The sequence below is a fragment of the Acinonyx jubatus genome, chromosome B1 (genome assembly GCF_027475565.1).
Source record: "Acinonyx jubatus isolate Ajub_Pintada_27869175 chromosome B1, VMU_Ajub_asm_v1.0, whole genome shotgun sequence".
In the NCBI taxonomy this organism is placed as follows: Eukaryota; Metazoa; Chordata; class Mammalia; order Carnivora; family Felidae; genus Acinonyx; species Acinonyx jubatus.
In genome coordinates this window covers 102,937,241-103,052,055 of record NC_069382.1, presented here as the reverse complement: position 1 = coordinate 103,052,055, position 114,815 = coordinate 102,937,241, and the positions used below count along the sequence as shown (strand labels likewise).

General features: G+C 37.3%; 1 protein-coding gene, 1 long non-coding RNA gene and 1 other non-coding gene across 4 annotated transcripts; 2 read left to right on the top strand and 1 right to left on the bottom strand.

Annotated features, from left to right (window-relative positions):
* The first annotated feature begins 1,468 nt into the window (after positions 1-1,468).
* On the top strand, positions 1,469-3,118 carry LOC106978081 (uncharacterized). Its single transcript, XR_001430742.3, has 3 exons — positions 1,469-1,907; positions 2,157-2,201; positions 2,411-3,118. It is a non-coding gene; the product is annotated as an uncharacterized LOC106978081 (long non-coding RNA).
* Positions 1,958-2,088, top strand: LOC113600962 (small nucleolar RNA SNORA24). Its single transcript, XR_003422085.1, has one exon. It is a non-coding gene; the product is annotated as a small nucleolar RNA SNORA24 (small nucleolar RNA).
* On the bottom strand, positions 2,774-79,443 carry PRSS12 (serine protease 12). 2 transcript variants are annotated; one of them, XM_027063474.2, is made up of 14 exons: positions 79,305-79,443; positions 78,639-79,197; positions 65,862-66,000; positions 63,462-63,640; positions 58,619-58,769; positions 47,391-47,569; positions 45,529-45,670; positions 42,575-42,771; positions 35,497-35,638; positions 23,613-23,818; positions 20,563-20,641; positions 19,731-19,853; positions 6,251-6,531; positions 2,774-4,957 (listed from the first exon to the last, which is right to left on the bottom strand). In XM_027063474.2, exons 2-14 carry the CDS (start codon positions 79,147-79,149, stop codon positions 4,650-4,652), a joined length of 2,637 nt encoding a protein of 878 aa, XP_026919275.1. In that variant the 5' UTR covers positions 79,150-79,197; positions 79,305-79,443; the 3' UTR covers positions 2,774-4,649. The 2 variants fall into 2 exon arrangements, with proteins under 2 accessions (XP_026919275.1, XP_053072983.1); XM_053217008.1 differs by lacking the exons at positions 63,462-63,640; positions 65,862-66,000.
* Between the last annotated feature and the right edge of the window lie 35,372 nt (positions 79,444-114,815).

Below are 114,815 nucleotides of genomic sequence, written 5' to 3'. Positions count from 1 at the left end.
TAAGACAGTAAATCTTAAAAATCTTCAGCACAAGAAACAACTTAATTCACTATGTATGAGGGATAGGGGTTAATTAGACTTAATGTGGTGATCATTTAGCAACATACACAAATATCAAATCATTATGTTGTATACCTGAAGCTAATGTTAATTATACCTCAGTTTTGAAGAAAGTTAGAAAAAGTTGGGAAACAGATAGGAAAAAATTTAAGATGGAGAAACGAACCTAAAATATGGGAGCAGAGACTCTTCACTCTGTCTCAGGTGTTTTTACACTTTAGCCCAATGGAAATATATATTTAAAAATCTTCAGTGTGTCTTTATAGCTTACCATAAATGGATGGTCATTTCCTATAAATTGGTCACTCCAACCCTAATCATAATAGCAATGTTTGCTCTTACTAATTAAACTATTTCTCCCAGAATAGTATGTAAGGATTTCATGAAGCTTCTGTAGATCCCTACTGTGGCACCTTATTCCCCAACTTAGTCTGGGGAATACATTTTGATACCGTTTTTCCTGGCAGCAATTGCCACAACATACCTTCCCAATGGTCCACTACTAAGTAAAACTTCCCTTTTGTTTCATATCAGAGGGGAAACAGAAAATAAATTTAATGGCATTTAATAAGCACTTGACTAGAACTAAATGTATTCCTAAATATTTTTAATTCCACTTTACAAGGGTTAGTTATTATTTCTATAATTGCACCCTCAACAAAAGGTACAACAGGGAGGTAAGAGGCAGACATCTGCTTTCAAGAGTCAACGAAATCCAGCTGCGGCCAAACACGTACAGCAAACTGTGGGTGAGTCTGCAACACGGGAAATGTTCAGACATACTCGTTAAGTGGGTCTCCCATACTCTTCCGGCTAACGTCCTTTACTTTTTTTTAGTCTTGGGTTTAGTCTTTTGGCTAGGTTTTCAGTAATGAGTGTAAATACTCTTAAGAGATTAACCCCCCCCTCCGGCCCCGACCCCGCCAAAAGAAACCCAAAACAAAATTTAAAAACCGCAAATCACTGACAACTACGCTTGAGGAACAGCAACTCCGGGGGAAAACGTAAGTCCCAGATCATTAATGGACCAAAAAAATCAGTTCCATGTATATTTACCTAAAGGTTTAAAAGCAGAGGACTATATAACCTGGCGTTTCGGTAACAATGGCAACTTCTAAGTAACTATCCTTTATGGAATCGGGAAACAAAAACTTTTCACCTCCCGGGTCAGGAAGACAAAGCCAGCGTCAGGATTTCCTCATCTCGCGACAACTTTCTGACTCTCCCTGTAGGCGCGTGCGTCAGAATTGAGGGCCCGGGGAGCCGCCCAGCCCAGAGGGTGGAGCAAACCGTGTAAGGAGGGAGGGGCCATCAGGAAGGGGTGGAACGGAGGAGGGGCTGGAAAGGGCAGAGCGGAGGGAAAACTCGTGTGGGCCCCGCCCCTCGCGGCACTTCCCCGGAATAGCGTCAGCCGCTCTATAAGAAAGCGTGCGCTGAAGTGCTCGGCCTTTTACATCCGGGAAGCGCCGGGCTTAGGTTACGAGGTTGAGGCACGTTGTATTTTGTGCACTATGGTGATAATTGAGGCAGAAGTTTTTGGCCTAGTTAAGATGCAGGAGGTTCAGGGATCTTGTAGTGATCGGTCTACGACAGCTTTGGAAACCTCTAGGTTCGAAAACCTGAGGTATTCTTTTGATCACGCGGCGGCCACGTGCAACCCTGGCGCTGAGTCAGAAGTCGAGCGCGCACGGGTCACGGGCCCTCCGACAAAGGATCGGTGCACCTGATGACCGGCACAGGTCGCGAATTCTGCTGTCGGTGTCAAGTGGCCATCTTGAAGCTACTCCGCCACTGTTAAATAAATAGTGACACCGAATCCTGATACCCGCCACATTTAGATCCAGAAAGTGAGTAATCTCTGTAGTTGTGCTTGCTTGGGAGTTCTGGGATTGTGAATCTCCATGTATCTTTGGGACCTGTCAGCTGTGGCAGTCTCCCTTCCTAGCCATGGAAGAGCATATTCTTGTTTATTGGCAAAGCTGTCACCATTTAATTGGTATCAGATTCTGACTTGCACAAGTAACATTAATCACTTGAAAACCTGAAGGGTGCCGGGTTATTGGGCACATATCTAACTATTGCTTAAATGTTTTTAGGAAGCTGAACTAATCGTTCCAATGGATGACAGGAAACATGACAAGGTATGTTCCTTTTTATTCATATTTCGTCGTTAATCCAGAATCCTTAGTGCTAAGTAATGGGAAGGCCAGAATTGGCCCGATTTGCTGCTACTTTGTAATTTGAAAGAGTAATAAATAGCCAACTAAATAGAAAGTAACTGAAGTTGCTAAGATTTCAGCACTGTGACTTAGGACACAGAGTTTACAAAACTGGTTTTCTTCTCTTGCAGATAATCAAGAAATTCAAAATGTATGGGTGAAGTCCTGTTTATTTAGAATCTTGTGGTGCACTGCCAAACGTGGTTTTTTTTAATCGCAACATGTTGCATATTGAGTGGTGAATAATCTGTAAGCTATCAAGTTGGTGGTCTCCGTATAGACCAGAATATTACTTCGGCGTAAGTATGACATTTAGTAGAGAATAAGTGAGTGCTTGCTTGCTATAATTAAATAAAATGCTTGATTTCATCTGGAAAAAGTCGTGTTCTAAGTCACTACAGTATTTGGGTGGGAACTACACGTGAAGCCACCTTACCCCTAAGGGACAACAGTCATTTTTATACCGTACAAAAGATTAAGGCTACTACACAAGGTGAGCAGCTAAGCACTTTATTCACACAGATGTGCACTGAACACTTGTGTCTTTTAAAGGTCACACTTAACATTTAACAAGAAAAAAAAATTAGCTATTATCAAGGCATATTTTATGAGCCAAGTAGTTTCCCGATCCAGTCTATTAAAATTTCAGTATAAATGTTGCTTGCATCAGCACTATACTTTCGTTATAAAGGTGGCCTGTGCGAAGTTTCTGTAAAGATAAATTTTCTCTCCTGTATTGCACGTTTTCTCAGCCCTTGTGCAAGTGTGCACTGTCTGTACCGCTATCATCACTAGTTGTAAATGCTTGAAAAGTTATGCCTTTATCAAAACCTTGAGCTTTTACAAAAGGTTTAACGTTATTCTGCCTGACATAGCATTGCAGTTCTGCAAAATCGTAAACTATAAAGCACCTTTACGTTAGCACCAGTTTTTTACAAAGCTGAGGATTTTCAAAAAGGGTACAAGTAGATGCAGTAGAGAAAGGGGTGAAGTCCCTTCCATATTAATACAGCCATTGAAAAGGATTACTTAAAACATGATCTAATCCTAAAGTTCACACTGATTTTTTTCACCTGTTTTTATGCATCTATTTCTTCGATGGATCTACAAAAACTTTAAAACACTGAAGGGCCCTTGATATTAGCAATCATTGTGATTAATTAAGTAGCCTGAGAGGCAAGCCTTTTTTGTTTGGCCTAAGATTTTGCATTGCTAATCAAGAATGTCCTGAAAGGGTGCACAGTAAAGCACCCTTAATTGTCCCTTAATTATGTTGAGAAATAGCCAGAGGGAAAACTTGCCTTTACTCAGCAGTGGAGGCTGAAAATGACCTGATCAGCACTGGGGCTCCAGAAGTTTGGATCCTGGTCTCACCTTGGCCTCTGGGCCTGTTGGAAAGCTAGGGATACTATAAAACATTACCAGCCTTTTTAAAATGGTCATTGAAGGCCATAGCCACTTAAAGCAGTGCCTAGCATATAGCTGGTGTGTTAATTAAAGCGGTTGAAACAGTTAAATTCTTTTAGAGCTTTTTCTCACTAAGCAGAGAAAGCATTTTTAACAGTTTTTATTAGCTGGGACTATCAGGATAGTGGAAGTCTACAGATTTTAGTCATTACAAGAAAGTTGCAATAGATGGCACTCTTAAATCATGGTCCGGCAAACCACATAATGCCAAGGAAAAATTGTATCAAGTTGTAAATTTGAAGTAGCTGAAAGTAATTGCTAGAGGATGTTAACAAATAAGGTGGATAAATTAGGTTGTGCATCCAACAACTTGAAAACATTCATCAGGAATTCTTCCAAATATTTCTGGGTAGTATGTGTTGCCATAATGCATAGTACAAAGGCTTCATTCAGGAATGTATGATCATTGAGCCTAGTCTAGGTTTATAATGGAATTCCTTCACTTTTTTGGCCGTTGATTTCCTCAGTTGTTAAAGGCTACAGAGATTTCAATGTGTGAAGGTGTCTTAGCCTTCTGAAGAAAATCTGAGCTTAATTAAACAATGCCACTCCTTGATTCTAGTATAAACAGTATTGATTGAGTTATAAGCTCTAAATCCAAATGAATGTAAAAACAGCCTTACTGCACTCTTGATACACAGTAATCTCTGGAGAATGCTAATAAAGACTCCAGAGTAGTTTTTGGGTGGGCCACAATGCTAGTTAAGGGTAATTAGTACTACACTGAGGTATCTAACAACATTCACATCACAAATTCTCAAGCAGCAATGGTGCACATGATTTAATCACAACACAAAAGAAGGAACATGGCTCTCATCTCCTTTGGCTGGCATCTCTGGCTGAGTGCTAATGTGGATGTTGAACATTTTCCAGTATTTTCTCTTGAAGCTTCCATGTGAAGAATTACAATTTGGTGACACTTTTTATCCAAGGTACAAAGGCTGAGACTTTGGTATAGACACCAGGTGAATCCTTGACTCCACAGCCATACCCCCAGGAGGTCACCCCATACACAACCCAACTCTCTCCTGACCGAACACACATGAGTGGTCCTCCGCTGTCTCCTTGGCAGCTGTCAACACGTTTGTGTTCATGTAGATTTCCAGCGCAAAGCATCCTTCCTGTAAACCGACCCTTGTAACGTTCTTCACAAAACCTCTTGGGAAGTAAGGGGATGGCTGCTTGTTGTAGAGTTCTTGAATAGGCTCGTCCTAGTCAGACCAAATAATCTGAGTTAGATGCCAGCCAAAGATCTTACACAAAAGCACTACATTTAACAGTCCAATGAACATTTAATTGAAAATAAAACCCTATTCTGGCATAGTGTAGTTTAAGTGAGTGGTAACTATAAATGCTATAGAAGGACCTGAGTGGCAAGAACTCCAAATGGCATCTGATAAAAGATTGAGAAGCAAAACATTCCTGTATACTAACCATTTGATGTTGGTGTACTCACTGGCAAGACATTAACTATTCAGTGGCTAATATGTATAATTGATGATGTCCTCTACAATAGTCCTTTCTTGGGTCTAAATTCCACCTTTTTTTCTTGCATCCTATGTACTCAATTGAAATAATTCATAATAGAACATTCTGTAAAACTGACATCATTTCTGTTAACTTGTATCTAAAGGAAGGTGAATGAACCTTCCCTCTTGCAGTAATTGAGAATGGATACACTTAAGTATTCTCAGACACTTGATTTGCCTCATGGTTCCACATAGCGTACGGAAAAGGCATTTACTCTGATCTCATTTTATTGTTTCATTCAGGAAATGTTTTCTTTGTGGTTTATCTAAGGAGTGGTCAGTATGTGCTTCTTCAGTATTCTATACCTGCAACAGCTATTCTACCTTTTTTCAGCTATGAAATACAAATATAAAGCCCAGATTTAATGCAGTGTGTGATGAACACAAATACTCTGTAAATAAAACACTGAAATTATCACCTGTAGACATACTTACTTGATGCTCTTTTCAAGAGTATAATTAGCAGTATTGATCATATTTAGTGGAGAGGGGTCAACCTGTCCTTTCTCCTTATTCAGTAGCCATTTGGGAATCAATACCCAATCCAGGTGAGCCCCACATCTGTTGTTTCAAGGACCATTCTGAACAAGCACTAGCTGATACACACTGATAAAATTCTATAGCAAAATGATACGGGAAGTTGTCATTCAGCCGGCCAGGCCCAAGTGTTCAAGTAGGATCTTAAAATCATTTCTTCTGTCTCTTTACTAGTCTGGGCAACTGAAAGTAAGGAAGGTTTCTCTACCAGCCCTTAAGGTGATTGAGTTCTGTCAATTTGTACTAAACTGAATGATAACCAATAGTACCCTTGGGATACAAATCCAAATTGCATGCATGCATCACAGGCTTGGCAGAATTTCCAAACTACTAAGCCTGAACCCATTTAAGATTTTACTACCCATTGTACACCCAAAAGTACTGATAATCCCAGACACAAGAAAGGTGCCCAGATGTCATTTGTATTATCTACATTACCCGTGTCTCCCCATCCTGTTATGTAACAATTGGAGGCGGTTTTCTGTGGCCTCTCTCTCCGGAGTGGCAAACAGGCCGGCAAAACATGGCTGCTAAATCTGACACACTGCTCTTCTGGTCCTTCTAATCTAACCAGGGCGATGTCGTAGTCACTGCTGTCAGGTCGATACTCCCGATGAATCACAATCTGCTGAACTCCAATTTCTTCTTCAAACTCTTCTGGCACCAGAGTATGATAATCCCCAACCCGAACAGCATAGCTCCTTGTACTGTTACCGTACCTGGGAGGCAGAGAGCTAGTAAGAGGCTAGAGATTGTTAAACTGTCAGCAAGGAAGGTTAACATACTGTAGGCCTTTCCTCCTATTCCTTATCCCTTTCTGTAAGTTTACTTTTTGCATTTCTCTGATCCCAGTGCTCTCAGTCCTGTACTCCAAACCCACTTTGTTCATATCACTGTTTAATCCAGGTTCCTGGCCTGGTTTTCTGAGAAGGAGCAAATGTGCAGCATGAGTGGAAAATAACAGCTAAACATTAACCTGTTATCTCCCTACCATGAAAAAGGATCAAAACAGGAACAGATAGAATATGGCAAAATTACTGTCTTGTTATTTGCTGTCTTCATTTTTCTATTATTTCCATGATAGTAGCTCATCACAAAGCTCTCTGAGGGCAGAAACCATGGCTGGTCTAACTTTGTATCCGTCAAAGCACTTAACACATACCTACTTTACTCCCCTTTCCTGTAAACTGAATGCAAACCAAAACTGTATTTTCAGGGCAACATACATTTATTATATTCTCACATCTCTTAAATCCTTCTCCAGATGTCACCTCAGTGAGATGACTGCAGCCCACCTTTTGCCCTCCTATACCCCAGCACTCCCAATATCCTTAATCACTTTTTTAACACCATTTTCTAACAGATTAATTTATTATGTCTCTTGTCCCCTGTCTCCCCTGCTTAAACAAGAAGTAACTAAGGACACAGGGATCTTTGTGTTCACTGATGACTCTAAAACACCTATAACAGTGATGCCCATTAGGTGAGAATGCAGCATATGTCTTTTAGTGAATGAATGGATGGATGGGTATTTTTAATGTGTATGTCTTTTTTCCTTAAAGTATTCAGTTAAAGTAGAAATATTTACTAGATTGATAGTTCTCTGCCTGTTTTTTCAACCAACATACCTTGATTCTGGTGCCTCCCCCTAAAGCAGAGTTTCTCAACCTTAGCACTGTTTTCACATTTGGAACCAGAGAAATCTTTGTTGTGAGAGGCTGTTATGTGCATTGTAGGATGTTTAGAAGCATCCCTGGCCTCTCTTCATAAGGTAGTGAAGGTATACACACATCCAGACACATAAACACACACCCCAGTTGTGACAACCAAAAATGTCTCCAGACATCTCCATATGTCCCCTATGGTGCAAATTAGCCACAGTTGAGAAGTACAGACACAACATGATCCAACCCACTTCCAGGTTACTAACTCTTTCTCACTTAAGATTATATAGCACCTTGCTCACTTACCCCCTACCAGTACTTAAAACATCTTAAAGGCTTAACTTTCAATACCATGTCCATTTACTTCCTTAACTTCCTCACTTGCATTGAGCCTATTCTCCATCTCAGCCACCTGCTCCCGTCATGAGACTTAGACCTTGTATTCACCAAATACTACACATTTCTGAAGTCTTGATTTAAAGCATCTCCTACTTTCTACCTCCTATCCTTACAGTTTTATAGCTCTACCATTCTTCAACTCCATTACACTTCAATCCTTTGACCCCACTAGTTTTTTCATTTCAATCTCACTTTGCCTATGACTTCCCTTCTTACCAGGCTTGGATTCCACAATCACTCCTTTGCAAAAACTCAGTCCCTCATTCCTTTTATCTGCCAAACTCTAGCTATGGTTTCATCAACTTAGCACCTGGTTTGTGCTAGCGTCTGACTGTTGAGATAGAAATACCTACATTTTACAGCTCTCACCTTAATTTTCTTTTTATGAAAACTTGAAAGTCTTACACTAGATATGAGACCTGTACTTGAATGTGAATTTACAGAAGTCTGTATTGAAAACTTGAGTTTTCTAATGACTGCCTATTTAAATACAGCCTTCCATTTCCTCCTGTAAAATTACTGGAAGTTCTAAGTTGTTCAAACACTAACACCCCCAAGCAGGGCTTGCAATATATAGAGTAAGTTTCTTAACTATGTCAGCTCAAAAAACTGAACAGTGCTACAAAGATGATTTAGCTTATACATCCACCTATTCTTGATCTATAATACTAATAATTTCCTGTGCTTCCTTGATTCCCCTTTTCCAACCATAAGTCATCACAGACCTTTTAAATTCAGAAAGCTTCTTATATATTGTTCCCAGAGAAGATCCTCTTGTGGGTTCCACTTCAAAATTTAAGTAAAGTTTGGGATTATTTCACATCTTAAAACAGTAAAAAGTAATAGTCATGGAGAAAGATCAGATTTACTTCTCACTCCCACTTTCTGGGTACTGATACTATATTATAAAAATTCAGTTTGTCTAGGGGCCCCTGGGTGGCTCGGTTAAGCACCCAACTTCAGCTCAGGTCATGATCTCATGGTTTGTGAGTTCAAGCCCTACATCGGGCTTGCTGCTATCAGTGCAGAGGCTGCTTCAGATCCTCTGTCCCCCCTCTTTCCATCCCTCCCCCACTCACGCACTTGCTCTCTCTCAAAAATAAACTTTTTTTTAAATTCACTATGACTAATTAATGTATTCAGGTTTAAAGGTAAAACCTCAAGTGATTTAACGCCTTTCTAAAAAGAATAATTGTGAATGCATCCTTGAAAGTGGTGCTGAAATGTTTCCATATTATCTTTAGAATGGAATTGAAGAAATTCTCTTGAGCTTCATTGTCCAGTGCAGTAGCCAGTAGCCCAATGTGGCTACTGGAGTACTTGAAATGTGGTTGGTCTGAAGTAAAATGTGCTAAAAGTATAAAATATGCACTGGATTTTGGATACTTGGTATGAAAAAGAATACTAAATATATTGTATCTATAGATAATAAGCATTAAATATCCCGATTTTATATTATATTTTGCAATGCTATTTTGGATATACCAAGTTAAATAAAATATTAAAATTATTTCCACCTGTTTGGATTTTTTTATCTTTTAATGTGGCTACTAGAAAAAGTCACATTTGTTGCTCACATTGTATTTCTGCTAGACAGTACTGGTCTAGAGAAATAGTTTGGCATAAACTAGGCATCCTTATTTTATTATATCTCTTTAATACAGTCTCTTACGTTGTTTATTACATTGTCTATAAATTTTAAGCTTGGATTATGAGACATTCCCTTCATACGTGAACTTTTTATATCCTTTCACATAATTACAGTATTGTTCAACCTGAAAAAAAAAAAAGTCACTACAACAATATTTTCCACTCTTTGAAAGAGCTGTGTCACTTCACTAAAATGATCCTTGTGGGGCGCCTGGGTGGCTCAGCCGGTTAAGCGGCTGACTTCGGCTCAGGTCATGATCTCGCGGTCCGTGAGTTCGAGCCCCGAGTTGGGCTCTGTGCTGACAGCTCAGAGCCTGGAGCCTGTTTTCAGATTCTGTGTCTCCCTCTCCCTGACCCTCCCCCGTTCATGCTTTGTCTCTCTGTCTCGAAAATAAATAAATGTTAAAAAAAAATTTTTTTTTTAAATATTAAAAAAAAAAAATGATCCTTGTATCTAAACTAACTGTATAAATATATTCTACATTATCTGAAAATTGGGTCTTCAGCGAGTAAACAAACATTTCTACAACAAGGAAATTTCGTTTTAAAATACCCAAGTGTTAAAGTCTTGTGTAGTCTTGCCTTAATGTGCCCCTTCATTCCTGGACTACTGCAATAGTCTTGTCCAATGGCCTTGCTGCTTCAGGTTTTAACTTTTTCAGTCCCTCCTTCACACTGCAGCCAGAGTGAGGTTTCTATCTGACAATATAACTACTCTTCTATATACCGGTACTTCAAGAGTTCTCCACTATCTACACAATAAAGTTCAAATTCCTTAAATGATACGCAAATTCATCCAAGAATGGCTCTTGCCTACCTGACCTCAGCCTGGTCTCCATGACCCTGTCATTTTAGCTGCTTGAAGAGGTATCCCACACACCTGGCTTTATTCGAACTATTTGCAGTATCCTACCATCTTAACATGACAACTGATTTTATCACTCAAGTCTCAAGTCCAGAACCTCCTAGGAAGCTCTTGCTGCCCTGCCCGAAAACTGACCAATCCTGCCTTTGACACTCTCACTAGCACTGTCAGAGCATTTATAACAATTTCTAAGACAAATTAAGATGTCAGGTCTCCCCAGGTAAAGTCTCCTTAAGTGTAAGGACCATGCTATACTCACTTTTGTATCTTCAGCACTAAGCAAAGTGCTTGGCACAGACAAAAAAGTCTTAGTGTATGTTAAATAACTGCTTTTCAAAAAAAAAAATTTTTTTTTAATGTTTATTTATTTTTGAGGCAGAGAGAGACAGAGCATGAACGGGGGAGGGTCAGAGAGAGGGAGACACAGAATCCAAAACAGGCTCCAGGCTCTGAGCTGTCAGCACAGAGCCCGACACGGGGCTCGAACTCACGGACTGCGAGATCGTGACCTGAGCCGAAGTCGGCCGCTCAACCAACTGAGCCACCCAGGCGCCCCAAATAACTTCTTTTCAAAGGCATCCACGTGCACATATATAATACTGTCATCCCTAACTTACTGAAATCAGAGTCCGTTTCTCACCAGTTCTCATAACACCATCACTAAAGTTTCTGTTACACTTGTTGAAATCCTCCAAATATCTAATGTTCTTGTTAAATGCTGGCTGTTTACTAGAAGCACCTGTACCACTTTTAAATATATAAATGCCTAGGGTGTCCTGGGTGGCTCAGTCGGTTAAGCGTCCAACTTCAGCTCAGGTCATGATCTCAGTTTGTGAATTCGAGCCTGTGTCAGACTCCGTACTGACAGCTCAGAGGCTGGAGCCTGCTTAGGATTCTGTGTCTCCCTCTCTCTCTACCCCTCACCTACTCACTCTCTCTCTCTCTCTGTCTCTCTCAAAAATAAAAAAGAATTTTTTTTTTAATATATAAATGTCTAGGTCACAAATCTCTGAAAATATTAAATTAATAGGGCTGATGTAGAACGATAGGTGATTCCAATTCACAGTCAGGCTTGAGAACCACTACAACCAAGACTTAAAGGCATAGTGATAACTCCTGCCCCTGCATGTCTAGAATCTCTCCAAGTGAAGTGAGCATCGTAAGAGATTACATAAAGGTATCAAAACCCAAAACTCATACACGTTACATACATATTCTGTGTTCTCCAATCAAGCAGATTTCAGCCAGTAGATTTAAATCTACTCCAAAATTAGTATGTTCACCAATCAGGAGTTGATATTAAACTGAAAATAAAAATAATATATATACCTGACTAGAGGGGGAAAAAAACACCATTCTTGTCAAATGAATCTCTTTATTGGTACCTACACTTTTAAACTTGTCCTGATTTAAGGAAATGGACCAGTAAACCTAAGCAGTGATTCCCACGCTCCTTTCACTCCAATTATTTTTAGACATAATCACATGCTTGGAATTTGAAGAGCATCCAACAGAAGACTGGATTAGTTTGCTAACCAAATATTTGTCTTCTACTGTCACCTCTCTTATACTTCAGGGATAATACTTTGGCTGAGGTTCCCAATATGACTGCAGATTTTGAAAACATTTACTGTAGTTCTAGGCTTCTCAAGAAAACATATCAAGGAAACTTTTTTTTTTTTAACATAAAAACTAGTCCAGCTTTTGTTACTTAGACAAACTTTATTGTATTCAAAAATGCTTCTAAACCAAACATTTCAGGTTTCGGCTGACACACCATTCAGTTGTTTGCTTTGCTGAAATGCCTTCAACTACCCCTCAAATAAATAGTGGATGAAATTACCAGACAGGCTTCAGCAAGAAAGGATCTGAAACACAGCGGCTTAGTAAGATCCAATGTCCACATTTTTCTGAGATTCTGAACAATAAAGAACAAAAAATTACTGGAATTAAAAATAGAAGAGTTGGGGCACCTTGGTGGCTGTCGGTTAAGCATCTGACTCTTGATTTTGGCTCAGTTCGTGATCTCACGGTTCATAAGATCAAGCCCCATGTCGAGCTCTGTGCTGGCAGCATAGAGCTTGCTTGGGATTCTCTTTCCCTCTCTCTGCCCCTTCCCTGCGTGTGTGTGCATGCATGCACACACATACATGTGCACACGTGTTCTCTCGCTCTCTCAAATAAACATAAAAAAAGTGATTGACTAAAGTTATTTGTATAAATGATTACAGTTGCTTAGAAGCCTCCGTAGAAACTTGCACTGTCATGTGTGTGTGTGTGTGTGTGTGTGTGTGTGTGTGTGTATTCAGGAAATGGTTTTAGCATGATAGACAGTATTAGGTATACCACCAAAGAGCATGTTCTTAATGAACTCTACTAGATACTAGGTCATGATGAAGCATATGCTAAGCATCTGATACTCTGTGTCTTTAAAACGTGACTCCATTATCTCTGTGCCTCATCTTTGTAATTACAAAGACCTAGACATTTCTGATTTTCAGAGCAACAATCTTTAACAATTTCCAGCTGCTATGGTGTTTCTAGGAAAAAAATGAAAGATAAAATCAGGTAAAGCTATATTTTTGATCAAATCAAATTTGCAGTAGAATCACAGAAATAAGAGAGTCCTTGATTTGGGTACATTCTTCCCTCCAGTATGATGTCTGTTACCAGAACAAACAACTAAAAGGAATTAGTGTAATATTCAGGAATTTTTCTCTCACTTATATTGCTGCAGCACCATAGAGAGAGGGTCATATCATGATACTCATAATTTAGAGTATCAAAGGCAAGCAATTTATATCATATAAGAATCATAGGAACTCCAAAAACACTTGATTTATCCCAAGTTTCCACTTCAAAATGCCAACAGGATATTGCATTCATTCCAACGTCTGTATTGCATTAACACTAGGGAAAAATGTGAAGAATGAGATAGAAGACCTTTAAATGGTGATTCACCAACTATCTCAGTTTTTGTGCTGGCATTAAAATAAGTGTTTAGAACATATCACAACATGTGAAAGTTACAAACGAATTAGAATTTGATTACTAGAACTGTCGTCCTTACAATAAAGTATCCTTATCATGCAAAGAGACTATATAAAATGAAGGTAACAGCATAGTGGATCTGAAGTAACTGCATTGTGATCTCAACCTCCCCAGGCCATCATTCTTAGATTGTTCAGATATGAGGATTATATAAAAGAATGACTACAAAGGCAAAACAAATTAACATAAAGAGCTGTCATCCCATAGTATAAAATAACACAGATGGGAACAGCAATCTAGGCCTTATTCAGAAATAGGTGTTCAAGAGCACTGGCCTATATCATCACTGCAAGAATTAGGCACCAAAAAAGACCTGATGAACAAGAACCCATTTTATGGAATATGCAGAAGTCCACTAGTTAAAGCAGTAGAGATACAAATAAAAAACAGGAGTGAAAGCTCATTCCAAAATATACCCAGGGTGCCTGGGTGGTTCAGTCGGTTAAGCGTCTGACTTCAGCTCAGGTCATGATCTCACAGTTCTTGAGTTCAAGTCCTGCGTCAGGCTCTGTGCTGACAGCTCAGAGCCTGGAGCCTGCTTTGGATTCTGTGTCTCCCTCTCTCTCTGTGCCCCCTGCTCGCTCACTTGCTCTCTCTCAAAAATAAATAAACATTAAAAAAAAAACAAATTTCCCCTACCAGTAGACCTTCAATTACACTCCCAAGAAATCTAAAAGGAAGGTAACCTCTCAGAACATGACAATATTGCTTCTACGTTGCAGTCTCTGCAATTCCAGAGGAAATCTGTTTTTGCAAATTTAAGAGTTTCTGATGATTAAAGGAGGGTTGTTTTAATCCAAAGTCCTTGAACCCAGAAAAGAAACAAAATTTGGAGCTTATTCTAATCACTAGTAACTGTCCTTATGCCTTTTAATGAGCTTACTGCAATAAAGATGTGAGCTGTAGCTCCTTAGGCACTTCAAAACAGGAAGTCTATGAAATCTGGTAAAGGTTACAGACCAAGGCAGATGGATATAAAACACATTTGCAAAATAATTTTCTCCCTACACACATTAAAAGAATCTTGCATTATATCTAAAATACATCAAAATGCTGCATATCATAATCTGCTCCTCTGCTTTTTAATCAACTGTCTTTATCTTCTGTGCAGATAAAGGGAAGAAATTCAGAAATGACATATGGAAGGAATTATCTGTTGATCCAGGTTTAAAATACCACCATTCTCTAAAGAGTCAAACATTCTTAAATATATCCACTATCTGGCAACTAAGCCCTCACTTTCATCATGCAACAACCATTTAGGAGTATATCCTATGTGCCAAGTAATATATTAGACACTAGGTTTATAAACAGAAAGGAGATGATTTCTGACTTTAAGCAATCATCTAGAAGGAGCAGGCCAGAGGAGGAATAATGACATGTACACAAACAAACCCAAACCCAAACATGTAGCAAAAAAACAAAAACAAAAAACAAAAAAAAGAAGAAGAAAGAAAGAAAGAAAGAAAGAAAGAAAGAAAGAAAGAAAGAAAAGAAAGAAAAAACGAAAAAGACCTTCCAAAAGTCAGATCAAAGTGTTCAACTCAAGTGGAATTTTTGGGTAATTTCCCTACTTAATACTTTAAGCCTTGAACCCTGAAGTCTATAACTTTTAGCAGAGACTTAAAAGACAAAGCATTTAGAAAACAGGATAATCTAAACTGAACCTACTGAATTATTTTGCCTAACCTCTAAACCCTAAGACAGGCTTCTCCAGGTTCCTTGTAGTTTCCTACCTTATTCTTCTCCAGTGGTCAGTGGAATAAAATCACCCAGAATTTTCTACTGTTGAAAATAAGAATCTTTGATTCTCTTTTTGGAACCCTAACATATAACCAACATTTGTTTTGAATTTCACATTTTATAAAATACTTTCAGACATTTAGCAGGTCATTTGTTCTTCACTGTGGAATATTATTGCCTTCATTTCATGAGTGGGAAAACTGAGGCTCCAAGAGGCAAAATAGTTTTCACAAAAGTGAATAGTTAAAATTGGAGAACTGTGACCTTGGTCTCAATGGCCAGATCCAAGTCTCTTGTTACACGGTACCAAGTTCTACTGACTTTTGTCACCATGACTCTACCTTCTCTCCCTCCTTTTCTTTTCCATCTTCTATCTCTATTACAATAGTCCCCCTCCAGTTCCTACCATAGTGAGTCTTAATCACTTGGTAACACGGACCAATTGGAGTCCCTCCAGCAGCATGTGTGCAAGATTTTTCATCTAATTGGAAGTTCATTCACAGACTCCTGGATTAATAATTTTACTTTACATCCTCAGATCAATCCTATATATCTCCCAATGACTCGTCTTAAAACCCCTCTTAGATCACATTTCAAGGCTCAAAACCTTTAGTGGTTTCCCACCACCTAGTGAATGAAACAAAAATTCACTATTCCGGCATTTCAGACCTTTCCTGCTTCTCTCCCTCTCTGTCTTTAAAGTTTACTTATTTATTTTTGAGAGAGAGTGTGTGAGAGTGAGGGGAGGGTCAGACAGAGAGAGAGAGAGAGAAAGAGAATCCCAAGCAGGCTCTTCGCTGTCAGTGCAGAGCCCAATGTGGGGTTCAATCTCATGAAACATGAGATTGTGACATGAGATAAAATAAAGAGTTGGACATTTAACTGACTAAGCCACCCAGGCACCCCTGGGTCTTTCCTGCTTCCCTACTGTAAGTCCACTACCAAAACTCAAGATCACTATCTTAACTAATAACTCCCATCGTTCAAATATGTCTCCTGCTTCTTTCACCACTATTCTCTCAACATTAGATGGTTACCCAGCTCCAGTCTCTATCAATCCATGAATACAACCTCTTGTGCTTGGACACACTTCATAACAGAACTTAGTCATCCTCCCACATACAGCCCATTCCATCTTTGAATTGTCCTAGTGTTAAGTAAATAAAAAATAAACAACTCTTTGGTTAAAATGAAAATTATATTTTCTCCCATTAACATCTGAAGTATCTGAAGCAACAGGTAACAAATCTAATCTGATTCCACACAATCTCCCCTGTCTGTTTGCCTTCCCTGGTGTACCATGTCATTTTTTCATGATGTGGCCCCCAGAACTGAGCCAAGTTCTCTCTGTTTGATAGTGACAGTGCTTTTGTCTCTGACAATAGCTTGAGCATAGTAAGAATAGCTAGGCTCATCACTGCTTTGCCTTGACAATATTCTTTCAGTGCTGCTCAAAACTGATAAACTTTGTGAGCAACTGCATTACATCACTGACTTGTATTAAGGCTGCAGGACTCTAAAACCCATGCAGTCATTTTCACGTGTGCTACATTTAAGCCACATTTCCTGGAACTAAAGTCAGCATTTTACTTCCTTCTTATTCTGCACTGCTTGTTAGGATCAAACTATCAAGATCTTTTCCCATCATGTATCCTATCTTCCAATATGTGTCTCTCCCAATCTTCTGGCATCCAAAAATATAATTAATTTACCATCAGTGTCCTTTTTTAGTTTTGTGACTAATATGTTGAATAGGACATGGATAAGTATCCTACGAGCTCTATTACAGTCTTCCTCATCATCATTCTTCAAACATATCCAGATCATGTTCTGTTTTATCCACTAGGCAAGTGGGTCTTAACCTTTAGTGTTGAGAAGGATCATCAGAGATGCTTGATAAAAATGCCAACTCCTGAGGCTTGGCTCTAAAGATTCAGTAGATCTGGAGGAGGGGCCCAGGAATCTGAATTTTTAACAAGCTAAATGTATCTAATATTGTGGTGGAAAGACCACACTTTAAAAATTGTGCCCTGAATTTTTTTTTGATACTATTTTATCAGCAATATCAATATCTCCCTCTTCTGGGTTCCTATAGCTACACTGAAAATTCTTATCATAGCAATGATCCTTATCTGTCTTCTCTCCACTATATCCTATAGCATATTCCTGGGAATATTAAATTTTTGTTAAGTCAATGAATGAATATAATCTTTATTGTGTGTGCCGTTGATGTAACACATGAATGTATTAAACCCACTGATATATAGGTGAACTCTCAAACTCAATTATTATCCCAGAAATGACAAAGGCTATGTAAAATATAGATATGTGTCTTCTGCACAATGGAAGATTACTTCATAAATATTTACCAAAATAGATAAAAGGAAATGAATAGAGATCCTAGAAACAAAGATATATGAGAACTGAGCATACAAGATAATTGACATAAATCTTTGGGTAAAGAATGTAATGTTCATAACTAAGATTTAACTTAAAAAAAGAAGAAGAAAAGAAAAAATAAAGCTCCATCATTAGATACAAAAAAATATTTAAAATTTTTTTAAAAAGAATGTAATGTTCAATACAAAGTGCTGGTAAACTAACTATCCATCAAAGTATAAAATGAGGCTCCTTTCTCATACTATGTATACAAAAAGTAAACAGTAAACAGATTAAAAACCTAAACATGAACAAAATTATACATTTTCTTAGTGAAGAAGTAAGATAAAATCTTCATCATGTGGGGCTAGGAAAGGATATTTAAAATTTTTTTTTTAATATTTATTTTTGATAGAGACAGAACACAAGTGGGGGAGGGACAGAAAGAGAAGGAGACACAGAATCGGAAGTAGGCTCCAGGCTCCGAGCTCCGAGCTCCGAGCTGTCAGCACAGAGCCTGACAGGGGGGCTCGAACTCACAAACTGTGAGATCATGACCTGAGCCAAAGTCAGACAGTTAAACGACTGAGCCACCCAGGTGCCCCTAGGAAAGGATATTTTAAATAAATATAAAAAATTTTATCAAACTTAAAAAATTGACACATATTAAACATATTAAATGAAGATATTAAAATATCTTCATAAGAAAAAAATTTTAAACAAGTGGACAGGACATAACCCCAGACTGAGAAAAGGTATTTGTAACATATAACAACAAAGACTCCGTACACAGAACAAATTTTTTAAATCAATTACAAAAAGACAATCCAATAGAAAGATAAGCAAAGAATATGAACAAAGAAATTCATGAAAGAGGAAGACACTAATCAGGGAAGTGGAACTGAAAAGAAATCCAAAAAGTCTAAGATTGACAAAAACTAAAAATGTTGATAGATGATATCAAGTTGAAGTGGGGACTTGAGGAAATGGACTTACCTACTGCCATGATATAAATGGATGCAATTACTTTAGAAAATAAATTAATAGTGCTGAGTAAAACTGAATTGTGCCCATACTCTAGCAAAATGCTCCCACATATGTGTACCCAATGAGACGTACAATAGATGTCTATTACAGCATTGTTTTTTCATAGTGAAAGAATTGAAACCAACTAACTATCCATTAGTAGGGGACTAAATAAATTGTGATTTAGCCTTACAATAGGAGTTAAAATTCACATGGTGGTTAAAGTGAACAAAACCTGTATGGATAAATTGTACATATATAGTGAAGCCTTGTATCACATATGGAAAAATATAAAATAAATTCTTGCTTGTAAGAATTTTTCAATGACATGTTATACATTTTATATAAGACTTTTTATTATGACCATTTTCAAATATACACAATTAGAATAGCACAGTGAAACTCCTGTATAATCACCTTGCTTCACTAATTATCAATATTTTGCCAAGGATTGGTATACATTTTTAAATCCCAAAATTCATGCCGAGGAAATGGCCATTAGTCAGGCCCACAAAAGAACACAGGACAAGAACAAAGGAGAGCCAGGTCCTAGTGCAGACACTGCCACCATGAGCAGTGTGACTCTGGCACACCATTTTTCTCTGTATGGCCTCCCCTCTCAACTGGGAAGACTTCAGACTGAAGTGATAAAATGTTTGGGAGATGAGGAAATAATCAGGATGCAACCTGGACTTTCTAGAAGGTACAAATAGAGAAATCTAAAAGACACAAAACACCAAGATCCAAAGGATCAAAAAACAATAAAAACTTCACTCCCTACTCTTAGTATCTACTACTGGGTCATCTGAGATCTCCTCTAGGTCTACTAGGATATGATTTCACCCTCAGATAAGTTCTTGAGGGAAGCACTAACATAGTTGCCTCCCCTCCCAAAATGCATCTTCTCTTCCCCCAAATACAGAGTTTGCTTTAACACTGGTGTAGCAAGTAGCTTCCAGAGGGCTCTCGTTGCTCCTTCTGTTACCTCCCCCACCTCTACAGTGCCGTGGGCACAGGTAAAGAAGATTGGTAGCCTGGCTCTGTCACCCCAAGTTTCTAGTATGCTACGGAGCAGGAAGGAATTGGAAGCACTGTCAAATAAGAGAACCCAACGGACTTGTTTAGAAAGGTGGACACGTACCTCTTGAAGCAGTGTGCTGCTGTAAGGACCCAGCAGCTACTCAAGAGTGTGGCCCCACAAAGGAGCCTGCCATCTCCATGGGATGACTTAAGCCGGAGGGACACTTGCCAAGGCCAACCACCCCTAAGAAGAAAGTAAGCCACTTGAGTCCGTATAAGGGAGAAAAGCAAAGAAAAGCATCCATTAAGACAATGACTTGGAAGGCTTGCAGGTGGGAGGAAAGCCACATAAAAGGGACCCTAGCAGGTAAGATCTCTTCCCTACTTTGAAAATGGTACCCCTACAAACTGGAGCAGACCGCACTGAAGATCTGCTTATGGACATTTGTATGCATCCCACCCACCTCTGACACTCGTGGAAAAAACTCAGTCTTCTCTATATTTCATTGCTTGAAGTGTATTTTCTCTCCTCACTACCTCACCTAAGCAGCCCGAAGAAATATTTCATTAAGCAAAGTACTGGGTTTCCATTAGTAAACGCAACAAATAAAAAAAAAAAATACATTTAAAAGAGTCAAGTCTAAAACAAATATATTCTAAATTAAATGAATTTTGTAGTTACATATTTTTCAGACCTCCTCTTAGTGAGATTCAACAATATAACTTTTCAGCAACGTATCTATTATATAAATCAGGAGGTAGTGATCTAAGAACACAGTCTATATAAAGTAAATGTAGATTAAAAGAAAAAAAAACATGTAATCTGGATTTAATTTAAGAAATTAAGTAAGTAAAATAAATCCCTCATATCATAGTAGAAAAACCCCCAATTTGTAACACTGTATGTACATAAATAGTTTTATAATATATAAAATCTCTGAAGGACCTTTTACCTTAAAGAATTTTTCCCACCAATGATCCGCTTCTGCCGACGGTGCAGTAATCTCAAACCACAAACAGATGAGAGGGATTCTGAAGCAGACAGAGGTTATTAATCAGACTGTTGTATTGTTGACAGTGGGACAAAGACACAAGTGACACAGTCTCCTGCCGTTTCTTTCTCTATTTTAAAACATCTTTTCTCCTCAAATTATAGGATACCTTCTCTTATAATAAAAATTAAAAGTTGGAGTGCCTGGGTGGCTCAGTTGGTTAAGCGACTAACTTTGGCTCAGGTCATGATCTCACGGTTCATGAGTTGGAGCCCCGTGTTGGGCTCTGTGCTGACATCTCAGAGCCTGCAAGTTGCTTTGGATTCTGTGTCTCCCTGTCTCTCTGCCCCTCCCCCGCTTGTGCTCTGTCTCTCAAAAATAAACAAACATTAAAAAATTAAAAAAAAAAAAAGAAAGAAAGAAAAGTCTTCTCATTTAGCCAAGGCAACAAGAATTCACAAGCAGACAAGGAACTTTATGAGGTTTCCCACATTCAGCTGTGACCCTGTCCAGCATGTCATCCCACGGGCGCCTACAGCCCTCCCTCTGCTGATTACAGAGACTGTTTCGGAGTGCAGGAACATTAAACAAAACAAGAGAATTGCAAAGGTAGTACAGGTCTAAGTAATTTGCTTTTCACATACAACACTTTCCAGGCCACTTATACAAAATGTAACTTAGAATGGGATTCTGATTTATATTTACATTTATATTTTACTCATATAGCATATTATTATATGGAAAGGGTTTACTAAACAAACTAAGTGGCATTTTAGGTAATACAGTCAAATTTCCCAAGATAACAGACTCTCACAAGAGCATAAAAAAAGAATTAAGAACGAAAATATATGAAAAGGTGGTATACGAAAGAAAGTAAATAAAATAAAGTATAGCTATTTAAAAAAATTTTTTTTAATGTTTTTATTTATTTTTGAGACAGAGAGAGACAGAGCATGAACAGGGAAGGGGCAGAGAGAGAGGGAGACACAGAATCTGAAGCAGGCTCCAGGCTCTGAGCTGTCAGCACAGAGCCCAACGTGGGGCTCGAACTCACAGACTGCGAGATCATGACCTGAACCGAAGTCGGACGCTCAACTGACTGAGCCACCCAGGTGCCCCAAAGTATAGCTATTTTAAAAATAATTTTAGAAGGAGGGGAATCTCTACAGGGGTATTTTGTTTCTTTGGTTAAGTACATGTTTACCAAGTATAGATTGACACTTTTTCTATCTGTGTAAGAAGAGAAGGTGGGGAATTGTGCCAAGAGCATGAAAATCTAGTCTGCACTAATATTCCCCCATAATAACCAGGTAAAAGTGAGCTCAGTAGGGGATCAACACTAGTTATTTCTTCATGGAGAAAAAGGTTCAACAATGTTTACCAAGATCATTAATTTGCCAAGTGATCTCAGAGGCATGCTGTCAAACTTTAATTCTCATCTCTTAGGCTATGAATCCTCTAGATGACACAGCAAATTATAAGACATTAGAAAAACATAAGTTTCAAATAATGGTCCAAGTCAGGTCAATGTATATAAGGCCAAGATAAAGAATGATGTAATACTGAGCAAGCAAAACTGAAAGTTTACATCATTCCAGGGCAAAGCACCAGATTGCAAAAGTGTAAAATATAATAAGGCGTAAAATCCACGGCTACAAAAAAAATTTTTTTAAGCAAAATGAAATTCATTTATAAAAGGATCCCATCAGATGACCAATAACCAATGCCTTGAGTTTCAGTCCCCTTATAGAAGTCACTAGGTCTTGAGCCTCAATACAAAATCAGGGTTAACAAACCAAATTATGTAATCCAGCTTGTCTAAGAGGAAATAATTTTTTTAAGTTTACTTATTCATTTTGAGAGAAAGAGTGTGCGGGAGAGGCAGACAGAGAGAATCCAAAGCAAAAACATTTTACAATTATTGAATTTTTATGTTTTTCTACCACTTAAGAAATTTGACATAATCCAAAGAATTAATTATATTCAATTTTTAACTATAGTTTAAATTACTGAAGGCACTTTAATAAGTTATAATTAATACTTGTATATAAGTATACTATTTAATAATATTAAATATATGATTTAGTAAGCCGATTATGTGTGTGTGTGTGTGTGTGTGTGTGTGTGTGTGTGTGTGTGTATAAAACAAAGCACAAAAGGTTGTAAGTACTCTTCATACTCAAAAGCTCCTCAGACAGTGAAGAATCATATTAACAACATCCAGTTCATTTTTGCATGGTCTTTAGCAATTAAAAGATGTTAGAGGAAGAGAATGTTTAAATACAGATACACCTACTTTTCAGAAAATCCAATGATCAAAACTCTGAGCTTTCAAAACACATAAAGAGATCATTGTTCTATTCATAAAATGTAACCAGTTTTCTACAAAATAGCTACTTCTTTATTCTAAAGCAGTATTTGTTTCATAAAAGTTACACTCAGCTTTCAATGACCTTTTTATTTAAGTATAAAACACCTATTACTGTGTTGTACTGAAAGATTATTTCTCATTTCCCTTACATTTTTTAATTTCAGAGAATAAAATCTACAAAAGATAACCTTCTTTTTGCAATTACTTTTAAATGTACCTCTATTGTTTAAAATACTAGTGAGAGTGGAAGAAGTTCCTTTCTATGCCATATCTTTAAATTGTCATTTCTGGCCTTGTTTTTGTGAAGTAATTATCAGTTCTAAATCTTCAAGGATACCAACAAGTTTGACAGTTTTATCACATCCAGAGAAGGAATGGTACAGAAATGGCTGAGAACATGGAAAGGGCCGGATGCCAGAGATTACAAATCCTGTAAATCCACTCTTGCCCCTGAGCTCTGCTCTCCCTATAAGCCCCATCCAGTCAGGTTTGTCAGGAAACCACTGCCTCTAAATATGAGCACAAGGAACCAGGGATTATATACAGTCTTATGAAGGAGACTTTTGTTATCAAAGTACTGCTGATACTAATCAAGTGAAGAACACTCTTTGACTTGTACAGGCCCTGGAAAATGACTTACCTTTATTACTGTTACCTGTTGCCTTCTTGCCAAAATAATCACAAATGACCCCTGCATCTTCACTGTGGCGGCAGTTATGTCTTCCAATATCTTGTTTGATACAGTCAGCTAGGGACCGCTCATTTCCTGTGCACTTCACATTATCCACATGGATGGGGCCTTTCCCTTCCCCAAAGTAAGCCATGGTTCTTGCTCTGGCAGGGCCCCTGGAAACAGAGCGTTCTTGAGGATGTGGAGAACCAGTCACTCATACATTTTAACACATCACAACATATACTCTCATTCAATTAATTTTAGTATATTAAACTTAGCATCTATGTATGCTAAAAAAAATTTTATTTCATGACTATCAAAAACAAGCTTAAAAGAGATAACTCTACCTTCTTTGTTTTGCTAGCCCACAGTTTCTTTACTGCCCTGGGTGCCTCTAATTTAAGTTTTGCTAAGAAAGTCACATTTAATGGCATGTCAAAAATTAATGATAGTCTTCGACTCTAGTTTTTATTTTTGTTTTTAATTTCAATTTTTTATTATTTCTTAATTTTTAAAAAATATTTTATTTTTGAGAGAGATTGACAGAGTGTGAGCAGGCAAGGGGTAAAGAGAGAGGGAGACACAGAATCTGAAGGAGGCTCCAGGCTCTGAGCTGTTAGCACAGAGCCCCACACAGGGCTGGAACTCAGGAACCACAAGATCGTGACCTGAGCCAAAATCAGATGCTTAACCAACTGAGCCACCCAGTCACCCCTAATTTCAACTATTTAACATTTTTTTATTTCATTTTTATTCTGTTTTGAGAGAGAGAGAGAGCACGTGCATGATGGGGGAAAGAGGTAGAGAGAGAGAGAGAGAGAGAGAGAGAGAATCTTAAGCAGACTACATGCTCTTTTTTGAGACAGAGAGAGAGAGAGAGAGAGAGCACATGATGGGGGAGAGAGGCAGAGAGAGAGAATCTTAAGCAGGTTACATGCTCAATCCCATGATTGGGGTTCAATCCCACAACCCTGTAAGATCATGGCCTGAGCAGAAATCAAGAGTAAGAAGCTCAACCAACTGAGCCACCCAGGCACCCCTTTATTTTATTTTTTATGAGGGGGGAGGGGCTAAAGGAGAGGGAGAGAGAATCTTAAGCAGGCTCCAACACCCAGCCCGGAGCCCAAAGTGGGGCTCAATCTCACAACTATGAGGCCATTTTTTTTTAATAATAAAGTTTATTTATTTGAGAGAGAGAGATTGAACACATGCACATGGGCAGGGGAGGGACAAAGAGAGAGGGGAGAGAGAGAATCGCAAGCAGGCTCCATGCTGTCAGCACAGAGCCCGATCCAGGGCTCAATCTTGCATAAAATGTGACCTGGGCTGAAACCAAGAGTTGGACACTTAACCCACTGAGTGACCCAGGTGCCCCTTAAACTCTAATTTAAGCAGGAAAAAAAATCATCTCAAAATTTTCTTAAAGAACATAACAGTGTTTTTAAAATTGGTTAAAATTGCTAAGAAAATTATGAGGTTAGATAATAACCCAGGGAACTAAACATTTTAAAGAATACTTTAAAAGTAAAAACATCTGATTTTTAGAGGAGAAAGAGAAAACCAGGAATCACAAATAGAAGGAACATTTACTTTGGTATGTTACTTTTTTGTTGTTTGTTCTTAATTACACAGTACTTCTTTTTAAATATCCAAATATAAAAGCTGAAAGTGAAATATTTCAAACTAACACCACATTCAAAACTCAATTCCTGGTAAATGGCAAAATTACGAAAGCAAAGTTTTATTTTGAATTATCCTTACAACTTCAGGTAGGGAAAGATTTATTAAACAAGACACAGATGGTATACTTTAAATTAAAGGACTAATATATTCAATAAAAATTAAGAATGCTACTTTACTAAAAACCACCCTAAGGAAAGTTAAAAGATAAATTAAAAAGTTGATGCATATATTGTATTACATATTCACAAATATATTTGTTGGTGAATCTATCCAATAGAATCGATTCTCATACAAAATAAAAAGAATTCTCAAAATTCATTAAAAAAAGTTTTAAAACCTTAACAACCCAAGAGAAAAACAGGCAAAAGGCAGGTGTCAAATTAAAAGAAACTGACTCATTAAAAATGACAATTTGGCCCAGATTTCTGACATCAAAACATATTCTACTTAACTAAGGTAAAATTATTATACTTTCCTTATAATTATGCAGAAATCTTAGCAAAGTTTATTGATACAAATCATCTGAGAAATTAATTTGAAAGACCCTCTTCAGCAATGAGAACTGGCCTCACATGCTTGTGGTTGGCAACACATTCACTTCAAAACTGACACAGGGCACCTGGGTGGCTGAGTTGGTTAAGCACCTGATTCTTTATTTCGGCTCAGGTCATGATCTCAAGGTTGTGAGACTGAGCCCCACATCAGGCTCAGCATGGGGTGTGAAGCCTGCTTGAGAGTCTCTCTCTCCCTCTCTCTCTGTCCCTCCCCGGCTTGTGCTTTCTCTCAAAATAAATAAATTAATTAAAAAAGAAAAGAAAAAGAAAAAAAACTGATACAGCTAGTAGTAAGTTGTAAAAGATCCCTATGCCCAAACAGATGATTCTTACAGTACTCTTAGAGTAAGTCTTTTTTAATATAAAACTTATTTAATAACTATAGAAGTAATAAACGCTCACTGTATCAAATTTACAAATAAAAATATAAAAATTCCCAACAACACACTGTTAGCATCCGGGTACATTCCCTTCCTGTACATATTTATGGGGAAAAAACTAACTATAATTTTTAGTGGTTAAAAAAATTCATTGTACACATTAGTGTAGTAGATCTCAAACTTCAGAGTACTTAAAAGACCACTTGGGTTGATTCTGAATGAGTGTATCACCAGTGGGACTTAGAAATCTATTTTTTCATAAGCTATAGGTGATTCCTATTCAAGGAGTTCTACATCAAACTTTAACATAGAAAAATTAGAGTTTATTTCCCCACTGCTGCACATTTACTTTTAAAACTCAAGACTTTTTATAATTACATACACACACACACTTTCTTTTTTTCTAAATGTAATTTTATTTTAAATTCCAGTATAGTTAACATACAGTGTTATATTAGTTTCACATCTACAATATCATGATTTCAGTTCCATCATCTGGTGCTTATCCCAAGTGCACTCCTTAATCCCCATCACCTATTTCACCCACCTCCCCTCTGGTAACTATCAGTTTGTTTTCTTTCTTTTTTTTTTTAATTTCATTTTTTAAAATTTACATCCAAATTAGTTAGCATGTAGTGCAACAATGATTTCAGGAGTAGATTCCCTAATGCCCCTTACCCATTTAGCCCATCCCCCCTCCCACAACCCCTCCAGTAACCCTCTGTTTGTTCTCCTTATTTAAGAGTCTGTTACACACACACACTCTTAAACAGAAGTTTTTGTGGACAGCTTAGATTTCTTCCCAGAAGTAGTATTTTTGTTCAACAGGTATAAACATTTTTTAAGGTTCTGGATATATATTGCTGAATACAGGGCAAGTCTTTGGGAAGCAAGTTATTCATTTGAAATATGTATAATTAAAATGTGATTATTCAAAGAAAAGTTTTTCTGCTTTATTTTGTGCATCATAGTTCTGATCTATCTGGAATTTATTTCTGCTTAGTGTTAGTATGGGATATAGTTTTATTTTTGTCCCTAAGGTCATTGTCCCAATAACTTTTCCCACTGATTTGAAAGGCTTTTTAAAAAATGTTTTTTAAATGTTTTTATATATTTTAGAGACAGGGAGAGACAGAGCGTGAGTAGGGAAGGGGCAGAGAGAGAGGGAGACACAGAATCCGAAGCAGCCTCCAGGCTCTGAGCTGTCAGCACAGAGTCCGACACTGGGCTCGAACCCATGAGCCATGAGATCATGACCTGAGCTGAAGCCGGCCACTTAATCGATTAAGCTACCCAGGCACCTCTAAAAGTCTTTATAATTTAACATTTATCATGCTTACATGTACATAAGTCATTTTTTGGTCTTTACAATACAGTAATCCCCAACCTTGGCTACACATTAAAATTACCTTTGGAAGCTTTTTTTTTTTTTTAATTTTTTTTAATGTTTTATTTTTTTATTTTTGAGACAGAGAGAGACAGAGCATGAGCGGGGGAGGGTTAGAGAGAGAGAGGGAGACACAGAATCTGAAACAGGCTCCAGGCTCTGAGCTGTCAGCACAGAGCCCGACGCAGGGCTCAAACTCACAGACGGTGAGATCGTGACCTGAGCCGAAGTCGGAAGCTGAACTGACTGAGCCACCCAGGCGCCCCTGGAAGCTTTTATATTATAGCAAAACCTGAACCCCACCTGACATCAATTAAAGTAAAATCCATGGGAATGGGGCTGGTCATGGGTAATATTCTTTTAACTCTCAGTGTGATCTTAGTGTACACCCAAAGTTGATAATCACTGCTGTAGTTAGTATCGTTGACTTCTTGCCTATTCCTGTGCCAGTACCACATGGATTTGATTCCAGATGACTTTTGAAGTCAAGTTCCTCTCCCCACCCCTACCCTCAGCCACACCAAGAAAATAAAAAGATTTTTATAAGGGCAGCATTTAATGAATAGATTAATCTCTATTCTGTCTTCCCATTCAGGATTGTTGTATATCACTTATTAACTTTTCTACCTTTGTAAAGATTTACTTTTTTTCATATAGGTCTCAATTCTTGTGATTATTCCTAGTTAGGTTGTTTTTGGGTTTTTTGTTTGGTTTTTGGGTTTTGTACGCTCTAAATGATCTTTTTTTCTTTTTATTTTCTACTTAGCTTATAGCAACTATTGCCTTTTAAAAAATAACACTAGTTCTAGTGTCTTTCCCATTGGTTCTCTTGGGTTTTTTAGTTGGACAATCACATTATTCATGTAACAATTCTGACTTCCTTTTCAATACTGGTATCTCAATGCTTAATGATAGTGGGACTTTCAGATAATACTGAGTCATTGAAGTAATAGCAGGCATGCTTGTTTTGTTCCTGTTTGATGAATGTGATATAAAGGTAAGGTAGTTTTATTTTATCCTAAGCTTCCTAAGAGACATAAGGAAGAAATGGTGATTTTTAACATATAAAGTTTTGCCATTATTAGTTGATCATATTTGTTTTAATTTATAGATCATACACTGAAATACATTAATTGAATGCCTCACTTTGAACCATTTTTATATTCTTGCAATAGACTCCCATTTCTTCAAATCTGTTTAAATACACCATTGGATTAAATTTGCTAATATTTTGTTTGAATTTTTGTATGTAGATTAATGAGATGGAATATAGTTTTCTTGATGTGTGTGTGAGTATACTTGGATTATCTAGTCATGAAATAAATTTACATTAGTCTCATAAAATGAATGGAAAGATTTCCATCTTTTTTCCCACTCTGCATCAATTTATATAACTTGGGAAATACCTGAATTGAAGATCAGTCAAAACTCCTCAGCAAAAAAATCAGAGTCATTGCTTCCGTGATCACCAATCTATTTAGGTTTTCTATCAATTTTCATAATTATATTTTTGTTGAAAATGTGGTTTCCTACATAATTGATCATTTCATGTAGATTTCCAAGTTTATTAGCTAAAAGTAGTTCACAGTATTCTATAATTTTTTTAACCAGATATGTGTATCTGCTCGTATTCCTTTTCTTTTCTCTAATGTATATTTGTATTTTTGTATAGTTGTATTTTCTCTCCTTTTTCTGAGTTAGAATCGCCAAATATTGCTTATTTTATTAATCTTTTTAAAAAAAACAGAAATAATTGTTGACAATGTGGTTGTATAATGTTAAGCCTTTTGAAATTCAAATAGACATCATTCAAAGAAAGTAAAAAATTAATAGCATTCTGAAATTAAAATCCCAGGTGATTCCCATCAGTGTGGGAAGTGAGGATGAGTGGAGGTAGAAAGTAAATAATAGCATGCTAAGGGAAACTTACAGATAATTTCTGAAATTGGTAAGAAAATATGCCAGCATGTTTGCTAAAAATTTAAACAGAACTTCCAGTAAAACAATAAGAATGCTGAGTGTCCAACCACTAAAGAAAGGAAAGAATGAAAGTAGAAAATTGGGTTGCTTGCATATAAAAAAACAGAAGAGTACACAAAGAACAGACAGACAAAAAATCATCATAAATACCATAGAAGTAGATGATAGGTAGAGATAAATGTATAGAAAATAAAATTAGACCCATTAAATAAAATGAAGGATGATTTCTTAGAAATTTATCAACTTACAGACTAAAAGAATGCACCATTTTAGATACATTAGAAATAGAAGTTAGGGAACATTTTAACTAATAAAAGTGCATGATTAAATAAAGAGATTCTCAGCAATGTAGTGGAATTTAAAAAAACTTTCTGTGACTTTTTTTTTTTTTTATCAACTAAGGACTGTGTCATCTATAGAAAAAAGGGAAGGGACTTCCCACTAGGCTACAGCCAGGCAGTAATTCACAGCAGACAATTTCAATACATTAGACAGTCTTTAAACTGGGATGTAAGTGCTCCTGGGAGTAGAAGATGACTTTCTTAGGATGCATGGCTTTATGGGAATCAGTATTTGGATCCTCAAATGACATGTGTATTGTCGCCTAAAACTGGTTTGGCTGAAATGAAAATCAACTTCTCTTCAAAATTTTCCTCTCCTACTACACAAAAAAAAGACATATTTTTCACTCATCCCAAATCCTACCACAATGCATTACTCCAAGATTTAAAAGCCTCTGAAGTGGTCAAAAGAACAATTCAAAATATATGATAGCAATGAAGTCTCCTTTAACCAAGCACCATAAACCCAACTCATCAAAGTTAGAAATGGGACCTTTCTTCAGTTTTTATTTCCTATATTTAATACTTACTTACCAAATTTTTGTTTGTGTTGTCTTTAATCGGTTGTATACTAGAAATCATAAACTCTAAAGAGGAACTTTTTAGAAGGATTTAATTTCTCTCTCTTTCTCTTGCTCTCTCCATGTACATATACACATGCACATACACACAGGCACACACACATTTGCATAAGTATGTATATATGTATATACTCATATACACGTGTTTTTTAAAGCATTGCAACTTTAGGATACTGTGGAGAGGAAAATTTTAAATACAATTTCAAGAGAAGTAACTATGTAAAATTTCTCAAAGTCAAAGAAGAGCTTGTTCATGTATTTTTTTTTATTTTTTTAAAAGTTTATTTATTTTTGAGAGAGAGAGAGACAGAGTGCAAGCACAGCAGGGGCAGAGAGAGGGAGACACAGAATCAGAAGCAGGCTCCAGGCTCTGAGCTGTCAGCACAGAGCCCGACACAGGGCTCAAACTCACAAACCACAAGATCATGACCTGAGCCGAAGTCGGACGCTCAACCGACTGAGCCACCTAGGTGCCCCTCACGTATTGTTTAAATAGATGACAGACAGTATCAAGTCACTATTATACTGATATTCCATTGGATTATAATTAAGAGTGATATAACTGTTCTATTTCTAAATATCATACACAAATATGCCAGAAACTAAATTATATCCTTTGCAGCTATTTAATTATAAGGTAAAAACTAGATATACTTAATTTTAGGTCTCTACTAATTCTCTAGGGACACACAATTTTGCAAATTCTTTTGAGGGGTACTAAAACAAATATGCAGTACAAGAACAATGTCATCTTGAGAACATATGCTAATGGATTCACACATAGTTCAAATAGAATGGAATTTCCATCATAGCTATTTAGTCTATCTTGACGAGTGTAACTGATATCAACACATTCTCTCTGAGCCCTCTAAAAATAATATGCTCATATGCTAGACTTTGTCAGACATAATGTAAAATGTAATGCATAATTAAATAATGCCTTTTACTTTCTGTTCACTCTAAGTATATCTACATTAGTTACCATTCATGTTTCCTGGTTTTGTTACTTCATTTTGTTTCTCTCATTGTGGAAATACTGTCTAATGCTATTTGGATTCTCAGTATTTCCAAGGAGTATTTCCTCAGTATTTCCAAAGCCTCACATATAATTTCCTCAGTATTTCCAAAGCCTCACATATAATTTCCTCAGTATTTCCAAAGCCTCACATATATATATAATATATATAATATAAAAACTTCTATTTCTAACACCCAAGCCTTTTGACAGCTTAAAAGTCTTCTAGATTGATTTCTACAAAGACATGCCTTATTAAAGAATTTTTAACAATTCCAAGTAGACCTAGGGGAAAAAATATTCTCTAGTCACATACTTGTTTACAATTATATATATGTTCTTACATGAAATCCATTTCCCCTGAGTGGAAAATTATAAAAACATTCAAGTGTATTTAGATTAATCAAATAGCCACATGATTCTCATGTAAATATTATTTGATGGTAAATTATACCCTGTGCACTAGAAGATGATTATCCAATTTGTTATAACATTTAATTACTGATTTACTTATTAGGAGACTTTATTTTAAAGAAACAATTACACAGTAAGCTCTTCTTTCAATGCTTTTCTTGATAATTCTTACAGAAACATTATTGAAAATTGCTACAAACTTTGTTCACTTAACCTATATTATTTCTTACCGAAATTCACCATTTAAGTTAAATGCAAAATAGGGGCACCTGGTGGCTCAGCCAGTTAAGTGTACAACTCTTGATTTTGGCTCAGGTCATGATTCACAGTTGTGAGATCCAGCCCCGCATAGGGCTCTGCACTGACAATGCAGAGCCTGCTTTGGAGTCTTTCTCTCTCCCTCTTTCTCTACCCTCTTTGACTCTCTCTTTCTCTCAAAATAAATAAACTTTAAGTTAAATGTAAAATGGACTAACCGGTAAGTTAAAAGCAATAAAAAATGTAGAAAGAAATTAAAGTGAAAATGTATTGATGGATATGCTTATGAACTTTTCCTCTCATTGATTAGACACACAATTCAAGGATCAATTTGATCTTTCCCTTCCTATTTCCAAAGATAACACTAAGTTTCCTGGATTATTCTGATAAAAAATAAAAGTTAGCCAAGTAAACAGTCTCAAACAGCAATATACAGCAAAACCTTGGATTGCAAGTAACTTGTTCTGCGAGTGTTCCACGAGATGAACAACATTTCTAATAAATTTTAACTTGAGAAACGAGCGATGTCCTGCAACACGAGTAGTACGTGATGCTAAATGTCACATGATCATGACTGAGTCAGTGGTTCTCTTTCACTGGAGGATTGTGGGTGATCATCTCCCATGCTCCCATGCTTGGTCTCAGGATGCGGTGTTTGGCAGAAATCAGTGATTTTTTAGAACATTGGAAGGTGCCCATAACGGGACTAGTGTATTTTTTTGTCACTTCAAAGTACCTATGGACAGTCCTTTACTTTTCCATACAAGAGTAAGCTTAGGAATGCTTTGCTTCATTCAAGGTCATTGGATAGGTTCCAACTTGGTAAAGTTGCACAAAAAGAAGAAGATTCCATCGAGCCAATAGGTAGCAGTTAGTGACAGTGAAAGTAGTCCTACACAATAATCCTCCTCTTGTCTCCCTCACACCAGCCACAAAGGTTTCCAAAGGTAAGTGTAGGTTAGTTTATTTTTCTTTATATTTTGTAGTTTCTTTATTATTTGTATTATATTACAGTACTATAATCATTTTTATATTAATATTTTTGGGTTGTGGAACGAATCATCTGAGTTTCCATTATTTCTTATGGGGAAATTCTCTCTGACATACAAGTGCTTTGGATTATAAGCATGTTTCCTGAACGAATTATGCTCACAAACCAAGGTTTTGCTGTACTTTAATGGCTGATTTTGGATAAATTCACTGTGAATGCAATGTAAGAAAAATAATACATTTTTTTCAAATAAAGGAAGGAGTGTTAGAAAAGTAGTTAGCAAAGGAAATAAATCGTTGACAGGGTTCACCGAGGCATCTAACATAAATTCTTCCTATCTTACTTCTATCCTTCATAATTTGAAAGCTGAAAATCTGTGTCATATGCCTATTTTAATACTGAAAATCTAGATCCCAGATAATGGACCCATTTACCATAAGACAATTGGAATTACAACTAGGTCCAAAACTGAGCAGGAAATTGAAGTTGTTTCTGGGTAACCAAAAACAACTTTGAATTAAAAATTTAGAAAAAACATTTGAATTTTTATTAAATTAGAAATACTTTTAAAAATAAAAATGTACTGGGGCACCTGGGTGGCTCAGTCAGTTGGACGTCTGACTCTTGGTTTCGGCTCAGGTCATGATCTCACAATTTCGTGGGTTTAAGCCCCTCATCAGGCTCTAAGCTGGCAGTGTGGAGCCTGCTTGGGATTCGCTGTCTCCCTCTCTCTGCCCCTCCCCCACTTGCACTATCTCTGTCTCTCTCAAAATAAATAAATAAATGTAAAAAAAATTTTTTTAAAGAAAAATGTATTCTGCATAGAATAAGCAGTTAAATTTATCAATATTTAAGATATGCATAGATGTATAATTAAAGGTTTTTTAAAAATCCAAACCAATATTAGTAATCTATTATGAGTTCATCAATTCATTTCAATTTCAATATTCATTTCAATTTTATATCCTCTACACTGTAACATGCTACATATATTTGTAGCTGCCAAATCAATACTCACGGTGCTTTCAGTCATTTGCAGACATGCACAAAGCCTCAAAAAATGTGCATTGCCCAGCTGAGGCATCAGAAGAAGATAATCTGCTTGTTTATTTCAGCTCTCAAACTGAAACAAGTGTCCTTTTCCCAGTCTATTTAGTGCCATGTTTATTGCACTATTACTCATGCTTCAGTGAAACCTATCCAACACCTGTATTTTCTCCACAAGGCACATCACAATCATAGCCTTCTTCCACTTAGTAATGCTAGGTAGCACTAGATAGCACTGTGCTGGGGGGCATTTTAAACAGTGAAATGATTAACAAAAAAAGCATAAAAATGCAAAATAAATTTTAAAAAAAGTACTAACAGACCACAAAATTCTTAATTGTTTCCAAGATTGAGAGCTAAAATGAGAAGGCAGAGCACTGCCTTGTTCAACCTTAACTCTAGAAGCAATGGCTCAGCATTAGCTAATGCAGTGTTTCACTGTGATTTTAGAGAGTGGAACTACTGTGAATACGGAGAACTAAGTACAATTTCATAACCCCAGAGTCTCTTAAAAGGCTAGAGTATTGAAACCTAAATCATAGAGAAAAGGTTAACACCTCTGCCTGACACAAGCAGTATTATGAATATTAGATTATTTGCTATTATATAAAAGCTACATTTTTTTTAAGTAAGCTCTAAGCCCAGGGCACCTGGGTGGCTCAGTTGGTTGAGTGTCCAACTCTTGATTTCAGCTCAAGTCATGATCCCCCGGTCATGGGATTGAGTCCCATGTCAGGCTCTGCACTGAGTGTAGAGCCTACGTAAGTCTCCTTCTCTCTCTCTCTCTCTCTCTCTCTGCCTCTGCCTCTGCCTCTCTGCCCCTCTCCCCTGCTCAAACACCCTCTCTCTAAAATAAAATAAAAAATAAAATATAAAATATGTATTTCTAAAAAATAAAACAATTAAGTTCTAGGCCCAACGTGAGGCTTGAACTCAGGACCTTAAGATCAGGAGTTGCATGCTCTATGGACTGAGCCTGCCAGGCACTCCAAAAGCTACATTTCTTATATAACAGTGTATATGGCTTATAGGAGAATAGAAAAATTTAAATAGACTCTAAATAGTATGTCTTCACAATTCTGAATCAAGTCAGCATGCTGCCAGTATTTTCAATTGATTCATAGAAATTAATTTTAGGTAAGAAATAACTCATCAGAACAAACCTGAATAGTTAGAAATGTTCATCAAGTAACCATTCCAAATAATTAGGTTTTTCTTACTTGTAGCCAAGCTGGCGACAAATCACAGTTGCGTCCTTATCAGTCCACCCATCATCACAAATTGTTCCCCACTGGCCATTGATGAAAACCTCCACTCGTCCTTCTTTCTTATTTTCTCCATCCATCAGTCTGATAGGAAAACCTAAGTCATGATTCAAAAGTATTAGAAAAGCCAAAACAGCAAACTGATGTCAAAGTATGAAAGACTTTGTAAAACACAAATCATTTTTTTAAATTAACTATAAAATTAGCTGGGTAATACGAAAGAGTGAATGAGAGAGAAGTGTTAATAAAAAACCATATCCACTTTTGCAATATCTTTTGAAGTCTTTGGGTCAGAGTACTCACTTGCTCAACTATGAATTCCCAAGCACTTGGAACAGTACCTCATATATAGAGGACATGCCACAGCTGTTTGTTGTATGAATGAATAAATGAATGAATGGATAATTAGCACTGTAATTTGTGAATGGTTTTATTACCACTAACTTCTTTTTTTTTTAATTGAGGTTCAATTTATAGTGTAGTATTGGTTTAAGGAGTAGAATTTAGTGATTCATCATTTACACATTAACACCCAGTGCTCATCCCAACAAGTGCCCTCCTTAATGCCATCACCCATTTAGCCCATTCCCCTGCGCACCTACCCTCCAGCAACCCTTAGTTTTCTATCGTTAAGAGTCTCTTATTATTTCCACTACCTTCTAAATAGTAAAAGATATTTCCTTGGAGTTGTTTTTGTTTCATGTCTGGTCATTTATCCTTGAACACAGCTAAAAATTTATACTCCAAAGCTGAGATTTTTAAGAAGGCATAAACATATATACCCTTGGCATGCATGGGTAACTTGAATGTGTGGGGAGAAAAAAAACGAAGGCAGCTAACAAGGACAATTTCCATCTCAGGCTTCTCATTTACTATTGCTTTCAAAAGAAGGGCTTAAATCATACAAATTACTAAGATAACTAAAGTTGAATGTAAATGTTATGTACAGCATGGTGAGTATAGTTAATAATACTGTATTTCATATTTGAAAGTAGCTGAGATTAGATCTTAAAAGTTCTCAACACAAGAAAAATAATTTTTTGTAACAATGTAAGGTGATGGGTGTTAATTAGACTTGTGTTGATCATTTTACAATGTATACAAGTACTGAACCATTATGCTGTATGCCTGACACTAATATAGTGTGTCCATTATGCCTCAAGACTTTAAAAAATGCTGAAGCTAGAAAATAAAAATAATAAAAATTTAAAATAATAGAAGTCATTCCTTTTTTTTTAAAGTTGAGAAACTGATCTCTAGCAAACTGAGGTTTATCTAAGTTATGTAAATGATTTATAGAATTTCATGTATCTCTATTGACACCATTAAAGATGGTGCTATTTACCAAGAAGCATAAAATACCTAGGGATAAATCTAACCAAAGATGTAAAAGATCAGTATGCTGAAAACTATAGAAAGTTTATGAAGGAAATTGAAGAAGATATAAAGAAATGGAAAAACATTCCGTGCTCATGGATTGGAAGAATAAATATTGTCAAAATGTCAATACTACCCAAAGCTATCTACACATTCAATGCAATCCTAATCAAAATTGCACCAGCATTCTTCTTGAAACTAGAACAAGCAATCTTAAAATTCATATGGAACCACAAAAGGCCCCGAATAGCCAAAGTAATTTTGAAGAAGACCAAAGCAGGAAGCATCACAATCCCAGACTTTAGCCTCTACTACAAAGCTGTAATCATCAAGACAGCATGGTATTGGCATAGAAGCAGACACATAGACCAATGGAATAGAATAGAAACCCCAGAACTAGACCCACAAACGTATGGCCAACTAATCTTTGACAAAGCAAGAAAGAACATCCAATGGAAAAAAGACAGTCTCTTTAACAAATGGTGCTGGGAAAACTGGACAGCAACATGCAGAAGATTGAAACTAGACCACTTTCTCACACCATTCACAAAAATAAATTCACAATGGATAAAGGACCTGAATGTGAGACAGGAAGCCATCAAAACCCTAGAGGAGAAAGCAGGAAAAGACCTCTCTGACCTCAGCCATAGCAATTTCTTACTTGACACATCCCCAAAGGCAAGGGAATTAAAGCAAAAATGAACTACTGGGACCTTATGAAGATAAAAAGCTTCTGCACAGCAAAGGAAACAACCAACAAAACTAAAAGGCAACCAACGGAATGGGAAAAGATATTTGCAAATGACATATCAGATGGACAAAGGGCTAGTATCCAAAATCTATAAAGAGCTCACCAAACTCCACACCTGAAAAACAAATAATCCAGTGAAGAAATGGGCGGAAAACATGAATAGACACTTCTCTAAAGAAGACATCTGGATGGCCAACAGGCACATGAAAAGATGTTCAACGTCGCTCCTCATCAGGGAAATACAAATCAAAACCACACTCAGATATCACCTCACGCTAGTCGGAGTGGCCAAAATGAACAAATCAGGAGGCTATAGATGCTGGAGAGGATGTGGAGAAACGGGAAACCTCTTGCACTGTTGGTGGGAATGCAAATTGGTGCAGCCACTCTGCAAAACAGTGTGGAGGTTCCTCAAAAAATTAAAAATAGACCTACCCTATGACCCAGCAATAGCACTGCTAAGAATTTACCCAAGGGATAGAGGAGTACTGATGTATAGGGCACTTGTACCCCAATGTTTATAGCAGCACTCTCAACAATAGCCAAATTATGGAAAGAGCCTAAATGTCCATCAACTGATGAATGGATAAAGAAATTGTGGTTTATATACACAATGGAGTAATACGTGGCAATGAGAAAGAATGAAATATGGCCCTTTGTAGCAACGTGGATGGAACTGGAGAGTGTGATGCTAAGTGAAATAAGCCATACAGAGAAAGACAGATACCATATGTTTTCACTCTTATGTGGATCCTGAGAAACTTAACAGAAACCCATGGGGGAGGGAAAGGAAAAAAAAAAAAAAAGAGGTTAGAATGGGAGAGAGCCAAAGCATAAGAGACTCTTAAAAACTGAGAACAAACTGAGGGATGATGGGGGGTGGGGAGGGTGGGTGATGGGTATTGAGGAGGGCACCTTTTGGGATGAGTACTGGGTGTTGTATGGAAACCAATTTGACAATAAATTACATATATTGAAAAAAAAAAGATGGTGCTATTTAATTGAAAGCACCCTCACTGCACCTTGCATACTGTCATGGGTTGAACTGTGAAATCGTCACGGTGGGCCCTAATCCAGTATGACTGATGTCCTTATAAAAAGGACAGATTTGAATAGTGAGATACACAGAGGGAAGACTCTGAGGAGGCACAGGGAAAAGATGGCCATCTATAAGACAAGGAGAGTAACCTGGAACACAGCTTCCCTCTTAGCCCTGAGCAGCAATCAATCCTGATGACACCTGGATTTTGGACCCCAGAAATGTGAGACAACACATACCTGTTGTTTAAGCCATCCACTGCATGGTACTTTGTTACAGCAGCCCAAGCAAACCAATACACTTTAGATCACCTAGTTACTGAAAGGGTCTCCAGCTTCGGGGCCCCTACGATTTACTGGTACGGATTTAGGGAATACCATGAAGCATGCGGAACTGATTAAAGCTAAAGAGGCGAAGTAAGCAGCTAAAGAAAAAATATCATTTCTCTTTAAAACAACATATGACATTGCTAGATTGGCCTTTGTTTACTGACAGAAATTACTGTTGGCAAGATGAACATACCCTACTTTGATCCTTCTGATCCATTTTTATTTCTCCATCCTTCTTTGTTTTATCCCCAGAGTTGTTGGCACTTTGGTTTCTGTACCTGTCATACTCACTTCGTGGGGCGGGCATCATAGCAGAATCAAGATAGCAAAATCAAAATCAACAAATGTTTATGAAGTGCCTACCCTATGCATGGCTTATGTTGGGGTTTTAGCCATGTCACAAAACACAGTATATTTGAAACATTACATTTCTTATTAATGCATCTGAAAGTTTGGGGTTTTTTCTAAAAGGAATAAGGTAGAAAAGTTATCCTCAAAGAAAAAAATCCAAAAAGGTGAAGTTCTTTTCTTAAAGTTCTTAATTTTTAAATTTTGGGATGTTTGGTCCAAAATTAAGTAAACATATGTACATGGAATTAGATTTCCACATTCCATTCTAGTCATTTTATGGGCAGTTTTTCATATACCATAAAAATAAAAATGAGAAAGTGTTTTTAAAGCCTCAGTTGCATGCTTTGTATAAATAATGCATGCAGTATTTCTGAACCTAACTTTAGCCCTTCATTTTACAAAATCATTGGATCTTCAATGCTTGCAGGGCAAACTGGATGACAAAAGCCATTCTATCAACACCACCTTACTGTTTAAGTTCTTTTCATTATGGTAGCAATAATATACATGTTTTATTTCTAAAATCTTAAATATAAAGTGCTCGGGAAAACTAAATAGTCCTCTGGGCATCTAAGTATCTTTAATATATAATTTAATTATATATTTCAAACTTGGACCTCCAAAAGTTTTAATTTTCCTGTAACATTGATATAATACATTATTTTTAGAAAATAATATTTTTACTAGAAGATAAAATTTAGCTTATGTTAAAAGTCAAATTTTTATATTGTAAAATTAGGTAAGAGACCAGCTCACTGTGGATAAAATCTCTCTAGGATATAATACTCTGAAATACAGAATTGGTGCAATATTGGGGCACCTGGTTAGCTCAGTCAGAAGAGTATGAGATTCTTGATTTTGGGATCATGAGTTCGAGCCCCACATTGTGTGTAGGGATTACTTAAGTAAATAAAACTTAAAAAAATGATCAGTGCAATATTAAAATGAGAAATCCATATATTTACCATTCTGCATATTTCCCCCAATTCCCATAAGTATTAACTACATTCTTATTAGAATTACTTTTATTGAATTAGAATATTACTTTTCAGCATTCCACCTACATGTCTACTGGACAAGTATTAATTTTGAGAACACTTTCATTCACTTTCAGAGTTAAGGTACACAAGTTATCCTTTAAATACTTGAAAACAGTAATAGTCCAACAGCTCATTATTACAGTGTCAAAGGACTAAAAAAATCTCAATTGCTTTTAAAAATGCTGCTTTGTATATCACTATTCCATGATTTCCTTCTCTAAGCTTCTGTTTTAAATATGTAGTCCTTTTTGATAAGTGGGAAAATAATAATCTCTTCGGATGGATAAATGGTAATATGATTCTATTCTAAAAGTATATTTGGCTCAGACATAATGCTCTTCAGACAAATGAATAGTTAATAAATGTATTACTGAAATTAGGACTCAAGACATTTACAATAATGATCACATATTTTATTAATAATTATCATCCTCAGCTTTTTAAATTTTTAAAAAATATGTCTAGAATCCTAGAATTAAAGATTTTCAGGGTAACCGAAGAGATTAGTTGCCTAACCATATGCATGTATTTAACCACACGGTCCTTCAGATAACTCAGATTATCATATTTTGTATAATATTTATAGTAGTTCATCGCCTGGAATACTGATGAATAACGTGCCTGAATATATCACTCCATGATCGAAATACCTACTATCTAGGGCTAAGGGTATACATTTCTAGCAAACGTTTTTGGTTTTTTTAATTAAAAAAAAATTTATGTTTATTTTTTTGAGAGAGCACACAAGCAGGGGAGGGTCAGAGAGGGAGACAGAGAATCCAGAGCATGCTCCGCTGTGCTTTCCACTGTCAGCACAAAGCCTGAACCCACAAATCCTGATATCATGACCTGAGCTGAAGTTGGACATTCAACCGACTGAGCCACCCAGGCACCCCTTTAGCAAATAGGTTCTATCTCCCCAACCACATACAATCTTTCATCACATAATCCTGGGAGGATTACAATCCCCCAGAAGAAGAAAGGATTAAGAGAAGAGGACAAATGAAAAGCAAAGTTGGAAGTATGGCTTGTAAGGGATAGAGTAAAATATTGTATTTCTACTTGATATAATGCTCGATTAGTGCAGTGAGTTCTCACAGTTTAGAGTACAAGGAGGAATCAACTATGTACTTTGACAAACTTAAATATACAATACAGTTAATACTGTGAGATTCAACAAGTTATGTTATTTTATAATGTGAAGATTTAAGCTTCACAGTCTCAAAACAGAAGGATACAAAAGGGGTTGATTCAACTCTGAGGTGAAAAGTAAAGACCGCTTGGGATTATTTTAACATCTATTCACCAAAAAATATGTGTTTGGATATATAATAGGGCCATGGTAGTGTCTTGACAAGTCTTTTTAATATCTCCCTGTGTCTTATCCATTCATATTTATTCTGCCATCCTCAAAAGATGTTAAGATGTTAAGAATAGTCAGATGTTAATTAAATCTGTCAAGGACATGTACGTGCTCTCTGCTCACAAAAGGATCTTTATCCATAAATATTTCCAGACTATTAGATGAGCTACTTACCTTTTATCCAATCAGAAGTCTAGAGAAATTTGGAACTGGGGAACAGTATAAGACACTGATGGGTTTCTAGAGTAACAGGGTACCTTAAAAAGATGGATTGACTATTTTCTCCAGTGAATCCACTTAGGAACCCACTGAGAAATTTGAAAGATCTAGGTTAGGACCCAGCAATGAATGGCTGGTGACCAATGACTGACAAGGCCTTGGACCTAAAGAAGAAATAAATCATAGGAGAGAGAGCTATTGTTTTGTTCCGATTTTTTAAAATCCTGTCCCCAATTTTTCCTTAGAATTCAAGATGAATGAGAATCAGAATAGGGGACCGATGAATAGGGCAACAGACATTATAGCTTCTTCACTCAATATTTCAGATCCATGTGACTATAAAGATTTTTAGTGAGAAATGTAAGCTTCTAGGTAAAGAACAGTAACTTTAGGAGCAAAAATTTTATAACATTGGTGGAGAGACTCAAAAGTTGATTTAGAGCATTATTAGAAAACTGACTTAAAAAAAGCCAAAGCTGAGAAATGTTTCACATGCCAGACCAGTGGATAGAGGTGCATGGGCTATTGAATTATGGATACTCAAAAGCTGTGGCCAATCCTCACCCAGTGATAGTCTGTGTCCATTGCCACCAGGGTAGCAGGTGATACCAACATCTTCCCGATGGCTGCAGTCATGCTTTCCCCACTGCCTCCGGGAACACTGAGTGAAACTTGTTTCCTTTCCGGAGCAGCTGACATCATCCAACCATATGGGCCCTGTGCTTTCTTCAAAGTGGTTTGCAGAGGCTTGTTTGCCATATCTGTGGCAATAAAATAAACGCTGTGCATGGAACTGCTGTCTCTTGTGTCAAGGAACCACAAAACATAAAAACAAACAACCTAATTAAGCATCATGACTCTGGAGGATATTTGTTCTTTCTCCTATCTTAAGGACACAGTTCTTAGAGCAGTGTTCACTCCAGCACACATTTTGATCACATGAAAATTTTTGATTGATTCAACAGGTACCTAATGGATAATTAACTCATGAAACAGAATGCAAAACAAGATAGAACTCCAATTTCTGACAATGGAAATAATATCATGAACCATAAAACCAGAACAGTTGTCTTGTTTCAGCTCTGAAGAGCCACCTGATTTCATCACCTTCTCTAGACCTCTTTGGTATCATCCCTTCCAAAATAAAACTGTGTATATTAGTTCAGTGATTCCTCAAACACTACACCCACTCCATCATGAGACTTGCTTGGATTTCGGCCATAAAAATCGAATAATAGCAATGTTCTTAGTTTTTCATAAGGTTACATAAATCTGATTTTTAAATTTTTTAGAAATTATCTTTGTGTTCCAATTGACCTTAATTATAACAATGCACTACAAAAAATTATAATAAATATATACATTATAGAACTAGGTAAAATCTGCAAAAAAAAAAATTTGGTAACTAAGTCATTCATCCTTCACCAATTTTACTTTCTTTGTTCTGTAAAATCCAAATCTCCAGAAATCACTGAGCTAAAAACTATTTAAGGTGCCTTTCAGGCCTAAGAGTCTATGTAATTAAACTCTTACTCTTAAAATTTTATGTCAATCACTTCCCTCACTGAATGCTTTCATTATTTCTGTACAAAGAATATAAAGAGATCTTTCTGGCATGAAGTTTCCCAATTATTTTCCTTTGCACATATTTGATACATTTATCTAAGAAGATGAACATTTTAATAGGTTAAAACAGTTCAGCTTTTAATTAATTATTCTAAGATTTCCCCTATTTTGCTGACTAATCAAATCTGAGCTAGAAAAAAAATTATCCGAAATCTCATATTGCTACCACTTTCAACTTATACCATTTATCCAAATAATGCATCATTCTGATTACTGTCTGTCCATATCAACTATAGAACAGATGACAAGACGTCATTTTACTTTGGCATTTTATTTGTGCAAAGAAACTTAGAGTTCACCCATTCCTCATCCCAAAATGGTATTCTGCTTTAGAAATTCTCCTGTAAACCAAAAGTACATGTGGTACATGCCTATTTTACCTTCCAACACAATCTTATAGAACTGTTAACAAATATTAGTGAGAATACTTTTTGAACCATTAAATTCTGATTCTCTGTATATACAAGAAAAATTGAATATATTTGTAGAACAAAATTAATAAAATAGAAACACTAAGTCTCTAAGTCTCATTCTGTTGTTTTTATTAATAAGGAAAAATATGAAGATAGTGACTAATAATATTTATGAATCTTTCTAAATCTGTGAAAATAGAATGCAGTTCTCAGGTCTAACATTCACTTAAAGATGAAATAGTATTTATTAAATAATTCTTATTAATTAAGCATTAATATTTATTTGGTTTGTACATCATACCCCTCAACCCAATAATTATAACTGCACTGTCCATGAAAATTCAAAATATTGGGCAATAATATGTATTTATATCTTCATGATATCATTAGTTATAACAGGAAAAATTAAACTAACCTAAATATTAAGTAAATTATGACATGAATATTCAATGGACATTATGTTATCATTAAAAATTATGACTGTAGTACTATAAAGGTAAGAAATATGGATAGAAAATGCATGTACTTACTATTAAAGTTGTTATAAAATTATACACACAAATTATAATAATAATGGTTTAAGAATGGAAAATTTAGGGGTAGTTTTTAATTTTTATTTTCTAAAATCTAATATTTTACATTACTTTGACAAATTTAAAAAATATGTTTAAACACGATCATACCTAGCTTGGATGAAAGTATATTTTTAAGGTTTAATGAGTATATGCAATTAGCTCTGTCTCAAGCATGAAATAATTTTGCCAATTTTTCCAAGCCTGAGAATTAATTCAAGCATGACCCAGAAATATGAAAAACAAGAAAGAATGGGCATTCATAGGCTTCATTCAAATATTAGCTAAAAGGCATCATTTGCAGACCAACTGAAATCTTTACTCTGGAATGCATTATGTGTGTGACATGAAATATATTGCCCAAAGTGTGATACTAGCTTTTAAGAGAGTAAGGTCAAGGGTGAGTTCTAAAGGTCATCTCATGACAAGAAGGCTGTTTTTCTCAAATAAAAGTGATAATTATCATCACATTTAAGCAAGGGATTGACCCTGGGCTTGCCTGCAATTTTAGACACAATGATGTCAGAATTAAGAACATCTAATAGCAGTGATGCGTCAGAAGAAAACCCAGCATTCAAAGCATACAGTCTTACTTGAATGGACACAAAGAAAACCTAAAAGTCACCGATGGCTCCAATCAATTACTCAAGAAGAGGGGTGGTGACAGGAAAGGTAATGAGATAAAAACAAGACATGGTTATTTGTCATCACAGAAAATGTTATTTTTTTTTAATTTTTATTTTTTATAGTTACTCCATATATAGATAGGTGAATAGGCAGGTAGGTAGGTAGACAGATGATAGAGAACATGCACTGTTAGTATGATAGAAATTATAAGTAAGGATTGTAAAATGAGGATTTAAAAAATATAACTTGCATTGAGCTGCATCATATCAATGGACCTTACTTAAATCCCAGTTGTCGGCAAACCACATATGTATTCAGCTCAGTCCAGCCATCATCGCAGACAGTCCCCCACCGTCCCCTATAATACACCTCCAGGCGACCCTCATGGCTGCCTTTACCACCTCCAAGTCTGATGACCCCATCTGTGGTAAGAAGGAGACACAGAGACTGAGTAAACCACTTATCAAAAAAGGAACAACATTTTAATTTCACTAAAATTATCACCTCTCTCTCTAGGCCTTTTGTTTAACTTATTTCAAGACTGCTCAGTGATCTGTCATTGGACTGTTTCTGAAGTATGACATAACATATATTTGTCCTAACAAAATATTCTTTTCTCCTTATTTGCACTTCTAATTTCTGATCAGAAAAATATACTCTGATATAATTCCAAACTAGTTATTTAGATTTCTCCAGATTAAATAATATTTGGGAAATTTCCTATAGCTTCAATCTCCAGAAGTATGAGAAAATTAGTCATTTAAACTAAAAAAATAAGAAAACATCGAAACTTGGAAATGGTTCAAAATTTTAACCGCAAATGAAAAAAGTACTGAAATACAAAGACAGAAAAAGCTATTCTGGTTAAAGTGTGGTCTATCGTGTCAATGCATTTATTATTCCTTAGGCATTCATAAATTATAAAAACTGGGGTACACGTCTCACTTGTGTTCTTTTATTGATAATACAGATCTGAATTTGAAGCTTATGAGTTCAATGAATAATTAATTCCCAGAAAACCCTGTTAAGAGCTGCGTAGCAGATATATAATACATTTATCCCCCCAAAAGTAGATTTAAAAGCCATTTCCATGCAAGATAATCCAAACATCCCCAAATGAAACATATAAATAATCCTGGGTAAAGGTGATACTTTTCATGAATCTCTGGGATCTGAAAAGTAAATGGTCTCTTAGCAACACAATCACTTATTAATGTAATACTTTACAGTCTGCAAAACACTGCTACACATTTTACCTCATTTGACCATCACAGTAACACTACAAAATTACACTCATTTGAAAGAGGAGGAAATGGAGACCCAAAAAGATGATGTTCTCTGGCTTAAAATCTGGTATAAATTTTATATTTCTATTGTATATAAACATGTTATTCTGCTAATAAAAACAACAGCATGTATAGAAATATATAAATAAAAAGGTATAACTTCAGCATTTCATGGGCCCTCCAAAGTTTTTATTTTCATTTTTTAAAGAAAGATTACAAACCCCACTTATTTTCTTCAAGTTCTTTTTACCATAGAAACAATGGATTTGTGATGACCCAACTTCTTGTCTGTCCCTTTCCCCCTTCTTCCCACAAAACATGTAAGTACATATGCAAACGCACTTATTTGTACTCAGACATGCCCTTCTTATGACACATCCTGACCAGCATGCTGCGATTTGGAACAGTTGGAGAGGTGAGCGCCGGCAAGTTAAGTTGGTTCCTTTACTAGTGTGCTTTACCCGACAATCCCATCAATATGGTTTCACCAGTTAGGAACGTATTCTGAGACAAGGCAGGTCAATAGATAAAGGAACTAAATATATACCTAGTATATGAAATTTATCATTGCACACTGATTTTGATTATTGGATTTTTTTCATTATATATTGCAACAAAATTGTATTTTTAGGACTGTATAGCTTTAGGGTGACAAATTCAGAAATATTTATGAATAAGAACATACCATTTTAATACACAGCTTGTGTTCATTTGGGTTTTTGTTTTTGTTTTTTAGTTTTATTTGTAGGATTTATTTGCATGCTCATTTATATTATCTTGAATTGAAGAGAAAAAAAGGTAAGCCCAGATGGTGGTGCGGGCAAGAGTTGGTAGATTAATGGGGTGCAATTCTTACCTGTCAGAGGGGTACAGGACACTCCAGCATCTTCTTTATGGTCACAGTTATGCTCTCCCCAGGAACTCTTTGGACATTGTTCAATAGAAAGCTCATTCCCAGTACAGCGTACCTCATCCAACATTATTGGACCAGAGCCTTCCCCAAAATATGCCTGGTTCCATGCTTTGGCAATGCCACTGAACAAACATAAGAATTCTGGATTAGACATTAAAAGTTAGTCTGACATAATTTCTTTTACCCCAGTAAAGGCATATTTATGATTAATCCATACTTCCCCTTACCAATTCACTCCCATAGGTCATATATGACTAGCTGTATTTCTTTCTTGTTCATTTGTTACTCTTTATATTTTTGGCCATCACAAATGTTTTAATTTTTTTTTTTAAATGTTTGTTTATTTTTGAGAGAGAAAGGGAGACAAAACACGAACACGGGAAGGGCAGAGAGACAGGGAGACACAGAATCCTGAAGCAGGCTTCAGGCTCTGAGCTGTCAGCACAGAGCCCAACATGGGCTGACCTGAGCCGAAGTTGGACGCTTAACCAACTGAGCCACCCAGGCGTCCCAGCCATCACAAATGTTTTAGACTGCTAGTTATCCCCCAACATTTACTCTCCTTTTCTTCATTAGAAATGGAACCACAGATTTTTAGGAGGGCAATGGCTATCCTGAGTAAAGACCACATCTCCCAGCCTCTTCTCCTTCCAGATGGCTGTTTTAAAATACACAGAGCATAACATTTACCACTTTAACCATTGTTAAGTGTACTAAGCACATTCTCATTCTTGTGCAACTATTACCACTACCACCACCCATCTCCAGAACTCTTTAATCATCCCAAACTCAAACTCTGTACCCATCTTAGATGACTAAGTTTTGACCAATGATATTTAAGTAGAAGTGTTGTCCTATATCACTTCCAGGAAGTATCTTTGTTCCACTCTCTCCTTTCTGCTGACTGCAAGGCAGAGGTGATGGCTAGAGCTTGAGAAGCTATATTGGTCCATGAGGTGCTATGTTAAGAATGACAGAACTACAAGTAAAAAAGAGCCTGGGCCCTGATGATTGTGGAACCACCATACTAGCCTTGAGCTGGCTACCTCTGTTCTCTTGAGAGAGAAATAAACTCTTATCTTGCTTAAGCCACTGTTATTTTCAGTTCTCTGTTACTCACAACCAAACATATTTCTAACTAAAACATCTCTTCACTCAAATTTATTTGTACTAAATTTACTTCTGCCACAATTCAAAGTGATACCACATTCTAGAACGTCAGATTTCACTCAAGATGATCATGATTGACTGTCAAAATGATTAATAACTTCAGAAATTGCAATTTCAACACCTTTTAGCCTTTTAATTTTTAGAGTAGAGCATTTATATTCGTGGTTATTCCCCATTATTTTAATTGCCTTTTTCTCACAGCATTATAACTACCTTGAGAATTTAAACCAAAATATATTGAAGGGAAAAAAAAAGTTTGCTAAATGTGTATAATACCCCAGCAATGGCAAAGTTTTAGATAATCAACTTCATGGTTAAAGAAGAGCTTATTTGACTAATCTAGATACCATGGAAGTTTCTTTTAAGAGAATGTGTCTAAAACAAACCCGAGGGGTGGCTAGGTGGCTCAGTTGGTTAAGTGTCCAACTCTTGGTTTCTGCTCAGGTCGTGATCTCATGATTCGTGAGATCAAGCCCCGCACTAGGCTCCACTCTGACAGTGCAGAGCCTGCTTGGGATTCTCTCTCCTTCCTCTCTCTGCCCCCTGCCCTGCTCATGCTCTCTCTCTCTCTCTCTCTCTCTCAAAATAAATAAACTTACAATTAATTAATTAATTAATTAAACAATAAGGAAAACCCCCAAACATCTGAAAGTTAAACCCTTTAATACCCTTTATTAAAGGTATTAATAAAGTTAAGCTTTTTAAATACCATTAAACCAAATACTTGTTCCATTATCACTTGACCCACTTCCTGTTTAATATCCAGAGATTCTGCAAGGGGAAAGATAAAGGAATGTTTATAGGAAGAGGTGTGAAGAAAGCTGGAGGAAAGGAAAAATAGGTAGCTTATGCAGCATATTTTGGTGGAGTTAAAATTTTTTAAATTTAGAATCCTGACACTTGAGTCACTACCTGATATTTGTCATACAGTAGCCTCTAAGAAGACTGCCCCAACAAATATTAAAGATTAATATCTAGAGGTAATCAGACAAATGTGAAAGGAAAAAAAATAATCCTAACACAAATGAAATTATCAAATGATACAACTTGGTGAGTGAATTTGTTTTGCTAGGGGATACATATGGCAGAACAAAAAGCCATTTCTACTCTTCTGGAAAGAAGGAATAAATGCTCAATTAATAGGATTTTTTTTAATGAAGTTTTCAGTTGTTTCAATGTATGTCTATGTGCCCACAGAAGAGTGTAATATGGACACACATATACATGTTCATATATTACTGACCATGTCAAAAAGCTTATTCTTTCCAAGCTGAATCTTTGAAGAAGAAAAGCAGATGTGGAGACAGGCCTTCAGATTCAAATCTGGGCTCTATTTTTACCAATGTAAGCTGCCCCGGAGAAGTTACAAAAACCTTCCAGGCCTGAAATGATTCTTTTGAACATAGGGATGATAAATGTTCCCTTGCAGGGTTATAAGAATTAAACTGATGCAAAGTAGGAACTGAATAAATGTTGGTACCTTTCCCAATCTGGCACTTTCAAGAAGCTTCCCCTTCATGGTTGATGAAGAGCATATTTTTCACTGCTAAGCAATTTATCTAAAAACCATTTGGCATTTGGTTTAAACAAACAGCATAGTTTTTGTTCTCCCTGCTCCCCAAAGGTAGAGTCAGGCAAGTGGTGGGCAGGGTTGAATCAATGAAAATCTTAACATTTTCTGGTTTTAAGGTTGCAAACATGTTTTAATTAATTAATTAATTAATTTGTTTTGAAATCACTAAAAAAAAATTACTTATGGAAGTAATCTGTAGCCTGTAAGATATTGGACAAGTCTACGTTGTTTTTTTTTTAAGGACCGTAAGATGATGGCCCAAAAGATCATTAAGCTATGACTTACATCACTCAACTTGGGATTCTTGTGGCAGAGACACAGATAATCGGAGGCCAAAAATTTCAAGCCTTTTAGTGCACGTAAGGCATTTTACCAAAACAATTGTAGTAACCAAAAAAAATTTTTTTTCTAAAGATAGCATTTATGCTCCCAGAAAAATATATTCTATACCCAAATGATCTTGTAATAGTAGTCTCTAAGGCTGTGAATAAATTAAAATGTTTTAAGTTGCCCATAGTAGAGTAGATATCGCCTTCCAAAAGAAAAGATTTTCATATAACATTCACACGGAATTGAACATGGGAACAGTGTAATACCCACTGAAAATAACTCTAAAGTCATGTACTGATGGTGAGTTAGTCCAGAATTTGGAAGCCTGAATAACTGAAATGTATTATTTTAAATATGTTAATATATTTACTAAGTTTGGTTCAAAGAAGGGAGGTGCTTAGAGATGCATTCCTGAGACCTGCGGCACCTTTTTTAACAGGGACAGTCCAGGATGAAAGCAAAGAATCTGATCCCTTGCTGTGGCTCCTGAGCAGAGATCAGCAAACTCTCACCCAAGGGGTAAATTCAGCACACCACCTGTTTTTATATGGCCAGGAGTGAAGAGTGGTTTTTACACTTTATAAATGGTTGAGGTAAAATCAAATCAAGAATATAGTTTTTGACACAGGAAGGCCATATGAAATTCAAATTGGACTGTCCAGAAATAAGGTTTTTTGGAACAAAGCCACACTCATTCCCAACTTACTATCTATGGCCGCCTTTGTACTACAAAGGCACAGTTGAGTAGTTGCAAAGTCTAAAGTACTTACTATCTGGCCCTTCACAGGAAAAGTTTGTTGACCCTTGCTCTAAAGGAAAGAGATTAATGAAAGCAAATATGAAAGCTGATGTAGAGAACACTGAAAGTTGGAGAACACAGGCAGAGGAGACAGGATGACTGATGAAGGTCATGGGGAAGCCAGATAGGAAAGCTTTGGAGAAAGGCAGGTTAACAGCCTCCTTGGATCATTGCCCTGGGATAAATGCCAGGAAAGAAAAAGATCTACTGAAGAAAATTTCAATGGGTACAATTCACTGAGCCAGGATTAGGTGCTATAAGGAATATGGAAGAATATAAAATATGGAAGAATATAAAATTTGATCCCAACTCAGAAGCAAAACATAAATTTAAGAGGGTTTAAAGAGGTAAATATTGAAAGAAAGAAAGAGAAAGAAAGAAAGAAAGAAAGAAAGAAAGAAAAGAAAGAAAGAAAGGAAGAAAGAAAGAAAGAAAGAAAAGGAAGGAAGGAAGGAAGGAAGGGAGGAAGGAAGGAGGCACCTGGGTGGTTCAGTCATTTAAGTGTCTGATTTGGCTCAGGTCATGATCTCATGGTTCATGGGTTAGAGCCCCATATTGGGCTTTCTGCTGTCAGCACAGAGCCCACTTCAGATCCTCTGTCCCCCTCTCTCTCTGCCCCTCCCCAACTCATTCTCTCTCTCTCTCTCTCAATCTCTCTCTCTCTCTCTCTCTCAAAAAAAAAAAAAAAGAAACATTAAAAGGAAAGAAAGAAAGAAAGAAAGAAAGAAAGAAAGAAAGAAAGAAAGATAGGAGAAAGGAAGGTTAAGAAGTCACTAGAATAAAAAAGACCATAGTGTAAGAATAACATCACCTTGGGACAAAGAGGATTTCCTGAGCAAGATAAGAAACCCAAAAGTCAGAAAAAAAAAAAAAGTGTAATTTAACCACATATAAATTTAAATACTGTATAGCAAAACACACCATAATCATAGTCAAAAGGCAAACCAACAAGCAGGAAGAAATATTTGTAATATATAACAGCAATCAAAGAAAAGAACTCCTAGAAATTAGTAATAATGTTATAATTACATTATAATGAAAGACAAAACAACCAACATAAAGTAGGGGAAGGGAGAAGATCAGTCTATTCACAGAAGAAATATTCATGGCTACTGAACAAATGACAGGTCAAATGGTCAGGTAATGGTCAAATTAAGACAACAGGAATGTATTCTTAGCTAACATATATTTTTAGAGATTTAAAAGATTAGTATCATTTTTTGTACAATATTTAGGCTAAAAGGTTACAGACTGAAGTCTTTTTATTCCCTACCCCCCCCCCCTCCAAAACCAACCCTAAATTAATGATTAGCTGGGAGTGATTCAAGATAGGCTGGGCAGAGTAACTGAAATATATTGTGTTTCAAATATGTTAAAGATCATGTGATAAAGGTCCTAGGGAAAAACAAAAGGCCTGATTAATTGCCTCTGAACTGCATCTCTTCCTTAAGGGAGAACACAAGATACAGAGGAATAACCCCCTAGTCATGACTCTGGGGAAAGTCATCTATGATAAAATGCTCTCTTAAAACACTACTTGGGGGGCGCCTGGGTGGCTCGGTCGGTTGAGTGTCCGACTTCAGCTCAGGTCATGATCTCACAGTCTGTGAGTTCAAGCCCCGCGTCGGGCTCTGTGCTGACAGCTCAGAGCCCGGAGCCTGTTTCAGATACTGTCTCTCCCTCTCTCTATGCCCCTCCCCTGTTCATGCTCTGTCTCTCTCTGTCTCAAAATAAATAAACGTTAAAAAAAAAACACTACTTGGGTGTTTTATGATCTTCCTTATATATTTACATATTTTCCATTATTTATAAATATTTTAATGATCACAAAATGTTTAATTGAAATAAATTAGTCAGAAAAAATTGAATAAATCTGATGACAACAACAAAAATGTGAACCAGGAAACTATAATGCAACACAGACTACGGTTTTCTGGCTTATTTTCGAGTTTATTAAAATTAAGAAGATAATTTTACATATACACATATTCCTTCAGAGCCCATAGTATTTCCTGGTGTCCTCGACTGTGCTGGCTTTTAGGGAACATCAAAGAAGCTGATGACTCTGCTTTTACAGAGATTGGGCAATATTGGGAAAAGCAACATAAAACTCATGGACTGTTAAAGTCAAATAATTGCCACGTGAATTTGATAAAGCTGTGTGTTCTTTGTCCTTCCCTTATGGAAATTATTCCCACACCAACCCCCAGCAGTTCATTTGTAGTAAAATTTCCAGTGTGGCCCACTTTCTTACCTTCTGACCACAGAATAAATTTGTGGAATAGGGGTGCTCTAATATAATACATTGATTTAATAAATCAAGGTGTTTTTTTTTTTCTGTAAAGCTATTTGACCTACATAACAGCAATGCCCAATAAACCTCTGATCCTTATCCAAAACATTCTTAAATCTATTTAGCTAATCTGATTGTATTTGTATGAAGTTTGTTTTCAAAGAAAAAGACCAAATAAATAGCACCATCTAACTAATTCAATCCCCAGGCTTAGTTACTACTTTGAGTAGATGCAAAATAGAGTCGGGCAATTCTATTGTGCAAGATTATTGTTTGTTAGGTTATGAAAGGTTAGTCCTTTCACTTCAAATATCAGTGTGTGACACTTATAACCTATGAGTGAAAAACCTCGTCTTTAATGATCAATATCCTAGGTTTCTCTCTGGAGAACAAATCCCCTGCCTTTCCAATAGTGATATTTGATGTACACTGAATGCTTACTGCATGCCAGGCACTGGCCTAACAGCTTTATATGTATTAACTCATTTAATCCTCCCTACAACCCCATATTATGATCCCCATATACAGATGAGGAAACTGAGGCCCAGAAATTAAATGATTTGCCCAGCATTATACCACCACTGGATAGTAAAACTTGTCTGGCTAAAACAGAGCTAACTCTGAAACATTTTGCTATCTTACAGCCTCTTGGGGGGGCATTCTCAATGAGGTATCTATGGCACCTCAAATGTAGTCTATCTAAAATGTGTCATCATCATTTTCTCCCTACAATTTACCTTTATCTCTTGACTTCCCTATTTCTTTCAGGTCTATATCGGTATTTATTCTTAATAACACCTGGCTATTTTGCAAATACTATAACATGAAAGAAAAAAATTCTACAGTGGGAACCATAAGTCTCAAGATTCTGGTTCTCATTTAACAGTATGACTTTGGGGCTTCAGGTAATCACAGAGGGACTAATTTCCTCTTCTGCCAGACAAGGTCTCTCTCCTGCTCAATTACTCCCTGTACTAAGTTTATCTTTATGGTAAAATCTATAAAATGTGAAAAAATTAATGAACAGTAAAATAAAAAAAAGGAAAGAAGTATTTTTTAAAAGCAATTTGTACCAGATTTTTATTCTGATCACTCAATAAAATTGTTCTGTAGATAATTTCATAGCCAAAAAAAAAAAAAATAAAACCCTAAGATGTGTTCATAATTTTTAAATTCCTATGTAAATTATGGCATATCCACACAATAAAATATGATGTCATAGTTCTAAGATATGCTTTTAAGGGTTTTGAAAGACACGGGAAATGTTTTAACTGCACAAAAGGAATTCTGATTAAAATGTCTCCACCTGAAACTTCACTGTGTACATATGCATTCTCAAGTCAACTTTCTGACATCTGGCTGCCTCCTTTCCTGTTCCTCATCTTTCTCCAAGCTCTGAGTTAATCAAATTGAAGTATCAAAAGTACAGTAATTTCTTTTGTATTTAGGAAGCTTGCCAGCTCCAAAAACTCTACAGACACCATTAAAAGATGAAAGTCAACAAAAACAGCGTCTCGCAAAGAAATTGTAACTACCACTCCAGGGAGGCATGATGTAGTTTCCCTCCGGGAATTCAACAAACAAATAAGACTGAGATGAAATTTGCTTAAGAAAAAATCATAAATCCAGACAAGCAACAATTACGCTGTTATCAACCATGTGCCATTAAAAACTATTTCATTTGAGAGGGCTGTGCCATTAAGTAAGCAAAACAGATTCTAAAGGAAGCACAGTTGCAGAATACTGCTTTAATGCAAGCTTATGAGGTAATTATTAAATCAAGTGAAAGAAATCCAGCAAACAATATCAGCTCAGGGCCTCAGAGTACTTACAATAAAAACAAATGTCTACCAAGCTGAATTGTTGCTTGTTGCATAGGCTCATGGAGGAGTTTTGCTGCCTTGTATATTGGGACATATTTTTCCTTTCTTTTACTTTTCTAAACATGAATCTCCTCATACAAAACAAAGCAATAAGGGGCGCCTGGCTCAGTGGGTTAAACATCCGACTCTTGATTTCAGTTCAGGTCATGACCTCAAGGTTGTGGGATCAAGGCCCACGTTGGGCTCTGCACTGACAGCAGGGAGTCTGCTTCAGATTCTCTTTCTCCCTCTTCTCTGCTCCTCCCTCGCTTGCATTCTCTCTCTCAAAATAAATAAATCAACATTTTTTTTTAAATATAGCAATAAGCTAATGCTCAAGAAAGATATAAACACATGACCCTCACATGCGTTCAATGCTAATATAGTCTTCCTGGTGATTCCATCTCTACATTCTTTCTATGCAATAGACTATTGTTTGTCAAAATGGTCCCTGTTTAATGTAATGTGAAAAAATGTAAGTGAAAAAAACTTTTTGGCTCTAAAGAAAATTGTACATTTCAACATAAATTTTTAGGGTCATTTCTATGACTGTAAATATAATTAACATTCACAGTGTGTCTGTGAAATTTTTTTGCATTTTTCTAAGCAATGAAACCTGCCTCTTCCCCAGAGAAATATATTAATAATTAAAAAGCTTTATAGCTTAAATACAGAGTAATCCATACTGCAACTGGTAATGTTAAATATGCTATTACTATACCCTTAACGTTCTTAAAATTTTTTGCAAAGATGTAAGTTTTTTAGTAACTAACATGAAAATCAATTAGTACACCAATGATTACACAAGCGATAGCCCAGTAAATATACACATACAGACCCTAGAATGTTTTAAAATATGAAATTCATATTTTAATTCATAAAACAGCTAACTAAATAGAAGTTCTGCATAGAAAAATAGTGTTTGATAATCTTGCCACCAAATACTTGGTTCACTTTGAATGTTAATAATATCTTTCAACTAGGGGCGCCTGGGTGGCTCAGTCCAGTCGAGCATCCAATCATGATCTCATAGTTAGTGAGTTCGAGCCCTGTGTCGGGGCTCGGTGCTGACAGCTCAGAGCCAGGAGCCTGCTTTGGCTTCTGGGTCTCCCTCTCTCTCTGCCCCGCCCCACTCGTACTCTGTCTCTCTCTCTCAAAAATAAATAAACATTTTTAAAAATAATGATAATATCTTTCAACTATAACGGTCCCTAATTTGACTGACCTTGATAGCTGATGTATATTATATACTTGTTACGTGTGCTAACTGCTCTAGTACCTGTGTTAGACAACAGCCCCAATATGTTAGGAGATATGTTATAGATGAGGGAATCTGACCATGAGATATTCTATAACTCTTCTCATCTCCAGAAGTAGGACTCAAATCCAGGTTGTTTTGAGAACAGGGCACATGCTGATAATTTTATGCTGTGTTGACTCCAACAACACCTGGACACTTTTAAAACCTAGTCTCAAAATTTAATGATTAATAGCAGTTTTCTCAAAGGGAACTAGTTGGCCCTATTTCTGACCCGCCCAAAGAAAAGGATCATACCAGTAAACTTAACACCAGTAAACTTAACAGTAAACTGATCATTGTAAGACCCAGAGACACAGGATTTGCCATGCTGTTCCCTTCCCACACATAAACGGTGAAAGAGCGGGTAGGTCCCAGAATTGGTTACAGGGGGACTATGTATCTTCACAGTGAAGGACTGGGCCAATGACACCTTAACCCAGTGCCTGTGCTCAAGCTTAGCCTCAGCAGTGGGGAAGACCCCTGTTTGTTCTGTGATGCAAGAGGAGAACACATCCCTTTTGATGGTTCCTGGCCAAAATACTTGCTTTGATCTAATCAAGCATTTGGATCTAGCCTCCTATTTCAGGAATTACAAGAGCCAGAGGAGTAAACTAAATGACACCAGCAAGAAGAAATGAGACAAATCCAGAAGATAGGACATTCCCCAGAACAACTGGTTCTGTCTCTTCCGCAAGTCAGTGTCATGAATAACAAGAGGCTGTTCTAGATTCAAAGAGACTTCAGGTACACAACATCAAGATGCACTGCATGATCGTGGACTAAATTCTGCTTAAGATAAACTGTTGTCAAGGACATTGTGAGAGAACCACAGGAAACTGAATGTGTGCGGTATTAGGCAATGTTAAGAATGATTACCAATTATATTAGTTGTGATAATGTTGATTTGGCCATGTAGCACAGTGGTCTTACTTTTAAGAGATACATACTTTTAAGAAGGGAAAATGTTAAGATGTCAATATTTTCCTTTAAATTGCTTCAATATAAACACAGAGTTTTGAAAAAGAGGGGGATCAATTGCAAAACAAATGAGTATAAATGGTTTAAGTTTCAAAAATCATGATTCACTGTCAAGGATTATGCTTAATTGAAAAAAATATGATACATGAACAGAGAAGCTTTGATCTCAAGAGGCCTCCCCCATCACTACCACCTACAAAGTGCTAAATGAAAAAATTTACAAACTTGAAGTAAAATATCAATTTTGAAATTTTTAGGCTTGTGAAACCAATGTTCAGAATCACTAAAGAAAAACAGATTAAAAATCCAAAATTACAGCATGCTATTGCAGAATAATCACAACTTGGGCAACATGGTATGTTGATTTTCATACTGCTGTTTTTATTGTATATGCTTCATTCATTTCCACACCTTCTGTGGGAATTATTTTCCTTGCACATTAATAAACATCCTTTGTTCTAAGCACATACGTAACAAATAAGAAAGCAAAGTCAAAAGTTTAGATAATATTTGGGGAGAAGAACCGAACTTCAGTCAAAGCCTAACAACCAGTTTCATGAGATGACTTCGGTAAGTTGCTATGACTGAGGATGCTGGTTATTACCTAGGAGCAATGTAAAGGCCACTAATGAACAGTAGTAAAAGGCTGAGATTCTTAGGGATATAAAATCAATTGGATTCAGACACAGACAGGGAGACCTATAAGTACACATAAATTTTCTTCAGGGAGCCTACAGCCTAGTACAAAGATCACCAGGTGGCTTTTTCTATTCCTCTGAGGAAATGTGCAATTTAAATACATGGCACCTGCCTCTGGGTATGGAAATAACAGATTCCAAAATTTAAAAACAAGAATAAAAACAAACCTCAGGCCCAGCTGCCTGCAGATCACTTCTGCATCTGCTTCATCCCACTGGTCATCACAGACAGTCCCCCACTGACCAGCATGGTAGAGCTCCACTCGGCCTTCCCGGATGCTGCTCCCACCCACGAGGCGTATGACAGGAAACGCTGGGCCTGTTCCGCGTGAGATTAGAAACAAATTAATTAGGCCAACATATCAACATTGACTGATAAGATTAGATATATTCTATTTATTTGCCATTCTCAGTAATTAAATCATACTTATTAAGCCACTTCAGTGATTTGGACATACACATGCACGTGTATTATGTATTATGTTATTCTTCATCAATTAAAATATTCCAAACTGGGGGCACCTAGCATGCAACTCTTGATCTCAGGGTTGTGAGTTCAACCCTGAGTTGAATCCCCCATTCATGTGAGTTCAATCCCCCATATTGGGGGTAGACTTACTTAAGAAAAAAATATATATATAAAAATTAAAAAAAGTACTCCAAATTGAATTATGTTCATTTAAATAGCTCTTAAGAGGAAGTAGTCTAGGGGTGCCCAGCTGACTCAGTTAGAAGAGCCAGCAACTCTAGATCTCGGAGTTGTGAGTTTGAGCTCCACGCTTAGTGTAGAGATTACTTAAAAAAAAAAATATTTAAAAGAAAAGAGGAAGTAGTCTAAATTCACTTTTCCCCCAACAACCTCAGAAACCAGAAAAAAACACTCAAAACTGTAGTTTACTGGAAACACATTTGATTTTAATGATATTGTAGTAGTGACACTGATTTTTTAATTTACAGTGACTTGAGCATTACCAACATGTAATTTTTTTTATTATTTTAGAAAGAGAGAACAAGGGGCAGAGGGAGAGAGAGAATCTCAAGCAGGCTCCACACTCAGTGCAGAGCCCGACATGGGGCTCAATCCCATGATCCCGCAATCTGGGGTCATGACCTGAGCTGAAATCAAGAGTCTGGTTGCTCGGGGCGCCTGGGTGGCTCAGTCGGTTGGGCGGCCGACTTCGGCTCGGGTCGTGATCTCTCAGTCCGTGAGTTCGAGCCCCGCGTCGGGCTCTGTGCTGACAGCTCAGAGCCTGGAGCCTGTTTCAGATTCTGTGTCTCCCTCTCTCTGACCCTCCCCCGTTCATGCTTTGTCTCTCTCTGTCTCAAAAATAAATAAACGTTAAAAAAAAAATTAAAAAAAAAAAAAAGAGTCAGGTTGCTTAACTGACTGAGCCACCCAGGTCCCTTTTTTTATATTTGCAGAAATCAAGTTGAAGTTAACACCTAACTCATTATAGCAAGGTAGTGAACATTATGGCCAATACCTGTAAAAAACAATATTGAGAATTCATTTGGATATGAATCAGTTCATATTCATTTTCTAAGAACTACCAAAGGTTTCTCATTGCAAATTCCTTATTATGGTCCACAGTGCCCTGATCTAGCCCTTGTCATTATCCTGAATATCTCTCTCTACTCCTGGCCTCCTTCACCAGGGTATATGTATGATGCCCTCATCCTTCTATCCTCAAAATACTCGAAGTTGACTCCCACCTTAGGGTTTGTACACTTCCTGATTCTTCTGCTTGAAATAATGTTCCCACAGATCCTCCCCTGGCTGTGTCCCTCAGTTTTCAGCTCTGAATTGTCCTTTGCTTAGAAGGCCTGCCCTGGCTACCCTAGCTAATGAAGTACCTTAAGGTACTTTTCACTATATTGCCTTCTGAGTATTTACTTTATCTAAAATTATCATTGATTTATTGGTTTACATGTCAATTGTCTGCCTCCTAACAGCTAGAAATGAGGACAGAGATAGTGCCTTTCTCTTTCACCTGGGTATCTCAGGTTCCCGGCATACAGAAGGCACATAATGAATATCTGTGGGCTGACTGGCTGACAAGTGATAGCTAAAAACCTAGAAAGAATATCCCAAACATGGAAAAATAATTAGCAATATTCATTCACTCAGTTCTGTTTAACAAACAGATATTAGGCACCTGCAGGGCTGCAGGGCATTCACAGGAGCACTAGACAGACCCCACCTTCACGAAGTTCACTACCTAAGGACATGAACAAAGTGAGTACAGAGAAGAGATCATCAGGAACCTGTAGGGATTCAGAAGCAAGGTAGTCTGGGAATCTCTTCTGAAGAAGCTGTTATCTGAAGAGGGCCAAGGTGGATGGATGGGATTTCAAAAGTCAGAGATGGGGTAAGTGCATTTCAGGAAAAATGAACAGGATGAGCAAAAGCACAAAGAAGCACAAAGGTGCATGTGTTTGGGAATAGTAAGCCAGGATAGTTTTTCTAGAATAAAGGATGTAATATGGTAAAAGGTTCAGAATAGGCTGGGCCCCTATTCAGAAATTTAATTGCAGCTTTTGCCAAATGCTAATCATTTATCCACATGAAACAGTCTTCTAATTCCTCCATAGTGTAAGCAGCTGTCTGTAAACGGTATTGGGATATTCATATTTATATTTTGCAGCACAGATTCAGACCAGTGAATATTTACATTTACTCATTCTGATCTTTAGAATATAGCTCATTTATATAAATCAACTAGTACTTATAATTTATAAAAGGATAAAGATAGTTTTAATAAATATACATGTTCTCAATATTGTATACTAGCTTCTTATAATTAACTGATGGCTGACTAGTGGTAAGAAACTTAAATTTGCATATTATGTTTATTTTTCCTTTAAAAAGCTTGGAAAACATAGAAAAAAATGATGGAAAAATGTATAAGTTTTTTAAGTTATTATATTCTCCCCTGCCTCCCCTCCCCCTGCCACTGTGGTAAGCTTGGAGATAACAGAAAAACAAAAATTTTTAAGAGGAAACTTAAAATCACCTACAACCCAGAACCGTATGGCATATTACCTTATTGTGTGTGTTTTCATGTTTTATTTTAAAGCATGTGGGCATTTTTCTGGCTGTATAAGTAATTGTGAAAATATTAAAAAAACTCAAAGACCAAATGACATCAACATCCCACATCCTCCCGACAAGCACACAGAAAATCATTTGAAAGAGAATTCAATGAGGTAGTTGACTCATGTTTAACTTATGGATAAATAAAACTCCCAGACATGTTCATTAAGATTACTACTTCCTATACCCAATACTGCTACCCAATCTCCTACTTAGGAAGTGTTGGAAAAGCAACAAAGACTAGGTGACAAAACACTAAATGTAATTTGCAAACTAAAAAAAGTGTATTTATGGTCTATCACTGTGCCTTGAAGTAGACTCAGTGTTTGCTGATTTGAGCCTTTCTCATTCTCATTGGATCTTTTTTCACTCTCACTGCTAACTTATCTCAACCTCCTACATTTTGATAGATGCTTATAAATGACCTTAAATTTATCTTTGCAGTCTGAGTATAAACAGGTGGATAGATGACAGAGAGAAGAAGGAATTTTCTTAAGTAGATAGATATCCTGAAAGAAAAATAATTAGTTTTCAACATATTATTTACTTCACTATTTGAAAAATGTTAAACATTTTACCAATCAGGTTGAACATAAAGTACAAGTAATAATCTACAAAAAGCAGTGCATTATTGAGCCCAATTTACATCATCCTTGAGGCAGCAATGCATAAACATGCACTGCTCAAAGCAGCATTACCCAAAAGTGGAGAATCAAAGGAAGAAAAGGAAAAATTTACAAAACACCAAGATTTAACACGCATCTGGCCCACTCAAAAAAGAACTGTGGTTCTCTGAACACATACCTGTCCCCTATCTTCCAACTGGTTCTCCCAGCCAATTCATAGGAATTACTTTAAATTGAGACTCTGGTTTTTTTTTGTGGTGAGAAATTTTTCCATTCTTCCCCTGATATTTGTACTCCAACAGAAACCAATGCCCTGGGCTGGCTGCTAGCTTTTTAGGACCTGGGATATCTGATCATGCTTCCGTCTCCAAGGAGAATGCAAGAAGGGATGCTGTGACAGTGTGCTGTGACAGTCAACTACCTCACTGAATGCTCTTTCAAATGATTTTCTGTGTGCTTGTCAGATCATTAAAACATGATCCCCAGGGGCACGTCGGTGGCTCAGTTGGTTAACCATCCAACATCGGCTCAGGTCATGATCTCACGGTTTGTGAGTTCAAGCCCCGCATCCAGTTCTGTGCGGACACCTTGGAACCTGGAGCCTGCTTCAGATTGTGTCTCCCTCTTTCTCTGCCCTTCCCCTGCTTACACTCTGTATCTCTCTCAAAAATAAACATTAAAAAAAATTAAAATATGATCCCCAGAAAACCCATCAGCCGTCATGAAAAGCAGCTAGTCCGTCCTTTACTTATGTTCATATGAATATATGCATATTTTTGTGTACTGAAACCATATAGTTCATCATCTCATGACGAGGGTGTGGTGCATGGAAGGAGCCTTTATCCAAGGCAGTTATCCATATTATGGAATGTGCTGTCTACAACTCAAAGGAGAATAATGGTACCATGATGATATTCTATCCTATAAATATAGTGACAATATTTTGTTGTAGTTTCTGTATTCTATATTTGATTTCAAGATGATTTTCCATCTTGATTCTATCATGACTTTCCATTAGCAAAATAAATGTTTCATATATAATATTTCTGTAAACAAATTAGAGAAAAGAGAAAACACACTAAAAGTGAGATACCATTTGAAAGTCAAATGGAATTCAGAAATGTTAGACGCACTCCTAACTAAAGACTATTTGACTGTAAAATATGATGATTCAGGCTGATGTCTGTATTTAAACTCTTTTAGGAAATGGTTTAACGAAGACAATTTTATCATCTGGAATTTCGTGGAAAACATAATGAAAGTAAAAAAAAGAGGCTTTTTTTTTTTTTACCATGGGAAAAGCTACATGTGACAGCAGCTGCCATCTTCTGAGGACACACCCCACCCTGCCAGATGTCTTTTTCACAAAGCAGTATATTTTCTTCATCTCCTCGGCAACGGACATTGCTCCAATAAATGGGAATAAGGCCCAGTCCAGAAAACGGGGTTTGTTTTGCTACTCCTTTTCCTCTGGAAATACAATGATTGAGGTTAGGTTTATCAAATACAGGTGAATTTTTTTTGTCAAAGTATTTAGATTTTTAAAAATCGAAGAAATCAATAAAGATGGATGTGGAAGGAAAAGAAAAACAAAGAAAAAAAACTACATAAGTTTCAAGCAAGTCAAAACTCAGGAGATCAAAATTTGGGTTGATTACTTATGAGTCTTTAATCAATCTTACAGGACTAATGGTATGCATGTGCCTTTACTACCTATAGCTAATTTTAGGCGCAAATGGGTAAATACTACAGATATTAAGGAAAAGCCTGGTGATTTTGTAGAAGTGTGTCGTGTGGCTCCATGAGACTTGGATTCTAGTCTGGACTCAGCTGCAAATTACTCTAAGCTGCACGTTTCTGCAAGCTCTGCTTTCTGATGTATAAAAGGAGGGGTCTGGATGCTTAAAGATTCTTTCCTACTCTAATATTTTAGGCCAGCATTTTCAAAATGATTATTATTACTACATGTAAGCAAGATAATATCAAGAGAGGTGATCATTCATAATTTTTAAAGCCTTATATATAGTATTTGCTAGCAAGACTTTGAAACCAATGAATAAAATAATAACATGCAGATGGGCTCTGCTTTAACTCACCTAATCTACATCTTTTATAAGTAACTTTTAATATTTAGAAATTGATATTAAATTTTAAAAAGATTAAATGCTTATCTGATTAACAGGGTAATCTCTAGAACTGTCTCCATACAACAGCTTCCATCAACCCAAACAGTAAACATTCGGGATATACCAAAAATATGAATATGTCTTAGGGCACCTGGTGGCTCAGTTAGTTAAGTGACTGACTCTTGGTTTCAGCACAGGTCATGATCTCACAGTTCGTGGGATCAAGCCCCCACTTTGGACTCTGTGCTGACAGCATGGAGCCTGCTTGGGATTCTCTCTCTCCCTTTCTGTCTGCCCCTCTCCTGCTCATGGGCACTTGTGCTCTCTCTCTCTCTCTCTCAAATAAACATTTAAGAAAAATATGAACATGTCTTAATAGCAATAATTCTGAGCTGCTCTGATCTAATTGTACAATTCTTTTTTACAAAATGGACTACTGAGGGGCACCTGGCTGGCTCAGTTAGAAGAACATGCAACTCTTGATCTCAGGGTCGTGAATTCAAGCTTTATTTTGGGTGTAGAGATTATTAATAATAATAATCAAATAAAAGGACAACTAAGAGATAATATAAGTAATCAGAGTAATCAGATTCCCTTACCTGAAGTTCTGTTTGCAAAGCTTCCTAGTGGGAAGACAGGAGGAGGCGGGCAGATTAAATGTCTTACTGATCTGACTGCAGTTGATTAACCTTTTCATTTCTATCATCATCTTTGATATTACCACTCACTGATTATTAGTCCAAAATATTTGTAAACTGCAAAATTTTCTTTCAGTCTTTTGGACCTGTCTATTCAAAACAAGATATTTTCCACACTTTCTAAAGATCTCTAGAGATAAAGGCCAAGAAAAACATCTGGCATGTGTACTTAGAAAAAAAATAAATGAGACACAAAAACAGAACAATAAGAGCAACCACAAAAGCAAAACCTTGTGTTCCGAAATGGAGCCTTCTGCTCCTGGTGAAATCCCCTGGCAATTGGCATAAAGGTGCCAGGGCTGTTGGAAGTTGGAGCAGACAGACTGTTTCACAGAGAGCGCTTGGAGCAGCCAAGAAGCCACGGTCACTGCAGGGCACTGCTGGGGCTGATGAAAGCAGCCATTCTCTAGCAGGACCTCCTCAGCACAGAACCCCCAGGCCTGGACATCACCCCTTACCCATTTCGGGATGGAAGCACAGGTAAACACCGCCTTCTTCACGCACAAAAAGATGTAAGCTGTGGATGGCTAAAAGTAGACAGTTAAATGCAAATGACAGCAGTCTAGGGCTGCATGAGCTACTGAGAAATTACAATTCTCAGAATCAAATTCTTTATTTCCTAGGGCTAAACAATTAATGTTAAAGACAAAGAGCAAAAGATGCTTTTGATTTTTGACCACTTAGCATTTGCATATTTTCTGGTTAGCATTCCTTCCACATGCAGCCCTTTCTTTATAACTCTTGTGTAAAGGGAGAATAAGGGACATGAGAAGGAAGGAAGATGTCATCTTTCCACAGCAGTGATGGGTGCCCACCATTATTTGCAAATATTAGCAGCCTGATCGGGTCAAGGATGGGCGAACTCACCCCTGCTGCAGCTGGTGACAAATGACTGATGCATCGGAATCATCCCAGTGGCTGCTACACACTGTGCCCCAAACTCCATTCGCAAAGATTTCCACTGTGCCTTCAAACTCATTTTTGCCACCTCGAAGTCGTACTGACCCTGAAGCGGAAAAGAATCCCAAAATCCCTTAATAGCAAATCAGCATTTGAACATTATTACTTCACCATTCCTTAGTTAACATGATTTTCCCACATAAGTGGTGAGAGATCCAGTCAGAACAATTCAGTGTCCATGTTAATGGCATGTGCTTCTTTCTTTAAATGAGGGTTTAGCAGATTCTTTTTTATTTAGTTTATTTTTTTTGAAAATTGACTTCATGGTGTCAATACTACTTCTGTTTTCTTCTTTAGCTAAGCAAACAGAAAGTCCAATTACATTTTAAAAGGGGACAATGTGGAAGAGTATGACTAATGTCTGATGTTACATCCCAAATATTGGATTATATCCCATACAAAATGCTTATCATTTGTGTATCATCTTCCACTTCACATGAGGTCATAGATAAGAAGCAGAGAAACAAAACTCAGTGCTCTATTTACAAATTAGTTGTAACTGACTGCGTTATATATTCCTTCTATGGGATTTGTTCATCACTAAAGAGCAAAATGCTGTTTCCCCTTTTAACTTCAAGCAGTAGTCATGAAAATTCTAAAGATTATGTCTATAACTTCAAAAAGGTGGTGGTGTTAAAAACATTGCCTAATGTCAATCTTAGGAAAACTGCCACTAGGTAGAATTGTTTGGTATAATGAGTGTCCCTGGAAATTTGCCTTCCCTTACACACCATCTTCACTCAGCTGCTGCAGAGATCACGACTTGAGTCATTCTTTCCAGTCTTGAAAAGAGTCAAAATTAAAATTCGAGCACCCTCATGGGGCACCAGGGTGGCTCAGCTGGTTAAGCAACCAACTTTGCTCAGGTCATGATCTCACAGTTCATGAGTTCGAGCCCTGCATGGGGCTCCGTGCTGACAGCTCAGGGCCTGAAGCCTGTTTGAGATTCTGTGTCTTCCTCTCTCTGCCCGTCCCCTGCTTGTGCTTTGTCTTTTTCTCTCTCTCTCTCTCTCACAAATAAACATTAAGAAAAAATTTAAAAAAAACAAATGCAAGCACCCCAGGAAAAATAACATCCCATAAAAGTGAGGATGGATCAGGGTGCCTGCGGGGGCTCAGTTGGTTGAGCGTTTGACTCTTGGTTTCAGCTCAGGTCATGATCTCACGGTCTCGGTCTCATGAGTTCGAGCCCTGCATAGGTCTCTGGGCTGACAGCTGGGAACCTGCTTGGAATTCTCTGTCTCTCCTCTCTGCCCCTCCCCCACTTGCACTGTCTCTGTGTCCTCAGAATAAATAAGTAAACTTAAACAAAAAAGTGTAGATGAATTCAGGTTTCCCTTCTAATTGCCATTGGTTTGCAAAGTGGCTACTGGGAGGCCACAGTCGGGCACTTAAGCAGAGATAGAAGCACTTATCATTTCACAGATAAAGAAATCAAGAAATTAAGTTCTATCAAAAAACTGTCATATTTTACATATTTCAAAGTTGTTTCAAAGTCTGACTTTAAAATAATTTTTCCAAAATATTAGATTCACAAATTATCCATTCACTTCATTTGCAGGGGCCCAGGCATCTCCCACTATTATTTTCCAAGTCATTGTCATTTAAAAATGAAACTATTTAAGAAACACATATTGTATTTCTCATGATAAATACAAAGTGTCATTTAATTCAAACAATATTAAGACAATATTAAATGGAAGGAACACATTATACTGCCAAATCCTGATTATTCAGGAGAGAGCATGGGCATGGATCATTCACATGGCAGATAAATCTTAATCACTCACACATTCCAAACCTCTTTAGTTCACTAAGCAGGAGGAAGCCCTGTTTGGCTCAACGAAGAGTGTGAACTGCACAACATTTTTAAAGAAATATGTCTGAAGAGTTTAACTGAGCTTTAATTATTTTTTAATCACAAAATCTCTTCCACAGAGACCTACATAATATTATGCATATTGCAAATGCCAGCATTTTATTTCAACTCAAAGAATTCACTTGCTCACCTCAAACAAACATTATTTGAAATGATATTTAAATTGATCTATTATCTATTAATCCTCCTCCACTAGATTACTCGAGTCAAAGGGTTGGAAGAAAGTTCTAGCAATGAAAACAAACTGGAATACTACTTGTGCATGTTAAAAAAAATCATAAAAAATGTAACATACTGCCTAAATCACCAAAAAGCTACCAATAAGAAATGATGCATACATAACATCTAAAGATTAAGGCATTTGGAGATAAGGCATAGAAAACTCTGCATAAAGTATAATTATCACCCTCACATCATTAGAATGCAGTGACAGAGCTGGAAACAGCTTCCAGGTCAACTATCAGTTCCTCCATCATTCATCAGATTCTCCAAACATGCTGTGAAAGCCTGGATTCATTTAGCTGTATCTGCTTCGTGGCAAGAAATGTGGAGTGTTCATCCAGTTTCTCTTTAACAAGTGAATACAAATATTTGCAATTCTGGAAAGTCAATTTGCATGTCAATGGCTAATGACTTCTCCATCGGAATCCACTCCCAACACCAACATTTGCAAGGCACACACCTTTCCAGTAGTGCTTCCATCCCCCAGCCCCCAAAGTAGTTTATCCTTTTCTTTCTTTTTTTTTTTTTTAATTTTTTTTCAACGTTTTTTATTTATTTTTGGGACAGAGAGAGACAGAGCATGAACGGGGGAGGGGCAGAGAGAGAGGGAGACACAGAATTGGAAACAGGCTCCAGGCTCCGAGCCATCAGCCCAGAGCCTGACGCAGGGCTCGAACTCACGGACTGCGAGATCGTGACCTAGCTGAAGTCGGACGCTTAACCAACTGCGCCGCCCAGGCGCCCCAGTTTATCCTTTTCTTAAGGCCATAACAATTTCTAAAATATTCTGGGAAATTATCTACTTTGGAATCAGAGTGAGTAGTTCTTAATGGTACATAATTCCATGCAGTTCATAATTCTTCAAATAATTATTTGAAAGAGCACTTTAAAAACTATCAGCATAATACATGCTCCAAAATAGTAAAGGATTGACATACATTTAAGATAAGTAGTTTTTATTTGGTTTTGGTTTTACTCTGTTCTTGCTTCATTTATTTTCTTAGAATGGTTAAGGTGGTCAAAATCTTTAAAAATGCATGTAACGCATTTCCCTCAGTTTATGGATAATAAAGATTTGGACCAAATCAACTGACAGGACCATTTCCTCAGTTCTCATCCTTCCTACTGTTCCTCTGTTTCCAACTATCTCCTAGATTCCTGTCATTTCTACCATCTCTGAACCTGAGCAAAGACCCTGCCTTGTTTTTGCATTTTATGTCTTTTTCATGTCTGTGCATTTATGTTCTTTGCATAATGCACTTTATGCATTATGTCATGTTGGCTTTCACCATTCTATTTGAAATATTCTATTCTAATTTGAAATACTGCAACTAATCTACCAAACATTTTATGGGAATAAATTAGCCAGGCAGAAGTGTAAGACAGCCTGAGTAAGTTTTATACACTGCCAACAGGATAGAAGTGACTTTCCAGGGATCTACATCTGAGGCTGACCCTCCAGTGGAGGACCCACTTCATGGGTTGTGCAAATTTGCAGGACTATACATCTGCACAAATTTATAGGTGAACAATTACAAAGTGAAGAAAAGGAAATATCCTTAGCTCAACAACAACAAAAAAAAGATAGGGTGGAACAATGAAGCACTCCACAAAGGTCAAAGCCTGGTAAACTCATTTATACTGCTGTCCTAATAATAAAGTTCTTTTATTACCTAAAATTGATCCCTCCTCCTTCCCTCACACTCCCCTTCCTCCAGCCAACTACTTTGCCATGTTCCTCACAGTCTCAGCTAATGTCTCTGTACAACATGGGCTGCCCAGTCTTAAAGCCCCTCAAGTGACAATTTGATGGAAACTATTCTATTCTAAATATTCCTACTTTTAAAATGTGTTAATAATAATTTAAATTTTGAAGTCTTAACAGAGGTTTTAGGCCAACTATAACAGGCACTACGAAATTATAAACTGAACCAGTACTAGAAGGAAGTCTGGAACTGTAAAGCTGTGTGTGATATCATGTCATGGAGAGGTGTCCCTGGAGTTCATGAAATGGATTGCCCACTCCTCAAAAAAAGTTAAGTGTCTGTTGGTATTACAATCACCTAAAGGCGAAATGTGCCAATGTACAACAATGCTCAGAATTCCACTATCTTAATTCCCTGCTAAAACTGTTGAAACTATTGTCATTTCAGTTTACTCTTATTTTTCTTCTATGTAGTTATACCTCTAGTTTTGTAAAAGAAAGGGAGCATAAAAGATGCATGTTGCTCAAATTTGCTTTATGGGAAAATTTGCTAAAAACCAGGAATTCCTTGGGTGCCTGGTTGGCTCAGTCAGCACAGCATGAGACTCTGAATCTCAGAGGGTCATGAGTTTGAGCCTTACTTGTGGAATAGAGTTTACTTAAAATAAAATTAAAAAAAAATTTTTTTTAAACACAAGAATTCCCCAAATGGAAAGACATTAAAGAAGGATTCTCTTTAACCATTTTATCAGTCTCAATGGACACAAGAAAATCTTCCAGAGAACAGCTGACTAGATTAAAATTCCCTTCATTTGTTTCATTGGTTTGTCACTTTTTAAGGCTATTATGATGGGTTGAATTCTATTGCCCCCAAAAAACTTCCACTACCTACAGATGTGACCTTATTTGTAAATAAGGTCTTTGTTGATGACAAAGTTAACATGAGGGCATAAGGGTGGTCTCTAATCTAGTATGACTGTGTTCTTATAAAAAGGAGGAATTTGGACACAGAGACCCACACAGCAGGAGAATAACAGCTGAAGATGGGGTTTACAGTATGACAAGCCATGGAACTCTCAGAAACTGAGAGAGCCCTGGAAAAGATCCTTCCCTGATGTCTTCAGAGGAAAGGTGGCCCTGCTGATACCTTGACCTCAGACTTTAAGCCTCCAGAACTGTGAAACAATACACTTCTATTGTTTAACCCACTCAGTTGTGGTACTCATCATAGCAGCTCTAGCAAACTAATAGAGCCCTTAAGGTATTACCCCTCCTTGGACAGCTAGCAAAACCACCCTTTTCATACTCCATGCTTCAAGGACACCTAAAAGAAATATTAGGAAAGGAACCAAGTGGGTTAGTGATCTTTGTTCTGTAAGTCCAGCTCATTCCAAAATAAACCAAATGACAAGATATGCTTATTTAGTTAACTAACATGTACTTAGAGAATGGCATTCGCTTGTTTGAAGAGAAAGAAAAAACAGCAAAAAAAAAAAAGGAAGTAGTGTTTTCTGAATAGAATTAATAATAAATATTTTTACATCTCTTAAATTTTTTTTTCAACATTTATTTATTTTTGGGACAGAGAGAGACAGAGCATGAATGGGGGAGGGGCAGAGAGAGAGGGAGACACAGAATCGGAAACAGGCTCCAGGCTCTGAGCCATCAGCCCAGAGCCCGACGCGGGGCTCGAACTCCCGGACCGCGAGATCGTGACCTGGCTGAAGTCGGACGCTCAACCGACTGCACCACCCAGGCGCCCCGACATCTCTTAAAATCACAACTCAAAAAATGAACAAAATAAAATTACCATTATCATACAAATCCTTTCTCATCTATTACTGAACTTCCCAGAAGCACAAAATAATTCATTTTAGTCATTGCTATTGTTCTGGTGGAATCAGAAAGAATGCATGCTGATGACATCAAGTTATTGCTCAGATCTTTGACACAAAGTATACTTAAAGCTGAAGTCATAGAGAAAGTTCAGTTTATGAACCATTCAGAAGAAAAAAGCCCCATTACATGTTGGACGGTTTAGTACATGTATTTCACAAATGAATTAAACATAATCCTATATCTTATACCAAATGCAACCCTTGGGAAATACACTAAATGATCATTTCCTATCTTAATTATAAAATATACAAAAAAATTCACATTGCCTAGAAACAACTGAATTGGGAGGTTGTTAGTTGCATTTTTCAAGTACAGTACAGGAGGCAAGTTTAATTTTGATGTTATTTTCATCCTATACCCTATTTGATAGTACTAAGGTATACTATTTTTGCTTATAATTGTATTCACCCATAACTGGCTTTAGCATTGTGAAATAGATTTTATTCAAATCATGCCATGTCAAAATGAAATCAAATCCATCTTTTAACATATGAAACATTCCCCTGGACTGAGATCCAACTGAACTATATCTACCTCCATTAGATCACATCTATAATTCATATTAGTTGTTCATTTATTATTCATGTAGATACCTTCAGTGCTGAGAAAAAAAAAATCTGGTCTAATTCAAAACGAGAGAGTATCAAAACAATGAGAGTATCCTTTCAATAAGCAATTCTACCCACTTACATTGAGATTATTAGAAATTCAATTATTCCTTCATTTAAAATATTACACAGTATTATGCAAAAGAAGACTCTATCCATGGTTTAATTATGACATACTAACAATATATAGATAACCCTAGAGGGAAATTACACCAGCTGTGTGTCTCTGAACTATTCATATATAAGCAATGGTGTGGGTATTAGCATTTTATTGTTCAGTTCTGAGTGATGAAATTAAACTACTCCTGGTAGTAATCCTCTTATCTGTCTCCCAGAATAGGTATCACAGGAAAGGTAAAGAAAATGCTTAGTATTCTTCTGACATCTCAACCAGAGGATACAGGTGATTTCTTATTCATCGTTGTAATTGCTGCTCCTACTGTGAACTCACAAAACATTTAATGAAATCTACTTTTGCCTTGTTAGAAGGATTGGCATTTTCCATTCTTTGTGTCCTTCTGGTAAGTGTAATAAAAAGTACTGAGGTTGTATCTTGTAGTGGTGCGCGGGGTGGGGGGGGGGGGTGGATCTCACTACTTTAGTGCTCTGCATATAATAAATTTTTTATTAATATTGTTGTGCTGACTTGCAGGAAGAAAAGGGAGGAGGGGTGAGGGGGGATGGCTCTAGAAAAGTAAGATAATAAGAGGCAAAAAATAAACATTTCCTGATTTTCTAGACAACAGGGCGTCAATCACATACAAGGCAGTCTAAATCAATTGCTAATATAGATGCACTGAATGCCTGTTTACAATGCAGACCAAAGGAAGAGACTTCAGAGAACAGCCTTCTTTACAAGTTAACTCAGGGATGGGGGAGGCTTAAAAATTAGAATTAAAAGTGTTTACCAAGCAACTGAGTTAACTTCCATATTCTTAACAATTATGGGATTATTCATTTCAGACATAAATTTACTAGACCTGCAAACTGCATCTTAAAATAAGAAACTATGCTTTTTCAATCAAATCAGGGTCTAAATGTGATTCATCTAGATACAGCTGAAAAATGAATGTAACATTTCACAGCACAATTTTTAAAATTACTTACTACTACTTTTTTAACGTTTATTTTTGAAAGAGAGTGCACAAGCACAAGTGAGGGAGGGGCAAAGAGAAACGGAGACAGAGAATCCAAAGCAGGCTCTGTACTGTCAGCGCAGAGCCCAATGTGGGGCTTGAACTCATGAATGGTGAGATCATAACCCAAGCAGAAATCAAGAGTCAGATGCTTTACCTAATAAGCCACCCAGGCACTCCTACTTACTACTATTTTTTTTTTAACAGTGTTAAGGTTCCCAAATGGAGGGACAAACTCCAACCATACTTCTTAGCAGACCCTGTTGGTTCTCCTCAACAACCATCTCACTTTGTCTTGGTAGGAGAGTCCCCAGGTGTTCAGAGGTAAATCTTGATTAAACTATGCAATTGTGTTAACTGAATTTCCCCTTCTAGAGAGTGCCAGAGGAACATGTGATCCAGTCTTAGCCAATGAAACGCAGGAGGAAGTCTGTGGGGGAATTCTAGGAAGGTTTCCTTGCTCTTTCAATGGGACCTACATGAGGAGGGGCCCTCTCTTTCTACTGCAGGCTATCCTATCTCAACATGAAGCCTGGAATAACCACTAGCCTAAGAATAAAAGCCACATTTAGAGAACAGAGGAGGCAAGAGAACAACAGAAACAGAGCTGTAGCATGTTGGAGCCCAACTTTTTGTAATATGAACAATTAATCTCCTTATTGCTTCAGTCATTTTGAATTGGGCTTCCTATTCTTTGCCATCAAAACCACCCTTACTGATCCAAGCCACATTCATACCCAAGTTTGTAATTATAATTTGTTTTCTCTTCTAAAGGCATATTTATTTTCATAGTCATAATGTATATAAATTTGGTATCCATCTTTTCCCATTAACATTATCACCAGCATTTTTCCAGTTTTTATATGTAATCTTTACAATTAGCACTTTAGAAACTACCTAGTATCTATTAAATGAAGGGACCTCTGTGTAGTATCTTATTGCTGGATATTTAGGTCTGCCTCCACAATTTTGAACCAAATCACTTTTACAAATATTACCTTAACACACACACACACACACACACACACTCAAAGACAGTGACCACATGTGTATATACACTTCGAGATAATCATTCATAAAAGGCAATAGCAATGGATGTCTTACTTTCTTCTTAAAAAAAAAATCTTCACTCTAATAGTCAGATAATGCCCCAAATCAAAGCATTTTATATCTGCCTTATCCTGAAGAACAGACTGAGCTCAAAATTTAAAATCCAGCCAGGAAATGTATCAAATTTGGTATTGCTAATGTTTTTCAGAACCTGTTACATAGAATCAAGATGCAGCATTTTTTTTTTAAATGCAAGGGACAGCTTTCAGCCAACTTTTTAATTAACAATCATTTCAAACACCAGATGGACTTCAAAGAGTACAGCCTGTAAACAATTGTCCCACAAGTCTGCTGCCTCCGTTTCAATCAGGAGACTGGAGTGGGTACATGCATATGAACAGCTTAGCATGATGACATGACAAAAAGTCAGATCTACGCATCATTCTTCCTGGTGAAATCTCAATTATTAGAGCATTATCGTTATATACAGTACCTGTTTTACCCAACGGCCATCAGTCACCTATGGGTGAGTTCCACTCAGCTGCTTGTAACAGAGAGTATTAGCACAGCATCAAGTTTCCCCATCTGCCATGCCAACCAATGACTAGAAAGTGATTTTGCCTTCCTAGTCAGGAAGCTCTAAATTACTGCAGGGTACTGGGGGGAATCAGTTGCCTGTTAATTCTTTCTCTTGAAACATAAAAATAGGGGCGCCTGGGTGGCTCAGTCAGTTAAGTGTCCGACTTCCACTCAGGTCATGATCTCGGGGTTCATGGGTTCGAACAGCTCAGAGCCTGGAGCTTGCTTCAGATTCTGTGTCTCCCTCTCTCTCTGCCCCTTCCCCACTCGCACTTTATCTCTTCCTCTCTCTCAAAGATAAACATTTTTTAAAACTTTTAAATAAATAAATAAAATAAACTGAAAAAGAAACATAAAAGCAACCTAGTTCACATGCAGTTAATACTCATATTCTGGTGAACTAGGTTGTTATTACCCCCACACTAGTCAAATGAAAAAGCGTGGTGCTATTTCCTAGAATGACACAAAATTACCATAGATAGGCATGGCTTCTGCTTGATCCCATGCCTGGCAGAATTAAGTCACAGAATGATGGACTCAGTCTACCTAATCACCCACCACTCAATTCTAGATGGGTTCTGATGTCCTCCTCTGGTTTTCCCAAGTGTGACGAAGGGTCTTCAGCATCCAAATCACCTTGACCTGACCATTCAGTAGAAAAAGCACATTCCTGAGACAGATGTAAGGATTGCTCAATCAGGGTTTCTGAAGGCTAGAGCCTAGGTATCTGCATTTTAACAAGTCCCTTAGGTACTCATTACGAGAACAAACTCCCTGGGCTGATTCAGGGTATTCCAATTCACCAAACGATTCTTAACTACTAATTCATACAATTAGGGCCCAGGCATCATCTTTCTCACTCCAGACATTTGAGCCACTGGTATTTCCACACCCTGCCCTAGTTCACCTGCGATCCCCCCGCAGCGCCCCTTCAACTAGGCTTAGACCAACTTTCTACCTTGAAGGCACCAACTTCCTCATTTCTCTCAATGCAACTGGATACGTGACTCTGGCCTCCAGTTTATTTTTTAAAGGAGGGATCTCACTACTATAAATTTTCTTTCCTTTTGTTCTAGTTTTTTTTTTTTTTTTTAAGAAAAAGAAAAAATCTCTGGACATCTTACAATCATAAGATACAGGAAATCATGTGCATTGAACCAAAAATAATTCACTTTTTCTTTCCTTTTAGACTAGTCCTTAAGCTACAAAAATGGGGTCATCAGACAGCACATATATTTCTACATGTTTATATAATTAAAGAACCAGAGCAAAATGAGCTGTGACATGAAAATGGACACTACCTTCTAATGTTGTTATGAGAATTAAATGAGAAAACTAATATATAAAATGCTTAGCCCAGCATCCAACACGGAGTGCATGCTCAATAAATTCTAGCTGTTACCAGGCCAGGTCATTTTGGTACAGGCTCAGAACTGGAAAAGTTCTTTGAATTAATCTATTCAAAAACTGCTTTTCTGCAGATAAGGAAACCAAAACTCTGGGAATTAAGAGTCTTACCCAACACTACACAACTATTGCCAGAGCCAAAACAGACACAAGTGTTTTTTAAAGCACAAATCCATATTCTTTTCACTACTTCATGACAGCTTTGTTCACCCTCTGAAGGGAAATGTAGGACCAAGACCAGAAAGCCATAAGGTTCAGAAAATGCCAGTCATTTTGAAGGTATGGATCATGCCTAATCAGAACGTAAGGGGTAAAGGACAGGATGGGAAGCTTCAGTTATCAAGACTGGGTCTGTGAAAGTAATTAATTATTACATAGACAGCCAATTGTTTTCCTGTACTTTTTTGCATGGGGCATTTATCTCCCATCTTGGGTGGTTTCTTTTGTTTCTCTTGTGTTCAATTGCTTTGCCCCAGGAAGTACTACACATACAAGTATGCAGTGTTTGGGATTCTGTCTGGTGAGAATTAGCTATGAACATAAAAACATTGCAGAGTCTGTGCTGCTGTTAGATTTAAATTTCTACTCAACACAAGATGGGAAACAAAGAACAACCTACTGTCCTCATTTGGAATATAAAGTTAAAGGAGTTACGTGTCAGACAGCAATTTACCACTATAGTGTTTTCACTTTAAATTCCACTTTTCTTTCAGTATATATATATATATATATATATATAGAGAGAGAGAGAGAGAGAGAGAGAGAGAGAGATTTCAGTATATACGTATACATACATATTTCCTAAATATACATTTAAAGATATGAAATATAGTACAATAGCAGGAAAGCAAAAAAATTTCCAATGTTTGCTAAACACGATATTTTACTACAAATAATCTTACAGTAAATAATGAGACAATGCTGGGGCTCTTTGCCTGATATCACCTCAATTTTTTTTATAGCCACATTGGCATTCTGTCCATGAAACACGAGTATAGCAATGACTTCATTCTCTAGGATGAAGGATAATTGATCTTAACCTTCCTATCACTTTCCCTTAACTCAAAGCTAATGCAATTCAGATAAATAAAAATGTCTGCAGGAAAAGAATGGCACTATGAAAGCTAACCTCCAAATCACCTCCAAAAGGTACAAAGTACAACATATTTCAGAATCCCAATTCATGAAATCCCTGCCCCATAGCTGAGATGAAGAGCTGCCAAAAAGATGTTTGAAGGGAAATTCAAATTTTGAAGGACATGAAGTTTTTCTTTCCAGCTATTAATGAAGGGGGGGGGGGCGAGCTAATATTAAACAAAGCCTCAACAATTCAAAATGAAGCACTGTTCAAAGGCAGATCATTCACTTACATTAAATCTATTAATATGTTATCATTATGCCATAAAACCAAAACATCTTACCAACTTTATCTCTTGATGTCACCAACTAATCCCAAATGCCCACAAATAACATATGGAGCTAAAAAAATGGCATTCTTGAAAACTTAATTTGACTATATCATGTTGCTTCTTTCCTAAGATTCCTATCTCTTTTTCCTTTCTTTTCTCCTCTCTCACTAATCATATTTACCATATTGTGCCCCAGAACTGAACATCACTTTGGCAAGTTGTATTCAGGCCAGGAGACTTTGCCATACTTTTTCAAACAGAGGCCAGTGGTGAAAATAAAGGCAAAAAGATGTATCACATACTTCCAAATCGGAGTCTATGGGGTGGGGGGAAAGTTATTGGTTGTATATTAGATTTAATATTTCCCTTTCCAAAACGAATAATTAGAAACTTTATCTCCGCCCTTACTTTGCCTCTTTCGTGTAATTATGGTAACGTCCTCACGGCAAACTACCCTAGAGAACACACATCCACCTGACGAACACGCACACACAAACACACACAGTGGCCAGAGACGGGATCCAGGAACCCAGAGTGCAGCACCTCTCACGAAAACTACCCTCACGACAACCTTCACACACAAAGCTCGCCTCGCTAATTTAAAGTCACGGTACCAGTGCGCTTTGCCGGTGCCTCCGCGGCAGCCAGCCATCCCGCCGGGCAATACAAACGCGAACTCTCACACACTCTCTCACTCGCTCTCTTCAAGGAACACCTAAAGCCCTCGGCACGTCAGGCTGGCTCCCCGCCAGTCCCGAGCTGCCGCCGCCGCTGCCCCGGGGTCACTCACCGTGTCTGCAGTCGCAGTAGCCCCAGTCCACCTTGCCGTGGGCGTTCCCATAGAAGCACCAGGGTCTGCCCGCGCCGTCCGGGCTCCGGCAGAAGTTGTGGCGCTGCCCTCGCAGCTGAGCCCAGCTCGCCGGGGGCGACCGTTCGAGGAAGGGTGGCACCTCTGCCCAGAGCAGACACGGGGCGCCGAAGTCCGTCACGTTGACCCAGGGCTCGCCGGCCGGGCAGTCCCCGGGGTGTGGCCCGGGCGTGCGCCCGGCATGGAGGGCGTGCAGGCGCTGGGCATGGAGCGCGGGCGGGGGGCGCGGGACGCGCGGGACGCGCGGGAGAGAGGGCGACGGAGGCGTCCTCTGTTGCCGCTGCTGGGTGGGAAGGTAGTAAGGGTGCGGGGGACCCGGAGGGAGCGAATGGCGATAACGGTGGTGGAGGGGATACCCGAGGACTAGATCAAAGCCGACCACTTCGGGGAGCGCCCCTAAAACCAGAGCTACCACGAAGCGGGCGAGCGTCATGGTGCCAGAGCAGCAGGGTTTGGTCCATGCTCCCCCGCTCCTCCGGTTCTGAAGGGAAGGAGGGGAGGGGGCGGAGGCGGGGCTGCAGCGTCCCTCGAATCCCCCACTCGAGTCCCCTCCCGCCCCCCGCGTGCCGACCGCCTTTCCCTCCCCACCTCGCCTCCCGCCACGGGTCCCGCGAAGCGCCTCCGCTCCTGCCCCTCGGAAGCGACAGTGGACCGTGAAATTTTGAGCTCGCTGAGACCAGGCTAGTGCAGAAGACTCGCAAAGAGAAGGCGTGGACTCCGCCGGGAGTGGTGGGGCCTGAGCCCCAGGTAGCCAGCGGTGGCTAGAGCCCGGGAACTCTGCCCCCTGGCTGCGGGCGCGGGACGCGCAGTCTCGCCCCGGAGCCGGACCTCTCCGCTTGGCCCCTACCGGGCTCCCGGCTGTCGCCGTCCGGGCCAGACCAGCTGCTGGCACCGCCACAGCCTCGCTGTGCCGGAGCCAAGCCCGAGGGTGCCAATGCGGGGGAAGGTCTTGGCTGCCCCTGGCCGGCAAGCAACACGACCAGAGCCCCGCGTCTGGCGGCTCCCAAGCTTGGCACCAGTCCCTGTAGCCGTCTCTCCTCCACCCCCATGCCCCCATGCCCTTGTCTAGTTTTACTGGTTTTGAAATCTTCAGAAGAGAAGTGTGGATGGATTTAGCTACAACTCTCCCCTGACAAGTCCCAGTATAAAAGTTAACAAAGCACGAGGAATGTTGAAGACATTTTACTGAAGTGTGAGCTCCTCAAGGACAAGACCACGTTTGATTTAGCCTTATATCCCGGTGCTTAACACTGTGCCCAACACTTATTAGACTCCAATAAACATTTGTTGAAATTAAATTCCTGAACTGACCCAGGGAAAGGAGCTTGAGCCTTTCTACTTCCTGCCTCCCACTTTCCACCGGGTGCCCTGGACAACACCAGTTGTTTGGTTATTACTGGGATTCAGTGAGGCCCTCTTAATACCAAATTTCCTTTCTAACCAGAGAAGACTTCATCCGTCCGGGTCTCCATCCTATCCAAAAGTCCATCCCTCTAACACCTGCCTCGTTTTTACAGGCCAAGGGACTTAAGCCTACACATTTGCCTCTCCAAAGTGGCCCCACTGCTGGCAATTTTGAAGCTGCAGTATTGGCTTGGCCTGACCTTAGTAGAGCCTTTCAACAGCCCCTCTCCCCCTCCCCAAAGAAGTTGGCTTGGAATTTTTTTTTTTTTTTTTAATTACTGGAGCTGGATATTTTAGTTTCAGTTGTTCCTGACCATGCCACTGAAGTTAAAAAAGGAACAGGAAGGCCAAAGAGATGGTAATATTTTACTTTCTGGTAACCATTTGCAGGACCATATTGCCCCATAATATAATGTACCTCGAAGAAAATGTGAGCGTAACTTAAACATTTATTGTTAAAACCTAGGTTTCAATTAGAAACTGATTTAATTCCCCAACCTCGCTCAAATAATCCATTTTAACTTTCATGAATCATTTTATTGATTTTTTTTCTCCACTACTATTTAACAAAATATTTGATTTCATTTCACAATGAATTGGGTAAAAAGAATCTTAGGAATCCCAGACTGTATTTGTCAAATCTTTATTCAAAATGTTTTCAGGGGCGCCTGGGCAGGTCAGTCTGTTAAGACTCTTGATTGCTGCTCAGGTCATGATCTCATGGTTCATGAAACTGAGCCCTGTGTCAGGCTCTGTGCTGACAGAATGGAGCCTGCTTGGGACTCTCTCCCTCTCTCTCTCTCTCTCTCTCTCTCTCTCTCTCTCTCTCTCCCCCTCCCACTGCTTGCTCTCTATCTCTCAAAATAAATAAATAAACAATTTTTAAAAAGATGTTGTTATCCAAGATGCTTTTATGCATTATTTTGGTTTTTTTTACTGATACTTTCCTGGCTCCAAAAGCATAGTTAAAATAGTACTTGTGAAAGAGAGTGAAAGATGAAATAGCTCTCTGGAAGAGTTTGATTTACTTATTTAGGGTTCACCAATCACAGATTCTTGATATAATAGGGGACAATTCTAATAGGAGTTGTCCACCTGTTTCTCCACCTTCTGCCACCCAATTGGGCACGGAAAGCTCATTGTGGGATTCTGGCTGGCCTGCTTAGATCCTGCCGCACTCCCTCACCTATGTGGCTCCTCCACCAATTGTTTTCACACTTTGTGGGGGGTCTACTGGCAAACCTAGTTCTCACACATTTGTGTACCTTGAAGAGAGGGAAATAATGAAAGAGAAGAGAGTAAAAGGGAAGATTGTTGGAACTCAATTCCAGAGAGGAGAGATGCTTGGGCAGGCTGGCCTCTCCTCCAGCTCCCTGTATGACTTAAGAGGAGCTTGAGATTTCCCAAGGCCTACTTACATTTAACAGATTACAAAGCTGACATGTACAAAGTGGACTTACCCACAGAAAATTCCACATCTGGATTTAATCATCTACATTTTGAAATATCTTTCCTACACAATAAACTGGCATTCAGGCAGTTGGACTGTGAATTTAGGGGCCTCCATTTGGGCTTTGTCCTCTATTTTACAGGCAAAGTATGACCTAAACAGACCTGTGCTCTACATATTACTTCCCTCTTCTGCTAATATCTTCCTTTTCTCTCTTCTGTCATTCCTCTTTGCTGCTACCAACATGCAGATGTTTAGGATTTCCAATTCCCAATCCAATCCCTGAAATGCATTTCTTTCTCCCACCTCTACCACAGCACAGTGTGTGTTTGTGGGGAGGAGGGGTGTTTGCAAGGAGAAATTCTCTCCTTCTGCCTGGATTAGGCACTACCTAGCCACAGCACCCTCTTCAGATTCTCATTACCTCTATCAAAGCCAAAGGAAAGGGGGAGGCAACTCCATCTGGTAACAACTACAAAAACTCCACTGCTGATATTTTTTTTTTCCTGTCTTGCAATCCCTTCAGCAGAAACAAAGGAGCAACGAAAAGGAACTGACAGAAACAAGTATTTGACACCTTGCAGGCATTCCCTACCACAACACTTAGGAGGCCCCAGGAGGTCCCCATAATACCCCTTGTCAGTTCTGCCACCTCACTGATTTCAGTCCCCAGAGTTCCACTACCCACAGCCTCAAGGCCTAAAACCTAGAAGAGTGAACAGGGGAGTCTGCCTGCTCGTATCACAGCAGGAAGGGTGGGCAGTCTTGAGGGGTAGGGGTGGGATACATGTATATCTGCATATCTGTATTTCCTATGCCAACTATATTTTATGTATATAACATTTGGTTTTATGGTTGTTTAGGAGATGATTTTACTGCACATATGTGACGGGTTGAAGAGCTCTTGTGTTGTTCTATTTGGAAATACAACCACTATGCATATTATTTTTACAGACTTCCAAAAACCAGTATGCAAAATAACTTTTGGAAAAGTTCATTTGCAATTTGGGTACTGCCTGTATTGGAAAAGCTAGGAGTTTTTGAACTTACAGCATAAAATCAGCATTTACTTGTACAATACCAAGTGCAAGAAATGTGTTAAAAGAACACTGAGCATTGCTCTTTCATATAAAAGGGGGGCGGGGATCAAATATGAAAGCCTGTGTAGGAACTGTGGGAGATTTGAAATTATAAGACATTATCAGGCTGATCTTTTAAAAATATTTTATGTTTAGTAATCTCTACACTCAGCATGGGGCTTGAACTCACAACCCCAAGATTAAGAGCCGCATGCTCCACTGACTGAGCCAGCCAGGCACCCCAAAATTTTTATTTATTTTTTAATGTTTATTTATTTTGAGAGAGAGAGAGAGCCCGAGTGAAGCAGGGGCAGGGAGAGAGAAGAATCCCTTCATGCTATCAGTGCAAAGCCCAACTCGGGGCTTGATCTCACGAACCATGAGATCATGAGCTGAACTGAAATCAAGAGTTGTAAGCTTAACCAACTGAGCCATTCAGGCACCTCTGATTTATTTTTTAAAATTTATCTAACCTTGGTATAAAATTTATCTAACCTTGGTATAAAAACCCTATATGGAAACTAATTCTATGGATTCATTTTCAGGACTACTCAAATAATACACACTAGTAGATAAGGAATATATATATATATATATATATATATACATATATATATACATATATATATATATATATATATATATATATATATATATATATATATATAGCATGAATTTCATATATATCTCAAAAAAATAGTTCCTTCAGCCTTGGAATCAAACTGATGCTCAGTCTGGCTCTAGCTCTAACTGGAGGATCTTAGATGAGTTCCCTTACTTCCCTAAGCCAAAGGCTTGACAAAAGGGACAGTAATGGTACTTGCATGATAAATCCCTGTGTGGAATAATTGAGATAATGCACATCAACTGTTGAACACAGTACTCAATAAATGCCAACTATAGTGTGGTAGTATATTATCAGTAACTGCCTTTGAATTCTTAACCCCTCAAATTTAGCCACCCCATGAAAACCTGTGAACAAAGCAGGAAAATTTGTTCAGAGCTCCCGTCCCACCAAGCTTGTGTCTCTTAGTATACCTCAGTAATTCCTCTCTTGGATCAGGGACAATCACGAGGCTGCTCTAAGCTCCACTCGAGAGTTTGTCCTCTCAGAGGTCTCTCTACCTCTCAACAAGTTTGATCCCCAAAAGTCAATGAAACACTAAGTATTTTGGGTTAAAACACTCTTCCTGAGGAGTTTGCCAAAGTACGAGTGATTTTCAATTCCTCAGTTGCAAGTGGGAATAAACAGATTGGAAGAAAAGCAACACTAGAACTACTCGTGAGTGATCTGGGAATCACAAAACCCAGTGCTGAAAAAGACTTAGCGCTCCAATTTTCTGTCAAATGCAGAAATCTTTGCCCAAAACCTCCTGATGAGTGGACTTCCAGCTATTTCTTGAAAACTACTGATGGGGCAAATTCTTACTTGGGAGCCAGTATACTCCATCTGTAGAAAGTCCAAATTGTTGGAAAAATCTCTGCTATTGAGCCAGAAACCTACTTCACCTAGCTGTGATTCTGTTTCTGTTCTACTGATTTAGTATTAGACCTGGGTTCAAGTCCCTATTAAGTTTTTTGTTTCTTGGCCTCCAGGGGGCACTAAAGACTCTCCCCCACTTCTCTTAAAGGACCTTCAAGATAGAGATTTGCTGAAGGGGCAGATCGAAGAATAGTAATTAGTATACACTACTAGAGTCCTATTATCATTTAAGATGTAAATACATCTGTATTCACATAAATAATCAATGCCCTATTTTCCTTCCTTATGCTTAGTGATTTTCCTCACTTCATCTTTGGATTCTTAACCATAATGTTGAGATTTGATTATGGGTTGAGGTTGAAAGGGAGAGACCAAAACTGGTTACCTGTTTGGCCTAGCTACTAGGAAAATATTTGGGGGTTTGGGGTCAAACGCCAGCTAATTGTAAAGGGCCTGCATTTGCCTGGTTTGTCCTCAATGCAAAAATGTCCTCTGGGGAATGAACTGCCTGAGGCAATGCATGTGGGTAGGGGTGGAGATAGGAAAAAGGGATCCTGGCTCCTAGTCATCCATCATTCACTACTAACCTTTCTAAATACAGTTTGCTTCTCTGTGATATAGAGAGAACAATTCCACTGAACAAAGTTGTGAGAATTAGAAACAGTTTGTTAAGTGCTGGACAATGAGCAAATGACTAACATTTGAGTGTGTGAAGACAATTATCAGGACCCTCTTCTTTCTTCTAGCAGCCAAAATGGCAGGCAATAAACAGTCACTGAACAAATGAGACCTTCAGATAAAATGCAAATGAGCTTATAAATTTTTTTATAATATGGTAGCATGGTGACTACAAGAGAGATCACAAACCAGCAGCCAGCAAGATGGATGTGCCATCCAGATATATTTTATTTGGTACAGAATCATTTTAAAATTAATTTTCATGCATTTTAAAAATCAGTCGTTTGGGGTGCCTGGGTGGCTCAGTCGGTTAAGCATCCGACTTCGGCTCAGGTCATGATCTTGCGGTCTGTGAGTTCGAGCCCCACATCGGGCTCTGTGCTGACAGCTCAGAGCCTGGAGCCTGTTTCCGATTCTGTGTCTCCCTCTCTCTGACCCTCCCCCGTTCATGCTCTGTCTCTCTCTGTCTCAAAAATAAATAAACGTTAAAAAATAATTTTTTTTAAATAAATAAACAAACGTTAAAACAAAATGTTTAAAAATCAGTCGTTTATCCATAAAATTATGGATCACCAGCTTCCCTAGTGTATCTGTTAGAATGCTTTTGGCTTCAAGTAAAAGAAACCTCAAATCCAACTGCCATAAAAGAAGGCATTTTAACAGATTTTATGACATCTTACAATAGGAAATACCAATTTCTCCAGGGTTGATGGCTTCAGTGCCTTGCTGTGTCCTTGAAGCCCTAGGCTCTTTATCTCTCTGCTTGTTCATCTTCGTGTTGGCTGCATCTTAAACTCTCAACAAATAACAAGATGTTACAACTAGATAGAAAGAGAAAAGGCTTGTTCTTTCTGTGCCTCTTTTCCTGAAGCAAAGAAATCTTTCCCAGAAGCTTCCTAAGAGATTTCTCCTCACACTCTTTTTATTACTAGATCACATGCCCATTCTTGAGCTGGCAGATAAGATAAACTTACTGTGATTAGCCTGGTCGAACTATCTGGAGTGTAATGGGTGCTTGGGAAGAGACTGAGCTATATATACTATACCTTGAAAAATGAAAAGATCTAGCAACATGGCAACCTAAATTCCCACAATTCCCAACAAATATCTATAGCTGTCTCCATCCTCAGGCCTTGGGAACAGTCTTCAGTTTGTCATGGCCACGACCTGCCCGGATTTTCTAAGCATTTATGTTTATTACATTTAGTTTATACTTTGTTATTTGGCAGAAATTTCATGCTATAAACTATGATGTTTCACAGGCATTTCAGCTGACAGATTCTGGTGACTAATGAATGGGCAATTGTTCAGTATCTATAGCAAGGTAACACATTTTTTGTCCCATAACTTAGCAGCTTAAAAACAATAAGCATTTATTATTATCTCGCAGAGTTTCTGAAAATCAGGAATCTGAGATTGGGTAAGCAGGGTGGTTCTGGTTCAAGGTCTCTCATGAAGTTACAGGCAAGATGTGGATGGGACTATAATCATCTGAAGGCTTACTAGCCTAGAGGATTGGCTTCCAAGCTCACTCATGAAACTGTTGGCTGAACGCCTCAGTTCCTTACATATGAACTTCTCCATAGGGCCACTCACAACATGGCACTGGCTTACCCTAGTGCCAGTGACCCAAGAGAGCAAGAAAATGACCAAGACAGAGGCTGCAAAGACTTTTATGATCTAATCTCAGAAGCGACACATATTATATCGTTCACGTAGTAAACTAACCCCAGTACAGTGTGGGAGGCAACTACACAAGAGTGTGAATTCTGGGAGGTGGGGTCATTGGGTATCATCTCTAAGGCTGGTTACCATAGTTATATTCTGCAAAATTGCTCTAACAGAAAATTTAAACCGATACTGTATTTGTAGGGTGGCTCTATGTATTTTACAAGTACTAAATATCTTAGGGAGTGCATTGTCGATTAAACAAATGTTTTACATAAAATACAGGGTCAGCTGCAAACAAAAGTGTCTGAGTTTCCCCACAATTGCATCTCCCATGCTACTTTATGAGCAAATTCATTCTCGTTCCTCATCTGGTTGCAAGAAAATAAAAGATTTTATCAATGAGTTCAAGTATCCAGCCTCCGAGTAAAAAGACTCCCAAGTGTACTAGCTACCTGATTAAGACTACCTGTGTCAACCAGTCCAGAGTTATTAACATTTTAATGGGACAAAAGAATGCATGGAATGGACAAAGGAATTATGGGATTTCAGATATCCCTGAACTAAGTCCAGGAGAGCAGTAATTTGGATAAGGAACATGCCTTTTGAAACTGTGTCATTTGTAAGGCTGTCCATATTAGAATACATACAAAGAAACATAAAGCAAAACACAAATAGCCATGGTTTAATTTGATGAGAAGACTATAATCCTTTTCAGTTAAATTGTATTCACTATCTATAAAACAAACAAATCCCAGCTTTTGTAATGCAATAAAGTTTCTTGTTCAAGAAATTAAGCTACATGGGGGTGCCTGGGTGGCTCAGTTGGTTAAGCGTCCGATTTCAGCTCAGGTCATGATCTCACAGTCTGTGAGTTCGAGCCCCGCATCAGGCCCTGTGCTGACAGCTTGGAGCCTGGAGCCTGCTTCTGATTCTGTGTCTCCCTCTTTCTCTGCCCCTCCCCTGCTTATGCTCTGTTTCTCTCACTCTCAAAAATGAATAAATGTTAAAAAAAAAAAAAATTTTTTAAAGAAATTAAGCTACACGCATTTCTGTTGTTTTCTATACACCCTCATCTGAACAAAAAACTCAAGGCATCAATAGGCCTATATTTATGCATAATGCTGCTGTAACAACTAGAAACAAAATTTGCTGGTAGAGCTGAAACTGAAATCAGAAAGAATTTTTTTCCCTCTCCTTTCATAAAACAGTTATATTGTGAAGGACATATGCCTTCATTTTTGAACTGAAAGATAGATACAGTTTTGAAACAGAGACTCATTGGCAGTATTTATAGCTAAGTTATGTAATAAAACCAACTCAGGGCATTAAAAATATGACGTTACTCCAGACTTGTCTTTATTTTTAGAAGGCTTAGAAACTTCTACCCAGTGTAGAAAGGCTCTACATATGACTCAATGTTCTTTGCTATCAAATGGTCATTAGAAAGATGAAACATGGCCCGTCAGTCAACACGCAAAACAATACTTGGCACGTAGCATCACTTATGTTGGAGCTCACAGCTGAGTCTAAGCAGAGACAACTTTATGAAGATCTAAGATCCTAAAATAAGAAATATTAACTAGGAAGGTTTTGTTCTGTGATGGAATGGCTGTTAATGCAATGCGTATGTCTTGTGGAATGCCTGTCTTCAGAAATATTTTAAGTAAATTATTTCAAAAAATCAAAAATAACTTTGAATGATGTTAACCTTTGGAACATAACTAGCTCAACAGGGCATATAATGATTAAAGCAGAAGGAGGAAACCTTCCAGAAACAGACCTTTTGAAGTGAAGAGTTTAAAATGTTTAAACATTGAAAACCAACAAAAAAACCTGCACAATAACATCAGTTTTAAGAAGATAAGCAATGCCATGATTTCCAGTTTTTATCGTAATATGTAATAGTTTTTGAAAGCTATGATTTTGTACCTTATAGTTTTCTATAGTCTTTTTACTCTCAAAAGGTGTTTGATAAAGATTCAGAAAGAGAGCACAAAGAGTAAAAAATACCTTTAATGTACACTCATTTAGTAACATCCGATCAATCACTTAAAGACATATTGACTGCTTCATAATGAAGGATAATTCTTCCCCAGTGGTTGGATGAATTTGTGTTGGTTGTAAGTAGCACCTTGAGTGAGGTATTAGATATTATTCATTTCTGGATCTTCACTATCTAGTACAAGCTTCTCAATAAATATTTTCCACTGACTACCTCCAGTCTCTTACCTAGTTCTCTTAGTGGTCAATGGCTTACCTTTATGATATGGCTGGTTGGAGTTAAATATATGAAACACAGTGGAATGCAGAGGGTTTTGTGGTTTTCCCCCCACAAATTTGATAATTTTTATGAGAAATGTTAATAAAAACAAAGAAAATTTACTTTGTTTAGAATATTTTATTTTGCTACAAATATGCATTTTCCTGTTACATTTTAACTCCCTCACAAGATGAAATGGAACAATAATTCTACAGGGATTATAACCTATACAATTTAAAATTGTCTGGAGGGGCACCTGGGTGGCTCAGTCAGTTCAGCATTGGACTCTTGATTTTTGCTCAGGTCATCATCTCACATTTATGAGATAAGGTCCCACATCAGGCTCTGTGCTGGCAGTGCAGGGCCTGCTTGGGATTCTCTCTCCCCCCTCTGTGCCCCTCCCCCACTCTTTCTCTCGCTCAAAACAAATAAATAACCACTAAAAAAATAAAATAAAATTGTCTGGAGATGCATTTGGGGCAATTTCAACACCTTTTTAAAAAGTGCTTTTTGTGAGGAGAATAAGTCATACAAATGGAAAATCATCAGGGAACTTATACAATCACAATGCATTTCTCTCTTATGAATGTAGAGAATTCTGAGATTTCACTATTTTTATTTTTGTTTTTATTATTCTTTTTAATATTTACTTATTCTTGAGGGAGAGAGACAGAGTGCAAGCAAAGGAGAGGCAGAAAGAGGGAGACACAGAATCTGAAACAAGCTCCAGGCTCCGAGCTGTCAGCACAGAGCCCAACATGGGGCTCGAACTCATGAGCCATGAGATCATGACCTGAACCAAAGCCAGATGCCTAACCAACTGAGCCACCCAGGCACCTCAAGATTTCACTGTCTTTATACACCTTCACTATAGCCCACTGTAGCTCATGAAGCTGCGAGATTGTAAATAGTCTTACAAATAATTTTGAATGAAAAGTAAATTATTATGTTTAAATCAGCAAAAATGAACAAATGCTATGTTCAGGAAAAACAAATAAATCGATCCAAGATTTTTGGAAGTTATAAAGTTGAAAAAAGATGTTATTAACAACATTGCTATATTTAAAAAAGAAAGAAATGGCATTAATAATGGAAAACCTCTCATTCTACCTCTCAAAGGAAAACCCTCATTCTCTACACTTGATTATTCATAAACCTAGGTAACTTTAAAGGGGTTGAGAATTTTTATGGTTGCTTGCTTTTTATTTGCCAGTAATGGAGCCATGACTTTTCTCTTTTTGTTTACCTCCTTATCTACCATGATGTGCTCTAAACTGAACAATGTTGCAAATGCCAAATCAAACTTTAGATAACCTAACACAGGAGCAAACTATAAGAAAGAGTTATAAATAATAAACCTGATATGTAAATATCAGATTTTAAAATACATCTTTATTTTTTCTGATTTGTCAGCTAGTTGAACTCTAGCTCATTTTCAAAGCTTACTTTAGCAGCGTAAAACATTTTTTTTAATTAAAAAAAATTATTTTTTACATTTATTTACTGTCGAGAGACAGAGTGAGACAAAGCACAAGCGGGGTAGGGACAGAGAAAGAAGGAGACACAGAATCTGAAGCAGGCTTCAGGCTCCGAGCAAGAATTCAGCACAGAGCCCGACGCGGGGCTAGAACCCATGAACCGTGATATCATGGCCTGAGCTTGAGTCGGTCACTTAACCAACTGAGCCACTCAGGCACCCCAGCAACATAAAATTTATAACAGGGGAAGAGTCAAAGTACTATCTTGACAATTTAGGCAATAATAAGGGTTGATATTTATTGAACACATTCTGTTCAAGTTCCTGCACTAACCACACTATCAATCATTTATTTTATATATATTAACGCTTTCCATATTCTGTAATATAGCTGTTATTATCCTACTGAAAAAAGAAAAGAAAATGGAGGCATAGAGGGTTTCATCACCTTGCCCAAATCTACACAGGCACTAAGTGACTAGCATGAGACGCCTCAGCAGGCCTGTAACCACTACATTATAGAACAGAAAATAAGTTTTATTTTTAAGTGACTTCTCCTAATTGTTATCTTCAACTGTAAGTTTCAGTACATACATTCAATTCACCATTTCGCAAAGGCAAAGGCAAAGATCCTGGTAGACCTCACTAACCTGCGAAGCTGTGTAAAGCTGACAGCTACAGTCAGGCTCTAGTGACTGTAGCTATGCAGCCATACAACTCAGAAAAGCAGATCTGAGGGACTTGAATTCTTCGGGCCTAGTGACTGAGTTTATCAGGCAGGTTTCCACACTTGAGCACCAGCTGAATATATATACGGTATATGGCCTGTTGAAAAGAGGGACCACTACCTGCCACTGAGCTGAACACCTGACCTGGTTATGATTTTTGTCACATAGTTCCAATGGCTAGTTCTAATGGCAGAAGTTGGCACTTATCAACACAGCCTCTGGCCTCAGGATAGCTTGGGTTCAAATTCATCTCAGCAGCCTGATATCAATTTGATCATTTGGGCAAGTTACATAACCTCTCTAAGTGTCCTAAAATTATTATGAGAATTAAGTGGGATAATTTTTGTACAGCACTTACTTGGGACCTGGCTTGTTTGTTTGTTTGTTTGTTTGAGGGGGGATCAAAACAGTATTAATTAAAGAGAAATTGAGGAGGGTTTAGTTCATAAATTATTATTATTGAAAATAATAAATGGCTATTTGAAAACTGCTGGCCACTAACAGAAACACTTTCAAAGAAATTCTGCATTTATTATGCCATATGATGCAATGCAGTTATTAAGGGTTAAGCTGTTCACCCTGACTCTGCTTCTTACTACTCAAGTGGCATCAGGCAAGTTGCTTACTTGTAACTTTTAGCTCAGTTTACTCATGTATAAAATGAGGATAATTCTAATACCTATCTCAGAGATGATCATTGTTTGATGATTAAATAAACTAACACAATAACAACATGGTACCTGGCATATAGTAAGTTCTGGATAAATGATGGCTATTGGCATTATTTACTATTATTATTATTATTAATAAAAAAACAAGTACAGAATAAGAAATCTCAAGTTCTGGTGAGGGGAGATGAAAAGAATATTGGCTTTTCTTTACCACTTTTAACTGAATATGGCCACTCACTAGGTCACTAGGCTGTCTTTTAAGAAAGGGGCAGGAGATGTTCTGGTGTGGTTTATGAAACCACAAGTTCACTAACAAACTTGGCCTGCTTAGGAGCTGGGTAAACACTAGGTTCTCTGGCCTCAACTCATTGATATGCTCATTAAGAGCAAGCATAACAATTTTCTGCCAAAGGAAAATATTCATCCATTAACATAAATGTTACCTGAAAGAGCTCCAATCTATCTGTGCTTACTGTCTTGTTAAGAAAGGAAAAACAAAGATTGCTTGTTTCTGAACATTTTAAGATACTCACTCTAGGCTTCTGCATGAATTCCTGGGTATTAACACCAAAGGAATTAAACTCCCTTTGCTCAACCCTGGATGGATAACGCTTTCAATGCTTCCTTGCAGGGTATAGTTAGCTGCAAACTATTTTATCCCCACCCCCCTTCCTGGGCCTCCTTCATCACAAACACTCTTTGAAAAGTATCTCTATCCTAGTTTCCGCTAGTTAACTTTATCAATGGAAGAAGGGAGTGTTACAATTAATGTGACCATTGATAAGCTGAATTACTAATTTTTTCCTAACATTAGTAATTAAAATTGTTCTTTGTATTGTCACCATTCCATCTAAATAAGGGGATACTATGCTGTCTGGTGGACAGCACATAGATTGATGACCAATGGTCATTATGTCCAATTCTATGCAGCCATGTGACAGCTCAGATCTTTGCTAGCTCCTCTCTGAGTTACAACTGTGGTAACAACATCACCGCAGAGTGATATTGTGCAGAGACATGAAAAGTGCTGCGTGGACTATTTCATTGGCACTCTACAGATGGTATGTCTTATGCTCCACTTTTTTTCACCTTTGTAAATTTTGGGGTTTCTTTTTTAATGTTTAATTATTTTTGAAAGAGAGACAGAGCATGAGTAGGGGAGAGGCAAAGAGAGAAGGAGACACAGAATCTGAAGCAGGCTCCAGGCTCTGAGCTCCAGCCCCCTGACGCAGGGCTCAAACCCAAGGACTGTGAGATCGTGACCTGAGACGAAGTCTGATGCTTAACCAACTAAGCCACCCAGGCACCCCCATTTTTTCCTGTTTGTATAAGCTCAATGTTTGCTCAATATTATTAGAAGTCTCATGGTTTTTTCCCTACCAAATCACGTGTCAAGAAACATTTTCATAAACAGTTCAGGAAAAGTCGTTTGAAGCCCGTTGAGAACACACTAACTTAAAAACAAACAAACAAAACCAAAAAACAAAAACCCCTCACCCAGTGTGTTTTTGGAGTTCTGAAGTTTAGTAAATACTATGTACTTAACTAAAATCTTAGCTTCTTTGGGAAAGAAATGAACTTTGTCTTTTAGATTGGTAGACAAAGGAATTAAAATTTTTTTAATGCTTATTTATTTATTTTGAGAGAGAGCATGAGCAGGAGAGGGGCAGAGAGAGAGGGAGAGAGAGAATCCCAAGCAGGCACCACACTGTCAGTGCAGAGCCTGACACAGGGTTCAAGCTCACGAACCTGAGAACTGAGCTGAGACCAGATCAAGCCTGACATTTAACTGACTGAATTATGCATTGGTACTTTTTTTGCTTCTCACACAGGAATTTTACATTTTTAAAAAATTTATTAAAAATATAAAACAGGCCATTGAATTTTATATTAGGTAGTGTGTGTGTGTATGTTTGTGTGTATATATATGTGTGTGTGTGTGTGTGTATGTATATATACACACAATGAATATTGTATACATGAATACAATGAATATATACATATGTATGTATATGTATACATATATGTGTGTGTGTATATATATATATATCTATATATATACACACACACACACAATGAAGAAATCAGTGGTCATCATCTCCATTTCCCTCTGGATTTCAAGTACTAACTGTGGCAAGTACAACATCATAGTTGGGGTGGATCACTGGGATTCCTAACCTACTGGCAAGAGCAGCAGTGAGGGTTTTGTTTTTTTTTTTTCTGGGGCACAAATCTCTAAATCGAACTTTACTGACATTGGGTGTCACCCAGGTTTTAGCTCTTATTTTCACTGTTATATGGGCTCTATACCCCAGCTACCCTCTTTTCTCCATATCAGCATAGAATAATGCTAGTTTAAGGGACTTTGGCCTTTTCTGATTCTTCCCCGGGCCACAGCTGTCCTCTACTTTAATTTTCCCTTTAAATTCTTTGTGATTAAAAGAAACTGTTTCTGTGTGGCCTACCATGATGACTTTGTCTTAGACATTTTGTCCTTTGTTTACTTTCTTTGGCTATGCTGTGTTTTTACTGTTGCTGTTTTTGTTGATTTTGTCCTTAAATTCATCAAGTTCATTGCTATTTCAGGCCTCTTACACTTGATGCTCCCTCTTCTAAGAATGCCCTTGCATGGGTCTTCACAGGGTCAACTCTTCATATCTTAGACCTCAATCAAATATCACCTCCACAGATAGGTCTCTCCATTCCTTACCTAAAACACCCATCATCAAACCTCCCCCCAAGTCACTCTCTGTCCCTTTAGACTTTTCTATTTTCTTCATAGTACTTACCACTATCTGAAATAATGTTTGCCTTTTACTATGTTTAATATCTGACTCCACACTCTGGATGGTAAGCTCCATTAGGGCAGGGATCTTGTCACTTTTGCTCTTTACAGAATCTCTGTTGTTTGGTACAAGGGCCATAGATATTTCACAAATGTTTCTCAAAGGAATAAATGAATGAGTGAATCAATAACTGTCTTCTACCTCTTCTCTATCTATCTTAATCTTACCAATTAGTCAAAGTCCATTTTTCCCCCTATAAATATCCTTCCAGAGGATTCTAGCACACAATGTTGATTGAAACAGTGGCTATCATTTAAAAAAAATTTTGTTAATGTTCATTTATTTTTGACAGAGAGAGATAGAGCATGAGTGGGGGAGGGGTAGAGAGAGAGAGAGAGAGAGACAGAATCTGAAACAGGCTCCAAGCTGTCAGCACAGAGCCTGATGTGGGGCTTGAACTCATGGACAGCAAGATCATGACCTGAGCTGAAGTCAGATGCTCAACCGACTGAGCCACCCAGGCACCCCTCTCATTTTTAAGAGTACTAGATTACCTGTTAGAAATCCTCACCACTCTGCCCCAAGTTTTAGTTGCTGGTCAACTCTGACCCAAATGACCCCCTTGGTTTAGGTTGGAACCAATCAGTTATGATCCCCATCAGTTCTCAGAGACTATTCAGCAAGTATGTAATCCTTCAAGGCATTTTGCCCCACAATGTAGCTCAGAACTCTCAAGAGTGCCACCAGCCTATTCTAGACAAGTGACTCTGAAGAACAAGAGCAGTATAATTAATCTCTAACTTTGTTTGTTTTCTAAGTAATCTCTACACCCAACGGGAGGCTTGAACTCACAACCCTGAGATCAAGAGTCACATGCTTTACCAACTGAGGCAGCCAGACTCCCCTAATCTCTAACTTTTCAACCAGCCTGCTCAAGACAGTGAGGAACCCCATCCAGGCCCATTCTAGTCTTGGCTATCAACAGGCATCAAACCAAGTATGTAAAATAGGTAAGTTAAAAAAAAAACCTCTATACTTCTTGCTTTTCCACATTCTTTACTTTGGGCACCCTCTGGATCCCAGGCTTGCTTTCTTAGGTCTGGTGCTTTCCTGCTATTTAGAAGGTAGCTTCAGTACAACCATTAGGCTATAAGCTTTCCTCTCCGGCAATTCCCTAAGCACTTTTTGATGAACAATATCAAACGCTTAGTGTTTGCAAGTGGTTAATTTGATAAATTCCTTTGTGCTAGACTAAAAGAACCCTCAGGGCCTCTTCTCCATTTCCAACAGTCTTAATTGTAGCTTTTTAAGATAACCATCCACTTTGGTATATCACCCAAAGGAATGAGAAAAGAGGTTAAAATTCTAGACCAGGTAAGAGGTGAAGGCAAAAAACAGGTTGAGACAGCTACTTCTGATGAGTAGCTTGTTGAGTAGCTCAAATTCTTCTGGGTATATAGCCAACAACTTTCACAGATTTCCAGAACTTCAAAAAGAATCGACTCGAACATGTTCTTTGGGGGAAAAAATAAAGTTATCCACTTAATGCTTTTGATTTTTATGGTGATTTCTAAACATCTTTACTCCCAATTGTTCTCTCCTAATTTCTTCAGCATTTTTCCCCCTGAATGCTTTTGTTGTCTCTTCCCACGCCCATTTCAGTGATATTTTTTCTACGCAGATTACTCAGCCTGAAATTGTTCTCCCTTTGCACCGTCTGTATTTTCTCCTTTCACATAAATGCCCTTCATTTATAAAAATCCTCTTTTGAAATCTGTTACTTGTATATTGGACACACCAGCTCTGAAATTTTCCCCTCAGGAGTGAAATAAAGAGAAATACAGGAAGAATAAAGATGAAAGAAGCATTGGATCTGTTTCTCATCTTCCTCTGGAGCTAAGGGAAAGGCAGAAATAGAAAACAGGCCCTCCCACTCTATGAAAAACCTACTAACCTTTCCTCATCCCTCTTGATGGACTGGAACCTTAATTATCTGTCTCAAGTCATTAGACTATTAAAGAAATAATTTGCCTTTTATTTATGCTCTACTCTATTAATATTAACATTACTGATACTGATCGTAATAAAGAAAAATAATGAAATCACCTATATTCTTTGCCATTTACTTTCTTTAATCTGGTCATCATTTTTTGCTATCATAAAAACAGGGTAGTATAAAATATCAACAACATTAAAATAAGAAAACTATTGCCTCTTTTAGTTAGGCATGCAATGAATATTTTCACATATTAACTATCAATAAAACTATTTCCTACAACATAACTTTTCACATAAAATGAAATTTATAAGTTCAGCTTTTTTTGACTGAGACAAAACCACTTTGAGATTTAAATTATAAAATATGTGTGGTGTGATTGTGAGATGTTATCTCAACTTTTCTAGAAAGCATGAAAAATGCAGCTGCATTTTTACCACAGTGACATTACAATTACTTGGTCTGCTGAAATTACAATCAAGAAGAGCCTTTTGTCTCTGTCTATAAACAGCTCTGTAGGACAGCAGTGTATTTCTTCAAGCTATTGAGGATGGGCTTGTTACTAAAGAGATTTAGGTTGCTATCTAGTGAGGCTTAGTTAGTGTGATAATGAGGGCACAAGGGAATTTTCAAAAACCAGTTGGTTTTAAATACACCTGGGAATTTACCTGGGAAGAGGCATAGACTGCAAACATCAAAAGACAAGAGGTGTGTTTTAATAGCACAGTGGCCAAAGGTAGTAGTAAGTGAATAATGAACACCAATGTGAACGAATTCAATGCACAGTGCCAAAAGAGTACTCAAATTTCTCCATTTAATTATGGTGTCCAATACAAAGATAAGAAATCACTTGTTTTTTAGAAAAATACTGACTATAAATACATTAATAAATAAATTTTAGTGGAGAAATCATATAAGCACTATTCTGGCCAACAGCACTATTTTTTTATTTATTTTATTTTATTTTTTATTAAAAAAAAATTTTTTTTTTAATTTTACAGAGAGAACAGGAAAGCAGGGAGAGGGGTGGAGGGAGGGAGAGAGAGAATCTTAAGCAGGCTCCATGCTGAGCCTGCTGATGCAGGGCTGGATCCCACGACCCCTGGGATCATGACCTGAGCTGAAACCAAGAGTGGGAAGCTCAACCAACTGAGGCACGCAGGAACCCCCTAAAGATTTTATTTTTTAAGTAATCTTTACACCCAAGGTGGGGCTCGAACTTACAACCCCAAGATCAAGCAAGAGTCGCATGCTCTACTGACTGCACCAGCCAGGTGCCCCAATAAGCACTATTTTGCCTAACAATCTTAAAAGTCTGCTTTACGTGTTGTGCTATTTAAATAATAAGTCCTGATCACTTGATTAATTCCTGGTAATGATAAATATATATTATCTTATTTAATCAACTCTGCAACACTTTCAAGACAAACATTTTGTATGAGGATACTGAGGTTTAGTGAGATTAAATAATGTACTTAGACCTTAAGAGGTGAAACTGGGACACAAAGCCAGGCCTTATTAGATGCTGAAGCACTTGCACTTCACCGCTGCCCTGTGTTGCCCTGCCCCATATGTGGGTAGCTTGCAGGCAGCTTATAGGCAGTAAGAAGGGTACAGGATTTCTTCTTTTGAACAGATATGTTCAGGGGTGGCTGAGTGGCTCAGTAGGTTAAGTGGCCGACTTTGGCTCAGGTCAGGATCTCATGGCTCGTGAGTTCAAGGCTTGTGTGGAGCTCTGTGCTGACAGCTCAGAGCCTGGGGTCTGCTTTGGATTCTGTGTGTCCTTCTTTCTCTGCCCCTCCCCTGCTCTTGCTCTCTCTCTCTCTCAAAAAAGTAAAAAAATAAAAATAAAAATGTGAAAAAACAAAACAAAACAGATATGTACAGCACTTTGTGAGCTCACCAGTAAAAAACTAACCAAAGCAAAGTATAAAGCATTAAAGTTTAAAAAAAAAAAAAAAAACTAAACAAAGCCAATGGATTTCAGAGTCTGAGCTTCGTCTGGTTTCTCTGGTGATGAAATATAGTTGCACTTGTGAGCCTCATGGAAAAATGGAGACATTCATGGGAGAAGGTATGCAAAACATGATAATCCTTAGATGGTTGTGCTTATAAAATATAGCCATCTCTTTCAGACAGCAACATTAGTTGTAACTTATACATTCTTTCTAAAATATATCACTAAGTCCATTTAAAGTTCCAAGATGTATTACTCAGCACAGAAATAGAGTAACAGTTGTTATAACCAAATTAAGGGCTCCCTTCAGATATCTTTTATTGACATTATGTTGGTACACAGGAATGTTAAAAAGCCTTTACATAAAGTGGTGCATTCTCAACCTAGAGGATTTGGTGAGAAATAACTGATGTTTCAGTTTCAGTTATTCAATTCAAATGAATGTCTCACGCAAGTGGTTTTCTAGTTAATGAATATATTTATACATACTTTAGTTCTTGCTTAATGCGGTGTTTGTACTCTATTCTAGAATTTATTACAGTCCTGCAATTATTTGCTTTTCTATCATTCCCTCACTAAACTGTAAGCCATAGTGGTGCAAGAGCTGTGTGTGTGATCCCTCTTTGTGCAGCCATGGTCTTGGCAATGCCTACTAACTAGTAGGCACTTAAATTCTTATTTTTTCGAATATGTACATAGAATAGTTTCTCAACCTCATCTTTGTTGGCATTTTGTACATTGTAGGTACATAGCAGCATCCCTGACATTTACTCACTTAATGCCAATAGTTCCTATCCACTCAACCCAAAATATCTCCAGACACTGCCAAATGTTCCCTGGGGGAAAAACCACCCCCACTTGAGAGCCATTGACATAAAAGGATGCAAACACAGAGAGATCAAAACACAAATAAAGTCTATAGGATCAATAGTGATGTCCCCTCTTTAAAAAGAAAAATAATAAAGTCTATAGGATCAATAGTGATGTGCCCTCTTTAAAAAACAAAACAGGGAGCACCTGGGTGGCTCAGTGGGTTAAGGGTCTGACTCTTGGTTTCGGCTCAGGTCATGATCTCACAGTTCGTGAGATGTGAGGATCGAGCCTCACATCTGGCTCTGAGCTAAAAGCACAAAGCCTGCATGGAGCCTGCTTGGGATTCTCTCCTCCTCTCTCTTTACCCCTCCCTGCTCGTGCTCTCTCTCTCACTCAAAACTAAATAAATAAACATTAAAAAAATTTTTTAAACAAAACAGGGGCACCTAGGTGGCTCATTTGGTTAAGCATCTGACTCTTGGTTTCAGCTCAGGTACTGATCTCATGGTTCCTGAATTCAAGCCCCACGTTGGGCTCTATGCTGACAGTACAGAGCCTGCTTGGGATCCTCTCTCCCCCTCTTTCTCTGCCCCTCCCCTGCTCTCTCTCAAAAAAAAAAAAACAAAACAAAAAACAAAACTTAAAAAACACAAAAACAAAAACAAAAACAAAAAAACCCAAAGTACAAAAAATATTTGGTAAAAGTAAAACTCTCCCTCCCTTGTCTCCTAAGCAGCTTCATGTATATTATTCTAGACCTGAGATATTCAACACAGTTGCCACTAGCTATACATGTGGCTATTGTGCACTTGAGATGTAGTCTGTTCTGAGATGTGCTAAGTATAAAATACACAATGAATTTTGAAGACTTAAATGAAATAAAGAGACTTAATGAAATAAAGAGACTTAAATGAAATAAAGTATATCATTAATAATTGTTTTACAATTACATGTAAGAATGATAGTTTTTGATAATATTTTGGATATTTGGATAAAATAAAATATACAATTAATTTCACCTTTAAAAAATCATTTTACTATGGCTACTAAAAAATTTAAAATTACATATGTGACTTACATTACTATTATAAAGCACCCTTTTTGGGAAATTTCTTTGGGGTTATAAACATATTAAACTTAATATTTTTATATACATTTATATGTATGTTTTATTTTTTGTTTTATTTTATACTTAGCATAAACATAGCATATGGTACTTAGTAGATACTTAATAGATGTTTGTTGATCAAGTCAGTAAACAATTGAATGACTACATGTATACATACATAAATATGTGCATACCTATTCATACACATGTATAGCGTTTTTTTTTTTTTTACATAGGACTTTCACATACTTCATTTTGATTCCTATAACCTTGAATATAAATATTTTATTATCACCCTCATTTATCTTGTGTGTAAACTGGGTATAATAACAATATTGTTGTGAAGATTATATGTGTATTAATATAAGTACTCAGTTTTTTTTGTTTTTTAAGTAGATTCCATATCCAATGTGGGGCTCAAACTCATGCATGAGCCTGAGATCTAGAGTTGCATGCTCTATCGACTGAGCCAGCCAGGCGCCCATAAGTACCACCTTACAAAAACTATGTATCATCATCCTTCTCTTCTTTGTTTATTGCTTTTTTTTTTTAAGTTTATTCATTTTGAGAAAGGGAGAAAGCAGGGGAGGGGAAGAGAGCAAGGGAGACAGAGAGAATCCCAAGCAGGTTCCGCATTGTTAGCACAGAGCCCTACACCAGGCTAGAACCCACAAACTGTGAGATCATGACCTGAGACAAACTCAAGAGCTGGTCACTTAGCCGACTGAGCCACCCAGGTGCCCCTCATTACTGTATTTCTGTTGACTACTTTTTTCAAATGATGATACCATGCTGTCACCCTCATCCTTGTACCCTCATCTTGGACTTTCTAGCTTTCAGAACTGTGAGTAATAAATTTCTGCTGTTTAGTCTACGTTATTTCATTATAGCAGCCCGAATGAACTAAAACACATGTTCTTATCTTACAGTTTTCAAAACATACATAGGGAACTTTTAATTGTCCTTGGGAGACAGATAACAATATAGATAATATTAAGGTCCACTGATTTACACAAAAGCTTGAATCCCCTCACTCATTTAAGATTTTATTAAATCTTTTAAGAAATAGCAAAATGATGGACAATGTGATCCTCTGCTTTACTATCCCCAAACCACTCTTGGCAGATGTGCTAATGATTAGTGAAATGGCTGAACAGTCAGCAAAAGTAAGGCAGAGTAGAAACAAAATGCTTGTATAATTCCCAAACAGGATAATCAGCCACTAAATAATTAAGGTTTGACTATGTAATAGATGTAAATTATGGCTAACAAATCCCTTCTGCTCAGCCCTTTCATTATAACATGCAAAATGGATTGTATAGAGGGCAAGTCTTCCCACAAATGGTTCACGGTGGAGGATGTGCTGGGGTTTCAATGGGGACTCTATATGAATTAAATGACCTAACTACAGAGAAGAGAAAAAAGATAATTTGAAATGTGTGAAATGATTGGCCAGTACTGAAATCTCTAATACCTCTTCAGAGATTGCCTTCATGTTAATATCATTCTTATAAGGAAATGATAACACATCAAATAGATTAATTACATCCACAGAAGGCATTTTACAATCACACAAGTGTCCTTAAATGGCAACTTAAATGAAATAAATCAAGGCTTTTTACCTCAGAGAGTCACAACCCACGGTTTTCTTAATGAGCAGAACTGCTATTGGGTCTTTACAGCTAGTCTTCCCACTTTGAATCTCTAAAGACATGAATGTGTATTGTTAGGCCAGTAACAATTTCCTAATACATTTCCTAATTTTTTTACTTAAAATATATCTAAAATATGTTCACTTGTCTGTGTGTGTGTGTGTGTGTGTGTGTGTGTGTATTGCGTGTAAATCTCAAAAGAGGTGTGACAGTCCAGAGATAGGTCAGGAAGTTGAGAAAATAAAGTTATCTTCTAAGATCTATTTCCTCTAATGAATAACAGTTGTTTACATTCAAGATCCCAAAAGTTTATGAGAAGAAATCAACATTGACCTTTTGATGTTACTCTCTCTATATATCTGGATCCATGTCTTTTTTGTTTAAATGCAATTACCAATCTAGATAAAATTTATTTTGTAAATATCATAGGGTCTGAAAGCATTTTCTTTTCTCCTTAAGCTATTATGTAATTTATGATTTTAGCTGTAATTTTAATGTGAGACCTCTTGATTTAAAGTGTTATATACTTTTGGAATGTAACCAATTACATCCAAACTATGAGCAGCAGCAGGATTATTGACAACATTCAGCACAATGAGGCTGATTTATAGATTTAGACACTTGGTTTACTTCTAATTGAATATAGCAGTTTTAAATTTACCAAATTATTTACCTTTGAAAATATTTTCCTTTTACTCTACTAGATCTAGTTCTATTCATTTTTTTAGTATTGGTCATTGCTATATTATCTTTCCTTTCCCTTAAGGTGATGCATTAAAAATTAAGCAAACATTTAATAAGAGTCAACTACACAACTTGCTTAGGGTAGGAAAAAGTCCATATGATTGAGTTCTGGAAACTTCATTATAAAGTGGAAATCTTGTAAAGGAATCTGCATGTTCAAATTTGGAGGTATAATATTACAAGTGAATTAAAGAGTTTGTCATTTTAAAAAGTATAGAAAAATGTATTATGAATATCTAGCAATTAAAAACATCCTGGGGTACCGGGGTGGCTCAGTCGGTTAAGCTTCCAACTTCAGCTCAGGTCATGATCTCACAGTTCATGAGGTCGGGGTCCCACGTCAGGCTCTGTGCTGACAGCTCAGAGTCTGGAATCTGCTGTAGATTCTATGTCTCCATCTCTCTCTTTCCCTACCCCACTCACACTCTCTCTCTCAAAAATAAATAAACATTAACAAGAATAAAAACATCCCAAACCAGAGGTGCCTGGATGGCTTAGTCAGTTGGGCATCTGACTCAATCTCAGCTCAGGTCTTGATCTCAGGGTCATGGGTTCGACCCTGTGTTGGGCTCCACATCAGGCATAAAGCCTACTCAAAAAAAAAAAAAAAAAATCTAAAACCAGCAAAATTGGGCTCTAAATTTATGAAATTATAGATTTGATGCTAGAGGAACTTTGTTAACCTATCTAATTTAATCCCCTCATTTTACAAATGAAGAAACTGAAGTGCAAATAAGTGATTTTTTGCAAAGCTATACAATTACATTGTAGTGAAGATGGGACTAGAAACCAAGACACCAGACTCCCAGTTTGATGCTCATTTTAGTGCCACTTACTGACTCCCTGGTATCAGTAGTGTATATTTATATACCAAAAATCCATTAGGCTCAAAAGTAAATGTAATAATAAGTAAATAGATGCTGATATGTTATATTATAAAGATAGCACTTATAAAAACATAATTATTTATGTAGTCAAACAAAATATACTAAGAAAGTATATAATAACTTTAGTAATGGCTATCTTAAAATTAACTACTTTATGCATTTCTCAACTCTCAATAATCTTTCAGGAGCAAGATAAACTTTTTGGTCAATCATTCCTTTTCAAAAGACTAGACTTTGCAATATCTTACAGGAATCAATAATATGTATTGAGCATCTATTATTGGGCCAGAGACTATTCTAGGCAGTGGTTAGACAAGGCAAAGAGGGTTCTTGTTCTTATGGAGCTTGTATTCTAATAAGTGTGTATGTGTGTGTGTGTGTGTGTGTGTGTGTGTGTGTAAGCAAGCATGTGTGTATTGGGGGGAGAGTCAAACAAACAAAAAATAAGTATCACAGAGTGCATTTCACAGAGGGCTGTGAAGAATAAAGAATGCATAACAGAGAATAGCGATAGGCTACTTAGATTGAGTGGTCAATAAGGTTTCCAGAGAAATTAAGACCTAAAAACAAGAAAGGGCTAGTCAGGAAATACTGGGTAAAGAGTATCCTAACCAAAAGGAAAAGCTAGAGCAAAGGATTTAAACTCGGGATAAGGTTGATCCACTCAAGAAACAGTGAAAGAAGTAAATTCTAAAGATTAAATAAAATAGAGAATAGGAAAACAATAGAGAAAATCAGCAAAACCAAAAGTTGGTTCTTTGAAAAGAACAAAATTGACAATGTGAGTCTTCTCTCTTCTTTCCCATTGTCAATCTAGTTAAAGATTAAGACTCACATACTAAAATCAGAAATAAAAATGGGAACATTACAACCAAGTCTGCAGAAATAAGAATTCTGAGAGTACTATAAACAATTGTATGCCAACAAATTGGATAACCTATACAAAAAAACCCACAAAAAACAACGTAATAACATAAAACCTACAAAGACTGAAACACAAAGAAATAGAAAATCTGAATAGACCCACAATAATTAAGGAGATTGAATTAGTAATCAAAAACATCCTGACAAAGAAAAGCCCTGGACCTAATGGCTTCACTGGAGAATTCTACAAAGTATTTAAAGAAGAGGGGCACCTGGGTGGCTCAGTCGGTTAAGCATCCAACTTCGGCTGAGGTCATGATCTCACAGTCAGTGAGTTCAAGCCCCACATCAGGCTCTGTGCTGACAGCTCAGAGCGTTGAGCCTGCTTCAGATTCTGTGTCTCCCTCTCTCTCTGCCCCTCCCCTGCTTGCACTCTGTCTCTCTCTCAAAAATAAAATAAAAACCTTAAAAAAAATTTTTTTAATGAAGAAATGACATCCAATCTTTTTCAAACTTCAAGACAATTGAAGTAGAGGAAATACTTCCTAACTCCTTCCATGAGGCCAAAATGGCCCTGATACTAACGTCAAAGATGTTATAAGAAAAAACTACGTACCAATATCCCTTAGGAAAACTGATGTAAAAATCCTCAACAAAATATAAGCAAACATAATTCAGCAGCATATGAAAAGGATTACGCACCATGACCAAGTGGGACTTATTCCTAGAATGCAAGGCTAATTCAACATATGGAAATTGATCAATGTAATATACCACATTAACAAAATGAAGGAAAAACACCACATGATCATCTCAATTGATGCGGAAAAAGCATTGACAAAATTCAATACTCTTTCATGACAAAAACACCCAACAAACTAGAAATAGAAGGAGACTACCTCAGCATAAAAGCCATATATTAAAAACCCAGTTATTATCATACTCAGTGATAAAAGACTGAAAGCTTTTCCTCTAAGAGCAGGAATAAAACAAGGATGCCCACTTTTACCACTTCTATTCAACATAGTACTGGAAGTTCTAGGTAGAGCAATTAGGCAAGAAAAAGAAATAAATTCATTCAAACTGTAAAGAAATAAAATTATGTTTGTAGATGACATGATCTTATATGTACATAACCCTACAGATTCCACACAAAACCTGTTAGAACTAATAAACAAATTTCACAAAATGGTAGGATACAAAATCAACATGTAAAAATCAGTTGCATTTCTATTAAAAATGAAGAATTGAAAAAGAAATTGAGAAAACAATTTCATTTACAATAATATAAAAAGGAATATTTAAGAGGCACCTGGCTGGCTCAGTTGGTGGAGCATGCAATTCTTGATCTCAGGGTTGTTGAGTTTGAGCCCCATATTGGGTGTAGAGATTATTTAAAAATAAAATCTTAAAAAAAAAAAAGAATACTTAAAAGTTAACCATGGAGGTAAAAGACTTGTATAGTGAAAACTACAAAACTGCTGAAAGAAATTAAAGACAGAAATGGAAAGATATCCCATTTTCATGGATTGGAGGACTTAATATTGTTAAGATGTTGATATCACCCAAACTGATCTATAGCTTCAATGCGATCTCTATCAAAATCCCAAGGACATTCTTTGCAGAAATAGAAAAAGCCATCCTAAAACTCAGATGGAATCTCAAGGGACCCCAGATAGTCAAAACAATTTTGATAAATAAGAACAAGTTGGAAGACTCATACTTCCTGATTTCAAAACTTACTGCAAAGCTACAGTGATCAAAACAGTGTGGTGCTGGAATAAAGACAGATATATAGACCTATGGGACTGAATGAAAATACTGAATATAAACCCTCATATATATGTTCAAATGATTTTCAACAACAAGTATGCCAAGATCATGCAATGGTGGCAGCATAGTCTCTTCAACATGTAGTATTGGAAAAACTGGATATCCACATGCAAAAGAATGAAATTGGACCCTTACTTAACACTGTATACAAAAATTAGTTAAAAATGTATCAAAGACCTAAAAATAAGGGCTAAAACTATAAATTCTTAGAAGAAAATTTAGGGGGAAAGCTTGATGACATTAGATTTGGTAATGATTTCTTGGATATGACACCAAAAACACAGGCAACAGTAGAAAAAATAGACAAATTAGACTTCATCAAAACCAAAAACTCTTGTGCATCAAAGAATACTATCAACAGAGTAAAAAAAGCAATCCCCCAAAATATTTGGAAGTCACATTACCTGGTGAAAGATCAATAGTCACAATACATAGAGAATTCCTAAAACTCAACAGAAAAAAAATTTTTTTACACGGATAAAGGACTAGAATAGACATTTCCCAAAGAAGATATTCAAATGGTCAATTACCACATGAAAATATACTCAACATCACTAATCATTAAAGAAATGCAAATCAAAACCACAATGAGATACTACCTCATGCCCATTAGGATGGTCACCATTAGAAAAACAGCAACAAAAAGAAATACATGTGCCAATGAGGATGTGGAAAACTGGAGCCCATGTGCATAGCTGGTGGTTAAATGGTACAGCTCCTATGGAAAACAACATAGTGGATTCTCCCAAAATTAAAAATAGAATTACCATATGATCCAACAATTCCACTTCTTTATATATGCCCAAAATAATGGAAAGCAAGATCTTGAATAGATAGATATTTGTACACCCATGGTCAAAGTATTATGCATAATAGGCAAAAAGTGGAACTAACCCAAGTGTCCATCAGTGGATGAATGAATACACAAAATAAACAAAGAAATCCCGCTACAATATCGATGAATCCTAAGGACATTATATTAAGTGAAATAAGCCAGTCACAAAAAGACAAATACTATATATGATTCCATTTATCTGAGGTACCCAGAGTAGTCAAATACATAGAGACAGAACTAAAATGATGACTGCCAGAGGCTACAAGGGGAGAGGTGAATAGGGTATAGAATTTCAGTTCTGCAAGATAAAAAGAGTTTTAGAGACAGGGTGCAGAACAATGTGAATGTACATAATGTTATGTAACTGTACACTTAAAAATGGTTAAGATAGTAAATTTTATGTTATATGCTTTTACCAAATTTTTTTAAATTTGTATTTTTAAATTTTTTAAGTAACCTCTATGCCCAACATGGAGCTCGAACTCATGACCCTGAGATCAAGAGTTGCATGCTCCACTTACTGAGCCAGCAGGTGTCCCACCAAATTTTCTTTTAAGAGACTATACATACTTTTAAGAAAAGAGACATCAGATAAATATTCTAAGTTATTTTTTGTTATTACCAAGTCTGATGACTTTGTGCATATTATTTACTCACTTTGCTCTCCATTTCTTCATGTGTAAAATGAGGGAGTTAGATTCAATTATTGGTAAGACCCTGAAACTTGTCTAATTCTGGCCCTAGTTGTATGATATGATTCTCTTGTTCGTCTTCTTTTTTGAGTTCAAGAAATATATAGAGAAGACATAATACAAGATACTCAAGAGATACAAAGATGAATATGAGTGGGTTCCTACCTTCAAGGAGCTTTCAATCTAGTATGGTTGGAGGAGGTAGGACCATAAAAGACACACTTGGTTTTTGTATTAAACATTTGTTTCCTAATCTCCACTAGGCCAGTCCAAAATCAAACTCTTTTGTCCTGTTCCCCACGCAATTTCTAAATCCTAATTAACATGCTTTTCTTATGCACAGCAATTTAGAATCCTCAAGGCAAGCTCAATAGTAAATCTCAGGGGACCCACAGGTCAGGGAGATGCCATCTCAGATGAGATTTACAAAGCATTCAGCCATCAGTGGGTATCTTATTATAGGGGGACTCATACGACCTGTTAAAACAAGTAAGATTTTTCCAATATTGTTCTACATAAAAGAAGTAACAATGGAGTGCAGAATGAGTTAAGTGCAAAATAAAGACATAAAAAACATGCTATAAAAATGTAGATAAAAAATGTTTGAATCCTGGCTGGGGAATTAAGAAACGTTAGGTAGAAATGTGGCATTACCGGGGCTTGAGTAGCTGTAAATTTATTGAAAGCAGTTTTATTTCATCTTTACATCTCTGGAACCCTACTGAGTGACTGGTACATTGTACATAAAAAACTCCATAAATAAAAGATATGTAAGATATCAAGAGTTGGAAAAGAGAAAAGACATCATAGGCAGAGGGTTCAGCATGAAAAGTAGAACAATCTCCTACGCATGGCATTTTTGGAGCAGTAAATAGTCTAGGACCCCCTTAGTATGGAGATATTTAGTAGATCAGGCTAGAAAAGGAAGGCCAGACATTTATACCATAAGCTCTTAGAGAGCAGAGAGAACTTAATCTCCCACCTACTGCAGAGACTACCATGTGTCAGGTACTTAACAGAACTATTAAGTCAATGAGTAAAGATTATGGAGCGAAATTTCCATATCCACTAACATGTCACACTATAACCACAGAACCTTCACATTACAAAAATTAAGACAACCTGGATAAAATATAATAAATGCCCTTTTAATACACAGATGAGCTCAGAAGAAAAAAAATCTCCAAGGATCAAAAATTACAGAAGAAATTGCAAACCAGAAGAATAAACACATGAATTTTTGAAACTGCTGTTCTGAAAGTTTTGCTGGATTCAGTAATGAAGGGGGTTGAGTTTTAACACTTAAGTAGGATCATAAGACAAGATTTTAGGTAGGTGCTGCAATTCCTGTCCAAAGCTGAGGCTTCATCTCAATAAAAGGATAAATTAGGAAAAGCTACCCTGCCAGCTCAGGAAGAACAAAATCTACCCTGGGAATTCATAAAAGCTCATGAAAAGGGAATCTGAGATTGTGTGAAAAAAGTGGAGAAGGAAAACAACTACCCCTTTTTGTCCTGATAATGGTCAGCATGATTACAGGGTAACTTCATGAGAATAGCTTCGGTGTTAGGGTTATAAAATATTCCTGCAAGGAAATGTGGGGTAATTTATTTAAACAATTTATTACCACTATTTAGGTTGCTTCTACTTTCTTGTTAGGATAAGTAATATAGCAATGAATAACTGTGTTAATTAACTATTGCTGCCTAATACACCACCCCAAAATTTATTGGTGAAACAACCATTTAACACAAGTCTATTGATCAGCTAGGTCATTCTTTTTTTTTTTAAGATTTTATTTTTAAGTAATCTCTCCTCTCCCAACGTGGAACACAAACCCACAAGCCCAAGATCAAGATTTGTATCCTCTACCAACTGAGCCAGCCAGACACCCCTAGCTGGGTCATTCTTTTGGCTCAGGCCAGATTGAACTGATTTTAGCTGGACATATTCATGAGTCTACCCTCATGAAAGCTGTTGGGCAAACAGCTTTGCTGATATCTCTCATATCACATGAGCAAACTAGCCTCTGGTCCATGGGGTCGTTCACTTTGTAGCAGGCTAGCCCATTTGTTTACATGGCACCTAGAGAGGATTCCCACAGCCAGCACAGACATGTGCAAATGCTCTTGAGGCCTAGGCTCAGAACTGGTTAGCACACCCTCACTTTCCTTGCATTCTGTTTAAAACTTATCATAAATACAATCTTAATTCAAGGAGAGGTTAAAATAGATTCCACCTCTTACTGGAAGGAGTTGCAAATTTACATGAAAAAGAACGAGGATATAGGGGTACAAAAAGCTGTGAGAATTTTGCAATGTATTGTAGCCATCTTCATGTTTGTACGGAACATTTATCTTTTTCCGGTCAGCTACTGCATATTTGTTCTACTTTCACCAATAATATTCTACTTTCTTTTAGGTAAATATTTCCTGCCCAATGTGTGTACTCTTGGTAGGACTGTAAATTAAGTTGTCCTATGCTCCTATATAATTTAACTAAGTGTGACAGAGACTACTAATTATCCCCAGCATGGCCAGAACTAGGTACAAAATTTAAGGAACACATGCATCTGCACAACACTGAGTGTCTCTTTACATTTTGCACCTAGGGCAACTTACTTGCCTCTTCCTACTCTGTATTCTGGTCCCCAGCATCCATTCTCTTCTTCCTTCTTTAAGTAAGAGAGTATTTCCAAGTTTTAGTGTGGCACAAGGGACCACATTTCTTAACCTCACTTCCAATTCTGTGTATTTGTGGCTAACTTCCAATAAATGGTGGGAGATGAACAGAATCATTATATATAATTTCTGGGTCATATCTTTTAGAAAAGGAAGCTTCTTGTCCCCATCCTCTCTATCCACCTTTCTGCAGGCTTGGATGCAAGGGTGTGACCAACCTATGACCCTGTGGATAACGTCAATTCTTCCTAGGGATGGTGGAACAATAAAACACAAGGAACTGGAGTCCTTGACTGATGTGAAACAGACTGCTAATCTGCCTTGAACTGTTACATCAGAGATTTCTTTCAATTTCCAACCCATTATATTTTGGGGTGTTGACTGCTCTAGTACACAAAGACAATGAGATGCCCTTCCCACCCACCTCCCCCTCCTTCCATGGATTTTGATCTTAAGTCCACTGGAAACCAAGATAGGAAAAGCAGTTGGAATTTGCTAATTCTAGCAGTAACACACTGGAAATTCTTGTAGCTTGGACCACCTACCCTAAAGCTGTTTTTTTGCTTTTGTTTTTGTTTTTTTAGCTCCTGTCCATTCCTGAACTGATTTTACAAATTTTCCATTAATTTTGTCACTTTCCTGTTACCTTTAAAATAAATTTTCCTATTTGCTTAATTTTGCCAGAACTTATTTTGTTATTTGCAGCAATGCTTTCCATATTTTGGAAATATTTTTTAGGATAGATTTGTTACCATCGGGATTATTGAGTAAAAGTTCTTGATGGTTTTTGGCCTTTGATGTAGATAACTATCTATGTGATTTCAGGGGCTAGACTGAACAGAAAAATTATTCTTTCTACTCCTGCAGTAATATGAATGGTATGATACCTGTAGGAAATGACAAAAGCAATTGCTGTCTTCACTAGGTAGGCATTTTATAATAAGAAAAGAGAATTACTTTTTTATTCATATGCCTTTCTGTGGTAATGAGCAGTTATTGCAACTGTTCTAATAAAGTAATTGTGACTGGGTCCTTCACTAAAGATAACCTGCCAACAATAAACTTAAGACAATAGCTTTATACCAAAGACACACTAGTGCATGTGTATGAGTATGTGATGTGCTGTGTTGGGAGAGGTAAGAAGGGATCTAAAAAGGGAAGGCTAGAGTGGAAAAGAGAGAGAAAAAAGACATGTAATGGAAATGTGCAGGGCACTGGTATATGAATTGGTTTACCTCTCAAGGATGCATAAAGCAAAGACTTTGTTTATAAGACTTATTGATGTTGATGAATCTTTTTCTATTATTTCCAACCTAACTTGTAGTTCCTTTTATAAGTTACAATGAAAAGTTATTCCTGCTATTGTGTATTTAAATTAATTACTCTGGGGTGTCTGGGTGGCTCAGTTGGTTAAGTGTCCAACTTCAGCTCAGGTCATGATCTCACAGTCTGTGAGTTCAAGCCCCACGTCAGGCTCTGTGCTGACAGCTCAGAGCCTGGAGCCTGCTTCAGATTCTGTGTCTCCCATTCTGTCTGCCCCCTGCCCTGCTCACACTCTGTCTCTCAAAAAGTGAATAAACATTAAAAAAAAAGAAAATTTAAATTAATTACTCTGCTTTGGAGGTCCAGTTACCACAATGAATACAGTTGTGGATTTTAATAAACATTTGTTTAATAAACATTTGTTTAATAAACATTTAATAAACTGTTTAATAAGCATTTATTAAACAGTTGTTTAATATAATTAGATTTTAATAAACATTTGTTTAAACATTCCACTTCCTCATTTAACTTTGGGAACTTCTGGTAAACACTGTGACCAATGCATTCCTATGACTAACAGTTGTGGGAAAATAAAACCAGAGTAGGTTTGGCCCTGGCTATCTTATTATTTCTCTGTAGCTTTGTCTCTCCAAAAAAAGACCAAAGAGTTTATTTTTGAATTAAGAATTCTTACTTTCAGAAGATTTGCGTTATATATCACTCATTTATAAGGGCAATTTTTTAAGGTGTTAGAGGTTTAACTTATTTATTAGGAATATAGCAAATGAGGTCTGTAATAAATGAAAAACATATTTATGACTTTTCCACGAAGGTCAAGGAAACCACATTCTACAACCATTAACAATGCTGCTTGGTTGAAAGAGTTATGTCTTGAGGCGCCTGGGTGGCTCAGTTGGTTAAGCATCTGATTTTGGCTCCAGTCATGATCTCAGGGTTTGTGGGTTTGAGCCCCGCGTTGGGCTCTGTGCTGACAGTTTAGAGCCTGGAGCCTTCTTTGGATTATGGGTCTTCCTCTCTCACTGACCTTCTCCCACTTGTGCTCTATCCCTCTCTGTCTCTCAAAGATAATAAACATTAAAAAAAAAATAAAGAGTTATGTCTCTGTCATATCTTTTTTGAAGTAAGCATTATGCCCAAGGGCATAATTCACAACTCCGAAATCAAGGGTTGCATGTTCTATTGACTGAGCCAGCCAGGCACCCCTCTCTGTCATATTTTTAAGGCAAAATTCTTTAATTTACTTAGAAAGAAAAAAAAAAAAAACATGTCATATGAGGCTTTGAAATTCACATTTCTTTCCTCTACAGATTTAGCCAAGATTTGGCTAACAAACACTTGGAAGTGTTTGTAAAAGTTGGGTTTATTTACAGAATTTTCAATATCTTATTATATATTATTTCTATTATATCAAATCTAAAAACAAAGAATCTTCACTGTTTATTCATTCAATTTTCATTCATTCAAGTAAGACATTTATTGAACATCTGTTCTGTACTAAATGGTAAATAAAGCAGAGAATAAAAGAAATGTCCGGGGCACCTGGGTGGCTCAGTCGGTTGAGCATCCGACTTCGGCTCAGGTCATGATCTCATGGTCTGTGAGTTCGAGTGCCGCATCAGGCTATGTGCTGACAGCTCAGAGCCTGAAGCCTGTTTCCAATTCTGTGTCTCCCCCTCTCTCTACCCCTCCACCACTCGTGCTCTGTCTGTCTCTCTCAAAAACTAAATAAACATAAAAAAGAAAAAGAAAAAAATGTCATTTTCTCATGGTGTTTAAAGTCTAGTGAAGGATGGCATACAATAAATATAAAAACATTTAAATATATTATAAGCCAGATGGTGATAAATGTCATAAAAAATTAAATAAGGAGACAGTCACAACAGAGCTGACAACACTATTTTATATAGTTTGCTCACAATCTTCATTGTTATGATTTATAATCTTTTTTGAAGATCAACATAATTTAAGGGTTTTACTAATTCCAATGCTCAGGTCCTTCAAAGAATCTGCCATATCTAATATCTGATGTGCACACACACACATACAAACACATCTCTTAAAAAGATAATATGAATTGTATATCTAAGCCCAATGTTATCCAGTAATATATGGATTATCAATATGAGGTTAACTAAGTATAGTTTACTTTTTAAACTTGAAGTCCTTTAATTATAAGCAAATTGTGTTGTTAAAAGTTCACTTGTAAGTACACATTTAGATCTTTGAAGTTTCCCCACAGCAAACAATATTAAGTATAAGAATATCTAGCCAAGTTTGTTATTTAGCTGAAATGCAATTTATTAAAATTAAAGATGTAGAAAATAATATTACCTCAGAATACAGTATTAAATAAAGTGGAACATTTATACAAAAGAATCAGATTTTCTTCTTGAAGGATGATATTCATGAAAACTGGGTTCATTGAAAGGAGAACAGAAAATGAAAAAGGGGCATTTTCAAGGTCTTCAGAGGTTGCTCAAATTGACTGTACTTTAATATTACAAAATAATTACATTTTAGGGAGGTTATAAAAAGCGTTTCTTAATGAAATATAAAAGAAAACATCACATTGTTTACGTAAATATAGCTCTGTGAATTTTTTTCAGTTAGATATGTTTGTATTTGATTATTATTTTAAATTCCAGTACAATTAATTTTTTTTTAATATTTATTTTTGAGAGAGAGCACGAGCGGGGGAGGGGCAAAGAAGAAGAGGCACAGAATCCAAAACAGGCTCCAGGCTCTGAGCTGTCAGCACAGAGCCTGACAGGTGGGGCTTGAACCCACAAACCATGAGATCATGACCTGGGCTGAAGTTGGATGCTTAACAAACTGAGCCACCCAGGGGCCCCTAAATTCCAGTATAATTAACATAGTGTTATATTATTCAGGTGTACAATATAATGATTCAGCAATTCTGATACATTTCTCAGTGCTCATCAAGATTAAGTGTACTCTTAATTCCCTTTATTTCACCCATCTGCCTAACAACTACCCTCTAGCAACAACTACCAGTTTGTTCTCTGTATTTAAGAGTCTGTTTTTTGTTGTTGTTTTTGTTTCATT

Excerpts from the sequence above, each read along its gene's own strand:
- PRSS12 (XM_027063474.2), bottom strand. The coding sequence starts at position 79,149 with ATGACGCTCGCCCGCTTCGTGGTAGCTCTGGTTTTAGGGGCGCTCCCC. Across the intron at positions 45,671-47,390 it reads GTCCTGTACCCCTCTGACAG|ATGGGGTCATCAGACTTGGA; the intron begins GTAAGAATTGCA and ends TTCTTACCACAG. Across the intron at positions 20,642-23,612 it reads AACAGGTAACAGTAATAAAG|AATCCCTCTCATCTGTTTGT; the intron begins GTAAGTCATTTT and ends TGTCTGCTTCAG.